This window comes from Tenrec ecaudatus, chromosome 10, assembly GCF_050624435.1.
Source record: "Tenrec ecaudatus isolate mTenEca1 chromosome 10, mTenEca1.hap1, whole genome shotgun sequence".
NCBI lineage: Eukaryota > Metazoa > Chordata > Mammalia > Afrosoricida > Tenrecidae > Tenrec > Tenrec ecaudatus.
In genome coordinates, this window is record NC_134539.1 from 99,106,703 (window position 1) to 99,250,881 (window position 144,179).

General features: G+C 44.1%; 3 protein-coding genes across 7 annotated transcripts; 1 reads left to right on the forward strand and 2 right to left on the reverse strand.

The window, feature by feature from the left end:
• Positions 1–21,688: 21,688 nt before the first annotated feature.
• On the reverse strand, positions 21,689–37,064 carry SCO1 (synthesis of cytochrome C oxidase 1). Its single transcript, XM_075561064.1, has 6 exons — positions 36,563–37,064; positions 35,362–35,452; positions 34,690–34,887; positions 33,467–33,559; positions 27,568–27,683; positions 21,689–22,555 (listed from the first exon to the last, which is right to left on the reverse strand). Exons 1-6 carry the CDS (start codon positions 36,845–36,847, stop codon positions 22,421–22,423), a joined length of 918 nt encoding a protein of 305 aa, XP_075417179.1. The 5' UTR covers positions 36,848–37,064; the 3' UTR covers positions 21,689–22,420.
• On the forward strand, positions 36,904–50,033 carry ADPRM (ADP-ribose/CDP-alcohol diphosphatase, manganese dependent). 4 transcript variants are annotated; one of them, XM_075561063.1, is made up of 6 exons: positions 36,924–37,011; positions 38,096–38,219; positions 43,313–43,405; positions 44,533–45,150; positions 46,433–46,549; positions 49,682–50,033. In XM_075561063.1, the coding sequence occupies exons 4-6, from the start codon at positions 44,550–44,552 to the stop codon at positions 49,969–49,971; spliced, it is 1,008 nt and encodes a 335-aa protein (XP_075417178.1). In that variant the 5' UTR covers positions 36,924–37,011; positions 38,096–38,219; positions 43,313–43,405; positions 44,533–44,549; the 3' UTR covers positions 49,972–50,033. The 4 variants fall into 4 exon arrangements, with proteins under 4 accessions (XP_075417175.1, XP_075417176.1, XP_075417178.1 ...); XM_075561062.1 differs by having other exon boundaries at positions 36,925–37,011; positions 44,319–45,150; XM_075561060.1 differs by lacking the exon at positions 38,096–38,219 and having other exon boundaries at positions 36,904–37,011; positions 44,319–45,150.
• A 9,115-nt stretch (positions 50,034–59,148) lies between these two features.
• Positions 59,149–85,212, reverse strand: TMEM220 (transmembrane protein 220). 2 transcript variants are annotated; one of them, XM_075561066.1, is made up of 6 exons: positions 85,099–85,212; positions 84,269–84,298; positions 79,838–79,898; positions 78,613–78,736; positions 76,252–76,311; positions 59,149–66,703 (listed from the first exon to the last, which is right to left on the reverse strand). In XM_075561066.1, exons 1-6 carry the CDS (start codon positions 85,189–85,191, stop codon positions 66,568–66,570), a joined length of 504 nt encoding a protein of 167 aa, XP_075417181.1. In that variant the 5' UTR covers positions 85,192–85,212; the 3' UTR covers positions 59,149–66,567. The 2 variants fall into 2 exon arrangements, with proteins under 2 accessions (XP_075417181.1, XP_075417182.1); XM_075561067.1 differs by lacking the exon at positions 84,269–84,298 and having other exon boundaries at positions 85,099–85,202.
• Positions 85,213–144,179: the final 58,967 nt, after the last annotated feature.

The window sequence follows — 144,179 nt, forward strand, 5'->3', positions numbered from 1 at the left end:
CCCTTACCCGGCCTGCATCTGGGCAGTGGCCTGACCAAGGAGGACGGGGTGTGGGAAGACCGGAGCGCACAACTCCCTTTTAAAATAAGTTGCTGTTTGAGTGTTGTTGTTGAGATGGACTTTGAAGTATATGGAACGTTTATCTGCTTTGTTTTTCCCTTTTGTGGGAAACCATCTACTTATATCACCCCTCCCATGTGGGCCTCCAGGAGCCTGGAAGGAAATATTCTGCCTGGGATTCATCCAAGTTCCATTGAAGAAAGCAGCAATGCCACATACTTGCACCCCCTACACCACTACAAGGAGCCCTGGTGGGATAGCTGGGCCGCAACCACATGGATGGCGGTTCAAAACCACCAGCAGCTCCATGGGAGAAAGACCTGGCGTTTGACTTTCCGTAAACAGTTACAGTCTTGGAAACTCACAGGGGCTCCCTATGAATCAGCATTGACTCCATGGCAGGGAGTCACACCACTACAAGTTCTAAAAGAAATCCTGATGGCAGAGTGGGCTGTGCATTGAGCTGGTAACCCCAGAGTCAGCAGTTCGAAACTGCCAGCCGCACTGAGGAAGAACAATGAGGCTTTCTACTCCCATAAAGATTTATAGTGTTGGAAAAATACAGGGAGCATCTCTGCCCTGTCCTATGGGGTCACTATGAATCAGAATTGGCTCATGGGGGGAGGGGGCAAGTTATAGAACCTCTCTCACCCCAGCTCCCCCAGCTCCCTTTTCCTTCATCAATCTTCTCAGCTTCAGCAAACAACTAGAAGTGAGTGGAGCAGAGAATCCCATAGACTCACAGAGAGCCCGGCTGCAAGTTGCTTAAGTTCCTGCCTCTTTTTACACATGAACAGATGGATGGGTGGCAGGGGACGCAGGAAGGCTGCCCCCGGCCATCAAAAGGGGATTGTGGTGAGGGTTGGAGCTTCACCTTCTGGGAGAAGTGATGGCAGCCACCACCACATTTTAAAAATCATTTCAAAGCAAGATCAGGGAATGAAGACATTCTGGAAAGAAAATTATCTTTGGGAGAGAGCGAAACTCCAGGGAAACTCTAACGGCATCGGTAGCCTGGAGGAGGAAGAGTGTGGGAATGGTCAAGGTCTGAGCGGGAAATCCCAGATCCCGCACTTCTAAAAGACACCAGTATGGACTCTGTGCTGAGCTTCTCTGAGCCTCGGCTTCCTCTTCTGAGATATGCGCGCAATGATGCCTAGCTTCCAGAGCAGCAGTGAGGATGGGACAAGGTATTTGCCTATGATGACCCACCCTGCCCTAGTGGTACCATTTATAAGTGGCATGGTAGAACTGCCCTGCGAGTCTCTGAGACTATAACTCTTTACAGGAGTAGAAAGCCCATCTTTCTCCCAAGGATCAGCTGGTGGTTTCAAACTGCTGGCCCTGCAATTAGCAGCCCAACGCATAACCACTACACCCCCAAGGTTCCTCAGGCAGTAGACACATCTTGGTTCTCTTCTCTGTCTGAAGGTTGCCATGCACCATTGTGCCCTTCTCCCACTGGTTCTTACTGATGGCCCGAGGAAACACCCTCCACTCAGACCAAGAACCAAGTCTGACACAATTGGTAGCTGTTGAGAGGAAACAGATAATATTGATTAAACAGGACGAGTCTCATCCAGAGAGACAGAGATCTTGAAAGAGAGACCCTCTTGCTGCTTCAGGAGTCCTAGTCCCTGGCTAAGGGACACTCTCCTCAAGTGGAATTCCTCTTCTGATGAACGGGGGACAGATGACACGTCCCTATATTATTAGCCGTATATTTGGGGAACAGAAGGAGGGCTTGTCCTTTCAGCCACCCCACAGCAAGCACTAATCCCCACAGCCGGACAGCGAGCTGCATTTATCCCAGGATGAGCCGGAGAAAAATGTATTGTGTCTCAAGAATGCAGACTGGCTCCGGAGGCAAGGAGCAGGCCCCATGGCTCCCCCTGAGCTATTTGTTGTGCGCCTTTGATGTGCATTGCTGCCCTTGGACCAGCCTTCTGGGGACCACCTCTCTGCCAGAGCCTGATGTCATCCCAGAGAGCAGGGGGATTAGGTGTCACTGGAGGACCAGGTGCTTGATTATCCTCAGCTACTGCCTGGCCCCGGGGTCTCAGGCCAATGGCCAGAGTCCATGAAGAAATAAAACAGAGGCCACAACTCTCCTTGAATTTAAATCAGCAAACACCCCCTCCCCGCACTATCACAAAGCAAAACTGTCAAACGTCCAGCTAAGTTCAAAGCAAAATAAATGAACAGTCGTCAGATTATGATTAGATGCTATTGGGCTGCTAACCACAAGGTCAGCAGTTCAAAACCACTAGATGTTCCTAGGGAGAAAGTTGAGGCTTTCTACTCCGGTAAAGAGTAACAGTCTCAGAAACCTACAGGGGCAGTTCTACCCTATCCAACAGGGTCCCTATGAGTCAGTGTGGACTCAATGGCAGTAGGTGTGGGTTTTTTTTTTTTTTGAGAATTGGTCCCTTCTCATAGTGCCTCTATGCACAACAGAACCAATGGTTCCCCAGCCCTGCACTGTCCCCATGATGGATGGCGACTGGTTCTGAGTGATGCGTGGGATTTTCATTGTATGGCTTTTAAAACGGTCAGCAGACGGACCGCCATCTAAATGCAAGAGCTACTAACACTTTGCCAGTTTGCTCCCCCACCCCTCTTAGAGTACTACTAAAGTCTACAAAGATAGACTTTCCTTGTTGGATGGAGCAAGTGGATGCTATAACAATGGCATTGTCTCCAAATTAATATTTAAATTTTATACCATCTCAATAAAAAGGACCAACAGGTTTTTTTGTGTTTTTTTTTTTTTTTGCTGGTGTTAGACAAGCTGATTTTTAAGTTAATGCAAGTATATTGAAGAAAATCCTGAAGAAGAGTCACAGAGGAGGCATCTCCGGTTTTTAAAGTAAAAATACTTTTATTTCTCCCAGAATTTTTCACTAGTTTCCATTGCACTTAAGAGAAGCTAAAATGTTTTATGCTGTCTTTTAAAAAATTGTTTTACTGGGGGCTCTTACAGCTCTTATCAAAATCTATGCCTCCATTGTGTCAAGCACATTTGTACATATGTTGCCACCATCCTTTCCAAAACATTTTCTTTCTACATGAACCCTTGATATCAGCTCATTTTTTCCTCCCTCCCCACTCCCTACCATCTTGAATCCTTATGAAATTATAAATTATTATTTTCATATCTTGTACCATCTGCTGTCTCCCTTTACCCATGTTTCTTTTGTTCATCACTCAGGGTTGGCGGGCGGTTATGTTGATCGTTGTGATAGGTCCCCCCTTTCTCCTCTCACCTTCCCCCTACCCCCTAGCATGGCTACTCCCAATGTTGATCCTGGAGGGTTTATCTGTCCTGAATTCTGTATGTCTAGAGCTCTTATCTGTACCAGTGCACATGTTCTGATCTAGCCGGATTTGTAAGAAAGGCAAGGGTCATGATATTGGGGGGGGGGGGGGAGGAGGAAGCATTAAAGAAATAGAGGAAAGTTGTGTGTTTCATCAATGTTATACTGCACCCTGACTGGCTCATCTATTCCTTGTGACCCTTCTGTGAGAGGATATTCTATTGTCTACCTTTGGGCTTGGGTCTCCACTTCGACCCCCCTCATTCACATAGATATAATTGTTTGTTTTGGGTCTTCGGATGACTGATACCTGTTACTGTCAACACTTCATGATCCATCACACAGTGCTTCTTCCATGTGGGTTTTGTTGCTTCTCAGCTAGATGGATGCTTGCTTATCTTCAAGCATGTAAGACTCCAGATGCTATATCTTGTAATAGCCAGGCACCATCAACTTTCTTCACATTTGCTTATGCACCCATTTTGTCTTCAGTGATCATGTCGGGAAGGTGAGCATCACGGAATGCCAGGTTATTAGAACAAAATGTTCTTGTGTTGAGGGAGTACTTGAGTAGAGGCCCAATGTCTGCCTGCTACCTTGATACTTAATATATGTACATAGATCGATGTCCCTATCATTATATATAAATATATTTACATCTGTTCACGCCTGTATTTATACCACTATAAATGTCTTTGCCTCCTAGTTCTTTCCTCTATTTCCTTTTACTTTCCTCTTGTCCCACTAGAAAACCTTTATTTGACTTTCAGTAATTCCTATTGGCTACATTTCACTTGATCAAACCCCACCAGGCATTCTATACCCTCCTCACCATCGATTTTAGATAACTTGTTGTTCCCTTGTCCCTGGGTTTGTTGGTTTTTCTCTTCCTTTCCCCAACCTCCCCCTCTCCCATGTCCCCCTGGAACTGTTGGTCCCACTGTTTTCTCCTCAGGATTTTTTATCCTGCCTCTCTTATATAGTTAGACATGAAGAAGAAAATAATAAGCCTATAAATAGTTCCAGGTCTGTCTGCTGACCTTTATGGATGGTTTCTGATCGAGTCTGATGAAGTGCCCTGCCCCTGAAGTCTGTTTGGGATTCCTCAGGGACTTCATTGCTTTGCTCTCCTTGCTGTTCTGTTGTACTTCCTTTTGAGTTTCGTACCAGTAGAGAGGGGAGTAGGGCTAGACTGGGCACAGTTCCTGCACTGTGTCTCTAGTTTTGTCCCCTGTAGCACTTCGTCAGTGAGGGGATGCCTTGTCTGCTGGTAGGGCTGGCCCTATGGTCCTCTCTATGCAATGATGCTTTGAGCAGGAGTATGGTCCTTGGGTCTTAATGGGTCAGGATGCAGTCCACTCTCTCTCCTTCTGAGAAGACATCTTTCAGTCATTCAACATTTTTTTTAAAGAGCATCTTACCCAACATTTAAAACACACTGTAAAATCAACACAATTAGGAGTGTCATACTGGTGCATAACGATTGACCAAAAGAACATAATAGAAATCCCAGAAACATGTATTTCCATATGGCCAAATACATATGGAAATTAGGTCTATGGTGAAGATGGCCTCTCACATCAGTAGAGAAAACAATGAACACTTTAATAAATGGTGGTGGATACCCATTAGGAAAATAGTAAATTTGGATCCATACCTCACACCATGTGCTGTTGTTTTGTTTGTTGCCCTCGAGTCAGTTCTGACTGATAATAACCCTATTTACTATAGAATGAAACACTGCCTGGCCTGCACCATCTTCACAATTGCTGTTAGCTTGAGCCCATTATTGAAGCCCCTGTGCCAATCCACCTTCTTTTAGGGTCTTCCGCTTTTGCTGCCCTTCTTTACCAAGTGTAATGTCCTTCTCTAGGCTCTGGTCTCTCCTGATAACATTTCAAAGTATGTAAGACAAAGTCTTGCCATCCTTGCTTCCAAGGAGCACCCTGGTCATACTTCTTCAAAGATAGAGTTGTTGGTTCTTCTGGCAGTCCATGATATTCTCCATATTTTTCACCCACCAGCACTATAACTCAAATGCATTGTCTCTTCTTCGGTCTTCCTTATTCAATGTGAAACTTTCACATGCATATGAGGCAATTGAAAATACCATAGCTTGACAGCAGAAAAGTGGGTGAAGGGAGACGTCAGACAGTGTAAGATATGACAAGACAAAATAATAATTTGTAAATTATCAAGGGTTCATGAGGGAAGGGGAGTGGGGAGGGAGGGGAAAAAATGAGGACCTGATGCCAGGGGCTTAAGTGGAGAACAAACATTTTGAAAATGATGAGGGCAATGAATGTACAAATGTGCTTTACACAATTGATGTATGTATGGATTATGATAAGAGTTGTATGAGCCCCTAATAAAATGATTTTTAAAAAAAAAGAAAAATGAGAAGTTGATGCCAGGGGTTTAGTGGACAGCAAGTGTTTTGAGGATGTTGAGGGCAATGAATGTACAAATGTGTTTTGCACAATTGATATATGTATAGATTGTGATAAGAGGTGTATGAACCCCCTAATAAAATGATTTAAAAAACAGTAAAAAAGAAAATACTATCGCTTGGTCCAGGTGCACCTTAGTCCTCAAAGTAACATCCTTGATTTTCAATGCTCTAAAGTCTTGTGCAACCGATTAACCCAGTGCAAACCATCCTTTGATCTTGACTGCTGTTTCCATGAGCATAGATTGTAGATCCAAGCGAGACAAAATCCTTGACAGCTTCCATCTTTTCTCCATGTGCCATGATGCTACCTACTGGTCAAGCTGTGAGGATGCGGGTCTTCTTTACATTGAGCTGTAATCCTTACTGAAGGCTGCAATCTGTAATCTTCAGCAAGTGCTGTAAGTCCTCTTCTCGCTCAGCAAGCAAGGTTGTGTCATCTGCATTATTTGGTGAAAATTTCCTGGTCTTTTTCTCAAAAATGCAGTTTTCAATTTTCGTGGAACTCCTGCCTCATGTTACTGTGATTACCCCTGTGTCCCTTTAAAAACTCAGTCAAGATGACCCCTCTGGGTTCCTAGAGCCAGTTCCCATAGCCTTCTAAGCTGACCACTCTGCCTTGAATTTAACAGGCCCAGTAGATCCCCTCAGGAAGCCACTGTTTTGATTGAACTTTTTAAATGAAGACTTCCTAATGAGTGTGTTACTGAGAGAGCTTGTCTGCAGCCCTCTATGGATCCAACAATCCACTCATCACAGGGAAATGTGCAAACATGTGTTGCTTGGAACAAACCAGTGCACGCATGAACTGAGTTCAAATGGTAGCACTTTACTCCTTCCCTTGGATGTGCATTGAATTTTTATGTCTTCTTCAATTATTTCCTTAGGATAAAGTTCTTGAAGTAGGATTAATAAACTTTCTTTGCTTTTGCTACATGTAGTTATATTAATCTTATCAAGGATCACCTTCATGGACAATCTGACATGCACATCCTTGTGTCCAGACATGCACACTGTGCTGGGGCTTATTCTCCTTACCCCCTTCCTATGTGTGCAGTTCTGGCTACCATCATGCAAATCTTTTCCATTTTATTCTTGAAAAATATAATTTAATCATGTCTTAAATTTTCTTTGATTATATGTGAAGTTGGACTTCATTTTATAGGCATGCTGGTCATTTATAGTTCTTCTATGAATAGCCTTCATATATTTTGAGGTGTTAATGTTTTATATTATTAGTTTAAGAACGGTCATATGTCAAAGACTTTAGTAATCTCTGGTTTATATTGACATTTGCTCCCTAACTCACTTGAGCCTCAGAGCAATTACATAGGAGAGGCAGAGCAGATGGCCTGATCCTGAGTTAATTGACATGGAAACTGTGACTAGGGGGATAGTTTACCCAAGGCCTCAGCATGGCTGTGGACAACCTAACTTTCCTGTTCTGAGTGGGGTGCACCATGCTGTCCTACTCTCCAGCAGTCTAATGACATCCTCTAGGATTCTGGCTTAAGCATTGGGCAACTCACTAACTGGAAGGTTGGTGGTTTCAGCCCACTATTCCTGTAAAAGATTCACAGGCTCAGAAACTCTATGGAGCACTTCTCCTCTGTCCCAGGGGGTTTCTACGAGTCAGAAACAACTCAATAGTTTTGTTGTTGTTTGTTTGTTTGTTTTTATACAAATTAATTCGCAGCCTTGGACTGCTGACCACAAGAACAGTGGCTCAAATCCACCAGTTGATCCTCAGGAGAAGGATGAGGCTGTTTGCTCCTATAGAAATTTAGTCTCTAGGGAACCAGTGGAGAGGTCTGGGGGCCCAGCCCCAATCCCAACTACTTAATGGACACCTGCCTCTGCCCACAGAAGAATTTATTTCAAAGGACGGCATTGATTCTGCAGCTCCAGGAGAGGGACATATCTGATCGGAGCACAGGGAAGCTGATGAAGGGGGAGGAGGAGAGAGTGGAGCACATCCTGGCCCACCAGGCCTTGAGGACGATGACCCCAAGTAGAGCAGCCAGTCCACAGAGAGGACCACATGGCCGCCCCACTTTGAGACACGATGCCCCTCACTGACCCATAGCCCTATAGAGGACAACACCGGAGACACAGCGTGGGAATTGCGGCCAGAGCATGGTGCCCCAACAGACTGGACTGGAAAACACTCCTAAAGACCAACAAACGATCCTTCAACTAACTACAAGCTTCTCTTTCTTGTTGCGTTTTGTTTTGTTGTCATTGGTTTGTTGTTATTTTGTTGTATATTGTTGCTTGGTTTTGCTCTGTCTTGTTTTTGTGCATGTTATTATCTCTGCAGGTCTGTCTAAATAAGATAGGCTGGATGAACAATCTGGAGGAGAAAACAATGAGACTGACAGTTCTGGGGGGACATGGGAGAGGGAGAGGTGGGCGGAAAGTAAGTGGTGTTAACAAACCCAGGGACAAGGGCACAACAAGTGATCCAAATTGGTGGTGAGGAGGGTATAGGAGGCCTGGTAGACATGATCAAGGGCAATGTAACAAAGAGGAATTGCTGAAACCCTGGCGGGGACTGAGCATGATAGTGGGACAGGAGGAAAGTCAAGGGAAATAGAGGAAAGAGCTGGGAGGCAAAGGGCATTTATAGAGGTCTAGATAAAGACATGTATATATGCAAATATATTTATATATGAGGATGGGAAAATAGATCTATGTGCATATATTTATAGGTTTAGTATTAAGGTAGCAGAAGGACATTGGACCTCTACTCAAGTACTCCCTCAATGCAAGAATACTTTCTTCTATTAAATTGGCAGTCTATGATGCTCACCTTCCTGAGACAACCGCTGAAGACAAAGTGGGTAAATAAGCAAATGTGGTGAAGAAAGCTGATGGTGCCCAGCTATCAAAAGATATAGCATCTGGGGTCTTAAAGGCTTGACGGTAAACAAGCGGCCATCTAGCTCAAAAGCAGTAAAGCCCACGTGGAAGAAGCACACCAGCCTGTGTGATCACGAGGTGTTGAAGGGATCAGGTATCAGGCATCTTCAGAACAAAAAATCTTACCATAGTGAATGAGAGGGGGTGTATGGAGTGGAGACCCAAAGCCCATGTGTAGGCCACTGGAGATCCTCTTTCAGAGGGGTCTAGGGGAGGAGATGAGCCAGACAGGGTGCGATGTAGCAACGATGAAAAATAAAACTTTCCTCTATTTCCTAAATGCTCCCCCACCACTATGCGCCCCCCCCCCTCCAACTATCATGATCCCAATTCTACTTTGCAAGTCTGGCTAGACCAGAGAATGTACACTGGTTCAGATAGGAACCAGAAACACAGGGAATCTAGGGCGGATGATCCCTTCAGGACCAGTGGTGTGAGTGGCGATACTGGGAACGTAGAGGGAGAGTGGGTTGGAAAGGGGGAACCCATTACAAGGATCTACATGTGACCTCCTCCATGGGGTATGGACAACAGAAAAGTGGGTGAAGAGAGACGTTGAACAGGGCAAGATATGACAAAATAATAATTTATAAATCATCAAGGGTTCATGAGGGAGGGGAGAGCGGGGAGGGAGGGGAAAATTGAGGACCTGATGCCAGGGGCATAAGTGGAGAGCAAGTGTTTTGAGAATGATGAGGGCAATAAATGTACAAATGTGCTTTACACAATTGATGTATGCATGGATTGTGATAAGAGTTGTATGAGGCCTTAATAAAATGATTTTAAAAAATTAGGCTCAGAAACCCTACAGCAGTAGTTCTCAACCTTCCTAATGCCATGACCCTTTAATACAGTTTCTCATGTTGTGGTGACCCCCAACCATAAAATTATTTTTGTTGCTACTTCATAATTGTCATTTTATTACTGTTATGAATTGGGAAACCCCTGTGAAAGGGTCGTTTGTCCCCCAAAGGGGTTGCGACCCATAGGTTGAGAACCACTGCCCTATAGGGTCTCTATGAGTCAGAGTCAACTCAATGGCAGTGGGTTTAATTTGGGTATACAAATTGAAATTTCTTAAATATCTGGGCTTCAGTTCGTCCCTGTGTAAAAAATAAGGTGAACAAAATGATCTTTCAAGTCCTCTTCAACGCTCTTTGCTTCCGATTCTAGGATTTAAGGTGTAAGAGAGAGAGAGAGACATGGGTGAAAGGATCATGTGTACATTCATAGCATGCATGTGCATGTTGCATTGTAGGTGGGTGGAAGGGGTGTCTGTGTGCACCTTTCTCTGTGACCTTTCAGTGAAGGGTGAATGTCCAGGACATAGCTTTATCATGGGCATTTGCTTCTTTGTCACCCCCAGGTGGTGAACGAAGACTTTGAGACCTGCTATCCCTTCCCCAAATCAAAAGCAATTCATCAGTTCCAGCCTTCTCTTTCAGGACTGGAGAGTTCTAGGTCAAGGGAGCTGTTGCTCATTTCCATGACCTCTGCAACATCCTTAACGGATATCTAAGCCTGGCCATAGCATCACCTTCCTAAGGTCTACATAGCAACCACAAAGGAGTTAATCAACAAAGGAGTTAAACTCTTTGTCTTCCTGGTACTAAGTCTTTTTCCAGGTGAGTGTTTCTTATTGCAGAATTACACCCGTTCATTTAGGCAGGCTTAGAAAATAGATATAGGAGTCCTGGCCACATAGTGGGCTATTTGTTGGGCTGCTGACCACAAAGTCAGCAGTTTGAAACCACCAGCCACTCCTCAGTAGAAAGATGAAGCTTTCTATTCCTGTAAAGTTATAGTCTCAGAAACTCAAAGGGACGTTCTACCCTGCACTAGGAGGTGGCTATGAGTCAGAATTCACTAGATGGCAGTGAGTCTGAGTTTGGGAAACTTGATCCTTGAAAAACTAGAAAAAAAAAGTTCCATAAACATACCACTATTGTTAGCCACGGCTAACATTTTATATTTTGTGTGTTTATATAAACTTTGAATAATGGAATCAAACATTTGCAGGTTATTCACTAAGAGTGTATCATGAATACCTTTGCATATCACTATATATTCATCCACAGCTCCATTTTAATGATTTTACAGTACATAATATATTAATTCTCCATAGTTTATTTAAGTACGTTTTATAGTTGGATACTGGGGAAAAGATGGGGCTTTCTCTTCCCATAAAGTGTTACAATTTTAGAAACCCACATGTCTTATAGAGTCCCTATGAGTCAACTCGATCGCAGTGAGTTTGGTTTGGTATAGTTAGCTACACTGCCATAAAGAGCCAGTTTCCTGAAAAATAACAAAACTCATTGTCCAACTTCAGTATGTAAGGACTGATATTAAGAGGAGAGTGGTGGGGCGGGGGTGGAGAGTAGTGAGTGGGATTGTGGTAATGGTTTGGAAAGGTTCAAGTTTTTATCTTTTAGAATCCATGCTGAGATGGGGGTGGAGGTGGCAGGAGAAGCAGGTGCTGGTATAGAAAAAACAAGATTAGCCAAATGTTGATCATGAATGAAGCTTGGTGATGGATACATAAAGTCCATTAAACTCTTCTTCGCTGCATGTTTGAAAATTCCTACCGTTACACAGAAAAAATAAAGACCTGTGTTCTCTTTCGATAAATGTGCACACAGATGTTTTCCTGGAGAAGTGCACAAGGGAGTGACTTAGACCTCCCACTGTCGTGGGCCCAACCTTCGGGTCCTCGGCTGTGCCATTTGCAATAAAGTGGACAGTGTGTTCAAGAGAAACAGAAAGGGATTGTACTGTCTCCACAGACAAGGAGCAGCCTGACGTCTGGTGACCAATGTACCACAAGGCTCTCTGAACTGGGGCACCTGTCTTTCTAAAGGTGCCCTGGTGGGATGCTAACCTCAAGGTCAGCAGTTCGAAATCACCAGCTGTTTCAAGGGAGAAAGACCAGGCTTTCTACACCCATAAAGAGTTAGTCTTAGAAACTCACGGGGGCAGATCTACCTGATGGTAGTGAGTTTGTTTATTTGTTTTTCAGTATTTATTCCCTTAAGACTTTCAGGGGTCTTCCTTCTTCCCACTTTCCCCCGCCCTGTAGCCTCCTCTGCCCGCACACGGAGGTCTGGCTGTGGAGCATGCTCTCCATGGTGCTCTTTAGATGCGACTCTCCCTTCTAACGTGGATCCTGAGAAGATGAGGGCCAGGGGATGTGTTGCTTTCTGGTCAGTTGGAGCATGTATAGACTGCAAGTGCTCTTGGACCTGGTTCAGCCTGGGAGCGGCCTGAGGTTACTCTTTTCAGAAGGGTCTTCTGATGGAATGCTGATGAGCAGGATGCACACGTTGGAAGACTAATAAAAGACAGAGTAACATACGGTGGTAGTTAGGGATTATGTCAACTAGACACTCCTGCTTTGGGGTGGATTTAACCCTGTCATCAAGTCACAGCCTGATGACACCTCCTGAATTTCACAAGCCTTTTGTGTGAGAGCAAGGGGAACAGAGACAATCTCTCTCTCTCTCTCTCTCTCTCTCTCTCTCTCTCTCTCTCTCTCTCTCTCTCTCTCTCTGTCACTTTGCCTTCCTCTCTGCTGGGAGTTCATGGGTCCTTGCTCTTCCTCTAGCTTCCTCCCCAGACACCCCCTTGGCCCACTCTCATCTTACATTGAATTCCCTACTCAACCTCGACTTCCTGGGTGAGGAAACACAGGGAGGAGAGATGGGTGATGTCACATGGAGGATGACCGCAACCAATTAGCTGACACAACATGTGCTTGATCTGTTGAATGGATAACTGAGGATTTGCTCTCTGAACTTTCACCCCAAACCTTTCACGTTTTCCACGTAAAAGAGAGAAAACAAAACAAAATGCACCTCTTGGAAGTACCCTTCATGGTAACTCGAATAAGCTCACCCTCCCCCATCACTCACTCTCTACTCCCACAGTGCTAGGGTTTTTATGGTATCAAAGAGCAAAGTGGACTTGAGGGCAGTGATCTTACTTTGATAGGGCGTTTTCATACTCTCAAAACCAGGAAAGAACAGTTTCTTTAAGGGAATCACGGACCGAGACGAATCTGACAGCAGCCTTTTCCCTCCGCTGAAGCCGCAAAGGCTCTTTTTCATGTGAAAGCAGGTTTATTAAATTTCCGTCTCTGAAGTCGTGGCTGGGCAGAGGGGCAGAAACTACCCATGGATCTCCATAAAATGGCAGGCAGGGGAGCAGAGTTCAGTCATTAGTCAATGGTTGATCGTCTATATTCCCCTAAGTCCGATCGTTTGAGCCGAAAGCTGTTTCTACATGCAGATGAGGATCTATAGTGGCGCAGAGCTTGATAGCGCTCTGTAGAGCTGGTAGAGGTTGGTGCTGAGGCGTCAGTGGCCTCTCCTTATTCGGGTTATGCTTCTGTGACTCTTACAAGTCCTGCTCTACAGAGAAGGGTCATTTGAGCTGGGATCAATTGAACAACAATGGTTAGCGGCACAAAGAAAGTGGTGGTTAGGTTTGTCTGTCAACGGAGTGCACCTGTTAAGAGGATATGGGTGGAACCTATCCTATCAATCAGGTCTTAGGCTCATGACAACTCCTAGGGGGTGTGGCCTACTTGAGACCTGAGGAAAATTGATCACTCTCACGCCCCTCTCCTTTCTGCTTCTGGGGCCAGTGGCCATGTGGCTTGCCAACTCCGGGTGCAGTAGACATTCTGCCATTCCCGCTGAGCTGGGCCTGTGCTCTCCCAGCTCCTTGGTGCACCTTCCTGCGTCATCGACTGGCAGCTGTGCGAGTCTGGAGTGGCCTTCAGCTAGCCTTGACCCATGGACTTGAGTTGGAGTTGGCCGGGTTGCTTCCTGAATATAATTCTGGACATAAAGTTCTTGTTTATACATGAGTGTCACTGGTTTTGTTTCTCTAGACAACTCAGGTGAATGCTAAGAACAAGTGCTCAGGATGTAGGACAGTTCTTTGCGGAATGAAACCTGACTACCTGCTTGCCTGGGCTTCGTGTGGCTTAGCTGTACCCAACAGTCCACCGGATTTCACAAGTACTTTTCAGTTAGCCATGTTAATTGCCAGAACTAGAGCCTGACCACGCTTGGTGGTCAAGCTTGGATGTGATGAAAATTAAGGAAGGGAATCTTGACACAGTTGTGTCCTTGTATACATGGGTCTCTTTGTGGCAAGAATTGTTTTGAAAGGGGGTTAGAAAAGCCAGCCTTATTTGAAGTTACCCAGACAGCCTAAAAGGCGTTTGTTTTAACAAGCTGTTCCTGAGAAATGAGGTCTTGATGCCAAACTAGTTAAGTTGTAAAGATTCCTGGAGGGGGGGGTGGGAAGCCATTTAAGCATCAACTATGGATGTCTGATGATCCCACCCGAAGGATACATGACTGTGATCAAAGATCTCTGTAATTAGTCCCAGAAATCAATCACGGTAAGCCTCTGTACTTACCTGTCCAACAGAAATCCACTGCCTGCCTACTCATCTTCGTTGTGACCTAAACCTAAGACTAGCCAATCAAAACAATGGCATTCTAATTTCTCTATTCCCTAACCAGGGGCCTCAAACTTTTTAAAAAGGGGGCCAGTTCACTGTCTCTCAGACCCGTTGGAGGGCCAGACTACAGTTTTTTAAAAAAAACTGACCAAATTCCTATGCACACTGCACATATCTTATTTTGAAGTAAAAAGACAAAAGGGGGGAAAACACCCGGCGGGCAGGATAAATGTCCTCGGCGGGCCGCAGGTGGCCCACGGGCTGTATAGTTTGAGGACCCCTGCTAGACTATAGGTTTAGGTGTTATTTTGTAGTTGAAGCCGCCAGCTCTCACTTACAAAGGCTGTACTCAGTTGTACCTTTTTGCTCTTCTCTTCCTGAATAAATACTGACAATCTCATTTTAAGAACTGAGGGCTTGTTTTGCTACAACATTGTTTCTGAGGGAGCACAACAAAGCGGCCTGTTATTGTATAACTATTGTGTTAAAAAAAATAAAACCAGCAACACACATATGTAGAAGAAAGAACTTTATATCAACAAGTAATTTTATACCAAGAAGATGCCCAGTGCAGTTCACGTCCATGGGGCTGATGTTAGCTGGAGCCCTGTTCAGCCTCTCATAACTGCAGGCTGATGACACAGAAAGGGCAGTGGGAAGCAGAGATCGCTGGCCAGTGCGTGCAGTCACGTGAATCTGGTGTCGGTGATAACATGGCAGCACACCAACTCCAACAGCTGGTGGCCACTTGGAGCCACGCCTGGTGGCAGACACCAAATTCAAGCACAGAGGAAAGTCAAGGGCCAGAGAGAGGTCCCCAGTGTCTCTAAGACCACACCTCAAGAGACCAGGCTGTGAGCTAATTGATAGGTTGGATTACACCCTATACTTTCATGCAGGCACAAGTTGACATAAAATCTAACTACCACAATTAGGTCCACTGTTCTGCTAAAACCAAAAGCCCCAACATTTCCATTTTTTTCTCAACAAATGCACTTCAAATTATATCAGTTCGGAAAGCAGCCCCAAATGCTCACTCCAGACTTAGGATATGAATGCACACACACACACACACACACACACGCCTTTAAGGTCAACAGAGGGGTGAGGGAAGAAAAATGATGGTAAGGTGTGTGGGGGGGTGGCGTGGGGGGAGCGGTCAGGGCACTTACCCACTCAAGGAGAAGGAATTGTTTATAACTCCAGAGGAAAGGGTGAGAGTAGATCTCATTCCAATGTGCCAATCCTTGAGGTCGATGCTCCTGCTCAGAGCAGCTCGTTCCCAGAGGTGACTGCAGGGGCCACCTCAGTTTGAGATGTGACATCCTATCCCTAGAGAATAGCACTATAGAAGACAGCCCTGAAGATACAGTTTGGGGTCGACAGGCTGGTCTGACCTGCCTATATGGGGCAAACCAAGAGGAGAGTGCAATAGACCAGAGAAGGGAGCGAAGCCACAAAGTCTCCAAAGAATCCCGATTGTAGACTTCTGACTCTGGGGGCAGCAATTGATACTTCATTTGAACTGGCTGGGGGTTACTCACAAGGGGCCACACTGAAGGCATAACGGGGGCGAGGGGGGCACTAGACCACTCCATCCCTGACTGCAAGAATAGAAATAGGGATTCTTAGGATGCACCCTTTTGGACACGAATGCTTGACTAAAAGGATGTATGTGTTAAGTAAGGGGACCTGGGATATGCAAGACTGATGGTTTATAATGTGCCCTGCTATCTATTTAACAGAGATATTCATTTACTCGATGTCAGATTCCATTAGACTTGTGATTCTCTGTATGCCCCCCCCCCACCTTTTTGTGTTTATCTATGGAAGGAAGGAGGCAAGGGGAGGTGAATGGTGAGCCAATAATGATGGGAACAGGGGAATAGTAAGTGTTCTAAAATTGATGGCAAGGAGGGAGTGCTTTTTGGTCATGCTTGACCAATCAAATTGTATTTGAGATTTAATGAGAGGTAAACGATGGGTAAACATGATAGTGGGACACAATTAGAAAAAGAGGAAAGAAGGAAAAACATATGTATATATATTTACAAATATGTATATTTGCTTATATATGTATATATGAGCAACAATATGTATATAAATCCAACAAGGAAGCAGATAAACTTTGGACCTCTACTTAAATCTTAACTCAGTACAAGAATGGTTTATTCTAATAATGTGGCATTGTATGGCACATTCCCGACATGATTGCTGAAGACCAAAATGGGTGCATAAGCAAATGTGAAGAAAGCTGATGGTGCCTGGCTATTAAAAGATATAGTGTCTGGGGTCTTAAAGGCTTGTAGTTAATCAAGCGGCCATCTAGCTGGGGAGCAACAAAGCCCACATGGAAGAAGCACATGAGCCTGTCATCATGAGGTGTCAATAGGAAGAGCTATCAGTTCAAAAACAAGCAACCAAATTGATGAAAAGGGGCGTGGATGTAGTGGAGACCCAAAACCCACCTGTAAGATAATTGGACAGTCCCTCTCAGAAGGGATACATAGAAGGGATGATAAATCCAGGGTACAGTAAAGCACTGATGAAGTATATAACTAGCCTCTAGTTCTTTAAAATTTCCTAATATTATGGTTTTCATTGGTTTTACCTCAGTAATGTCTGATTTCCGTAGGCTCATTTGTATATTTAAGATTGTTTGGTACATGAAAGCCAAGATGGATAACCCTTAAGAAACAGTAACAGAAGTAATGGTTCCCTGAGGGCACAGGAAATGGGGGTGGTCTGGGAGGGATCTGATAGTATTGATGACTGTTATTACCCCACTTGATAGAACAATAGAATTGTATGTGAATGGATATATTGGATTGTGTAAGATACAGCAACAAACTATTATAGGGTGGAAAAAAGTGTTCCTGGAGTTTATGGTGTCAGAGGGAAGGGATAAAAGAGCTGATATCAAGGTTTTGAAAGTGATTGTGGTAGCAATTGTACAATACTGCTTGATGTGACTGAGCTGTGGAATGTTATGATATCTGTAAGAGCTCCCAATAAAATGATTAATTTAAAGAAATTAAACAAAAATAGCTAATGCAAAAAAAGAAAGAAAAATAGCTAGTCATCAGAAACAAAACCCATGAATTGACAAACTACAATCACTGTCTGAACCAGGACCCAAAATAATGCAGCCATCACTTACAGACTGAGTGCTGTTGTTCTACATGATTGCATTTAACCCAAATATCAGCCCTGCAGAAAGACTATTAGTATGAGGGGTTACCCGTCCCCCTAAACCGGAATTTGCACCTCCTCCAAGCTATGTATTTGGGGGGTTTTTTGTCTTGAAAAAAACCTTATCACCTTCAAAGTACTCTCCATTACATTTATCAAATATGTGATTCCATTCTTGAAAACATTTTTCAAACTCATCTGTTTGGATAGCTAACAGTACCTCCCTCATTTTTGCTTCACTTCTACATCAGTAAATCACTGTTCTTTCATGTGCCCCTTCATTTGTGGAAACAAGAAGTCACACGGAGTGAGGTCAGGTGAGTAAGGTGCATGGGGCATGCTGTTTTTCCCAAAACTGGCTCATTGAAATGGTTGTGTGAGCAGGTGCATTGTCATGGTGGCAAAATCAGCCATCTGCCACAAATCAGGTCCTTTGGTTGCAGCTTGTTACACAATCTTTTCAGAACCTTTAAATATGAAAAAGCTTAACAGTCTGACTTGGTGGAACAAGCTCCAAATGCACTATATCTCTTCCCGCCCCCCCCCCCCCCACCTCACATAAAAAAAAACAAAAAATGAGCATCTTCTTGACCTTTGATTTCACCCGACTAGCTATTTGGGGGCAAGGTGATGATGGCATCTTCCACCGGCTTGATTGATGTTTTCTTTCAGGGTCTTAAGAATAGCATAATGTCTCGTTACCAGTAATGACCTTGGGGGAAAGTCTGGATCCCTTTGGAGTTGTTCTTTCAAAGCATGGCATGCTTCCACGCGACACTCTTTTCCCTGGTAAAGAAGAACCGGAGGCACAGATTTTGCAGCGACCCTTCTCATTCCCAAATTTTCTGTTAAAATGTGCTGAACTGAGCTCCAAGATAGTCCAGATGACTCCCCATCTCTTCAGCGGTTGATTGTCGGTCTTCAAGCACAAGGGCAAATTTTGTCAACATTTTCATCTTTCGGAAGTTGACGGACGTCTAGACCGTTTGTCATAAATTGACATTTCACCTTTGTTAATGAGAAAACCACTCGTACACTTGCGTTTTTCCCATAGCTGTGTTCAAAATCACAAGTTTCTAAGGCATTTTCCCGAGCCGCACACCGTTCTTAAATCAGCCATAAAACAAACAATAACTAAAAACAAGGTTTGAGTGAAACTGCTTTTACGAGAAACTTCACTGTGACCAGAGAGAAACTTCCTATGTGATGCTACTGTGTGCACTAACTCGGAGTGAGCTGCTCCATGCTCACCGAGCAGGAAAAATGCGTACCACAAAAGCTCTGCCCAGTGGAGCCTCTTCCTTTTGTTTTTTGGGTACCCCCTTATATACATGGCAAAACCAAACAACTGTTTGGGCATAATGGATGATTTGGACATTTTTTATTTGTTTTAGCTTTACATTTGAAAGCAGTAGTTTAAATCTCTCAGGCTGAGGCATTTATAATTATCATTTTGCTGAGCTCGCCCTGGCCTCCCAGCACTCAGCAGACTGGTACTGGGTACATCTCAGCTCTTCCACAGAAGGCAGTTCCTGCCTCATGAACAGCTAGATGCAGTAAACACTGGTATGCTTACTGAACTGACAAATTCCTCTAACTTTTCAAAAAAACTAATCAAAAAGACAAAAAAGCCCACTGCTCTCAAATCAGTTGTAACCCAACTTGATAGAGGGTTTCCAAGGCTTTAAATCTTTATGGGAGTAGCCAGCCTCCTCAGTCAAGAGTGGCTGGAGGGGTTTGAACTGCTGGCCTTACAGTTGGCAGCCCCTCATAATCTATTGGGCCAGCATGGCTCCATCATTTTCTAATAAGCAGGCGGTGTCTTTAAAGTAAGAATCTGAGTCCAGTGAACTCACGGCACATGAAGGTACCTTCTCCAAGAGGCTGCCCTGATTCCCTTTCCAGTCTGATAGGCTGACACAGCACATGGCGAATCCCCTGCGTCCACCTGCTCCATTTTGGATTGGACACAATAGTCACCATAAGCACACTGCCAGTGGGACAGGCAGGGTTATGTGGGCTGCTGGTCAGAAATCAAAACCAATCTCACTGTTACCAAGTCCATTCTGACTCACAGCGACCCTAAAGGACAGGGTAGAACTGCCCTTGTGGGTTCCTGAGATTGTAACTCTCTATAGGAGTAGACAGCCTCATCTTGCTCCTGTGGAGCAACTGGTTTCGAACTGCTGACCTGATGGTTACCAGTACGTGTAACCAGGATGCCAGCAGGACTCCTGCTTCCCCTGAACTGTCCCCTTATCCATACACAGGGATTTGAACTCTAAGGTCCTCCTCCCTGCCTTTGACATCCTGACTCTAAGCTCTGTAAACCTGACACTGGAATGAAGAGGAATCAACCATTTCTCAAAAGCCGCCATTCCCGTTTTAGACCACGACAGATGCTCTAACCTGCAACAGCTGAGAATGAAGCCTGAGTGGGACTGAAGTGCCAGCTTGCTGCTAAGTGGGCCACACAAATGCTGTGTGGCTTAAAACAGACCATCTTTTCTAATGCTGGTCACTGCCCACATGGGCCATTTCTCTACTAAGTTCTCCACCTTGAGAAGGTATTCAGGAAAATGTCATTCCAAACCAGCAACTTCTAAATTGTTGGTTATTAAACCAAATCTTGTACTTGCTTATTTAGAAAGCTACCTAAGAAAGGGGAAGGGCTGGCGACAGCTTATGAATTCCCTCCAGTTGTGCTTTCATAAGAAGCCCTGGTGGTACACTTGGCTAAGTGTTGGACAGCTAACCACAAAGCCGGTGGTTGAAGCCCACCAGCTGGTCCAATGAGAAAAAGGGAGGCGGTCTGCTTCTGAAAAGATTTAGCCTTAGAGACTCTGTAGCAGTGTTTCCCAAATTGGATGATACTGCCCCCATTTGGGGGGGGGACGCTAGGATGATCCAGGGAGGCTGTATTATGGATTATGAGCTATGGAACATTTTTAATTACCAGAAGGCACTAGGTAATTTTCTTCTGAAAATTGACATTTCACCTTTGTTAATGAGAAAACCATTCGTACACTTGAGTTTTTCCCATAGCTGTGTTCAAAATCACAAGTTTCTAAGGCATTTTCCCAGCCGCACACAGTTCTTAAATCAGCCATAAAACAAACAATAACTAAAAACAAGGTTTGAGTGAAACTGCTTTTATGAGAAAATTCACTGTGACCAGAGAGAAACTTCCTATGTGATGCTACTGTGTGCACTAACTCGGAGTGAGCTGCTCCATGCTCACCGAGCAGGAAAAATGCGTACCACAAAAGCTCTGCCCAGTGGAGCCAATAAGGGGGCCAATAAGTTTGGGAACTTATGATCTGTAGGAAGGGTCACTGTAAATTGGAAAACTAGATACAGGTTTGCTTTGACTTTGATAAAACCAGTTGCCATTTAGTGAATTTCAAGTCATGGTGGCCCCACGTGCTGCAGCAATCTGCTCCCAGGGATCTTCAAGGCTGTGACTTGCCAAGAGCAGGTCAAGCCTTTCTTCCAAGGTGCCTCTGGGTTGAACCACACCAACAACCATTCAGTGAGTGGCTGAGTGCTCAGCTGTTTTCTTTCCCCAGGTGTAATGTTAAATATGGAGAAACGAAGTTGAAAACTGGAAGGCAGGCTCGAATGTGTGGGCGTGAAACACAGGGGTGTGCAACAAGAATCAGCTGAACGACCAGCCATCAGGGAGTGAGAAACCAGAGATCTCTGCTTTATGGCATACAGGGTTATGTGTTGGGCTGCTAACCTCCAAGTCAACCGTGCTAAACTACCAGCTGCTACATGGGAGAAAGATGAGGCTTTCTAGTTTTGTAAGTCAGTTCAGAAACCCATAGGGCAGCTCTACTCTGTCCTACAGGGTGACTAACAAGTTAGAAATAACTGCATGGCATTGAGTTTGAAGCTGTGGAAATGGTGATAAAGTCAAGCCCAGCTCCCCAGAGAGGTTAAACAGAGCAATGGAAGCCAAGCTTCATTTCATCACCCCAAAACACTTGCCTGAATGGCTAAGTGTGGGCCCAGGAATTCGTAACTGACCCCAGGGGCGATCGGTCAAGTCTACCCTCAGTGAGATCAAAACCTGATTTCCTCACAGAACAGTTTCTCAAAACACTTGGATGCAGGCCAGCATCCAAGTCTGTTGGGAATGTGGGTCTCCATGTCTCAGCCCAGAGTTGATGAATCCAGCTGCATTTGCACCAGCACTCCTGACTCTGAGCCTACGAATGCCAGCCTGAGCTACATGCTGCCCCCGAGAAAGGTTACGCCTGCCCGAGGTAGAAAACCATACAGCTTTATTGTGTCCACAGGGGTGAAGCCCAGGATACCTGGGCAAGTGCTCCACTTCACTCTCCTCATCAGTGGCCTCTTGGATGCAGCCTGCAAGTCACTGAAAATCTGGCACATCATGTAGCTAAAAACATCACCACCCCCTAATCCTAGTGTTCCCTCCCCACCCCACAGTCATCTCCTCACCGTCTGTAGGAGCAGCACTCGCTGGCGGTGGAATGAGATGCAGACTCAACATTGACACCCATTCACCGGGAAGAGGAAACGTAAAGCTTTTCAGTATAAAGAGTCTCTGAATGGCAGGGTCTAATTTGACTTTGCCACAATGAAAGCAGGAACACTGCAGAAATTAAATCTTGTCCAGGAAATCAAGCCCCACACTCATTAAAAAAGAAAAAAAAGAGTCCAAGACACAGGAGCGGCAGCAGACAGGACTTGGACACCGTTGACGTGATGAGTGCACACACCCCTGTGCCCCTCCCGTTCTGTCCTCCCAGAGGCTGCTCTGTGTGGCTTCACATCACGTTCTCAGTGTGCTCGTCGTTCCAAGAAGCTATCTTGGATGAATGAGCCCAAGGGTAGTGAGCTTCATCCCAAACATAGATGCTCTCAGAGTTTGAAGGCCGTTCCCGTAAATTGCATACTTATGGGTTCCTGTGGGAGACGGAGCTTTTCTCTCTCTTCAGTGAGAGCAGCTCACACTTGACCGGGCTGAGCCAGCTAGCTCTTCTTCCGTTGTTCCCTCATGTGGGCAGCAATGGAACCTGCTATCTCTGTGGGCTTCTTGTTCTGGCCAAAATAATCTAGAAAGGCACCGTCGGGGCCAATCAAGTACATTATTATCGTATGATCTACCTGCAAGAGGTGGGGACAAAAAAGATGAGGAGAATTAGCAGAATAGAACTTTATGCTCATCCCTGAATAAGCTTTACAGCACCTCAGGTTAGTTATGGGAGAAGCCTAAGCCTACGGGAATAGCAAACGCACAGGGACAAATGATCGAAAACCTCCTGTGTTGCTGAAATCCACACTGGCGACTGCTTGAAACGCCAGCCGGCACGTGGGGGTCTTTGGGTTCAGTCCTTAACTTCCTCCTCCAGAGAATCTCTGACAAGAGACTCTACTGTCTAAAGGACTAGACGGTTGCTGGTTTTCATTAGTCAGTGGTAGAAAACAGCTTACATTCATGGGTAAAATACCTAAGGATCCCTTAACCATGGGATTCACAGTGATGGCAAGAGATCACCTTCGAGAGTAAGCTCTTGAATATAGTAAAAAAGGGAACTATATTAAAGGGAAAGTTGAGAACCACTGCTCTAAATCCAAACGGTATATGTAATTCTGATATGAGAAATGTAAGCCAGCAGGCCAAGAAGAGTTTTCTTCCCCTAAGAAAACCCCACTGAGTGATCCTATGGAGCAAGTCACCCCAGAAACTCCTAAGGAACCACAACTGCTGAACCTCCCACAGAACCATCTTAAGTCATTGAAACGTGCCTCGCTTGTATTTCAACTTAAGATGAGTCATCGTTCTTATTTTATTTCTTGTTCAGAGAGTTCTATGCTTCCACAAGAGTGCACATGAAAAGGAGCAGGAGATTCAGCACTTGAAGACCTTGGAATTTGCTGCAGGCCCGACTGCCATTTGGCAGGACACAAAGCAAGGAGGGAATGTGAATGCACATACCAAAGAGGCGACACCCTCAAATATATCCAGGCACACATTATATGTTGGTGAGGTGATTATTTTTTATACACACACATTCATGAAGAGAGAGCAAATGGAAAGAACCGCTTGCCTAGCCATGTAAGAATGTACAGCAGGAGAGTGGAAACAGCTGCTGGGTTAATGCATCTTAGAGTAATTTATGGGGGAGCAGGACGGTGGGGAGGGAGGGGCGCTGTGTGGGATGGTGGTGGGAGGGGCCCAGGCGTTTCCATCTTTCTGATATAAACATCTGAATCAAGTCATCACATCTCATTCCTTTTCTTTCCTTCTTTCCTCTGTTTTCTTTGACAAAACAGAATCGCAGTCAGTTGGGTTTATTTTGTGGGTATCTTTAATCTAAATGACACGGGAGAAAGCAGTACTGTCTACTCCTGTGAAGAGGGACAGTCTCACAAACCTACAGGGACACGTCTACCCTGCCTATGTGGCTGCGATGAGTCAGCAACCACTCGATGGCAGAGAATCTGGCTCTTGGAGTTTTAATATAAATGATGGTCTAAACAATCAATCAATAAAAATAAATGACAGTCTCAAAAACTCTGAAGTCAATGCCATCAAGCTGCTTCTGATCCATAATAATCCTATAGGACAGAGCAAAACTGTCCCTGTGGAGTTTTATGAGAGCAGAAAGCTTCGTCTTTCCCCCATGAAGCAGCTGGTGGATTTAAACTATTGATCTTGTGACTAGTACTCAAGTGCACAGCCCGCTACACCACCAGGGCCCTTACATGACTCTAATACGTAAAAATATTCTTCTATCCACATCTGTCATCAAACACTTCTCAGTATTCTTTTGGGTTAAAGTAGTGGTTCTCAACCTTCCTAATGCCACGACCCTTTCAAACAGTTCCTCATGTTGTGTGACCCCAAACCATAAAGTTATTGTCATTGCTACTTCATAACTATCATTTTGCTACTGCTATGAATCGGCAACCCCTGTGAAAAGGTCGTTCGACACCCCCCCCAGGGGTCGTGACCCACAGGTTGAGAACCACTGGGTTGGAGGATGAAGAAATCCTCATCTGTTTCTACTATTCAGCATTTGGAAGTTCTAGTCACTCCTAGTAGAGAAAAAGAAAGTGGCATTTACTGGCAAGTCCCACTTGTCATCTGGACCTGTGAGGCAGACATCACCTCCTTTATGAGGAACGGGCTGCAGAGTGCAGGAACAGGGCAAGTACAACTGCCCACAGGGTTTTCGAGACCAGCAGACTGGCACCGCTTCCTCCTGAGGGGCTAGCAGCTGAGTGCTGTACCCACTGTATCACGCAGGGCATAAACAGTCACTTTTTATAAAATGCTTAGTCATTTTGATGGTCAGGCTCTGGGTAGAAGATCAATTTCAAGAAGTAGAATTTCCAACTTCAACAAAGTATTCCACTTTAAAAGTAGAGCACCCCACTGCCACTGAATCTATTCTTAGGGACCCTGAGGGCAGCGTAGAAATGCTCCCTAGGATTTCTGAGGCTGTGAATCTTGACGGGAGCAGTCAGCCTCCTCCTCTCTTCATCCCCAGGAGCAGTTGGCAGGTTCAAATGACTGACCTTGCAGCTAGCAGCTCAATGTGTAACCCTCGATGCCAACGGGGGCTCCTATGTGACAGGATGGCCACATTGTCCTCTGGTGCGGACATGGCAACTCAACCAACAATGCAGGCAAGTGCCTGCCTCTCCCAACTCACGCTAACGGTCTAGTTCTGCTTCTCTAACTCTGACTGTCTTACTGGATTTTCTCACCTTTGCTGATCTAATAGGTGAACATGGCTGCCTGTTATAATATTTCTTATTAGACAAAGCCACCTCTCTTAACCCTGAAAGCCACTGGGGTTCTTTCTAAAGATGCAGAGCCAGCTTTTCTGGCCTCTCATGTGTCTGTCCCTTGGCGTGTGAAAGTGCTATGTGATTTCCAAGCTAGAAGGGAACCTTTTGTTGCTGGGCTTTAAGGCTACATAAACCTCAGTTTGCTTGCTCCTTGTGGGCTGTTAATCTTAAAAACAGAAGTTTCCCAATAGCATCTGTGAATGAAGGCTGTGACTCCAAGGGAAGGAGTGAGACTGATGAAAACCTGAGAAGCTGGAGAGTATCTCCCTCTATTGGCAGGTCGACAACATGCCTAGCAAAGAATTCCTTATGGGGTCTAAGCCAAAGGTCAAGTTCTTATGGTGGTAAGCCAGTTCTTTCTCCAAAAGAAGTCCCCACAGACCTTATGTTTCGGATTTCATTTTCTAAATCTAAAATCTTCAACATCCACATTCTGAATAAACTGTAATACCTTGTAGCCGAGTAAACATTTCAATGGCCACACCTGGGATCCTGTCAGGTTTCTGGCATCTAGCGGTATCCATCTGGCCACAGGCTGACTCACCAAGAAAATAATGCTTTCTTTCTGAGTCAAGACCAGTGGGTCCAGGCAGACGATACAGTTGGAGATGTCACAGTATTTGGAAGTGAGAAGCCTGTAGGTGCAGTGAGCATCAGAGCTCAAAACGTGCAACAAAGTGGCCAACCTTGTGGCGCTTGAATTCCACACAGTATCTTTATCCCATTAAAAGCATGTCTTAAATTTGAGTTTTACAAGTTGTTTGCTTAAAAATTTTTTTAATTTATAAAACTTCTCTTTGGACTTCAGGATTAAGTGCTACCAGTACAAGATTAAGGGGTATAACCTAGTTTATGACTGCTGACTTAAAGCATTTAATAAAGCCCCGTTAAGACTGAGGTCACACTAACAATTTGCACCTGCTCTCACTACCATCATGCGGTAAACACAAAACCTGCTAAGCTAATCCTCCATGGAAAGAGCACTGGAGTTGGGCGAGTTCTTCCCTTTGCTTGGCTCCTCTCTCAAGGCAGCTGCACCCCCTTTTCCTTCTCACTCACTCATCCCTGGCTGCTGGTGCAGCAGGAGACCACAGGGAGAGCCCCTGCCTTCCTGGCATGTAGGGCTTCTGGGAGGCCTATGAATTTTGTTTTCTGGGTTCAGAGGTGACAGAGGAGCCAAGCTGGGCGAGCAAGGCAGAGCTCCCGCGTGACAGCAGTGAGGCTCAGCTCCTCTGGGAGCACTAGCGGACTACAGAGCCACAGACCTGGCTGCATTCCCTTCTACACAACCAGCTGTGTGGTGATTAATCTCTTGCTCCAGCCAATATTCTAGAGAAACCAGAGTAACTGACGCAACTGGAAATAAGAATTGAAAACAATGTCAATGCAATGTGACTGGGGAAAAATGTCCATGTTCAGTAAGGAATCATGCAGATGCGGTGCTTGTAGCCTTTGTTGATGCCTCAGTGTCACAGCCCTGACACGAACCGGGATCCAGCTGGGGACTCCTGGGGAGTGCTGAGGAAGTCAATGAAAGCCAATTAACTGGAGAGCACCACAAGTACAACCTAACCGAAGGGCTGTGCAAGGCATGGAGAAACACCGCTGTCCTCGGCGTCCGTCGGACACGAAGACCGCACACAGTGTTCATCGGCTCCCTTCTGGCCCAGAACTTCCATTCAACCTCGCACTGAGGTTGCCCAGGGCTGAAATCGCCTCTCAAAAGGATCCTGGGTTGTTGTTTCTTAATACTTTTTCCCAGCAGGGCACAGCGAAAACCAATATAGCGTTTTTAAACTAAAATAACTTTGTCCAAAAACGAGGGATTCTCTTCATTTCCAACCTGGTGACTAAACACATTTTACTGAGTCTAAGAAAATGCTACAGCGCCTTGGTGACGCTATGCGCTAGGCACTGAACCGCTAACCCCAAGGTCGGCGATTCAAACCTACTAGATAAAGAAGATGAGACAGCCTGCTCCCATAAAATGCTGTGAGTTCGAACTGACTCAATGTCATTGGTATTGGTTGGGCTTGGGTTTGAGAAACCACCGGTTTTATATCGCCTCACTATTTTATGTGTCACTTCTAAAACCACCGATTGTTACCTAATGGTAACAGGACTATAATTAGCTACATGAGGATCATTTTTAAAAATTACTACTACTATTCTTTCATAATATGCTACATTCCCAAGGACTTGACCATAATTTCCTGTGTTCTGTGACCCCTGAGTGCCAGCAGTCACTTAGGGACCTCTCTCCTCCACATCGAATCCGGGAGCGGGCCCACAGGCTGCGACTCTGAGCACGGACTTACTATGTAATCCTCGTCATCATCTTTCGGGCCAGGGCTGTAGTACACTCGGTATGCTCTGGCCACTTCATCAATCTCTTCTTTTGTGCCCGTTAAGCCGACCAGTTTGGGAGAGAATTCTAAATAAAACAGGAGATGAACAATAAGAAATGAGGACCAAGGCAGGTCACCACCCCTCCATCCCCAAACAGCACCAGTCGGAAAGCAGCCCTTCAGCGCCTTTCCTTCCAAGTGCCCAGAGGGTTTCTCATGAGTCAAAGGAAAGAGTAAGAAATCCACAAAGAACAAAGGAAATTCTTCATGATACATGAGCCAGACCATTGTATGATTACCGACTAAAGATGTGGAGGAAGTGCATTCCATGGATTTAAATCACACTTTACATTATTTTACGTGTTTTTAAATACTGTTGTCTAGGAGCCCTGGTGGTGGAATGGTTATGCATTGGACAACTAATTGCAAGGTCAGCGGTTTGAAGCCACCAGTCACTTCATGAAAGAAACACAGGGCTTCCTACTCCCAGAGTTACAGTCCCGGAAACCCAGAGGCAGTTCTCCCCTGTCCTATACGATCACTGTAAGTCAGCCACAATGGGATGGCAGTGAGTTTTTGGGGGGTTATATGTTGTCTACCTGAGATACGCTTGAAACTACGATGAGGAGGTAAAGACTACAGCTTTTCATCGTATCACATGGAGAAAAAGTTGGTTTCACAATTAGCTCAGACCTCTCACTCCCCACTGAGTTGATTCTGACTCACAGCCAGCCTATACATCTTGTCTTTCTCTTGTGGGGTAGCTGGTAGGTAGGTTGAACTGCTGGCCTTTTGGTTAGCAGTCCTCCGCTTACCCAACAGCACCACCAGGGCTCCTACAAAGTTAAAATAGCTGCATCTCACAAGAATCAGGATTTACTCCAACTTTCTGATAAAGACCTGGAGATACTATTACTCATTCTTCTAGCAGAGCAATTAAAGTTCAGACCGAGGGGCATACCTGGTCTATACTTGGTGTGAAATGTTTGGAATTTAGATAAGAAAGCTGATGGAAATCCCTTAAAATATCTGGATTCATCAGAATCCAAAAATGACAGTCTAATGTGTAACAGCAGAACCTTCTTTCAAAGGTCTAGAAGGCCTATAGAAAGTTCCTTGTACTAAGTCATGCTAAGGTGCTAAAAGAGCAGTACAGCTTATCTTCCATTCAGTACACTAGAAAACAGAAATAAAGCCCAAGTTGCTGCACATCTAAATGTTTGCATGCTACTAAATCTCTGGAACTATAGTGTTTTTCTACATAGCAATGTAAACATTTTTAACTCCCCAAATGCAACTAACAATACTAAACCAAACTCACTGCCATCGAGTTGTTGCTTACTCATAATGACAGGGTAGAACTGACCCTGTGAGTTCCTAAGGTTGAAACTCGTTACAGGAACAGAAAGCCCATTTTCCTCCTAAGGAGTAGCTGGTGGTTTTGAACTGTTCATTTTGCAGTTAGCAGCCTAACTGGTAAGCACTATGCCAGCAGAGCTCCTGAACTAATAGTTATGTTATTAATGTGACGGATGGATGGTGGCCGAAAAACAGAGAATACCAGAAAAATGTGCACGTATGTTTTATTGACTATGCCAAGGCATTTGATTGTGTAGACCAGTGGTTCTCAACCTTCCTAATGCCACAACCCTTTAATACAGTTCCTATGTTGTGGTGACCCCCCCCAACCATAAAATTATTTTCATTGCTACTTCATAATTGTAATTCTGCAACTGTTATGAATCTGGTAACCCCTGTGAAAGGGTCATTTGATCCCTAAAGGGGTTGTAACCCACAGGTTGAGAACTGCTGGTGTAGACCATAAGAAACTGAGAAGAATGGGAATTCTAGAAAAATTCACTGTGCTCATGCAGAATTTGTACATGGATCAGGAGGCAGTTGTGTGAACAGAACAAGGGAATAATGCATGGTTTAAAATCAGGAAAGGTGTTCATCAGGGTTGTATCCTCGTACCATATTAACTCAATCTGTATGCTGAGTAAATCATCAGAGAAGCTAGATTTTATGAAGAACGGGGTATCAGGATTAGAGGGAGACTTATTAAGAACCTGCAATATGCAGATGATACAACCTTGCTTCCTAAAAGTGAGGACTTAAAGTACTTGATGATGAAGGTAGGGACTGCAGTCTTCACTACAGATTACACCTTAATATGAGAAAGATCAAAATTCTCCAAACTGGACCAACAGGTAAAATCAGGATAAATGGGGAAAAGGTGGAAGTTGTCAAGGAATTTGTCTTGTTTGCCTCCACAATCAATGCTCATGAAAACAGCAGCCAAAGATCAAAAAAACCAGTCGCATTAAGTAAGTCTGCTGCAAAAGACCTCTTTAACGTGTTAAAAAGCAAAGATGTTACTTTGAGGACTAAGGTGTGCTTAACCCAAGCCGTATTTTCAATTCTTTCATATACATGTGAAACTTGGACTTGAGGGGGCCGGCGGGAGGGGGGCAGTCAAATAAAATTATATATATATAAAAAGAAAGTTGGACTTGAATCAAGAAGACTAAAGAAGAATTGATGCATTTGAATTGTGGTGCCGGGGAAGAATATTGAAAGTACCGTGGACTGCTAAAAGGACCAACCCATCTGTCTGTGAAAAAGTACGGCCAGAGTGCCCCTTAGAGGCAACGACGGTGAGACTTCATCTGACATACTATGGACATGGTTAATTACCACAAGAAATGAGACTCTGGAGAAGGAAATCATGCTAGGTAGAGGGGCAACAAAAAAGAGGAAGGGCCTCAACAAATGGATTGACACAGTGGCTGCAACAATGGTTTCAAGCACAGGAATTCTAAGGACAGTGGGGGCTGGCCATGTTTCCTTCTGTTGTGCACAGGGCTGCTAAGTGTCAGCACTGACTCAATCACACCTTACATAAAAAAATGCACAACTGCACTTATATATTTTTTTCATTTCATTAGGGGCTCATACAACTCTTATCACAATCCATACATACATCAATTGTGCAAAGCACATCTGTACATTCCTTGCCCTCTTCATTCTCAAAACATGTTTTCTCCACCTAAGCCCCTGGCATCAGCTCCTCATTTTTACCCTTCCCTCCCTATTGCCCCTATAAATATCTTAAAATGCAAACGATGCAGATTCGAGAAAGCAGAAGAGTGGTTACCTGGAGATAAAAGGGGAGGTGGGGATGGAATGAAGGGAAACTGGAGGGCAACAGTTGTCTATTTTCCTTACTACAGGGATGGTTCCACAGGTACAACAGTGCAAACTTCAAGTGTGTTTGTCATTGTCGGTGCACTCGGCCTGTTCTGACTCCTGAAAACTGCATGTATGCAGCATAAAACTGCTCCACGGAGTTGTCGAGGGTGCCAACTTTCAGGGCACCTCTGGGTGAGTTCTGAGGATCAACCATTGAGTCCTGAACCCTTTGTGCCACCTTCCCCCATTGCCACCTAGCCCAAATGGAAGGATCGCCCATGCTCATGGATCAGAAGACTCACTATAGTAAACATATCAGTTCTATAAGTTCAATGCTATCCCAATCCAAACACCATCATCTTTCTTCAAAGAATTGAAAAAGCTGATTACCAACTTCCTATGGAGAGGGAAGACACCTGGAAGTAGCAGATAACTCCCCAAGAAAAAGGACTAAGTTGGAGGGCTTGCTTTACCCGACTATACAGCCACAGTGGTCAAAACAGTGGTATTGGTATAATGATATTCAGACCAATGGAAAATGACTGAAAATCCAGAAATAAAATCAGCAAACAAATGGGAAGCGGATGCCCTCTTCAATATGTGGTGCTGGAAAAAATGTATATATATCTGCAGAAAAATGAAGCAAGAACTTTACCTCACACCATGCACAAGAATAAACTCACGGTGGATCACAGACCTTGAGCTAAGTAAAACCCCAAACTATTAGGACTCTCATTGAGGGAATTGGAACAAATCTGAAACTTTGACTCAGGGAATGCATAGGCTATCAGAAATAGAGAAGGACACAAATACAGAGGAGGCACAAATTGACAAGTGGGATATACTAAAAATGAAACACTTATGTACATCGAAATAATTCTCATTGAGACAGGACATCCCTCACTGGCCCATAGCCCTATGGGGATAACACTGGAGACACACTGCAGGAATTGTGCCTGATCTGACCCCACCACACCGAGGCAAAACACTAAGGGAGTACAACAGAACAGCAAGGGGAGCAGAGCAATGAAGTCCCCAGGAAACACTAAAAATAGACTGTGGGGCCAGGGTGCAGCGACCCATCAGACTCAACTAGAAAACACTCTAAAGATCAACAAATAGACACTGAACTATTTATAGGCTTTTCTTTTTTTAATCGTTGGCTTTTGTTTTTGCTGTTGTTGTTGGAGTTATTGTTTCATTTTCTATTGTTGCTTTGTTTTGCTCCATCTTGTGTTTGTGCACATTATTATCTCGGCATGTCTATCTAGATAGGTGGGATAAACAAGCCTGAGGAGAAAGCAAGAGGACAGCAGTTCTGGGAAACATGGGAAAGGGGGGAGGCAGGGGAAAGGAAGTGGGTGTTAATAAATTCAGCGATAAGGGAACAAGTGACCAAAAATCAATGGTGAGGAGGGTGTAAGAAGTCTGATAGGGCTTGATCAAGGGCAATGTAACCAAGAGGAATTAATGAAACCCAAATGAAGGCTGAACGTGCTAGTGGGACAAGAGGAGAATTAAAGGAAATAGAGGAAAGAACTGGAAGGCAAAGGGCATTTATAGAGATCTAAATATAGGCATGTACATATGTAAATATATTTATATGTGAGAATGGGGAAATATATCTAGCTGCATATATTTATAGGTTTAGTATTAAGGAAGCAGACGGATATTGGGCCTCTACTCAAGTACTACCTCAACCCAAGAACACTTTGTTCTAATACTCTGGCATTCTGAGATGCTCACCTTCCCGAAACAATCACTGAAGACAAATGGGTGCATAAGCAAATGTGAAGAACGCAGATGGCGCCCAGCTATCAAAAGAGATGGCATCTGGGGTCTTAAAGACTTGAAGATAAATAAGTGACCATCTAGCTGAGAAGCAACAAAGCCCACATGGAAGAAGCACACCAGCCTGTGTAATCTTGAGGTGTCCACAGGATCAGGTATCAATGACCCAGAACAAAATATCATGTCAATGTAAATGGGGGGGGGGGGAGTGGAGTGCGGAATGGAAGTTCAAAGCCAATCTATAGGCAATTGGACATCCCCTTACAGAAGGGTCTCCAGGAGAAGACAGGCCAATCAGGGTACAGTACAGTACTGCTGAAACACACCTTTCATCTGGTTCTTCAGTGCTTCCTCACCCTCACTATCATGACCCTAATTCTACCTTACAAATCTGGCTAGACCAGAGCATGTACATGGGTACAGATATGAGCTGGAAACACAGGGCATATAGGAAAGAGAGTACCCATATCAGGAGGGTAAGGGGAATGTGTGTGTGTGTGTGGGGGGAAACCGATCACAATGACTTACCTATAACCCACTCCCAGGGGGATGGACAACAGATAAGGGGACAATGGGAGGCATCCAACAGTGCAAGACATGGAAAAGTAATAATAATTTTTAAATTATCAAGGGTTCATGAGGAAGGGGGATAAAAATGAGTAGCTGACACCAAGGGCTCAAGGATTTAGAAAATGTTTTGAAAATGATGATGGCAACAAATGTACAAATGTGCTTGACACAATGGATGTTATGTATGGATTGTGATAAGAGTTGTACGAGCCCCAATAAAATGACTTAAAAAACTAAATAAATAGGGGTCAAAGGAACTGGTCTTTGAAATACTCAAAGAGTTCAACAGAAGTAAAGTACAATGAATGAAACATACCTTTCACGTAACGTGCAATGGCTTCTTTGGTGTCCCGCTCTGGGTCAATAGTGATGAAAAGTGGAGTTAAGTTTGGCAGCGTTGCAATACTATCTGAAACAAACTTCTTGTTAGTCAGCACTCACATTCTGAGGAAAGACACAGAACTGCCTCAACGTGGGGGTTACACTCAGGGACAGCTAATATTTACGTGGGGGAGGGATGGGGCTGGTCTTCAGGATGAACTGTTCCCCCTATCATCTGGGAAAGGAGCAGATAAACATTCCATTGTGTAAAGATTTTGCTACCCTCCTGGTGACCTCATACTGTCCCCTATTCTAATCCTAAGGAGCTCTAATGGCCTAGTGCGTAAAGCGTTGGACTGAAAGGTCAGTGTTTCAAACTCATCAGCTGCTGCTCAGGAGAAAAATGAGGCAGCCTGGTTCCATAAACATTTAGTCTTAGGACCCAATGGGGATAGTTCTCCCCTGTCCTACAGGGTCACTATGAGCTAGAATTGACTCAATGGCAGTGTGTTCGATTTGGGTTCTAGTCCTAATATAAGGTTTATAGTACCATATCTACCCACCCTAACCCTGCCCGCACATATTTAAGTTCAAGGGAAAGTAAATCGTAAGACCTGAGTATCCCAAAGAAAAGTCATCTAAGAAGGCAGCCCCTGTACAAATTCTAGTACAGCGCCTTCTGGACATGACAAAAAACAAACTCACTGCCATTGAGTCAATAGGGATTCATACAGACCCTTGGGTAGAAATGGCCTTGTGAGTTTCCAAGACTAATTCTTTACGAGAGTAGAGAGCCTCATCTTTCTCTCTTGAACAGGTACTGGGAGCCCAACATGTAACCACTACACACCAGGACATGATAGGTATGAAGAAGTAGCACTGACTCTAATTCCAAAGATAGAGATTTCCCATGACATCAGACAGTCTCCCAGGAAAAGGCAATGGCTGTGACAGTGAGGACAAGGAGGAACACAAAGTGGAAGTGAAGGGAGCCCTCAGACACACCTACATGTCTAAGGGATCCAACATTTATTGCTAAACCGAGCTTCCTTCAGTTAAGATTAAGGCCAGAAGTATCAAAGAAACAGACCAGCCCAAAGCTGAGAGCTTCGGTTCTCACAAAGCAAACAATTGCATGCCTGGTGCAGTAATTCAAGAAAAACATAGCATCATTAATATTAAGGAAACATACTTTTAAAAAAATCTTGGTTTCCTTACCTATTTCATCCACAACTTGAATCATTTTTTCTAGTTCTTCTGGGCAGATATCAGGGCAATGAGTGAAACCGAAATAAATCAGAACCCACTGGCCCAGGTAGTCCTTGTCAGTTTTAGGCTCTCCAATGTGAGTTGTGAGACAAAATGGTCCCCCAAGTAAAGGTTTCCCCATGGACCGATGGCGTTCCTTCTCCAGTTCTTAAAAAGACAGACACACACACACACACACACACACACGAGGTTAGTAGGATATTAATGACTATGGGATCACACAATGCTGACATACTTCTCTATACTTTCAAGGAGCTTCAAAGATCTTTTAAGATAAACAGACATGATATGATACAATAAAATCAAGTAATATGCTATGGTATTTAAAAGGGTATCTAACAAGGAAAGTGGTTAAAACCGGTCTACCACTTTGGGAAGAATTCAGTCCTAAGCTATGAGGTATGGCTGGGCTGGGGACTGGGCTGCAATGGTCCAGAATGGAATGTCTAAAACCAAAGTGGATGAAGGGTGTATGTGAACTATCTATAACATCTTTGTAACTCTTCAGAGAACCGTAAATTATTTCAAAATAAACTATTAAATAAAAAGAGGTGGTAATCCATAGCTCCATTGGCAGGAAGGGTTTCCTTAGGAAGTGATCAGAAGATGTTATCTACGTACTTTCTGTCTTTTGTTTCTTGAAGTACTTCATTCCGGCCAGTATAGCTCCTCCCACAGCAAATGTCAATGCTAAAGACTTCCAGGAAACAGGCTACTGGGGCAGATTTCAAAAACAAAACCACTAGTGAGATGCGAACACTTAGCCATGCTGAATGTATATTAGTTTTTTAATACACACACACATAACACAGGCCCTGATCTTTTTAACTTCAAAGAGCAGTCCAAGTTGCTTTTGGATGAGAAAATGCTGCATGTTTCTATGCATTCAATTCAGCCCGGAGTCCAAATTCAAGGGCACTTAATTACTGGGGGATATTCCCCGAATCAATTTCTTCTCATGTGACAACCAACCCAAAGCAACTCAAGCACCAAGGTAATTATGCTGGCTACTAGCTGGGCCCCTGGGCCCCACTGCCTGTGCTGACCCTGAGAACATAACTAGCTCAAGCCTTCCCTCTGTGCTGCAAATCCTAAGCTTGCTGCAGAGAACGCTGCGAGAGCAGGGAGCTTCAAGTGCACCCAGAGGCGCCACAGAAAGCAAGTATGGAGATCAATTTCTGCAAAGTCAGCCGTTGGAAAGTCTATGGAGCACAGTTCTTGCCTGACAGGCACACGGGGTTGCCGTGAGTTGGGGTCGGCTTGAAAGCAACTGGTGGTGGCTAGCCTTGCAGAAGTCAAGTCACAGGGGAAGGCATTTACAAGTGGAACTGCCCACTCATGCCGCGCCTATGGACTCGCAGCCAAGGCCTCAAATAAGACGTCAATATGCACACTCATCACCGCTGAACTATTCTCAATAGCAAGAAGATGCAAACAACCTAAGTACCCACCAAAACTCACTCAACCAGTCACTCTGCTTCAATTTCAACGAATTCACCGTCTCTGTACGGGGGGAATCAAGTGACAGAACTTATAAAAGTGCCACGACTCCTGATAAATCGAAGGCTGAGAGGTTTGAGAAAACCTGAAACGTATTATTATTACTTTGACCCAAGGGCTAACGGCAGTTCAAGTCCGAGCATCTAAGCGCACGGAGAGGATGTGGTTTCTCACGTCCTCTCGGGCCGGAGCTCCGGGTGAACCAGGGAAAACGGGGGCGGGAGGGAGGGGGAGCCAGGCCGAGTGGTTTCGGAGGCGCTGACCAGGAGGGATAGGAAGGGGCCTCGGGTCGTCCGACAGCCGCGACAAGTAATGCACTCACCCCAGCCTTTGTGGGGCGCGTGGGGTCTCCGCTGCCCTTCGACCCCGGCTCGGACGACCCTGGCGGCGGGGGCACGGCCGTGCTAAAGGCCCGGCTTCCGGGGCAGCTGCCTGCAAGCCCTAAGACTCGCCACGCCTGCTCCCGGCGCGCACAGAACGGCCTCCGCAGGGCTCCCCGGCTCCCTGCAGGCGCGCTCCAGAGCCGGAGTCCGCGAGGGAAGAGGCACCAAGGCGGGCCACCGGGGCACAACACTGCCCTTCCTCCTCTGAGCAAGCGAGCCGCCATGAGCGTAGGGAACCACGCCTCCTTAGGCCCGCCTCCAGACTTCCGGTTCCGGTGAGGCTTCCGCTTCCCGTCAGGCGTAGCCTCTCTCTCCGCCCGCCGACGCTCTATGGTTGCGCGGAAGTCGCCGGGAATCCAGGAGCGTTTCTGGGAGGATCCTGGCGGCGGTAGGTGGATGCTTGGCACCGCGGGACGAGTTGGCAGTGTCTGGACGCCGGCTGTCAGGGAAGGGACGAGTGGGCGGTGGAAGTGGCCGTTACCACAAGCGTGGGCGACCTCCTCACTGGACTGAAGGGCCCGAGCTTGGACGTCAGCACCCGGCTCCTAGCTCCGCTGGGTGCACCCCCAGCCTCCGAGAAGCTGTCCCTCCGCCCCCTCGTCCCCACCTTGTCGCGTCGTGCTGCCCAGGCGGGCCAAGTGGCACCGCAAAGTGGTGGACACCCTGGCATCTTCGAAGTAGACGCCGACCCATTGCGTTTGAAATAATCCCGGGGGACGTAATCGATACGCGTGGGGCTGCTCACCTCCCGGCGTGCAATTCCAAACCACCAGCTGATGGGAGGGAGACAGAGGCTTTCTAAGTCTCCTACAGAATTAGCCTGGGAAACTCCCAGGGGCAGTTCCACCCTGTCCTGTAAGGGTGGTTGGGATTCAGAAATGGCTGGATGGCAATGGGAAGATGATTTGCCAGGCCGGGGCCCCCAGGACTAGCTGGGTGTGACTTGGAAGCGCGCCTTGCTTCCATTTACCCCCACAGTACAATATTACATGGTGTTGAAGCACAGCACTGTACAAATATGAGGCTGCTTCAGAAAGTTCGAAGTGTGTACTGCAGCGAATCCCACCTGTACTTTCGTTTCTCTGCGCCCCAGTTTCCACTGTAAAATACCTTATGATTCATGAGCCCTTTGCTGTTTCAATTTTTGTTTGTTTGTTTGTTTGTTTGTTTGACCTTAGCAGGTACAAATTTAACCTTGCTTAGATACAAGCCTTTACCGATAAAGGTGAAACCCAAAAAATGAAATTCACTGCCTCAAGTCCATTCTGATTCATAACGACCCCATATAAGGTTTTTGAGGCGGTAAATCTTTACAGGAGCAGACAGCCTCGGTTTTTCCCTGGAGGGGTGGTTGTGTTCAAATCCTGGTCATTTTAATATTTATGGGCAGTGCTATCTGGACACCCTGATAAGATTTTTAGTGAAAGCTGCTTGAATATGCATTCCTTCCACCTGCTTTGTTTCTGTTTTAGTGTCTGCACTGGTGCTCAGGACACTCTCTTCCCACCCCCACCCCACCACACACACCCATGGTTGATTTGCACAATAACAAAGCAAGAGGATTGCTTGCTATGAATCAGAATCAACTCAATGGCAGTGAGTTTGGTTTAGTTTGACTTCTCTTCCATCATTATACCCATCCTGGTCTATGTGCCCCCCACCCCCCACCAAAAGCTGCCCCAGAGGTGAGGGGCCCTGGTGTAGTGGGTTAGAGTAGCCACTCTGTGGGAAAAAGATGATGCTTTCTGCTCCCCTAGAATCACATCCTCGGAAAACTACAGGGGAAGGTCTCCCCTGTCCTCTGTGAGTCAAAATTGACTTGATGGCAATGAGTTTGGTTTTGTCACCAAGGCAGAAAGACCATGTACCTTCGTAACCATGGGGCAGAGCCTTGGTGGGGTAGTGGTTAAGCACTGGACTGCGATGGTCGGCAGTTCAAAACCACCAGCAGCTCCTCGAACAAAGACTGAACTCTCTATTCCCATAAACAGTTGCAGCTTCCAAAGCTCACAGGGATCACTGTGAGTCAGCATTGACTCGATGACGGGGAGAGGGTGACTGTGGGACAGAGGTATGGTGTTGGTCTTTTGAATTAATAGCTCAAGTGAGTAAGCACCTTCAGGAGAGGATGGGAGTTTGAACCCACCTAGTGTGAAGACACGCCTAGAGGAAATTGTCTAGCAGCTTGCTTTGGAAAAGTCAGCTCTGAAAATACTATGGAGCACAGGTCTACTCTGCAACCCTGAGCCTTGCTCAAAATAGGTGTTAATGACTGTATATATTAAATAAGTACGTTACTAGTGTGGTACAGTGTACAGTCAATATCTGCCATCACCTTAGTGACTCTCACGAGATACTAGGGTGGGATTATGCAGATAAGGTATTTATGGCCCACCAATGGGCTTGGACAGTCTGCTGCAGATGAAAATACAGTCTGTGGAACCTGTGAGGATTAAGTTTGTGTGTCAACTTCACCGAACCATGGTTTTCAGTTGTTTGACAGTTATAGAAGGATGTAGTTTGGCAGTTATATAACAATGTCGTCATATGATCGTCTGCAAATATCCTTTGTTTGGGGCAGTGAGTTGTCTGTTATGTTGATGAGGCAGGATTAGAGTGGAATGCCTCCTGAACCCTTGCTTTACTACCTTGTTTCCCCGAAAATAAGACAGTGTCTTATATTACTTTTTGCTCCCAAAAATGTGCTAGGTCTTATTTTCAGGGGATGTCTTATTTTTCCATTAAGAAGAATATGGTATGCATTTTGCTCCCAAAAATGCGCTAGGTCTTTTTTTCAGGGGATGTCTTATTTTTCCATTAAGAAGAATACCGTATGCATTTATTGTTTATTGTTTTATTAAAAGAGACCTCACACTTCCTGACTGCTCTGGCTGCGCTGCGGCCAACAATGAGCTGCGCAGTGGCGCCCATCACTAAGGTCCAGAGTCCAGAGTTATGGTAGCTTCAGGGAGCCTTATTTTCAGAGAGGTCTTATCTTGGGGGAGGTGCTTTATATTTCAGTGAGAGGCAAAACTGTAAGTAGGTCTTATTTTCAGGAGATGTCTTCCTTTTGGGGAAACAGGGTAGAAGGGCTGGCTCAAGTCACTATCTTTCATGTCCTTGTACTACATTGCTCAAATAAGGGGCATTCCCTTGTGGGTCTAAGAGCTCAAAGTCCACCTTTCAAACCCACCATATGCTCCATGGGAGAACCATGAGACTGTGAAGATTTACAACCCTGAAAACTTCATAATAGGATTTCTGTTAGAATCAGCTTGATGACAGGGGGACTAATGTTTCCTTAAGGGTCTGCTTCGCATCGATAGACAGTTGACACTTGAGCAATTCCAGGGTCAGGGATGCTGCCCTCCTTGCTGCTGAAAACCCACATACAGTTTTAACTCCCGCGCAAATAGCTTACTATTGACTAGAAGTCTTAACCAACAACAGTTGGTTAACACTTTTCACCTGTGTATTATATTCTGTACTCATATAAATGCTGTTTTCAAAGTGCAAGATTTTCCACCTGCCGATTTAGCTGCTGCCCCAGCTTCCCGAATTTCCTTTGGTGTCTATACAGTGGTTCTTATTGGCAGATTCATTTATTTTTGAAGTGGTGGGCAACGACGGCTGCAGACCACTCTAGGGTACAATCAAGCAGCTCAACTTTTCCTTCAAGCCCTTCCAGCTTCACTGTGGCACTTCAGATGGGTCTCACAGACTTACTCAGCATTTCTGGTATTGAGCTAAACAATAAAAAGTTGAGACCCCAAAGATGTCAGTTTTCACTGCAGTGCTCCCGAGGGAGCATTTCTGCTCTGTCCCATGGGTCATTATGAGTTGGAGTCGAGGACGAGATGGCAGTAGGTTGGTTTTTATTACGAATGTCCATCCTTAGCTTTCAAGTTTTGGGATAGTAGTGTGAGGCCCGGGAGTGGTGATGTGTTGGGCTTCTAAGTGAAAGGTCAGCAGTTAGAAGCCACCAGCTGCTGCCCCTCTACTTTATACTCCTGCACAACCACTCTGTACTCCTATACACAGTGAAAGAGTCTCAAAAACCCACAGGGGAAGATCTGCCCAGCCCTATGCATCGACACGATGGCAGTGAGTGAGAAGGTCATGAATGAGCTGTTGGTGAATGTGGGCTGTGCCCTGGTCTGCCGACAGAACTAACAAGCCTGTCTCAGAAGTGCAGTAAGAATGTTCCTTAGGCCTTTGGGTCAGGTAGTTCAGGTGTGTGGTCAGAAGAGACCAGTCTCTCGAGGAGGACATCATGCCTACGGTAGAAAATATCACACACTTATCATTCACCTCAATTAGTTGTACCTTCCACTCGCTGGCGTTTTCTTGTGTATTTGAGGGGGGAGCTTGTGACGACTTTCTGTAGCATCTGAGTGAGTATTAATTCTCAGTTTCCCCACTGAAGATGGCTTTAGTTCTCGGATCCTTTTGTCCTTCAGAGTCAGTCTTGCTAAGCTCTCTGGTATTTCTCTGAACCAGAAAATACAAGCCTCCATTTAACTGCCCAGGAGAATCCATTCTCTGCCTACGGGGTAGTTTTTATTTTTTGCTCCCACGTATTCACTTTGGACCCTAGTTGTCTCCATCAATGTGCACACTGCCCCCACCCTCCAATCTACTCTGAACAGCTTACCGTCCCGTGTCGGCGTTTTAAAATAAGTCAACAATTTTAAGTTCTCTATATACTTTTTGTTAAGCTAAATGTATTCAGCAGTTGGTCCCGTCTTCTAAGAGAACTCATATAAAGTCTGGGTGACTCTCTCCATATTGGTGTAACTCTCGTGAAGGTTGCAAACGCTCACTGTAACTTTGCATTTCTACAAGCTGGAGTGTATTCTCGTGGAAATTGTATCTGAGAGGCCTCTCAGGAACACATGGCAGAAAACCAATGTGATGTGGCTTCTAGCCTAAGAGCAGAATGGATTGGCTGTTATCATTATGTGGCCAGGGGAATACTTGCAGACAGGTAGATCCAGATAGTCTATTATTGTTTCCCAGAATCCACTTGGCGTCATCATTCAGCTTGGCTCCCTTCTGCATTGGGCTTACACGGCCCTGGTGGCGCTGTCAGGATAAGCATGGGGACTGCTAACCCTACGTTCAGAGGTCAAACCCACTAGCCTCTCCTTGGGCGAACGAAGAGACTGGCTGCCCCTGTAAAGATGAATCGTCTTGGAAACACGCTGGTGGGTGGCTGTGAGTAGAATCGACTTGATGGCAGTGGCTTTTTGGTTTTGTGGGTTTTATGTTGGTTCGTTCTCAAGCAACTTCTCCCCACAATTCCAGTGTTGGTTACCCACTTAGCAGGGGGCACTCCAACGGTTTCACTAATCAACCCAAACTCTGCCATCGAGTTAGTTCTGACTCATAGCAACTCCATAGGACAGGGTCGAACAGCCCCTGTGGATTTCTGAGGCAGCAGCTCTTTACGGGAATGGAAAACCTCCTCTTTCTCTCATGGCTAGAGGTTTTGAAGAGCTGGTGTTTTGGTTTACAGCTGAATTCGTAAGCAGGGCTCCCACTTTTGTTTAACAGTCCCCAGCCTGCTGCTTACTGACCCCTGGTGGGTATGTGCCTGCTGGTCTGGGGCCTGGCGCTTTCATAACAGGCCAGGTTTCTGCTGTTCCTCCTCCCCAGCCAGGAGGTCAAAGCACATGGACTGAGAATGAGGAATTGGGTAGATGCCAAAAGGGAAGTCAGCCTGCCGTGCCCAAAAGAACGGGAAATGAATGTTGGGTAGGCAAAAATAACAACTGTCCACTGGAGAGAAGATCAAATTAATTGGGACTAAATTCCCTCTAGAAAACCCATAGTACATATTATCTTGTGGTGGTAAAGCCCTTAAACCTGGTGTAAGGGTAAAAATGAACAGCACCTGTGGCAGGGAACAAAAGCATTCCCAGAAACCGTTTTCCCTTAAGCTAATTGCTAATTGCTTTGTAATGGACTTGCTAACTTATTATTATTTTGTTTGATCATCGTGTTAATCTGTCCTGGAATCATACATACATACATATCAGTGTGCGCGCACACACAAACACACACAACCTAACAGCACCGTGGGCTTTCCTCTGACGCAGTGAATGTTGCGTTTCTCATCATTGTATCTTGCGTTCTTGACCTTGGAGATCCGATTATCTCCTTTCTCCCACTATTTACCCAAGTGTGCTTTCACATGGGGCCTGAAGGAAGATGTGAGCAAATAGAGAACAATCAGAATAGTGGTGAGCACACCCATGCTCTTTTCATTAATTCAGCACTTGTGTGTCTTTTCTGGTGCTATTGTCGGGCTACTTAGACCCAACAAGGCAGTGCACTGTGTAAAGAGCCCAGCTGCTAACCAGATGGTTGACTTGGAAACTACCAGTTGCTTCAAAGTAGAAAGACGTGTCGATCTGCTTCTGTCAAGACTTATTGGCTTGGAAAACCGCGTGGGGCAATTTTTGGTTTATAGGGTTGCTCAATCCAATGGCAATGGGTTTGAGTTTTTATTCAACCAGATTAATGTGAAAAGGAGAGTAAGCTAAAGCGTTTAATTGGGCAGGCCAGATAGAAAGTCTATCATTAGTGACAGTAGTTGCAGGATGAAAACCAAACCCAAACCAAATCCTTTGCCATTGAATGGGTTCTGACTCAAACCGAGTTTCTTAGCCTCATCTTTCTTGCAGGAAGCAGTTGGTGAGTTTTAACCCCAGACCTTGTAGTTGGCAGCCAACTTCTAACACACAGCACCACCAGGGCTCGAGGGCTCTCATTCTCAGGTAAGGAAAACTGATGCCTGATTTTTTTTGTTGCCGTCTCTGATGAACGAGCACTTGCTTGCATTCGGTTTCAGGGTCTGCAGAGGGTTGAGGATTGGGCAAACGACCAGAAATGAGCTATCTAAATTAATTTTAGAACGTCCCAAGGAATCCTTAGAAACAATTAAGTTTTAATAATCATTTCAAAGTTGTAGTGACAGTTTGTACTGTAATCTTTTTCATGAAAAGTAGCCCATCTTCAGGATCTAGGTCTTTCATTTTGTTTTAATTCATAATGTTCTTGGCTCTTTTAAGAACTGTTTATGAATTTGCATGTAAGTACTAACAAAATAATAACATGGGGGGGTTCCTTTTTCGTGGAGTGGGTTTAAGTCTCATGCTTTTCAGAGTCACAATGCAAGGCAGACGATTGGTGAGAAGAATAAGTATTCCTGATTCAGTAGTGAGGGCAGAGGAGTTCGCATTCAGTTTGAAGAAAAAGTTAAACTTAGAAGTCAACTGTTAACCCAGAACCACTGCTCGCAGTAATGACAGTAATCACATTAGCATTACAATTTTGTGCCAGTTAAAAAAATGAAAATAATTCCTCTCAAAATACATCTATAGATTTGAGTAAAAAGTATAATTCTTCCCCCTCCTCCTTTCACAGCTTCATTGCTGCCTTTTAAGCACCCTCCCCCCAGCAAAGAGAGCCAATACTTCGCCTGATAGAAAGTCACCCACACTGGGGACCTACCTTAGGAGAAGGAGCTAGTGTAACATTCAACCTTCAATAAACCTTGAAGCTTTGATAGGATCGTTGCAGCGTGTGTGTGTTTAGTCCCAGTTAGAATTTGTGCATATTTTGTCAAATTTAGAAATGATTCCACATTTGAATGGCTTTACTACCATTAGCGCATCTGTTCTTTAATAGGATGAAGATACTTCTTTGTGAATTGTTACTCTCCTGAAGGGTAAAGGTTGCTGCTGCTTTTCTAGATAAACAAATGGAAGTGTTGGAAAGGCATGGTAATTTGGACCTATGATGACCCAAAGCCTGTGCACTTTTCTGGATACTGAAAGTGGTCGGTAATGAAAAGATTGGGATGTTTATAATGTACTTTTCTCATTCTTCTTGCGTGGACCAGAAAGCTGCTTGGAGGTGATGGACGATCATTCGGATCCTGGGCCCCTCAGTGAGGGCTCCCAACCCCTCTTCTCCTTCGGAGTTATAGCAGACATTCAGTATGCGGACTTAGAGGACGGCTTCAACTTCTTCGGAACCCGGAAGAGATACTACAGACACAGTCTGCTTCATTTGCAGGGGGCTATTGACGACTGGACCAGAGAAGGCCATGTGCCCTGCTTTGTACTTCAGCTTGGAGATCTCATCGATGGGTACAATGCACAGCATCAAACATCGGAAAAGTCCCTGGAACTTGTTATGGACACATTCAAAATGCTTAAAGTTCCAATTCACCATGCCTGGGGGAATCACGAACTTTATAACTTCAGTAAAGACTACTTAACAAGCTCCAAACTTAACACCAAGTATCTAGAAGACCAGATTGAACATCATCCTGAGACAATCCCTTCAGAGAACTATTATGCTTATCATTTTGTACCGTTCCCTACGTTCCGGTTCATTTTACTTGACGCATATGACGTGAGCGTCTTGGGTCTGGACCCATCTTCCCCCAAATACCAGCAATGTCTGAGGGTACTGAAGGAGCACAATCCAAATGAGGAGTTGAACAGCCCTCAAGGTGAGTTACTCCTTTGATGAGGAGTTGAACAGTCCTCAAGGTGAGTTACTCCTTTGAGCTGAGAACCTAGTACATTGCCTTTAAGTTCTTCAACTGCCTTTTATTCAGCAGGAAGAGGCACGATTAGGGTAAAAGTATACTGTTGTTGTTCAGGGTCAGGATTTCGCACTAGACTGATGTTACGCAAATTTATTTGATTAATTGAAGCTACGCGAATGTGCATGGAGCCCTGGTGGCATAGTGGTTTACAAGTCAGGCTGATAAACCACAAGATCAGTAGTTCAAACCCACCCAGCGCAGGAGAAAGATGAGGCTTTTGGCTCCCCTAAAGATTTACTACCTTACAAACCCAGAGGGTAAGTTCAACTCTGTCCTACAGAATCGCTGTGAGAATTGACCTGATGGCAGTGAGTTTTGGTTGTTTGTTTTTGAACGCTTACTCTCAGCTAGGCATTTTTTTCTAGGATTAGTTGTTTATCGTTATTAAAAATATTCCTATTTCATGGATGAAGTGGGGGAAATAAGCGGTAGTGAACAGGACAGAGAACCTACAAAATAAGACCAGGACTGGGTTCCCTAAGTGATAAGTGCTAGTCGGAAAATAAAGCAGGCTGGTGCGGTAAGAAAGGGCTGGGATTCCTGTTCTTGAACAGGTGGTCAGGAGCGTGTCTCTAAGGAAGCAAACATTTATGCTGAGACCCGGATGACAAGGGGCAGCCATCTGTGGAAAGAACTGGGGCAGAGTGTGGCAGCCCAGTAGCCCAGTGGTTAAGCACTCTGTTGCTAACCTAAAGGTCAGCAGTTCAAATCTACCAGCTCCATGGGAGGAAGATGGACAGTCTGCTTCCAAAAAGATTACACCCTTGGAAGCACTAAGAGGCAGTTCTGCGCCATTGTACAGGGAAGCTATAGGTCAGAATTGACCGGGGGCAGTTAGCTTAAACAATTGTCAAGTCCCTGACAGGCCTGTGGTATTTTTAAAGAACATAGATGATCTGAGGGAGTAGACATGGAGCTAGGTCCTTGTTGGCACAGGAAGGAAGCTGTATTTTATTTAAAATATATGGAATGGGAAGCGGCAGAATGTCATTTCTAGGACTAAGGTCAATCATGGTCTATATATTGCTTTAAAACTCCTATAATTTCTTATCATAAGCTATTTGGTCTTTAATACAAGGTTTCTGCCAATCCCACCAAGGGAAGAGTCCATGTGGCTCAGCCTGACTGGAAAAGAGGGGAAGAAATGGGATTTGGTGGGTGTGACTTTCTCAGTCTATTTCAGGTCTGTCTGAACCCCAGTTTGTCCAGTTTAATGGAGGATTCAGCCAAGAACAACTGAGCTGGCTGAATGAAGTTCTTACGTTCTCGGACACAAACCAAGAAAAAGTGGTGATTGTGAGTAAGTACTTCAATAACGAATCTGATTACACCAGCCAGCATTTTAGGGAATGAGAAAAGTTAGGTCTTCTTAATTATATTGTGATGTCCCCTTTCTATAACATGGATGCTTAATGAGAATTTTTATTGAGAAACATCCTGAATTTCAGATTACCATTTAAGGTTGACTCATTAAAGCATTGTAAAGTAACAAGAACATCTTGCCGTGCGTTATCCCTACTCCATCTGCACATTTTGTTTGCTTTATATTACGTATGAGTAGTGAATTTAAAAATGGTATTTACATAAAAGCATCATTTAATAGTATCAACTATTTAAGTAAGCCAGAAGACTCCAGTAACTGTGTTAGAAGGCTTAAATTGACCTTTTATGATTCAAAGTAGAATTTTCCCAAACAACATCAACTAATGTACTGATTTTTAAATCAAAAATTCCATTCAAGCCCAACTCAAGCACTGAGGCTTAGGAACTTTGCCACCACTCAGCTAACCACTGCTGAGGTAGATGGGGAACCCGCATCAGCAGGGAGGAGGGCCACGGGCTCAGCCACCAGGGAGCACATTCTGCTTTCTAACTGTCTACAGTAAGTCTGTGGAGAATGGAGATGTGTGTTGTTTTCATGCAGACTCGTGTTTGGATGACATAGTGCCAGCAGAGATTATAGGATTCCGAGGTGCTAATATATAGATATACACACACACACACACACACACACACACACACACATACTCTGACTTCAGTGGTATATATGTAGTTTGGGCCTGAGGTGAAAGCCAGGGTTCTACATCTCATGTGGCATAATGGGTGAGCAGAGTCACAGGGACTGGCTGCCATCCTGACCTCTGTTTACATGAGGGGGCTTCAGAAATTCATGGAAAATTCTAGACTCTTTTGATTTCACTTTGCCATGAACTTTTGGAAGCCCCTCATGTAAGCTCTAGGAACCTCTGGGCTAAGTTTGTCTCAGTGTCGCAGAAAATGCAGTCATCCTTGTGAAATGAATTAGAGAGAATGGCAAGACTCTTCAGGTGGTGGATAATGTAACATTATGTTTCTGTGTTTAAATGCGGTTTTTATGTATTAATCTTGAAATCATAGCGGAAAGATATACAGATGGAGTTGGAATGTTTCTGCTGTCTTTGGAATATTAAATGTCATGCAAAGTTTGCAAAATATCAGGGTCCCTCCCCAATTATTGGAATGTATGTACACTATTTGGTTCTGACAGAGGATCTCAAAAACTTATATGTTGCTTTTTAGTTTGCCACCTCTAGGCCCTGACCATTTACTTTAGAAAATACTAGAGCAAAAAGCAGCATAGGCATCATGTAGCCAAACCCTCGTGTTTAAAGTTAAGGGACCAGAGATTGAGCCCCATAGCTACACTCCTGCAGCCACTGACAGAAGTGAGCCTCGAATCTGTATTTTATCCCTACTCATCCCCCTTCCCACTCGAGCTCATATTCTCCCCTTGTATTTTTTTCTGTTGTCAGAGCACCTTCCCATGTAAGTATCTCTTCTGTTCTGTCTCCCATTTGTTTGTAAGTTAAGAAACTGGATCATTAACAATTGATTGTGTGAGGTTTCCTTGTAGCAAAGTTTACAATATGTTTTAGAAATGTTCGCAATTTATGCTTGATTTTTTTTTCGATTTATTGGGGGATCCTAGAGCTCTTATCACAATCCATGCATACGATGTGCTTGCTTTTTAAACTATCCACTTGCTATGCAGACGCCAGGTTGCCTCCTTCCTAAGTTTCAGTTATGTAATTGGAAGGATAGAATTACAATGAACAAAACTGAGGGATGTTACAGAAGAAGAGAGCTTTGAAGGGAGGAGTTCACAGTTGGATATATTCCGTTTTAGAAGCCTATAATTTAAATATCAGATCCCTAGTGGGACAGTAGATTAGGCATTGGGCTACTAACTACAAGGTCAGCGATTCAAGTCTACCGGCTGCTCCGTGGGAGGAAGATGAGGGTGTCTGCTTCTTTTAAGATTTACAATCTTGGACACTCCGTAAAAGGTCATTGTGGATTAGAATATACTTGATTAGCGTGGTATCAGACATCAGAAGCCTCTTAGACACGAGCAGAGATGCTGAGTAGACAGCTTAGACAGGCTGATCTGAAATTCAGTATGGAAATTGGATTAGATCTCTAAATGTGGGAGTGGAAAGAGGGTCGGTGATCTGTGAAGCTATGTCAAGCACTAAGGGGAGATCACCCAGGCATTAAGCGTGAAAAGACAGGCGAAAAGTCCAAGGGCCTTCTTGATAGCACAACTGGGGAGATGAGGTGAAACCAGCAAAGGAGATTGAGAATTAGGGGCCATTGACTTCAATGGAAAACCAGGAGAGCCTGGTATCATGGCATCCAAGTGTTTTAAGGAGGAGCGAGCGACGAACTGTCCCGTGCTGCAGAGGCCTGACCCCTGAGTCCAATAGTGGCTTCTAGGTCCTGGGGAGTTCCAGAGCCCCTTGGGACTCTCAGCTCTTCTTGCAACCGGAAGGGTGGTCGTAGATGTGTGACTAGTAAGACATTTTGACTCTTTCTCTTGCTTCACTGGTCTGTAAGCTGCTGATGTTTTTCAAACTTAGGTTACACACTAATAGTAAGCAAATTCATGCTTAAATTAGAAATAGTAGAAAAAAGAAAAGGGGTTTATTGGGCAGAAGCAAAGACCAGTGAGCTGCAGAACCTGTCCTTTGGAGTGGAGACGGAGGCCTGAGATGTATGTGGGCATCAGGAATTAAAGGTGTCTTGACTGTGCCTGCACATATTTACTATGGTCCTAGAATCAACATGCCTTCTCATCTCACGTGCAGTGGACATCACTAGCTCCATGTCACGGAGATGTTTTGAAGAAGAACCTATTTAAAGAGGCGTGAACCATCTCCAAGGCACCAAGTCTATAAATGACATACAATCGTGGCCTCTTCCCTAACCTGCTCTTTTCTTTACTCTGACATCTTTCTAGACACATAACATGCTTATCTGAGAAAGTCCGTGAGGTTGGGTTCCATCTGGACATTGGAGTAACAGCGTACAATTGTTTTCTGAATACTGGCTTTAGCTATTTGATGGAAGTGCCCTTCATGAATTGTTTCCAAACTCTCTTTGTCTCTAACAGGCCATCTTCCCGTCTACCCAGAATCCTCTGACAGCGTGTGCCTTGCGTGGAATTACAGAGATGCCCTCAGTGTCATCTGGTCCCACAAGTGTGTGGTGTGCTTCTTCGCGGGGCACACTCACGATGGTGGGTATGCAAAAGATCCTTTTGGCGTGCATCACATCAGTCTGGAAGGGGTCATTGAAACAGCGCCGGACAGCCAAGCTTTTGGCACGGTTCATGTCTATCCCGATAAAATGCTATTGGAAGGGAAAGGCAGAGTGCCAAACAGAATGATGAGTTACAAGTAAGAAACATCTTTCCATGTTCAGTCTAATGTGTTTTGTTTAATAAAACCTTTGTAAAAAGAGAATCACTTCGTTTTTGCATTTGCACTCTTCTACAAGACACCCCCCACCCAATAATTCTCAATCCCATTGCTTTATGTTTGTGCCTGCCTAAAAAATGGCTTCATTGTTCATAAACTGTTCTAAAATGTCACTCAAGACCCAGCTTACTGCCATCCAGTTGATGCCGACTCATAGTGAGCCTGTAGGATGGGGTAGAACTGCCCTTTGGGTTTCTGAAGCTGTGACTCTCTATGAAGGTAGAAAGCCTCGTCTTTCTCCCGGAGCGGGTGGTGGTTTCAAACGGCTGACCTTGTGGTTAGCAGCCCAGCGCGTTACCACTGTGCCGTCAGGGCTCCGCACTCTCTGCCATCAAGTCGATTTTGGATAATATGCCTATTGTTGAAATTAAGAAACAAAACGAACCAAGGGATTGAGGGGTTGGTGGTAAGTATAGTTCTTAGCAAGGACTTCATTTAGCTTTGCCTGTTGTTTAATTTTTTTAAAACAGATAATGTAGTCATGTCTTACCTATGTAACTTAAATAGTAAAACAATGAAATAAGCTCATGAAAACTTTTTCCTGTTCATCTGCTGTGTAAATAAACTTTGGACAATTTTTTTTGTCCAGAACACTTATCATATTGGGAGTTTTAGGTATATAGTCTTCTTTTGAAAATGAAAAAAATCATCAGCAACTGATTCACATCGCTTCCAAAGAGGTCATGTGCTCACCTGGTGGCTCTTACCAAAGCAGGGCCCGTGAACCACGGGAGGTGAATGAACTAGCCCTTGGCTCCCTTTAGAAGAGTCAGACATGTTTAAGTAGCTCAGTTGACACATACTAAAACTTACTTGCAGAACACATCCTAGATGGCAAATGGGAACTGTTCAAGTGAAGAAAACTTTGGCTCAAGCCTCAAACACAAAGAAATACTAGTCATCCTAAGTGTAAATGGTGATTACCAGGAGGTGATTACCAAGATTGCTGCTAGGGACCATTGAGTTGGCTCTGGCTGTGACGTGTGTTGTTCGGCTCTGTAGCCAACAGTATTGTGCGTGTGTACTAGAAGCACGTACGGTGGTTCTGACTGTACGGCTGCTGTAACAAATGACCTCGCAGTTACGTGTACAGTTTTGGAGAGCTGAGGTCCAACATCCGTTTCACTTGCCCAAAACCAAGGTGCCGGCAGGGCCGTACCTTCTTGGGAGGCTCTAGAGACGAATCTGTTTCCAAGCCTTTTTCAGCTTCTAGAGCTTTGTTCCTTTGCTCACGGGCCTTTTTCTCATTTTTAAAGCCAGCGGCTTATTGTTTGCTAGGTGCCACTGAGTGGCTCTAATTAACAGCAACCCAGTGACGACAGAGCAGAACACGGCCTAGTCCTGTCGCATCTGCAAGTCATTGAGCCTCTTGCTAACATGTCACTGTCTTGTTGAGAGTCTCTCTCTTTTTTTGCTGACTCTGTACCAAGCATAATGTCCTCCAGGGACTGGTCCCCCAAGATAAATGTTGAAAATATGTGAGGCAGAATCTTGGCATTTTCACACCTAAGGAACATTCTCGTACTTCAAAGACAGATTTGTTGGTTCCTCTGACGATCCCTGGTATATTCAATATTCTTCCCCAGTACCACAGTTTACAATGTTCAATTCTTCAGTCTGTACACATTGTCCAGCTTTGGCAGGCATGTGAGGTGACTGCAAATACTAGGGTTTGGGTCAGTGTACCACAGTCCTCAAGATGACCATCTTAAGCTGGGTTCTCTAAAGAAGCAAAACCAATGAGTCATATACATGTATGTATGTATGTATGTATGTATGTATGTATGTATGTATGTATGTATGTATGAGAGAGCGAGAAAGAAGATATTTACTCAAGGAAATGCCTGACCAGTTTTAAAGGCTGATGAGTCTCAGGTCCATGGGTCAGACATCAGTGTGACTTCCCCAAGTAGTGCAGCCTGCCAAGAAAAACTTTCCAAAACTGGATGCAGAGCTGATAGCCCCAAGATTGGCAAGTCATGGTAGACAGCTGTCTCACAATGTTGAGGCTGATGAAGCTGATCAACAGGTAAGAGGATGGGCTGTAGCTCACGTCTCCAGAAGTGGAGATTGGTGATGAAAGGTGGATGCAGGCTCAAGAGCTAGCAAAAAGCTAGCTAGCTACCTTTGCTAGAAAGGCCTTACGTGTTGAGCATGCTCCAGAACACGGATGAGAACATGCTAATATCTTTTACTTTTTTAAAAATAGTTTTATTGGCATATAACATATATCACAACTTAATCATTCAATCATACTGAGTTGTACAATCACCACAATCAATTTCAAAACATTTTCTTCTCATACTTGTTAGCTGCCCATTTCCCCTCAACTTTCCTTGCCGTGCCCCTAGGTGCCCCTAGGTAAATTATTAATCCAGTAAACTGTCTAGACTTACCTAACCTGGATTCATATACAAAACCAAAAAATAAATGACAAAACGGAGAAAAACCTCAATTGAAAAACAAGCAGAAAATAAAAACTGAAAAACAGTTTAAAGGGAAATCAAAAGACATTACATTTTGTCATCATCAACTTGACAGTGCTTTGTCTGACAGAGAGGCTATCCGCAGCCATGGACTGTGGTCACAGGGGCTTCACTGCAGGCTTAATCCGTGCGGGGATCCTGCAAATGGATTTTAGGCTTCCACCGTCACCCACCGCCTTCCTACAGTCCTGATGCCTCCTCATTCTTCAAGCTAGATGAAGTCCTTGACAACTTCACACGGGCTGGTGTACTTCTTCCATGTAGACTTAGTTAACACCTCACTTAAATGGCTGCTTGTTTTAAAACAAGTTTTTAAAACCCTAGATGCTATTCTGATAGCTGGGCACCTGGCTTCACATTTTGCTGTAGTACTCATTTCTTCAGTGATTTCTTTGTGAGGGTGAGTATCGAGATGGGTCATGTCATAAGAACTCATTGTTCTTAGAATGGGGCTGGAATTACATTTTAAACCCAATCCTTTCATGTATCCATAGTTTATATATGTCTCTTGTTCATTTTAGAGATATAATTTTATCATAGAGAACATCAGAAATCATCCTCCTGGGATATAACATGATTCTATTGATAGCATCATTAATTTAGCCATCTAATTTTTTTTCATTTTATTTTTCCACAAATTTTCTGGAGCTCCCTTGTATTTGGTGTAGCCCACACTCCCCAAAAACTCAACTTTCAACTGACGGGCTGCTCATGGTAGATCTCATTGTAGACACGATTACATTATATCAGATCTCATCATTGGGGATGACTACCTGTTGTAAGTGCTGTCAAGTCAGTTTCCACTCAATAGTGGCCCTATTTACAACAGAACAAAATAACAACCATTTCCTGTGACAGTCTCACAATTGTTATGTCCAAGTCGATCTTTGCAGCTACTTTGTAAGTCCATCTTCTCAAGGGTCTTTCTCTTTCACTGCCCCTCCTATGATGTTCTTTACCATGTATGGTGTTCTTTTCCAGGGACTGGTCTCTCCTGATAATGTGTCCAAAGTGCATGAGATGAAGCCTACCCATCCTTACTTTTAAGGATCATTCTCCCTGTACTTTTTCCAAGATAGATTTGTTGGTTCTTCTGGTGGCCCATGACACTTTCAAAATTCTTCACCAGCACCATGCATATGGACGATGGTGCTAGATGACTTCCTAATTACAGCAAAACCAGAGAGTCATAGCTGAGCCAAGTTGACACACAATCATAGCTCAGGTTGACACACAGAATCATGGCTGAGCCAGGTTAACATCACAGTGACATTTTTGCTTTTTAAGTTAAGGGTCTTTGGCAGTAGTTTTGCTCAATACAATAAATCCATTGGCTTGATTTCTTTTCTTTTTTTTTTTGGCTTGATTTCTTGACTGCTGCTTCCACGGATATTGATTGTAGATCCAAGCTAGATGACATCCTTGACAACTTCAATCTTTTCTCTCTATCATATAAAGTGATTTTCCTTGACATTGAGTTGTAATCCACAGTGAAGACTGTGGTCTGATTTTCCTCAGAAAGTACTTCAGGCCCTTCTTGATTTCGGCAAGCAAGATCATGTCATCTCCATATCTCAGGTTGTTAATGAGCCATCCTACAATCCTGGTGCCTCATTCTTCTGCACATAGCCCAGTTTCTTAGATTATGTGGACAGTAAACAGATTGCATAAAGGCGATCAAAGGGGAAAATGCTGAGGCACAACTTTCCTGATTTTAAACCACACAGTATCTTCTGGCTTCGTTTGAAAAAAAAAATGCACTCTGGTCTATGCACACATTTTGCATAAGTACAATGAATGTGTTCTGAAATTTCCGTTCTTTGAAATATTATCCATAATTTGTTATCCACATAGTCGAATGCTTCTGCAGAGTTATTAAAACACAATAAACATCTTTCTGGTATTCTTGGTTTGGCCAAGGGCCATCTGACATCAGCAATGGTATCTTTTATTCCATGTCCTCTTCTGAGTTCATCTCTTATAGTTTCCTGCTGCAGCTATTTCTAAGTGATCTTCAGCACAGTTTTACTTGGTTATGATATGTATTATGCTGTGTGATAATTTCCATATTCTGCTATATCACTTTTCCTTAGATGGTCACAAATGTGAATCTCTTTCAGTAAGTTGGCCTGGTAGCAATCTTCCAATTCTTTTCTGCCATAGAGGAGTGAGTGCTTCTGGCATTTCATTCATTTGTGGAACTATTTCAATTGATATTTCATCAGTTCCTAGAGCCTTGTGTTTTGCCAATGCTTTCCGTGAACTTGTACTTTGTCCTTCAGTACCATTGGTTCTTGACCATATGCCATCTCTTGAAGTGTTTGAATGTCAACCAATTCTTTTTGGTACATGACTCTTTATTCCTTACATCTTTTTTTCAATCTTCCCTGTGGAGGTCAATTTTTTTACCACAGAGCTCTTCAATATTGTAGTTAAAGAGTTGGATTTTTTCTAAAGTTCTTTCGGCCTGAGAAATGTTAAGCCTGCTCTTCTCTTTTGTTTTTTAATGAAAGGTCTTGCACACTTCATTTTGATTCTCTACTTTGTCTTCTTGAGGCACCACTGACATCTTTACAGCTCATTACTTCATCCTTTCTCCCATTTCCTTGGCTATTCTGGTCAACAGCAAGTTTCAGAACCTCCTTCAACCATTTTGGCCTCATCTTTCTTTCCTGTCTTTTTGAATGGCCATTTGCTTTATTCATGTATGATGTCCTTGATGCCACCCACATCTGGTCTTCAGTCATGCATATTCAATGAGTCACATCTGTTCTTGAGATGATTTCTCATTTCACATGGGATGTACTTATGGTCTTTGTCTTTTCTGGGTTTCTTTTCATTTCCTTCAGCTTCAACTTGAACTTTCAGATGAGCAATTGATGATCTGTAGTTGAACCCTGACCTAATTCTGCCTGATGCTTTTCCATAGTGTATTTCCATAGTTTTAGTCAACTTGATACCTGGGTATTCTATCTGGTGAGATTCAAATGTATGGTCCCATTTGTTGTTGTTGTTGTTTAAAGGCCTTTTTTTATGAATAAGTCCTGGGTCTTGAAAAATCCTGCCATGAGAGCTTCACCATCATTCCATCATCAAGGACATATTTTTCAGCTACCAACCCTCTGTCTCATTCCAATTGTCAGTAATTATAAATGCATCTTGATTGTATGTCTAACCCATTTCAGACTACAGAAGTTAGTAAAAATCTACAGTGTTTTCATATTTGGCATTAGTAGTTGGCCCTGACATTTGAATAATAGTCAAGTTATCTGGTCTTCCTGTAGTTGCATGGACATCATCCTGCCATTGTTAGCATTTTACTTCAGGGGAGAACCGGGAATTTCTTTTGTACAATGAACATAATGCTATGCCTCTTCAATTTGTCATCCCCTGAATAATAGACCATATGTTTGCCCAATTCATAACGGTCAATATAAGGACATTTCAGCTCACTAATGCTTAGGACATCAATATTTATGTATTCTATTTCATTTTTTAAAATCAAACTATTTTATTAGCGAATCCAGCTATCATATAATTCTATAGTTCAATCATGTAAAGCAGTGTTGTACAATCACTTCCACAGTCATTTTCAAAATATGTTCTTCCTTCCTGAGCTCCTTGATATCAGCTCCCTCTTATCCTGCCCCCCACCTCTCCCTCCATACCCCACAGGACCTCTTATTCTAGTTATTGTCTCTATAGATTCCCCTATCCTGGGATTTATATTCTGAAAAACATAGAAAATACATAACCGAGTCAAGAAGGCTACCAACAATGACAAAATGAAACAGAGAGAAACTTTTTAAGGAGTCTTCTGGTGTGGTTCGTCTAAGATGTTTGCTCATTCTCTTGGCAGACCGTAACATACTCAATATTTACCCCAACATCACCTTTTGAAGGCACCACTTCTGTCTTCCTTTCAACAAAAGTAATGACTCAGGGGAGTAGCAACTCTGGGAGTGTTGGAGAACAGCAGTTATTAAACGAACGGAATCATGGCTCATCATTCCGCTGCCTCTTACACATGTGAAAGCTGGAGAGTGAATACGGAAAGCCAGGGAAGAGCTGATGCATTTTCATTACAAGCATACTTGTGTCTACCTGGGTTAATGAGGTAAGACAAGAACCAGAATAGTGAGGGGAAGAAATACTAAAGAACTAGCGGATAGTTGTATGTTTTATCAATGCTATACAGCATCCTGGAATTAACATCCCTTCTGTGGCCCTTCTGTGAGGGACTGACCATACAATTTAGCAGTTTAACCATATTAAGAAGAGTTATGCAAGCATCACCACAATTTTAGAGACATTTCTTCTTTCTCATATGCATTGTTGTTAGCTCTCAATTTCCCCCAAATCTCCCCTTCCATGCCCCTAGTCTACTGTCTCTATAGATTTACTTATCCTGCATTTCTTATACTGAAAATCATACCAAACACAATAGGAAGCAAACAAACGAATAAAAGACCAACAACAATAATAAAACACAGAAAAAAACCCTGAATTAGGAAAGAAAGCAGAAAATATTTTAAAATGAGACAACTTTTAAATGGATCAAAAAGACTATCAAATGATAAGTTGTTTCATTTTTACATGACTCCATCTGTCATAATTGGCTTTATAATGCTCTTCTCTGATAGCAATTCTATTCATATCCCTGGACTAGGGTCAGAGAGGTTTCACAAGAGACTCAATTCATGTGGGAACCCTACAAATGGACATCGAGTTTCCATTGTCATCCGTAGCCTTCTGAAAACCAGGTGTTCAGAATTTATATATAGTTGCTTGTTTTAACACAAGCCTTTAAGATCCCAGATGCTATTCTTTCTGATAGCCAGGTATCATCTGATTTCTTCACCATACTTTCAATAGCACCCATATCTTCAGGGATAAGGAGCCCTTAGAGCATAGTGAGCTATGCATTGAGCTGCTGACCACAAGGTCAGCAGTTCCAATCTACCTGCCAGTGTACTGGAGAAAGATGAGGCTGTCTGATTCTCTAAAGATGAAAATATCTCATAAACCCAAAGGAGCAGTTCTCAACTCTGTCTTATAAGGTCACTGTGAGTTGGAATATACTGGATGACAATGAATTTGGTTTGAGGGCTATGCTGGGAAGAACCTTGGATGGTGAGCCAAGAGTTAGGATTTAATATGTCAGACAGTGAGTTGGCAGGGCTCTGTGAGCTAATTAGATTTGTGCTTCCATGTAGGTAATAGCTAATGATACTCAACAGAAGGATGAGAACAGAGAAAAAAAAGATGGGGGCAAGGGAGATGAAATATTTTGATACTAGAAGTATTATTGGCTAATAATGCTTAATTGAAATTTTAAAACTTCATTACTAAAGGCTTCATAAAGTGGTACTTTGCCAAAAGCTAGTATCTTCTATATGCTTGGTTCTGAAGATACAAAAGAGGTTAAGTATATTCACGGCAATTGCAGTCTGAAACAGGAGATGCTTATACAGGGAATGGAAAGTAACTTGAACATGATATAATTAGTGGAACTTAAAATGATGCATGGGTCAGGTTCTTTATGGAACTGCAGAGTCAGGTTCTTATTTTTAGTTCAATAGCCTGACACTAAATGTGCACTGGGATGTTCAAAATCTTTGAGTATATGCTATTGACCCCTAGGATAAATTTCAGAAGCCCTGGTGGTGTAGTGGGTTATAAGTTCAGCTATTAGCCACAAGGTTGACAGTTTGAAGCCATCAGCCACTCTATAGGAGGAAGATGAAGCTACCTCTCTTTGAAAAGATTTACGGCCTTGAAAACCAAAGGAAAGGGTTCTATTCTATAGAATCATTATGAGTCAGCATTGACTAGACAGTAGTTGGTTTGGGATAAATTTCTATTCAATGCCTTCATATCAAGTAGGTAGATTTTTTTCCCCTGCCTTTTCTCTCATCCAAATTTTGATAGAGATCTTGACTTACAAGGCCACTTCACATCTCCTGTAGCGAGTCTAAGAAGTCATGGAGGCACTATGGGTTACACTGAACTGCTAACCACGAGGTTTCAATTCAAACCCACCAGTTGCACAGGAGAAATTAAGGCTGTCTCAACACATAAAGCTCCACAGCCTCAGAATCCAGAAGGAACACTTCATTATACTTGGTCCTATCAGGCTGATATGAGTGGAAAGTGACTCCTGGCAGAGGGTTTCTCCCTCTGTCCCGCAAACATGAGGGGCTTTAAAAAAGTCGTAAGGAAGTGGAATGAAAAGATAAAGGATTTTTCCACAAACTTTTGAAGACTCCTCATATTTACGGAACATTCACTACTGAAAGTTATAAAAATAAATAACCAAACTCATTTTTACTTTATTGATAAGTAAAAGCTACGAATTCTTTTTTTTCCCTAATGAAGTATTATCTAAATCTCATGAAACCGCATCTGGGCTATGAAATTTATCCTTCGGATAAATAAAAGACTCTAAAAGAACCTTATAACCACTGACTTTTATACGTTTTAGTTGATACATTCTTAAAAGGAATAGAAGAGATCAAATTAAATTTTATAATTCATTTTATTTAATCTATCAAGAACAATTTCAATATGTAATGAATATAAATATTTTACATAACTTTGTTTGTTTTGTGTGTATTACATCCTCAAAACTCAGCTTATTTTTATTTGGACGTGACATTTTTCTTTAGCAATACTTGATCCGTGTCTTGATTTCTCAATTTTACAGTCCAAAACAGAGTCACATAGACACATTGTTCTCAACCCACTTGAAAGTTTCCTAATAACTGAATTGTATTCCAAACATCAAGTTACAATTAAAGTGAAAGAATGAAAATTTTACTTCCTCAGTCACTCTCAGCACACTTCAACAGCTCAGGAGCCTCATGTGGCTGCTGTACTTGACCTTGTAGCTCTAAAACGTTCTTCCTCTCAGGGTTACTTGTGACATTCATTTAAAAACAAAAACAGAAAATGTGTATAGATTTGAGTCAGATTTCCCATTTAGAATACAATTAATGTTTCTTCTTTCCTTTCCGATTTCTTTATTCTATCCAGCTCCCCCTTTCTCCCTCCCTGCTAGACATGTCTGCTTGTGAGGTTCATCAGGGCTCCTCATTTAGTTGTCAGTAGTTAGCAGTTCAGAGCAGTAAGAACACAGGAGCATCACCTTCTCTTGATCCTTTTATTTCTAATATCTTGCCCACATGCGGCCTTTCTCCATTTCAATGACATGCACCACTGTATAATTTCATAAGCATGTTATGTTTTTCCATGCTATCAAGTTTTAAACTAGCAACTCTGTGAAGTTAAGAAGATCTGGTATTAATCCTATTTTCTAGACAGGAACTATCCCTTAGGAGCTTTATATATTTTCCAACATCACAGAACCAGCCATGAAGCTTAACTAGCACTCACACGTCTCAATTTGTGTTTTAGTGCTTTTCCCACTATGTTATGGTATTCTTGGTGGCATAGTGGGTTACATTTTGGGCTGCAGCACTTAAAGACAATATGCTGCTCCGAGGGAGAAAGATGAGGCTTGCCACTCCCATAAAGATTTACAGTCTTAGAAACTCATTTAGCAGTTCTACTTTGTCTTGTAGAGTCAGAACCCAATCATTGGCAGTGAGTTTGTACATTACCAATCAGAAAAGCCTTCCAGAGCATGTCAGATAGGGCCTCTCTCTTGCTAGTCCATTCAATCTTGCATAATATCATAGGCACATAACAGTTAAACTATGCAACTTTGAGGAAAAGGAGAAAATCATGAGAGCAGCTAGGGTAAAACAAGCAATCACACAGAAAGGTTCTCACATAAGAATATACTCAGATCTATCAGCGGATACTATGTAGAAGAGGAGAGAGTGGAATAATATATTCCCAAAACTGAAGGAAAATAATGGAAACCCAAGAATACTCTATCGAGCCAAATTATCTGTCAAGATAGATGGAGAAGAAAGAGTATTCCCAGAGAAAGAAAAACTCAAAGACTACGTTAAAAGAAACCCAGTCCTACAAAAGATCCTTGCAGACCCAGTGTGGGAAGAACAGCACTCACTGAGCACAAATAAAGAGAACACTACATAGAAAAACCCCACCCAGAGGACAACAAAGAGAAAACAGCCCCCAAGATAGCGTTGACTTAAGGGTGGAAAGATGTCAAGAATGAAACACACCTCCAATCAAGCACTCCCTCAATGCAAGAATACTTAGTTCTATTAAACTGGCATTCCTTGATGCTCACCTTCATGACACAATCACTGTAGACAAAGCGGGTGCATAAGCAAATGTAGTGAAGAAAGCTGATTGTGCCCAGCTATCAAAAGATATAGCATCTGGGGTCTTAAAGACTTGAAGGTAAACAAGCGACCATCTAGATCACAAACAACAAAGCCCACATGGAAGAAGCACAGCAGCTTGTGCAATCACGAGGTGTCAAAGGGATCAGGTATCAGGTATCATAAGAACAAAAAAATCATCATTGTGAATGGGGGGTGGGCAATGCAGAGTGGAGACCCAAAGTCCATCTGTAGGCAATTGGACATCCCCTTACAGAAGGGTGGTGGGGAGGAGATGAGTCAGTCGGGGTTCAGTGTAGCAACAATGAAATATACAACTTTCCTCTAGTTCCTAAATGCTTCCTTACCCCCTCCCCCACTATCATGATCCCAATTCTACCTTGCAAATCTGGCTAGACCAGAGGATGTACCCTTGTACAGATAGGAACTAGAAACACAGGGACTCCAGGGCAGATGATTCCTTCAGGACCAGTTGTGGAGGATGGGGTGGAAAGGGCGATTACAAGGATCTACATATAACCTCCTCCCTGGGGGACGGACAACAGCAAAATGGGTGAAGGGAGACACTGGACAGTTGAAGATATGACAAAATAATAATTTATAAATTATCAAGGGTTCATGAGGGAGGAGAGGGACGGGTAAAAATGAGGAACTAATTCCAGGGGCTTAAGTGGTTTGAGAATGATGAGGACAATGAATGTACAAATGTTCTTTACACAATTGATGTATGAATGATTGTGATAAGAGTTGTGAGCCTCTAATTGTGGGAAACAGAAAGATTTCTCCCAAGTTGTCTCTCGCAAATATGTTAGACTTAGGACACTGCTTGCAGCTAATGATGATTGTCAAGCTACCTCCCTGAAGGCAGCCAGTTGCTTGACCAGGGTAGGCCTGCTCCTTGCTGTTAAGAACAATGGGATACTTCTCCCTAAAGGCTTGCAACCATTAGCTTGGTTCCTGTAGGGGGGCTTTGATAATGGTTTCTATGGAGATCCAGAGAACCGGTCAAACCTGCTCAGTGACATCCAATGTTAGGCTGCCATCCTGAATCTAGTATCTTCCCATCTTGTCATATGTATACCCACAATCCCTTCCTCTTCCTATTGTGTGAATACTTCTAGATCACCTGCCTCCCATTACTGTATTACCTATAGCACAACCCTTTCCTGTGAAGTATGTCTTTACCTGTAATTGGTGGGCTTGTACTCTCCCCAAAAATATATAGGCCTGGGTTATCAATAAACATCTCTCTTGGCTCCTCCCTTGGACTCTAGTGGGCTCCCTCTCCTCCTCTGTTCCATTTCCCCTTGGCCTCCTTCCCCACCCCCTTTCTCCATGTGGGTGACCAAGCCGGGTTGAGGTGAGCATGCTACCTTGAAATCTGTCTGCCTCCATTATTTCAATCTCACTTCTATCTCTCATGCTCTTTATGACTTTACTATAATCTTTACATATTATCTCTGTACAATTGCACCTATTGGACCTGTGATGATGTGTTAGGGGCTGGATTACTCTGACATATGGTGCCCATTACGTGTGGCCTTGTAGGAAAAGAACTCTTTTTTTACAATTTTACTTATTTATTTGGTGATAGAGTGAGTTGAAAAGAACTCTTTTGAGTTATATCCTGTGTAACAATCGTATGGCTGCATCGGTCAGTGAGGCTGAATTGGGAAAAAAATTCTTTTGAGTTTATTTTTTTTAGTTCAAGTGAGATATGGGTCAGGCAAAGAGCAAGGATAAAGAGTATGATATCACTTTTTGCCACCTCTTGAAGAAACAAAATGTAGTGGCAATGAATAAGAGGATGAAAGAGTTTCTTCAAGTGGTAAAGAAATTCAATCCTTCTTTTCCAGAGTCAGGAACCTTTGATATGGAGATATGGGATAAGGTAGCCATTAATTTAAGAAAAGCTCACAGGGAAGGACAGAGCATACCCATGGAGACCTGGGAACTGTGGGTGCAGATTAAAACAGTGTTGGAGCCTCTTCAGGGAGAGAGAGAGAGCGAAGGAACAAGACCAGCAGAACAGTGAGATGCCTCTAAGGTCCACAGACTTAAATCAGGTGAGAAACAGGCAGAATGAGTATCAGGCAGATGAGACTATTTTAGGCATAGCTGAGAAAATAAAGTCTGAATCCGAAAGAGATCGCAGAGTAGAAGCATCTGCCCCACCAGAGTATAGCATAGGGAATCACAATACTATCAAACAAGTCAGTGCCTGAGGGAGAGATGAGATTAGATCCAAAGAAATGCAAACGGGGAGATTTAACATAGAAGGTGAGGCTCAGAAAGTGAGAGGCAAAGAGTCAGGGAATAAGAAGACACTTTTGCTCTCGTGGGTGGAGAAGAGTATAGCTCAAGAAGCAGATGTAGAGTTCAGAATGGTTTATCCTGTTAGAATTATAGACAGGGGGCCTGACGAGCATTCCGGAAGAGAATCAAGAATGGCGATATACTGCCTTTCCCTTTAAGCTACTTGAAGATCTCAAACAAGCAGAGTCTGGTTATGGTTCACATTCACCACTTGTACTTGGTATGGTCAAATCTCTGGCAGAAATGGAATATTGGATCCCGGCAGACTGGAAGGCTCTGATGAAAGTATTTTTTCACCTTCAGAATCTTTGCAATATCAAATGCTGTGGAACGAAGCAGCTCTTGCACAAGCATGCAAAAATGCAGAAGAGGGCATAGATATAGAGGTTCATCAACTGCTAGGAGATAAGAACTACATCACAACTGAGGCACAATTAAAATTGGATGAGCAGACTTTCACACAGGTATGCGAAGTCTGTCTAAAGGCCTGGGAGAAATGAATACCATCAGAAAGTAGACGGCCAAGTTACATGACAGTAAAGCAAAGGAATGATGTGTCTTATATAGATTTTATATCCAGGTTGCAGGATGCTGTCCACAAGAATGTAACAGATAAAGGGGCAGGGGATAATCTTGTTCTTACATTAGCATTTGAGAACTCAAATATATCATGTCAAGCTGCCATATGCCCTTTCAAGGAACAGAGCACACTGTTAGGTTATATCAGGATATGCAAGGTCAGGATGTAGGGTCAGATGAGCACAGGGCCAACCTCATGGCTGCTGCTTTGGCAAGTTACACCAGACCTAAATGGAGGTGCTATACATGTGGAACAGTAGGACATTAGCAGAGAGACTGCAGGCAGATATTACAAAAGGACAAGACAATTCACAGTGGAAAAGACCCAGGAAAAGAGTGCAAGGAAACGGGACTTTGCCCCTGCTGCGATAGAGGCAGTCACTGAGCAGGGCATTGTCATTCAAAGTTTAGCAATAGAGAACAAATTGAGCTACCTACCATACAAAGTGGTAGCATGGGAAGAACTGGAGGAAATTATGCTAAGTGAAGTAAGCAAAGCACAAAAGGAGAAGTAAACATGAGTCCACTGAGGTAAGTTTTAAAAATGCAAAAGGGGCATAGGGAAAAAGCTACTATATACAAACATTTCTGGGGTGAGGTCCAGATAGTATGGCAGGGACCAGACCAAATCCAGGGATACATATGGTAACCAATTAAAAAGGAGGTGGGAGGGGAGAAAAAAATAAGACAAGGGCAGTGGGGGAACAGGGCACTAACCCACTCAAGGGGAGGGTATTGTTTATATCTCCAACACAGGGAATCCAGGATGGATACTCCCTCCAGGACCAGTGGTGAGAGTGCAGATACCAGGAAGGTGGGGTGGAAAAGGGGAACTGATTAGAAGAATCTACATATAACCTCCTTCCTGGGGGACAGACAGCAGAAAAGTAGGTGAAGGGAGACGTTGGACAGTGTAAGATATGACAAAATAATAATAATTTATAAATTATGAAGGGTCCGTGAGGGAGGGGGGAAGTGGGAAGGGAGGGGCAAAAATGAGGAGCTGATGCCAGGGCCTTAAGTGGAGAGCAACTGTTCTAAGAATGATAAGGCCAATGAATGGACAAATGTGCTTTACACAACTGATGTATGGATTGTGTTAAGATTTGTATGAGCCCCTAATACAATGATTGAAAAAAAACAAACAGACTTTGGAGTCAGGGTGTGGCACCCAATGAGACTCAACTGGAAAATACCCCTAAAGGTCACCAAACAGACCTTGAACTACTTATGGGCTTTTCTTTCTTTCTTTCTTTTTTTGTGGTTGGTTTTTGTTGTTGTTTTCTTTTCTTTTGTTGCTTAGTTTTGCTGTTTTGTTTCTGGTACATAGTATTATCTCTGCAGGTCTATCTACCTAAAATAGGCGGGATAAACAATCAGGAGGAGAAAACAATGGGACCAATGGTTTCAGGGGGACATGTGAGGGGGGGCAGGGGAAACGAAGGCAGTGTTAACAAACCCAGGGACAAGAGAACAACAAGTGATCTAAAATCGATGGTAATGAGAGTGTAGGAGGCCTGGTAAGGCTTGATCAAAGGCAATGTAACCAAGAGGAATTACTGAAACCCAACTCAAGGCTGCACATGATAGTGGTACAAGAGAAAAGTAAAAGGAAATAGAGGAAAGAACTAAGAAGCAAAGGGCACTTATAGAGGACTAAATACAGGCATGTACTTATGTAAATATATTTATATGTGATGATGAGGAACAAGATCTACGTGTATATATTTGTAGGTTTTAGTATTAAGATAGCAGATGGACATTGGGCCTCAACTTAAGCATTCCCTCAACACAAGAACACTTTTTTGTATTAACCTGGCATTCTATGATGCTCACCTTCCCGACACAATCACTGAAGACAAAGTAGGTGCATAAGCAAATGTGGTGAAGACAGCTGATGGTGCCAGGCTATCAAAAGATATAGCATCTGGGGTCTTAGAGGCTTGAAGATAAACAAGCGGCCATCTAGCTGAGAAGCAACAAAACCCACATGGAAGAAGCACACCATCCTGTGTGATCACGAGGTGTTGATGGGATCAGGTATCAGGCATCAGGCACCAGAGAACCCAAATTTATATAATTGTGAATGAGGGGTAGTACAGAGTGGAGACCCAAATCCCATCAGTAGGCAACTTGACATCGCTTTACAGAAGGGTTGCAGGGAGGAGATGAGCCAGTCAGGGTGCAGTATACATACAACTTTCCTCTAGTTCTTTTGTACTTCCTTCCCACCCCACCCCCAATTATCATGATCCCAATTCTACCTACAAACCCGGCTAGACCAGTAGATGTACACTGATACAGATAAGAGCTAGAAACACAGGGAATCCCGGACAGATAACCCTCTCAGGACCAATAATGAGAGTAGTGATACCAGGAGGGAAAGGGAAAGGTGGGGGGAGAAAAGGGGAACTGATCACAATGATTTACATATAACTCCCTCTCTGGAGGACAGACAACAGAAAAGTTAGTGGAGGGAGACGTTGGACAGTGTAAGACATGAAAAAAAAATCTATAAATTATCAAGAGTTCATGAGAGAGGGGCAAAAATGAGGAACTGATACCAAGGGCTCAAGTTGAAAGAAAATGTTTTGAGAATGATGTGGCAACAAATGTAAAAATGTGCTTGACATAAGGGATTGATGTACGGATTGTGATCAGAGTTGTCCGAGACGGACAATATAATGATTTAAAAAAATTTATTTTTAATTGTTAGAATTTAAATTATTTTTAACAAATCATTTCAAGTATTAGCTTAAGATACATGAAATAAACTTCTAGCTTACAGTCCAGTATTTATTTTTTAAATGTATATGTATATTTGGGAAATATACATCTTAAGAACAAGATTGAGTTAATTTAAATTACTGTCTTGCAGTGAGTTGGCCAGGAGGACCGCATATCTTCATTAATATATATGTAGCCCCATATGATGAGTGGGAAAAGAGAGATGGTAATAGCAATAGTCAATTGAATTCTTCCACCAAATGGATTCCTATAAAGACACAAAAAAATTGTAAATAAGAACTACCAATAGAAATCATGATTGCTTATTGGAAATAAGTATAAAGATTAAATTGGTAAATCACATTATAGTGTCATCTTTTCCATTAATATTTAAATTCAAGTATAACATACAAAACTAATAAAACAAACATATAACTCCAACGACTTTAATGACAAAGTAAACGCTCAGGTAATCACCAGAAACAGAACCTTGTCAGCATTCCACGGGTCCTTATAATACGTCTGCCCAATCTGAATCCATTCTCTCCTCCCCAAAGAGAACCTTGACTCTGATATCTAACATGATGGGTTAGGTAGTCTGCTTTTGAATTCTATATAAATGAAATCTTGTCTATTCTTTTGCTTCTGTTTAGTTGATTAAGTCTAAAATCATGTCATGAGATTCATCGTTGTTGTTATAACGAGGTGTAATTTGTTTATTTTCATGGCTATACAGTATACCATTGTATAACAATATTCTATTGTATGCATTATATTGATGCCCATTTGGGTTATTTCCATAGTCTTCTTGTACATATATGTGCACATTTTGCCAACCTTTTAGTGTTTATTGGGTAGAGATTTATAGAGCAAATCAGTTTTCCATTCAATAATGCATACATATTTTGTTTCATGTCTTTAATTGCAACCCACATAAGGTAACATAATATCTGACTTACTCTCTGTTTCCTATTTCTATTTTGCCTCTTTTCCTAACTCTCATGGACTTTGTCCTTCAGCAAATACTGCATATATACATATCTATAGTTCCACAATTCAATCATGTCAAGCAGAAATGCACAACTGCTACCACAATCAGTTTCCAAGCATTCTCATTCTTCCTGGACTCCTTGACATTATCTCCCGCTTACCTCACCATCCCCACTGGACCCTCCCACCCCACTCCCTCCTTTCACTTCAAATTATACAATTTACAATCTTTCGATGACTGATGATGGTGTGGACTTCTTCCATGTGGACTTAGTTGACATCACTGTTTGTTTGGAGATGTTGTTTTATCTGGTACTATTTAATTTCTTCACCACATTTGGCTACAGCACCGGTAACTTCTTTGTTCCCTTCCTGAGGGTGAGTATTGAGTTGGGCCATGATGTAAGAACCAATTGTTCTTAAGTTGGAGCTAGGATTTAGTGTGAGCCCCAAACCTATTCCTGGATCCATTTTTTAAATTTTCTTTATTATTACTTCAATAACTTCTTATATGTAGAGATTTTGCGTGGAGACTTATTTCTAAGTAGTTGGTATTTCTTGATGCTAAATGATACGAGCCCTGGTGGGGCAGTGGCTACCCGCTGGGCTTCTAACTGCAAGGTCAGCAGTTCAAAACAGCAGCCACTCTACAGTAGAAATATGAGAATTTCTACTCCCATAACAAGTGACAGTCTCAGAAACCCTCTGAAGCAATTTTACTCTGTCCTATGAGTTGGAATCAACCCGATGGAATTAGTTTGGTTTGGTTTATTAGAAATGGTATAAAATGTTATCATGTTGTACTTACTCACAGAAATGCAATTGATTTTTGCATATTGACCTAGTATCCAGCAATCATATCAAGTTCAATGATTGAATCTAACAATTTATTTGTAGATTTTCTATGTAGGAAATCATATGTATACATTTTATAATTTTCTTTTAAATTTTTGTGACTTTTATTTCTCCTCGTGTTACTTTAGTTCCTAGGGCAATAGTTGAGGATCCCTAGTGCTACAGTGGTTAAAGCACTGCTCCAATAGTCAACATCACAATAAACGTAGAAAAGGATGAAGTTGGCAAGGATTCCATTTTACTCTGGGTAAAGGGAGACAATGGACAATGTAATACAGGAAATAACAACAATAAGATAATTGATCAAAGATTCATGAAGGTGGGAGGGTGGGGAAAGGAGGGGAAGAAAGAGTTGCTGATACCAAGGGCTCAAGTAGAAAGAAAATGTTTAGGAAATGTTGATGGTATGCTTAATATGGTTGAATGATGGATTGTTATAAGATTTGTAAGAACCCCCTAATAAAATGATTAATAATAATAACAAAAGGATTTCAGTTTACTTAGATCCATAATCAACACCCTTGGAAAGCAGCGGCCAAGAAGTCATTGCATTGGGTAAAAATGCTCTACAAGACCTCTTAAAGTATTAAAGAACACAGATGTTGCTTTGAGGATTAAGGTGCACCTCACCAAGCCAGGGTGTCTTCAATGATCTCATATGCATCATTTATTGAAAAGACCGCCTTTCTTTGCTACCCTTAAGGGTCACTTTTGTCATAGGTCAAGATCTATATAGAGATCTGAATATTTCTATCCTCTTCTCGGTTCTATTAATTATCATTTTCTAGTAGCAAAGGTTTATACCAAGAGCCCTGGTGACGTCGTTAATTCTTATTTTTAGGCTGATTTTTTCATTGTGTTCATTTCTTTATTTTTTCCACTCTTGTTTCTTGGTCTTAATATGTTGTCGTTTGTGCCTAGCTTTTTGAAATGGAAGCTGGGCTCATTGATTTCCGGTCTTCCTTGTGTTTTATTTCAGATATATGTATTTAAAGTTATACATTTCCTTCTTGGCAAGGGTTTTAGTTGCCCCGCACACATCTGGATGTGTTATGACCTTACCATTCAGTTCAACAGAATTTCTCATTTCCATTGTATTTGGTTTTTTTGACCTAAGTGTTATTTCGAAGTGATTTTCAAACATACAGTGACTTTCTAATCATCTTTTTGTTAACAATTTCTAACTTAATTGCACTGTGGCCAGAGAACATACTATAGAGGGTCTGAATCCTATGAAATCGGTTGCATTTTATTTTCAGGCCCAACATCTATTCTTTTTATAACTATCCAATAACATTACTGCTCGCTACCTTTGAGTTGATACCAACTCACAGCAACCCTACCCAACAGGGTAGAACTGCTCCTGTGAGTTTTTGAGACTGTCACTGTTCAAGGGAGTGGAAAGCCTTCTATTTCTCCCGTGGAGTGGCTGGTGGCTTTGGACTGCTAACCTTGCATACTTGAAAAGAAGCTAAGAAAAAACAGCAACATAAGTTTCTGCCCTTCTTATGCCCTATACATATGTAATAGATCAAATTTCTTATTGTTCTTAATTCAAAACATCTATATCTCTATTGATTCGGCCTGGGGAAAGGGGGCGGGTTCTGTCTATTCTATTAGTGGCTGAAAGAAGTGTGTTAATGTCTTGTAAGCCAGTCAGGGATTTTTCAAGGTTTCTTTTTAGTTCTGTACATTTCTGTTTTATCTATTTTGAGGCTATGTTATGAGGTACAGGACAAGTTAGAATTGCTATATTTCCTGAGGAATGGAACCTTTTGTCCTTGTCAAGTGTTTTTCTTGGGCTTCTTAGGGCCATTGATTAGTAAGTGGTATTAAGAAAACCCTATAGCTGTGTGGAAAACAGATGACCTGGGGTTTAGTCTTCATTTGTCCGGGATAAATTCTGAGGTAAGCAAAGAGTTCATTGTAAAGACAGAAGTCATATATGTATTGGAAGGAAGTGTGAGAGCGTTGCTGTGCATCTTGAGAGGAAGGGAAACTTCTGTGACTGCAAAGCTAGAAGCAACAAGGCAAAGGATTTATACATTTGATTTCATTAAACAAGGGAAACAAAAGCTTTATTTTTATAAAAGAACATAGAAAAATTAAAGGATAAAGACAAATTGCAAAGATTATTTTCAGCTTGTATCACAAAACTTAATGTTACTATATAAAAAGCTTTAAAAATGAAAATGACTCTTAAGACATGTGAAGAGGTATTCATTTTTTGCTCTTAAGAGAAATGTGAGCTACCTATTTATCAACTCTAGATTAGTAAAAATTTAATTGTTGGCAGTGGACTCTGTGGCTAAGACTTTGGGGGACTTCCAGCCACCACTGGTACCCCTTATCCACCACAGATGCCCTAACTATTGTTGGTAGGGTTATAACATGTATCAGCTATAAGGAAGGGAATTTGAGAATATGTGGTAAAATAAGCGATGCAATTTCATTTTGACCTAGTAATCTCAACTCTATGAAGCTATCCCAAAGACACACGAGACAAAAATATGTTAGTTATGATTTTTAAATAACAAAAGACTGGATACAATATAAAAGTAAAAAACTGGTGTAATAAAGTATGGAGCGATCAGAGCAATAAGGGTTGTCTTTCAATACTGAAAGGAGCCCTTGTGAGGCAGGGGTAAAAGCACTGGGCTATGAAGTGGAAGGCCAGCTCTTCAGGTTGGCTGTTACACCCTACAAATACTCTGCAGTAGAGAGCCCTGGTGGTGTCATAGTCATGCATTGGCTTGTGAGCCTTATAGTCGGCAGTTGTTACCACCATCAGGAGAAGCCTCCAGCCCGATGCAGAGATTTGAGAATCGCTAGCCTTCACAATCTGGTGAGTCATTTCCTTGCAGTAAATTTCTCAATTTATACTTCACAGGTTTTCTTTCTCTAGAGAATCCGGTCTAAGATAATTTTTATAGAATCTTAAACTTAGCATTAAAACTACGGTGATCCCTAGAAATGGAATATAAAGTGAAATACATGAACTTAACCATGTCCTCCCAAGTCCTCTGACAAAGACAGTAAGAACACGAACAAACCACAACCCTGTTTTTGGTAATTGATCTGGTGACGCAGTGGCTTACACGTTGGGCTCTTAATCGCAAGAAGTTTGAACCCACCAACTTCTCCACAAGAGAAAGATGAGGGATTCTACTCCAGAAACCCACAGAGGCAGTTCTAAACTTTCCTACAGGGTCGCTAGGAGTTGCAATTGACTGGATGGCGGTAAATTCTTTTTTATGACTGTCCTGCGATTGTGAGGTCCTGCGTTAGTGTGTTGAAGTCACTGACACTTGATATGTTTGGCATGATTGAACAGTTCGGATAGAGTTTTACAAAAACCTACATTCCTGAATTTGAATTATTAGGGTCACTATGAACTAATGAAATATTTTACCTTTACACATACACGTATTTGTGTATATGTATGTATGTATGTACACACACACACACCAAAAACTCAGTTTCATCAAGTCAATTCTGACCCAATAGTACAGAATAGAACTAATTGCTTCTGTGGGTTTCTGAGACAGTAAATCTTTACAGGATGAGGGTAACGAATGTATAAATGTGCTTGACACAATGGATGTATGTATGGATTATGATAAGAGTTTTATGAGCCCCCAATAAAATGATTTTTTAAAATCTTTACAGGATTAGAAAGTCTCTTCTTTTTCCCTGAGAGTGGCTGGTGGTTTCTAACCACTGATATTCCGGTTAGCAGCCCAACACGTAACCCACTACACCACCAGAGCATTCCTCTTCTGCTCTATCTTTACCTTTATATCTATCTCTAGGAGCTCTCATGATGTAGTTCTTACATGTTGGGCTACTAACCATAAGGTCAACAGTTCAAAACCACCCACTGCTTGGCAGGAGAAAGACATCTTGAAAACTCACAGGGGCAATTCTATTCTTCCCTATAGGATCTCCAGGAGTCAGAATTGACTCGATGGCAGTGAATTTGGTTTGGAGTAACTAGCTTACATATTCATTGCACACACGCTCCATTGGTTTTTTTTCCCCATTTTTCTGTGAAATTTTTGAAGCCTCCACACCTATTTGTGTGTGTGTGAATTTCCAAGTCCTGCCTACTAAAAAGGTGTAGACCCAACAACCAACTCAGTGACAGTGAGTTCTTCTAGTATAATGATGGCATTGGAATATGACCATGCTGTAACTTAAATGGATGCATAGATTTAATCAATGATCATCAAACACTGCTAACTTTATAGAGAAGTAAACATGTGTTATGTATATTCTGTTGGAAGTATATAACATTATCCATGAAATATTGTTGACTACATAATGACAGTGATAATACCAGAATCTTACTAAGCTTCTAGCTCTAGCCACCAATTTACAGGAAATATGAGGTCAAGTTAAAAAAATTTATTCTAAACACAGCCTGCTTAAACATGTCTTCAATCATTGGATGGCCACAGACTAGCTTTCTCACTAATACTCTTAGCTTCATCTCATAAGGGTGCCTTCCAAAGACAGGTTCAAACAAAAGAGTGACTTACAAGGGGATCTGCTCGGCCAATTAATTCAAGGTAGAAAGGTCAGCTCAGGAGGTTATATTGATGTGTTTGAGGCAGGGATTCCGAATCTTGATAGATTTTTTTCAAGGGACATACAACAAGCATGGGCACCTCTTATGAACAAGTTTTAAGAGAACTGAGAATTGCATTGAGAAGAAGAAAGTTAGAAAATTGTACCTAGAAATTTTCTGCCATCAAGGCAATATGCCTGCTCATTCTTAGAGGTGAGAAAGGACTGTCCTATGAGAATTTGTTTGGAAATCTATCGCATCTACCCTAGACCCCTTGCCTCTTCAGACATTTACTTGTTCCCTAAACTCAAAAGAACATTTAAAACTTTCCTTAAGGATGTCAAAGCAATGATTTTGACATAATGTGAGGTAGTTAGTTTATTATGCCAACCTGGCCAATAAACACATGTGGGGTTAATTGAAGGGCGGGGAGATAAATGGCTTGGTGAACCTCACCTTTCCAGTTCTCTGGTCTCTTGCTTTGTGAGGATCAGACCTGGGTGCAGCTGCCTTAGCCAGTTTTCTGCTTCAGCTAGCAAGGCTCACTTCCTGCAAGACATCCCTAAGGAGAAGCCACATGGATCTACCCCGATGCAGCCCTGGGTGCTGGAGCAGCCATGTGGAGACCCCTGCCAGCACTGAGATGCTTACACGTTCACTGATTCGGCTTTCCTCCTGCAGTTGGTGTCATTGCGTCTGTTTTGTGAGATGGAGGAGGACTTTGTGGATTGGTGTTGGACATATGGGTTAATGTTGGACTTGTGGGCTTGGGCAGCACTGGGTTGGGATGTTTTCTTGATGTGCATTTACCCTTTATAAAAACTCTCTCTTATACATGAGTTTCTGTGCATTTATTTCTCTGAAGTACCCAGACAAAGACATAGTGTAAATCAAGGAGCACAGAATTCTTTGGGGGAAGAGTTAGAAGATGGAATCACTGTCTTCAGACATCCATGGAGGATATGTTAGGAAACAGTAGCTTCACATTTTGATATTTTTGTTGAATAAAGGTTTCAATAATTTTATGGCAATGGCTTGGGCTTACTATAATACATGGCCTTGAGGAAGAACCATTATGAGACAGCTGGGGACGTATGAGCACTAACATGGAAACTGGTGCCATTGAATAATTGTTCTGTGGGTTACGTGTGATGATAGCAGTGTGGTTACTTTTCAAGTGCTGTCTTTCAGAGACAAATAGGTGAAACAATACAATGTTTGGGATTTGTTTCAAAATAATATGTAAACGGGAAGTGGATAGTGGTATAGAAGAAATAAAACTAGACATATATCAATAAATGTTGAAGCTGTGCTGTGGGTATATTTGATTCATTCTACTAATTCCTTTTGCATATGTTTGAAAGTTTTCAAAATATCAATTGAAAAGAAATTAAAAAGAAACACTCAGATATCTTCCTTTTTATCTCTAACTCTTGCCTTAAAGTCTACTTTGTTGTGAAAATCGCTACACTGACTCTTATGTTTCAGAGTTTACACAACACGCAGGATGCTTTTAATACATTTTGGCTTTTAGTTTTCTGTATATGTAAGAGGGGGCTTCAAAAAGGTCATGGGAAAGTGGAATGAGAAGATAATGATAAAGTTCCATGAACTTTTAGAAGCTCTCCCCAGCCCCACCCCCGCTTTGCATATTTAAAGGATATCTTTTGTAAGCAGGGTACAGTTGGATTTTTAATATTTTTACCAACTATAAGATCTTCATCTCTTCATTGGAATACTTGCTCTATTTGCATTTGATGTAATCACCAATTTGTTTTTGTTGTGTGCTGTTGAGATTTCTCCAACCCATAATGACCAGAGTGGAGATCATTTCCAAGGCTGTCAGCCACAGAAGCAGGATGCCGCCTGTTTCTCCCACGGAGCAACTGGTGGTTTCAAACCAACACAGCTCAGCCCTTAACTACAGTGTCACCAGGGCTCCTTAATGACTGGTAATATTTGGGTTTACAGATCTGTTGCAACATTTACTTTATATTTGTTCCATCTGGTTCATGTCTTTTCTCCCCCTCTTTGTTTTCCTGGTGTCTACACCACTCATCTATTATTCCAGGAGTTAGCTTGGGATTACAGAAGGAATCTTTGTTTTACCAAAGCCTGTGCGCTGCCATTACCTTGATGACCATGGGTTTTAATATAAGCCTAATATACTTTCCCAGACAATCCCGGGAACTTGCAGCACTTACAATTACATGCATGCTCTTCTAATGTACATGCTATTGTTGTTGTGTATTTCATTTCCGGCAGTGTCGTGGTTATGCATTGGGCTGCTAACAAGAAGGTCAGCAGTTTGAAACTATCAGCTGCTCCGTGGGACAAAGGACGTTCTACTCCCATAAACAGTTACAGTCTTGGAAACTCACAGTGGGAAGTTCTTACAGGGTCACTATGAGCTGGAGTCAACTTCATGACAGTGAGTTTATACACATTTAAACCTCAAGTTCATCATTATGATCATGCAATAAGTTAATATCTATATACATTTACACACACGTTCCGTCTTTGTTTGTTTGCACTTCATGTTTTTCTAAGTCTGATAAAATTTTGAGAAAATTTTCCTTCTCTCCAAAGAACACTCCATGGGTGGTAGCTATATTATACTAAGCCACGAAAGAGAGTGGGGTCCATATAACAATATGAGTGATCATGAAAACTAGAATCAGCTATTAGTAGCGTTCCATAGAGAGAGAGAAGAGATTGATTTTCTTTTCTGTTTAAAATCATTTTATTAGAGGCTCATACAACTCTTTTTTTGGTTTTATTTTTATTTATTTATTTTTAAAATTTATTTATTTATTTATTTTAACAATTTATTGGGGCTGATACAACTCTTATCACCATCCATACATATACATACATCAATTGTATAAAGCACATCCATACATTCCCTGCCCCAATCATTCTCAAGGCATTTGCTCTCCACTTAAGCCCCTTGCATCAGGTCCTCTTTGGGCTCATACAACTCTTATCACAATCCATACACACATCAATTATGTAAAGCACATTTGTACATTCATTGCCCTCATCATTCTTAAAACATTTGTTCTCCACTTGAGCCCCTGGCATCAACTCATTTTTCCCCTCCCTCCCCTCATGAACTCTAGATAATTTATAAATTATTATTTTGTCACGTGTTGCACTGTCCGACATCTCCCTTCACCCACTTTTCTGTTGTCCGTCCCCCAGGGAGGACGTTATTATATAGATCCTTGTAATCGGTTCCCTCTTTCCACCCCACCCTCCCTCTACCCTCCTGCCATCACCACTAGGAGACTGATTTTCGAAGAGTCTTATTTTCACTTGTATCTCAATATTTTTACTTCCTTACTTGATTGTACCAAGCTTGAAGACATTTGCTTTTAGTTAAAGAGTTGAAAACTTACTTTGATGAACTCTGGCATAGGCTTATCCAGGCCGCTATGATCACCAGACCGGAGAGCTCCCTGTAAAACAGCGCACATTTCACATTCTCAATGGCCGCACGCGAGACACCTGTCTCCCTTCCTTCTGCGGGTCCACTGACTTCTATGGCATGTTTGCAAGATTTTCCTCAATATCTAAAGTATCTGCCATTATTTATAAATTACTTTATTCAGACTCTTTCAAGCCTTATATGAAAATATAAGTTTCATCCTGTGAGACAGGTATGAAATACATGACCATTCCCTAGCTGAGCAATGATGGGCAGTAGGGTGGGGTGGGGAGTGGAGAGAAAACCACAGATAAATCACTTCAGTTTACTGGGAGAAGTAGTGCGACCCAGAAAAAAATTTGCTTATATTAGGGTGTATCTCAGCTGTGTTATGTCATTGAGAGCCACTCTCTTGAAGTTGTGTTATATGTTTTGTTGTCTTTTGATATATATTTGGAAACAGATTGTGGTAGCAATTGTACAATACTGCTTGATGTGATTGAACTATGGAATGATAAGATATATTAATTAACTCCCCATTAATAATAAAGTAAAATAACTATAAAAATCATTAGTAATATTTTGGGGGCTTATATATCTCTTAAAAATCACTAGTGATTTTGGGTGAGTAGCTGCTTCTATAGGAGACCTGGTGGCATAGTAGGACTATGCATTGAGCTGCAACCACAAGGTTAGTGGTTCAAACCCAACAGTTACTCTGTGTGAGAAGATGAGGCTTAAAAAAAAAGGGAGGGTGGGGAGCAGGGAGGGAGGGGAAAAATGAGGAGCTGATGCCAGGGGCTTAAGTGGAGAGCAAATGTTTTGAGAATGATGAGGGTAATGAATGTACAAATGTGCTTTACACAATGGATGTATGTCTAGATTGTGATGAGTTGTATGAGCCCCCAATAAAATGATTTTAAAATATAAAGAAGAGGAGGCTGTCTGTTCACATAAAGAGTTACAGTCTCAGAAACCAACAGGGGCTGTTTGGTCCTATTGTATAGAGTCACTGCGAGCTGGACTTGCCTCAGTAGTAGTGAGTTTGATTTTGACTTTGTAGTCTTGGTGGCATACAGGGTATATGTTGGGCTGCTAACCACAAGATCAGCTGTTTGAAGCCACTGGCTGCTCTGAAGGGGAAAGATGAGGCTTTCTACTCCTATAAAGAGTTGCAGTTTTAGGGACCCACATGGGTAGTGTGGGGTAAGTAGGAGCTGGAATCAACTTGATGGCTATGAGTTTGGTTATGGAGTTTTGTTGGGAGCCCTAATGGTGCTTTTGAGTAAGTGTTGGATTTCCCACCACAAGACTGGCTGTTCAAAATCACCAGCTGCGCTCAGGGAGACGGGTGAGGCAATCTACTCCTGTAAAGATTTATAACCTCATAAACCCTGTATAGGGTCCCTGCGAGTGGTTGATCGACCTCTCCCAGGGAACTGAGTTCATTTGATGCGAGTGGACTTGTTTTTTTTTTTGTTTTTTATCCCCCCTCTATATGGTTGTCATAAGCATGTATCTTTTACATAGCATTAGAAACAGTTATATGCAGCCAAACCACCACTGTATGCTGCACCTTGAGTGCACCACAACTCGTGAGCTTTAGGCTCAAGGTAATTCAACCTATCTGGTTTACATCCCCACCTTCATCACGAACCTGACTTGCTTCCCACTGTGGTCAATGTGTGGATCTAAATGAAGTGGTACCTCTGGAGGGATGCTTAGCTTTTAGATCTTTGAATGTGGGCTGCAGGCAGGCATTAGCAATGGGATAGGAAGGGCTTCCAGTGATGGCAGGGAGGCTGTAAAGGAAGAGGCAGTAGAAAAATGAGGTGAGAAGACAGGGGGAAAATGGGCAGGGCAAAGGAGGATCTGGCATGAGACATTCCAGGCCAAGGCTCCCAGAGAGACTGAGAATACTGACCTCTGAGGGAGATGATCACATCAGTAGGCGTTTGGCTCAAACCAGGACAGAGTCAGAAGCTGACAGCATCGATCTTATGAGACTGGACTGGGTATACTGTATCATATCCTAACTAGTCATAAGGGAGCCGAAGTCCAACTCATGATGATAATAGAAATGTGATATGTCGTAACTGTGATAAATGACCTGTGATAGTAGTACTGGAGTATGTTGGGCAATTCTGGGTTCAGATCCTGAGTCTATCATGTCCCTAGCTGCTTCCGCTTACAAAGGAGGAATTGCATTGCCCATGCGTCATGGTGCAGTTGTAAAGCTGAGTCACCATCATGCACAGATAAAGCATCCTAAGGGGACAGAAGGTGTCTCGGTCCTACACTCCCCTCCAGAAGAGCAAGAGGCATTGCTTACCTGCCTTCTTCCTCGTGTAAGATGCTCTGTTGGCTGTGAAGCAAGAGGTAGTATCCCAAGCTGAGAGCCCACACAATGCACACTGATAAGTGTACTGCCGAGACGCTCTTCCAGACAAAGTTACCTGGGGAAGGGGGAAAAAGATATCCCAGCCATGTGAATCATGGAATCGCAAGCTGAATAAAAATAATCTTGAGACTCTCTATTGACTTGCTTTGGAATCATCTGCTTCCAGGAAAGATATTCAGATAGGGGGAAAAATGCCCACTCCCACCCGCCAACCCGGGACAACATAATAGGAAGCATGACTTATAAACTTAGGTGGACATTTATTGTTTTGAATGACCAGCATTTCTCCTTCCTTTACATTGACCCTGGTTTTCCTTAGGGATCCACCACCACCCTCCTTCACTCCAGTCCACTGTCCCAGCAATCTAAACCTTAACTAGGCCAATTAGTGTACTTGGACCCCGTTAGGGACAGTGACTTGGCTCGGAATGACCAACCGGGGGCCATCAACTCAATTCTGAGTTTGGTGGAGGTGTCCCGAGCAGAATGAGTTCTCTGTACTCAGGAGTAAAGTCAGTGCAGGACACCGTGGAACTGAGGGGTGCAATGAAGTTTAAGCACTGTGTCCATCAATGCCTGAAGCCAGCAATACCTCAAAACTTTTCAGGTAAGTGTGCCAGAACATTCCCCTTTCAGCTTAAAGTCCAGTTCAATTGAGCTTTCTGTTGCGTGCAACTAAGAGAGTCTGGACAGGGGCACTTTAATAATAGAGCCAGAGTTCTAGGGGCCTAGACAAGGAGCCTACTTGTTAAGAGAAATGTTTCCCCCAAACCAGTCAAACCATTTGTCTTTTTCCCAACATCCTTCAAATATTTCAAGCCCTGTGAATGGAAACTTGTAAAGAAACGTGGAGAACGGGCCACTAGGAATACTAGTCCCCATGAATATGAACTATTCCTAAATGACGTTAAAAAAAACCCCACATTTCTCTTTTTCTGGTAGAAGTTACAGATGCAGAGCATAAGAATGCTAACTTAAAGGGGTGTGGAACAGTCATCATAAGTCAGAACTGACTCAATGCCAACTAACAGTGGACCATGTTAGAGGACACCAAAGGAGAGGCCACTGGAGCACCCCTTTTCATGGGGTCAGCAGACAATGGTGAAGGTAAGGGGATTGCTTTGTTCTATCTCCATTCAGAATGCAAGCTTCATACCTGTCACAAGTGGGTTCAAGGCAACAAGAAGGGTCAGGGCTGCAGGTATTATGTATACCGCCTGTTAACACAGAAAGGGGAAATTAGGTGGGCCTATCGAGACTGTAGGCTGTTCTAGAAAGGGCTCCTTCAACACTGCCTTCAGTATTGATCATAGAGTTAGGGTCTTAAGACATGTTGACCTCCCAGTCTTTCCCAAGCAACTTCCACCCCCAAATTCGCTTTCCTTGGTTATACAAGAAAAAGAATTCTCTTTGAAATGTAGGTTTGGAATAGCCACAATTAGCTATAAAGCCCTATTGGGTCTCACCCAATCAATACTCCCTCTCCGTGAGACCACAGAACGTATAGTAACAATGCATAGAGCATATATACCCAATCAGAAGAGCAGGCACATTCTTTCTTTGGGAATCTGTGGAGCAGCTGGTGAGTTTGGGATTTTTAAAACCGGCTCTAAAAAGGCCCTGTCCCCAGACCTCATGTATGGAAAGCAGAGGGCAAGTGAGGGAGGCTAGTTTTTGAAGCAGTAAGAGGATTGTCCCCAAAAGGCAGCTGCTTCACTACATCGGTTATGCGGCTCCTGCCAGGGCCCTTTCGTTTATCCAAAAGTTGTCAGAACTGGACATTTTAAGTGATTCGTTCCACAGTAAACACGTCCATGTTGACACTGGGGAGGAAGACCATTCGGATTGCAGACCATGTTCACCTTTCCTATCCCATCCCTAGTGATTACTGGAATACTGGCCAACGTGGGCATTTGCAAGTCAGGTGACCTCCCAAAGGTGCATGATCATACCCCTGGAGGTCAGCCATTCCCAGCTTTGTAAGGTGAATATGAATCACTTGGAGAGCTTGTTAAAATTCAGGTGCTGATCCTGGAAGTCGAGGGAAGGGACTAAGGGTCTGCATTTCTAGCAACTAGAACCACGCTTAAAGCAATAAAGGGTTCGTTTTCCCCTGACATTAATCCACTAAAAACTTCATTTTAGAAAATGACAGGCTAAACTTTATTTTATAAAATGAAATTCTCAATGGATTCATCGTACAAGTAAGTGTGTACATATATGTGTTTGTGCGTGTGAGTTTGGTGGTATTGTGAATTAGGCACTGGGCTGCTAGGTTGGTTGTTCTAACTCACCAGTTGCTTCTTGGGAGAAAGATGAAGCTGTCTGCTCCCATACAGTTTACAGTGTCAAAAATCCTATATAGCATCGCTGTGAGTCAGAACGGACTCCATGGCAGTGGGTTGGGTTTTTTGGGCACATATACCTGTGTGTGTGTATGTGACATATACATGCACAGGGGCTTCAAAGAGTTTTTGAAAAATGTAATGAAAAGACAGGCTTTCCCCACACACTTTTGGAAGTCCCCTTGTGTAGTAAAGAGTGATGTCATTCACATCATGCAATATTTAGAAGGGTTCCTTATAAGAAAACATTTTGTTATAAAGGGCATGAACCCTTTAGATATGTCATTAACAGATTACAACCAACCTTGTGCTTAGCAGCCCCTCAATTTCGTTTCAGTGCATTGTAAGCATGAACAAAACAACTTTTAGACTAAGTAATGATTTCTCATGGCAATTATAACATGTTCATCCTTATTTAAATGATTTCTCTATCCTAAAATAAAGTTCTAAAGACTGAGGGCAGAAAGATTGATTTCTAATTAAAAAAAAATGTACTACAATCGAGTCAACTCTGACTCATAGCAATCCTAGAGGGCAGAGTAGAGTTACCCCCCGGGGCTTCCAAAACTTTTAAATCTTTACAGGAGTAGACAACCTGCCTCATCTTTCTCCCTCCGAGTGGCTGGTAGGTTTGAACCAGACCTTGTAGTTAGCAGCTCAATGCATAACCCACTAAGCCACCAGAGTTCCTACTGTTTTCTAATATACAAGTTAAAACAATGCAGAGTGCACACACTCAATGAATTCCATAGAAACTACTTACAATGGTCTTTTATAGTTTTGTTTGTGAATAAAAAAAAAAACACCACCAAGGATATCATACTATTTATTTACTATACTTAGTCTCATTCAGCCACAGTCATTAAGTACCATGGCGGCCATTCCTAGTTCTTGTCTCCTTGTCCATCGGCCACTATAAAACCTGAAAGCACTGATTTGTTGTCCCAGCCTCTCTGGCAGCTACGGGTAGTCATGTTCTAAAGAGCTCCAAGGGGAAGGATACTGAAGATGTTAAGTATCAACCTGTCTTATGTCAACTTACCAACTTGTAGCAGAGGGGTGGGGAAACGTTTTTATATCACAAGCCATGGGGATATTTATAACACCATTTTCAGTTCCTACTGGTTGAACATGTAATAAACTCACCCCTAATGTCATGGCTGGAACTGCTTCTCTTTGGTGATGTTAGCTAGGATTGAGGATTTCTTGGGCCTGATGTTCACCACCCCTTTTTTGAACAAGTCTTTTACAAGCAGTTTGATACTCAAAGTCTCTAACAAGCAATATGTGTGAGAGCTGACCAATCAGAATGGATCCCAGACAACAGGGTTGCTCTGAGTCGGAAGTGACTGATGGCAGTGAGTTTTGGTGTACATAAACTGGAAGCCCTGTCCTCCCTGATCAAAGAAGGAAAATCACAGGATATTTGTTTGCTCTTGTCTTGTTTCTTCCTACTTGAGGCATGCTTTTCTGAGGCGGAGAGGCTTGGAGCTGCACATAAAGCATGAAAAAAGGTGTTCAGTTGAAGCTATCAGAGCGAGCCCTGGTTAAGTGAAATACTCTTTGTACTTTTATTATCTACTGCCCGTCAGGGCTTCCATTACTGGCTGCTATACATCACTGACAGAAGTATGCCCCATGACAAGGTACAGCAGGGAATAGTACCAGTCACCAGGGCCCAGTAGCTTAGTCTTCATGCATGCACGAATCCATTCGTCCTTTCATTCACTGAAAGAACATTATAGGTCTGCCAGACAGAAGGTTCCGTCTTGGGTGGCCCAAAGGATGTGAAGAAGGAAGAGCTTGTCCCTGTCTCATCAGCACTCTTTCTGCTGCAACGTACAGAGCCAATCCTCCTGCGCAAGGAACGTGCTTGTGTGACAAAATGCGTTCAGAACAAGGATAGTCAGCACTCACAGGAAAAAGGCTGGGAGTTTTTTTTGGATAAAATAGCATTTGTGGTAGGCCTTGAAGCTTGGGTAGAAAATGACCTACAGGAATTCTAAGGGAAAGGCACTGTGACTATGATCGGTGGATTGGGCTTTAAAGGCCACATGGGGATGCTTGAGGCCATATTGTGGTAGGGCACTGAGTGCCAAGTTGGGAAATTTCAACTTTAAGGTCTTGAGAAAGGACGTATGTTTTTGAAGCAGGAAGTGATCTGTAAGAAGTATACTAGGAGTGGAAGAGATTGAAAGCAGACATTAGTTAGGGGGTCCAGATAGGAGGTATTAATAATCTGTGACATGAAAATGGCACAGTCTTGCTTGTTGACCTTGAGGAGGTCTTTGTGGCGCTTGCTGATGAAGATCCAGGATTGCAGCCTTCAGTGTGGGTTACTACTCAACTTAAAGAAGACCGACTGGACCAATAGGTAACATCATGACAAATGGGGAAAAACAGTGAAGTGCCAAGGATTTCACCTTGCTTGGATCCACAATCAATGCTCATGGAAGCAACAGTCAAGAGATCAAATGACAGTGCAGTAGGCTAATCTGCTACACAAAGTCCCACTAAAATATTGAAAAGCAAGGATATTACCTTGAGGAATAAGGTGCTCCTGATCTAAGCCATATTTTAAAATATAAGACTCTCGCCACTAATATTACAGTCTTATTAGTGTATTACAGATACCAATACCGTCTGTTTTAAATGGCATTGGTCGAAATCCTGGGAGAAAGATGGGGTTGTCTCCTCCCCTGTAAAAAAGTTAGTCTTGGCAACCCACATGGGCAGTGCTACCCTGTCTATACGGTAGCTATGAGTTGGCATCGACTTGATGGCAGTGAGTTTGGTTTGGTCAAAATCCAGGTATTCCAGAAATAGGTGGAGCTATCTCCCCCTCTAAAAGGCCCAAACCAGATTATTAAACACATTCTAGTATTTAATGGTTTCATGGTCTTCAATTACTTTCTATAAATATAATTCACTTAATTAGCAGAAGCATAGATCTTAAGATCGCCATTTCCTGGTCGAATGCTTCTTGGAGGCTCTGGCTAGAAACTCAAGAGGCATGTTCAACTTATGTCTTGGTCCTCTTAAGAAGTGGCAATAATCACGCAAAGCTTTGGTGTCTCCGGAAAGTCCCAAACTTACACGCGGGCACAGATGCAAGGACGATTGCTCTAAGCATCCCACCCCAACCATCACATTTTAGGGTAGGGTTTGCGTTCTAAGTCTGTCAGCACATAAGGCAGAAAGGAGGGAGAAAATAGGTTCAATTATATGCTCTTTTCGCTCACCATCCACAGCTCCGCATCGGGATCATTTACCTGAAAGTCCAAAACAGCGCGGTATTAGCGAGAGCTGTGTGGCAAGTGCCATTCCTACACCGGGTCTGCCCTATTCTCCAGCCACCATGCGTGGAGCTCCGTGCGTGCCAGACACCGCCAAAGACACGGGAGCAGACCATCTGAACAAAGCCTCCTCTAGCAGACCACCTGGATGAGGGGCTCCTGGCTGCACAGGACAAATGGCTTTAGCTACAGCTTCCCATGTTCCAAAGGCGCTGCTCAGGCTTGGGGAAGCAGATGCGTCAAACTTAGACAAGGTATGGGAGCGGCGTGCGGGGTACTCTAGATTAAGAAAGGAGGCTGTTCTGAAGAGGGTCCTGTAGCAGACCAGAGAGGGTCCATGGACTCTGGAGGGTTCCACTTGCTCCTCCTAGGCACTGAGTTGTTTTCCCTCGCACCACGGGGTGCATATTAACTAGGAAAGGTTAGGGTTCTTTTCAAAGTAACAGGGGCTTGGAGCCAGAGTGGGGCACTTGAGGAAAAGGAGAGGCCGGTCAGGTTTGAGAGAGGGGAGAAGGGAGAGAGGGGGAAGAAGGGAGCGGGACAAGGGAGAGGAGGGGAGAGGAGAGAGGGGATGGGGAAGGGAGAGAATGGAGGAGGAGGAGGAGGGAGAATGAAGGAGCACCCCTAAGGCGGGAAAGCCCATAGGGATCCCAATTCCTGTCCTCGCCTCGGTGGGTGGCCCTGCGGGCTTATTAGGTGATACAATACAGCCGGGTAGGGGCGGCACCCGGAGCTCAGCTTGCTCCCCCAGGTCCCTCTCCCGTCACTCGCCTGACCTGCACGTAGGCCGCCAGCGCGAAGAAGGCGGCCATGAGCAAGTTGCACAACCTCCACAGGGCGGGCGCCCAGAGCCCTGCCGCGGGCGCCATAGTGTCACCGGGCGGCGTGGGCGGGGCGGGGCGGAGCGGGCGGAGGGAGGGGGGCGTGGGCGGGACGGGGCGCGGCTGCGTGGGCGGGGCACGGTTGGGCGGGGAGTGAGCAGGGGAGTGGGCGGGACGGGGCGCGGCGGGGCGGGGAGTGAGCGTGGGGAGGGTGGACGGGGCGGGGCGCGGCGGCGAGGGCGGGGCGCGGCGGGGCGGGGAGTGAGCGTGGACGGGGCGGGGCGCGGCGGCGTGGGCGGGGCGCGGTTGGGCGGGGATTGAGCAGGGGAGTGGACGGGGCGGGGCGCGGCGGGGCGGGGAGTGAGCGTCGGGAGGATGGACGGGGCGGGGCGCGGCGGCGTGGGCGGGGCGAGGGCGGGGCGGCGTGGGCGGGAGTGGGCGTGGCGGGGCGGGGAGGCGGTGCCCGGGGCGCCGGGCCGGGACAGCTCTGAGGTCCAGCCTCAGCCACAAAGGGTCCCCAGCCCACGGGCCACTGACCGACAGGCCGGGAAGCAGTTCCGCTGGGGCGCCTGCTGCATTCCCTGCTCTAGGCCTGCCCCAGGAGCCCACGTGGCTGATCGGGTCATAAGTTGGGCTGGAACCCGCAAAGTCAGCCGAAGCCACCTGCCAGTGGAGGACGAGGCTCTGTACTCGCATCTGGAGTGACAGACTGGGAAACCCCCAGGGGCAGGTCCACCCTGCCCTCTAGGGTCCGGGCGGGCTCGAAGGCAGAGAGTTTGAATGAGAAGCGGGCAGGTGAGCCCCAGAGCGATTGGGTGAGTTACCTAGGGTCGCCCGGCTGGCTTTCAGCGGCCCACGGAAGTCTCTTTCCCAACAATCCAGGTCTGACTCTAAGCCGACCTCCTTTATATAAACAGCAACAAAAAATAAACAGCGTGTATGTGTTGCTTTCTGGTTAGTGTTTATGCATGTCTTCCCAAGGCTCAGGAACTTTGAAAATCCTGTAAGCATTATGGTAATTTACAAAGCGACGACAGTATATTTACATCTTATGCAGCTCACAGCGTTTCCGCAGACAGGCTCATTTATCTTCAGAGATTTTTATTATAACAGGTATTTACATATTATACATATTTACCATTCTTCGCCACCACCAAAACCAACAACGTTGCCACAAGCGTCGCTCATGAATTTCTTATTAAGGAAGGACACTGAAATATTCACTGCTCTGCATGTGTTGCTTTCTCCGGCTCTTTCCACTTGGTAATTCACCCTATGATTAGTTCCTCCCCGGGCTCATTTCCACATCTATAGACCTCATCATTTTTGCTACACTACAGAATCTTTATCACTTCAAATCATGAGCTTCCGTGCCTGTCTGCTTTTCCTTTCAGCTCCATCTACAAGCTTCATGAGTTCCACTCCTTTCAGGAAACGCTCATTACAGGTCAGCTGGTGCCAGGCCCTAGCTTGGGATCTGCTCCGTGTTCTTTAGGAAAGCAGCTCATTCAGGTTAAGCAGTGACCACACCGGGGGTAAGAGTGGACAGGTGTGACAATGGGTGGGTGTGTGTGGAAGTATGACAGGTGTGGGGCCAGACTAGGTCAGACTGAGCTCCATCGCTCCATCAGTGGTGGGAGCCGGTCAAGTCATAACCAGCTTTCCCTTCCATCACGTTTCGGATTGGAAAGACAATGGTGTGTGCCGGGGGCCCTGGATCCGACCCTGCCCTGCTAAGCATGCAGGGGCCTGGGTGACAAAGGAAACCACAATGTGGCAACGCTGTGTCAAAGAGGGCAGGTTGGGCAACCGCTGTTGTGTTTGATCGTCCTCAGAGTTGTCTGGGGCCCTAAGGTTCACTGCACTGGACGCCTCTTGTTTTCACCTGCAGGGAGCAGTCTTTCTTCTAGGGGTAGGGAAGCCTCATCTCTCATTCTCCGGGCATGTGGACTAGGTGGTGTACTAACTATGGGGTCAACAGTTCAAAACCACCAGCAGCATTGAGGAAAGATGGGATTTCTACTCCCATAAAGAGTTACCATTTCAGAAACCTACAAGTCCAGTTCTACTTTGTCTTAGAGGTCACGATGAGTCAGAATCGACTTGATGGCAGCGAGTCTGGTTTCATTTTGAGTGGACTCAAGGGAGCTGGCCTTTCTCCCCGCCCTTCCCCATTGCCACGCAGGGGCAGTTGGCATATCCTCTTCTGACCCTAGTGGGGCAAGCCTGGGTGGGCATGTGCTCCACATGGCCTAGATTCAGTCCTCGGACTTGTGTTGGACTTAGGGTTGGGAGATAAAATAATCCTGCCAGTTAAAGTTTCACTTTGCTACCCCCGGTCATTGTAATGAGATATTTAAAGGAAAGCTCGGTGGTCGTGGACTGTGTTGATTTGGTAGAACGTAAGCCTGGAACTGCCTGGAGAAGACCTTCCTGAGGGTGAAATCATAGGACAGGAAGACAGCGTGGAGCAAAGAGAAAGATAGGAGTCTGGTGACATGAGGTATGGCTTTGATTCTCTCCCTGCCTGAATCTGATCTACCTGGAGACCCTTCAGGTGGTGAGCAGGCAGGGGACTGCCTTCTCTGCCTAGGTGTTCCTGTTGGCTGCCATTGAGTTGTCGGTCGTGGTGACCGCATGCATCATAAAGGAGTGACAGACAGCTGTTACTGGCTACTTTTTGGAAGTAGATTGTTAAGTCTTTTCTTTCTTTTTCTTCTGAATCTGGAAGCTCTGTTGAACCCTGTTCCACATCAGAGTCACCTGAAAGCCTCCCCTGACAGATGGGTGGGGGGTGCACCCAAGGCTCCTGAGGCCCAGAGTCAAAGCCAGGTCTCCCACATGGAAGGCCAGCATTCTGCCACGGAACACCACTTCGTCCAGAGCAGAGATAGACATATCCAGACACAGATTGGCTCCTGGCCCACAGGATGAAGGAAAAGTGGTTGAATGCCTTAACATTTCTAAAGCAGAATGCTTTGAGAAGGAGAGCCTCATGGTCTGTGGGAGCCTAGCTGGGGAAGTCAAGTGCTGGCAGAGTCCATTCTGGCACCGGGCAGAAAAGTTGTCTTGGATTTGACCATCCTCCAGGGGGAGGGGCTTGGTGAGCTCAGCCCCAGCCCCAGCCTTGGCTCTGCTTTCAGCACGCCAATTCTGTGGAGTGTGGCTTCTCACCTAGCTCTCCTAGCAGATGCAGCCATCGACTGCTGCTAACAGTTCAGTCAAGAAGACGGGTGTCTTTCTAAGTAGCATCCATGGAAGGAAGGCCACTGTACCAAGTGGCAGGCTCCGCCCTCTGCTCCACCCAGTGCGGATCGGGGAGGCTGGGGACTATGCAGAAGGACCTTCATCTATCTGCAAGTTGCTCCTCTCCCTCCAGAGAGCGTATTGGGGTCACAGGGATGATGAGGAGCAGGCTCCCTTCCTTTGCCAGATGCTCGCTGTGGAGCAGGTTCTTTTCCATTAGAAATGGGAACAATGAAAACACTAGACAAGACACACCCAGTTGCCATCTAGGGGATTCAGACTGAATGAGACCCTGGGTCTGCGTCCTAGAACTGTGCTCTGGTCATGTTCAACAGATGGTGTTTTGGAGCTATATCACCAGGGCATGCTGGGTAGATTCAAACCTCTCTCTGTTCAGTTTCACCACCCAGGAGCTCTTTGGGTTACATGGCCTTTTCTAAGAACATCTGACATCAGACACACACCTCACCGCCACAAAGCTTGATTTCCTCCAGCAAAACCCTTCTATTCTCGTCGAGGTTGTTGGGGCTGATGGCTGTTGGCGCTGCGTTGCTTTAGAGGAGCCAGGTGCCGTTTTCCAGGGAGTCGAAGAGCACTGCTCTCTCTGGGAGACTTGTAGGAATGCTTCTTCTAATTGCCTACAGCTAATTTCACTATGGAATTAACCTACCACTTTATCCTCCTGTGGCTTCCCTCTCAGGGGAGTGACCCAGAAGGCTGGTGGGCTGCCTGCGGACAGACAACCGAAAAACGGGGGAAGGGAGACGTGGGACAGAGCAAGATATGACAAAATAATAATTTATAAATTATCAAGGGTTCATGAGGGAGGGGAGGGAGGGGAAAATGAGGAGCTGATGCCAGGGGCTAGGGTGGAGAGCAAAAGTTTTGAGAATGATGAGGGCAACGAATGTACAAAAGTGCTTGACACAATTGATGTATGTATGGATTGTGATAGGAGTTGTATGAGCCCCTAATAAAATGATTTAAAGAAAAAAACCCTTCTATTCTCTATGAAAGATTCGGGTTTCTACTGCTGGCTAAACTTAGGCCGCACTAGGAAAGGCTGAAAGCATATATGGATTGACCATGAGAGATTCCGACCCCAATATGTCTCTTGAAGCCCTGGATGTGTCCATTCTCTTCTAGAAAGAGACTGTGACTCAGTGTACCCTCCACATCTGTTTATACCCACCGCCTCCATGTAAAACACCCCTGGAGATCCTGGTTTCATCTAGTCAGTAGATACGCATTTAGCAGCAGGAAGTTAACCCTGGTGGTGTAGTGGTAATGCCTTGGACTGCGATCCACATGGTCATCAGCTCGAAACCACCAGCAACTCCCTGGGAGAAATGCTGGGCTTTCTGCTCCCATCAACATTGCAATGAGGGGGTCGCAATGAGTCAGCATTGACTCGGTGGCAGCAAGAGTTTTTTAGCTGCCAGGCACTAAGCTAACAATGGAGGATGTGCCAAGGGCAAAGAGACACAATCCGTGCCCTGGTGGAGCTTCCAGTCTCAATAGTAATTACACCCATAAGCAGGCCATGACAGTGGGTAACTCTGGTCAGAACCGTGCAGGAACAAGGGCTGCTATGGACAAGGGTGACACAAAGGGAAGCTGACTGCGTCCAAAGGTTGTCCGAGACGTCTCTGAGAAGGTGATTTTTTAGGGGCGGCCTTAAAAGAGGGTTGATGGATGGAAGAGTACACCAGTCCTTAAGACAGAAAGAAGAGTGTGAGAGAAGGCCCTGGGTCCGAAGGCCACCAGGTCCAGAGACAGGTGTACAGTAAGAAGTCTGACCTTGTCCAGAGTGCAGTGAGAAGTCCCTGAAGCATAGCAGAGGGGTAGGGCCAGCTGTCTTCTTGGGTGGCACGGTGGAGAATGGACTAGAAGACCCAAGAGGAGAAACAGCTGGGCTTTGGTTCTCAGGTGTTTGCAGGAGACCAGGTAAGAGAAGACCGTGACTGAACTAAGGGCCCAGCAGTAGCGATAAGAAAGAAGTAGGTGTGAAGGAATGCCATTATTTAGGGAATGAAACTAACAGGGCTGCGTGAAGGGCATGAAAATGTATCTGTTCTGTATGTGTTGACAGCCGTGTTGGGGCCTGAGTGGGTGGGCACCGGAGCCAGTCATAGATGAATATGGCAAGGTAAAGCACTTGCCAACATGGGGGTCTCTCCTTGGCTCCACACAGCCTTTGCGCCACACACTTGCTCCAGAAGGTACTTGTGAATAATCTCCCTGTCTTCAGTGCACTTCTTGAGTCTCCTCGGATGGGTGGGGAAGTTCCCGTCTAGATCTCCATCCACTTTGTTTTGAGTCATATCCCTGGACTATCCCATGGGAGGAAGAAAGCAAGGACTGTATTTCCTTTTCCTCCCCAGAGTACCGGGCATCGCTGGATACCAAGCGTCACCTCCTCAGTGAGTGAGACTATTTGTTAAAGCCTTTTTTAGCATGAAGGGTCATCGGTGGACCCACATTTATCATCGCCACAGGCTGACAGGGAAACCCCCCAGTCTCTGCTTTGGCACCATTCGCTATCCCTTAGCTGTTTTGAAGACCAGAAAGATGCTCCATCTGCGTCCTTGACGCCTGTCTTTGAAAGGAGAAAGACAAATTAAGCAACCTTGAAGCCATCTTCTCTTGCCTGCGAAGATCTGAGGCGGGACTGGGCTGTTAGTATGGAACGTGCCCACAAGGTGGCAGACTTCTGCTAGAAAATGAAGCCACCAGTGCCCAGGGCAGGGATTCAGGAAGGCGTGAAAATTGCCTTTGGAATCTCTGGGTGGGGCAAGTGGTGAATGCATTTGGCTGCCGATCTAAAAAGCTTGGAGGCTCGAATTCATCCAGAAGCACTCCAGAGCCTGTGGAGCCAAGTTCTACTCTGACCCCGTCTACAGCCACTGGACTTAATGGCCTTCTACTCTCCGTTCTTTCTAGAAAGTTGTCAGGTGTGCAGGTTTTCTGGGTGGGCCTGAAACTGGTATTAGACGGAGGCAAAGGAGTACGTTGTACCTGGTGACACTGAGGTCCAGTGAGTGGAAGAGTCACACTTTGCTGTGTTCTCAAAGCTGTTTGTTGTCCCAAGATTTCAAGATAATCAGATGTGTTTAAGAGGAGCCATTGCCCTCTCCCCCACGCCCCTAACCAGCACTCTTCCCGACTCGATTACTCATCCTAAGAGTTTCTTGGGGTTGCAGGGTTGTCATATGATGCCACAAACCTGGTGACCTAACAATGGCACTGCATTCTCTCACTGCTGGCAGATCAAAACGGAGGCGTTTGAAGGGCTTTGCTCCCTCTGAAATATGGAGAGGAGACTCTGGTCTTGCCCCTTCCAATTTCTGATGGGGTGTGTGTCTAGTTGATCCTCATGCCTACATTATGCCCCCTTCTGCCCTTATCTTCTCATGGCCATCTCCTGTGTCTCTCTCTCCCCTAGCATCTCTGATAAGAACACTTGTCGCTGGGTTTAGGGTCTGCTCTGATAATCCAGGATGATCTCATTTTGAAACTCTTAACCTAGTTACATCTGCAAAGGCCCTTCCCCCCTCAAATGAGGTCAAATTTAAAGATTCAGGAGGGTTTTAGGGGATGGTACAATCATTCTCAAAACCTCAAAGTCTTCTTGACACCCTCTCTTCCTCCTCTCCCTCTAGACCACCACGGACTCCAGTAGACCCCTTGGCTACACGGCCCCCAATCTCACTGACAACACCAGGTCCAAACCATCATCATTTCTCCTAACTGCTTTCCCCATGTCCACATTGAGCTGCCTCAGATTCAGTATCCACATACAAGACTTTTGTAAAATACTAATCTCCACTTTTTGTTTCCGCCAGTCTTCCTTCCTCCCTCGCTCCCTCCCTCCCTCCCTTCCACAAATCAAGCCAGGCGCTATTCTACACTAGGGATATAGCAATGAAAAAAGCAGATAAGTCCTGCTTGGCCTACACAGGATAAACTTACAGTCCAGCTCTCATCGGATGGCCATTCACTCCAAAGTTTCCAAACCAAACTCACTGCCATCAAGTTCATTCTGACTCATGGTGACCCTAGAGGGCAGGGTGAAACTGCCCCTGCCAGCTTCTGAGATGGTCACTCTTTGTTTTCTTAAAAAATAATTTTCTTGGAGACTCGTACAACAGACTCTTATCACAATCCATCCATCCAGTGTGTCAAGCACATTTGTACATTTGTTGCCATCATCCTTCTCAAAACATTTTCTTTCAACTTGAGCCCTTGGTATCAGCTCCTCATTTGTTCCCTTCCCTCCCTCCCTCATGAACCCTTGATAATTTATAAATTTTGATGATTTTTTTCATGTCTTACACTGATGAGACTGTAACTCTTTGTGGGAGTAGAAAACCTCATCTTTCTCCCAGAGAGTGGCTGGTGTTTTCGAACTGCTGACCTTGTAGTTAGCAACCCAATATGTGCCCACTATGCCACCAGGACTCCCGACACTGAAGTTAGAGACTAACATTTTGAATGTAGCCTACACAGCTCTGCGTGGGATCCCTACCCACCCTTTCAGCCCCCCCCCCCCCTAGTTCCCTCCTACTGTCCTTCCCCCTACTACACATAGCCTTACCCCTCCTCCTTTCAGGGAGATGCATTTGTGTGCTCTTGTGATGTGCAGCCCCTGCTCCCCATGCAAGGGAGAGACTTTGAGCATCTCCTGGATGTCTTCCCTCTGCCTACGCAGCTCATACTCTTTCACCCCTAGCCTCCATGAGCAACCCTGTCACATGCTCTCAGGAGCCACCACGTCTTCCTTGCAGTACTGAGAAGAAAGGAAAATTAATGAACTCTTGCACATCTGTGGGGCCCACTAGGAGCCCCATAAGGACTATGTCTCTGTCTACATCTCTGTCTGGGTTTGCTTCCTGTTGCCCTCCCAGTGTTTAGCTCCATTGGACCAGAGCTGGCTTTCATTAATTATGATGGTTACATTCATGAGCAAAGAATCAACGGATAACTCTGTTATGGATTGAATTGCAGCCTTCAAAATGGTATGTGGACGTCCTAGCCCCCATCCCTATGAACTTGACCTTGTTTGGCGATAACATCTCCATCCATCTAGTTAGGTAAAGTAATGTGAGGTCGTGCTGGATGGAAGAGGGTGGGTCTTAATCCAATTTGAACGACTCCTTATGAAAAAGAATAGACACAGAGAAACAAGACAGGAAAGATGGTCATGTGATGATGCATCTATAAGCCGGGATACCCCAAGGTGATCAAAAGCTGGAAGAGACAAGGAAAGATCTTCCCTGCTTCCAAGGGAGTGGAGCCTGGCTGACATGCTGCTTTGAGCTTCTACATTCCAGAACTGTGAGACAGGACATTTCTGTTGTTATGAGCCAACTAGTTTAGGGTATCTTTTCTGGCAGCTCTAGGGAACTACATTCTGTTGGCATTTCATCCCACTTTACAGATGAGAAAAGTCTGATAGGCAGCTGACCTGAGCTTCCCAGTCAGTAAGAACTGCATCTTAAATAGGAACCCAGAGCCCTCTGACTTCCAAGCCTACATTCTTAACACCCATGCTTCGGTCCACATGGAGCTAGACGCATCCAAACGAGAAATACAATAAAGAATGATATCTTTACTGAAAGAATCATTTCAGGCAGTAGGAGAATAGACAACCATCTCACTGCCATCAAATCCATTCTGACCCTACAGGACACAGTAGAATTGCCCCGGTGGGTCTTTGAGACTGTAATTCTTTATGAGAGTAGAAAGTGTCATCTTTATGTAATAGAGTTAGCTGGTGGCTTTGAACTGCTGACTTTGTGATGAGCAGCCCAACTCTTAACCCACAGACCACCAAGACTTCTTCTCATGGGTAAGCATATTCAGATACTCATCTAGATCAGTGTTTCTAAGGTGGGCCTTCCCACCCTCTGGAGGGTGATCAAAGGTGGGGTGGGGAGACTTCAAAATAGATACTTATACTTTCTCCTGGATTATAGACTACAATTGCCCATAAACACTTTTAATTGCCAGGGGGGCTCTGAGTAATTTCCTTTCCTGAAAAGTGGGGAGGTAGGTCAAATAAGTTTGGGAACCTGTGTTATAAATCTCAATGCAATTGATTCCATTCTGATTTGTAGCAGCCCTACAGGGCAGGGAAGAAATGCCCCTGTGGGCTTCTGAGACCATAAATCTTCACAGGAGTAGAAAGAGACTGTAAATCTTCACAGGAGTAGAAAGCCTCAGCTTTCTCCCACAGAGTTGCTGGTGGTTTCAAACTGTTGATCTTGTGGCTAACAGCCCAGTGTATAGCCACTACACCTCCAGGGCTCCTATGGTATATATGATAATACTTTTTTCTTTGTTTTGCTGAGTAGTATTCCTTTAAATATTCCATCTATAAAGACCACACATAGTCTATATAATAGTACTTGTATGGTGTATGACACTCTGGTGGCATAGTGAACTGCTGTTACATATTGGGCTGCTAACTGCAAGGTCAACAGTTTGAAACCACCAGCTGTATGAGGCTTTCTAGTCCCATAAAGCATAGAGTCTCAAAGTCCACAGGAGCAGTCCTCTAGAATCACGCTGAGCCAGCATCGACTTGATGGCGCGAATGGTAACTATGAAGGAGTACGACTCAGCAAAAAGAAACGGACTACTGACAGCACACAATTGCAATGATGAACCGAAAAACCATTGAGAAGGCAGACACAGAAGAGTACAAACAGGGTGAAATGTCCTGTATGAAATTCTAGAGCAGGCAACAGTATCTGTGGTGGAAAACATCTCTCAGGGGTTTTCAAAAAGTTTGTGGAAAAATAGAAAGAACAGGTGATGGGGTTTTGCCCAGGCATTTTGAAGACCCCTGGTTTGGTTGCCTCTGGAGCTGGGGGCCGGGAACTGGCTTGGGAAGGGGCATGAGCAAACCAACTGGTGTGATGAACATTCTGTTAACCATAACTATATCCAAACTCAGCATATCTACACTTGAGACTTGTCAGGTTCAATATTTGCCAATTTTATCTAAAAAACAGCCTAAGGAAATATTGAACTCTAGTTAATGATACACATGCTGATGTGTTCAGAAGTACAGTGCACGGGTACTTGCCCACCGTAACCCAAATCCACTGTCATTGGGTCGATTCTGAATAGGAGCCACTTACAGCCCAATGCCTACCTCACAGCACCACCAGGGACCCCATTCCAGTGACCATTGTACTAAACGCACAGCCATTGATTCCATCTCATAGCGACCCCATAGGACCAGAACAGAACTGCCCCTGTGGGTTTCTGAGACTAAACTCTTTAGGGGAGTAGAAATCCTCATTTTTCTCCAAGTGGGGAGACTGGTGGTTTTGAACTGCTGATCTTGTGGTTAGTCCAGTATGTAACCCACTATGCCACCAGGGCTCCTTAGTAACTGTTTTAGTGCCTTCCAATGTAGGGGACCTATCTTCTAGCACTCTACTGGGGAACATTCTGCTGCGATCTGGGTTTTCATTGGCTAACTTTCACAAGGGGCTCACCAGGCCTTTCGTTCTCCTCTGGAGCCTCTCTGAACCTGTCCAGCACAGTGATCCTGCTGGTATTTGAAATATAGGGGGTGTAGCTTCCTGCTTCACAGTAACATGCCAGCCACCACGGTGAGACAAACTGACAGATGGGCGGTGGCTCTCCTCGGACCCTTCTTTATGCTTCTTCATATCACTGCGCATTGCTTCGTATTTGGTATATACTTGCCCATTTTTCATTATCTCTCCAATCCCCCAGCCAAACAGGGACTTTAGGCCTTTGCTTGTTGTGATATTCCTTACACCTAATATGAGACTTGACATGCAATAGCTTAGCAATATTTGCAGAACTAATGAAGCCTGTACCAGGCTCAGCACCCAGGCGCCACTTAATAATTGTCATTGCCATAGCAATGCTTCTTTGTGGACAAGGGACAGGATTTGGTGAGGAAGAACAAAGCAGGCACCTGACTGGAAAACAACTTATTTCCTTGAGCAGCTTCATTAGGAGCCAGAGGTCACATTCTGACCTGGAAGTAGTACTGCCACATGGCCCAGAAACCGGCTGCTACATTCTGGTACATAGTTCACCCTTCTGCTTAAACATGCTTTCCCTCTACTTCCTGATGGCATGATTCTGCCTGGGGAGTGTTTCTCTGAAGTGCCTCTTAGCACGCCACCATTGAGTGATTGTGCTCTAGGGCATACGGTGTTCTGGTGGCAGTAAGACAGGCGATTAGACGCTTCAACAGAGTCAGTTAAAAGTTGTGTGTGCTCTGAAATTGGTTCTGCTCCGATAATGGTCCTTCTTATCTGTGTAGACTAATAGATTCTGCCCTGAATCCCATGGACAGGAAGGAAGCCTTCCATCCCAGTGGGAAACCCCGTTTTGGAGCTCTGTGAAAGAAGTGAATTTAGTTCTGTTTAAATGGGTGTTTAAAACATCATAGTTAATGGAATGGAAGGAATCAGGGTTTCTTTATCAGAAAAGTGAGATTGCAAGTCTACAATCAACAAACATTGAGTACCTACTTGGTGGATGATAAATACAATGACTGTATTTGATCAAAGTCCAAATGACTGGTAGAAATAAGTAGAGAGAGAAGGACATGGAGACATTGCCATGTGTGCATGCAAGCACCCCCCAATACACACACAGACCTAGGCACACACAAGGTGACACTGAAATGCACACACGGACAGAGACACTCAAACACATCCACACATGCACATAGATGTACACAGCCACTCAGCATATACAGACGTATGCACAGATATACAGGCACACACAAGCACAGAGACATATACACAAACACTCAAGCATGTTCACACAGAGATATATACACAAACACACATGGGGACACACACAGATGCACCCAAGACATATACTCGTATACACAGACACACAGATGAACACACATACATATGTACAGATGTACAAGGCCACACAAGAACCCACACAGAGACACACGCACACACACTCACAGACACAGACATGCAAACAACACAAAGAGGCACACAAATGTACACAGACATTCAAACACACACACATAGACACATGTATGCACACAGATGCATAAGACACCCAGGCATGTGCAGACACACGCATTGGATAACCCACATTTCCTATGGGGGTGGGTAGTACTCACAATTCCTCAGGGCCTGGGGACATGTATGGAAGGAGCTTAGGTGCCTGGGACTTCTGGGAGCCTCATCCCATCCTAATCAGAGCAACGTCCCTCGTAGTCATGTGTGCTTCTCTCGGTGCTGTTTTCTCTCTTGGGGATTTGTGTCTTATAGCAATTAAAGTAAAAAGCTTGAAATAACTGCAGATTTAGGGTCTTTTTGAAAGGTTATTCTTTTTATTTTTAAAGGGAAAAAAAGGCAAAATTATTTATTTATTTTAAATTTTCTTTTAAAAAAATCATTTTATTAGGGGCTCATACAACTCTTATCACAATTCATACCTACATCAATTGTGTAAAGCACATCTGTACATTCATTGCCCTCATCATTCTCAAGACATTTGCTCTCCACTTAAGCCCCTGGCATCAGGTCCTCCTTTTTCCTCCTCCCTCCCCGCTCCCTCCTCCCTCATGAATCCTTGATAATTTATAAATTATTATTTTGTCATATTTTTCCCTGTCTGATGTCTCCCTTCACCCCCTTTTCTGTTGTCTGTCCCCCAGAGGAGGTCACATGTAGATCCTTCTAATCGGTTCCCCCTTTCCAACCCACCCTCCCTCCACCGTCCCAGTATTGCCACTCACACCACTGGTCCTGAAGGGATCATCCGCCCTGGATTCCCTGTGTTTCTGGTTCCTATCTGTACCAGTGTACATCCTCTAGTCTAGCCAGACTTGCAAGGTAGAATTGGGATCATGATAGTAGGCGCAGGGGGTGGGGTGGGAGGGGAGAGGAAGCATTTAGGAACTAGAGGAAAGTTGTATTTTTCATCATTGCTACATCGCACCCTGACTGACTCGTCTACTTCCTGAGACCCTTCTATAAGGGGATGTCCAGTGGCCTACACGTGGGCTTTGGGTCTCCACTCCGCACTCTCCCCCTCATTCACTATGGTAAGAGTTTTTGTTCTGATGATACCTGATACCTGATCCCTTCGATACCTCATGATTGCACAGGCTGGTGTGCTTCTTCCATGTGGGTTTTGTTGCTTCTGAGCTAGATGGCTGCTTTTTTACCTTCAAGTCTTTAAGACCCCAGACGCTATATCTTTTGATAGCCGGGCACGATCAGCTTTCTTTGCCACATTTGCTTACGTACCCATTTGTCTTCAGCGATTGTATCATGGAGGTGAACACACAATGATACGATTTTTTGTTCTTTGATGCCTGATAACTGATCCCTTCAGCACCTTGTGATCACACAGGCTGGTGTGCTTGAAAGGTTATTCTATATTGAGTGACCAAAACATTATAGTAGCTGGCAGCACAGATTCTAAAATGGAACTATAAGGGTTCAAATTCCAGCAATAACTCATTGGATATGCATCAGATGTGTGAATGCAGCAGCACCTGCCTCCTAGGATCGGGAGTATAAATGAGTCAATCTATGCACATAAAGCATATATTGGAAACTTATTTTTATGATAGGTGCTCAAATCAATTGCTATAAAGTTGACTCTTGCTCCTGGTGGTCACATGTGTTCAGAGCACTGTTCCGCTGGTGGGCTGTTCTGGCGGATTTTCCTATAGTAGATTGCCCAGCCTTTCACCCACTGGGTGGGCTTGAACCTGTAACCATTTGGTTAGCAGCTAAGCACATTAGTCATTGGCACCAGTGTGGACTCTTAACAAATGGTGTTCCCTCTAAGGATCCCTGGTGGTGAAGTGGCTGTGCACTGAGTTAGTACACTGTACACTAATCGAAAAGTCAATGGAAGCCACCAGCTGCTCTTTGGGAGAAAGATGAGGCTTTCTTCTCCTGTGAAGAGTGACAGTCCTGGCAACCAACAGGGGCAGTGATACCCTGTCCTGTAGAGTTGCTATGAGTCGGAATCAAGTTGATGACAATGAGGCAGTTGCATTAGATTGAGCAACTGTTGCTAGTTGTCTACAAAGCAGAAGTCAAAATTTCTTTAAATGACTTGCTTTGTAGAACCCACAACTTCATTCTTTGTCAAACAAATAAAGACTTTTTCATTGGGTGTTGTAGTTATATAATTGTCAGTTTAAGGATTAAGCGTGTTGGGGTGGAGTCTAGTTTGTCAATCAGGTCATAGCCAATGAGGCTTCTGTGTGGGCATAGCCTTCCCCTAAGGATTCTGGGAATTCTGGTATTTCCTCCATGGAGGTGGGAGACTCTCTGCTCAAACCCTGGGAGAGATAGCAGCTGACAACACACATGGGCCCACCCTGATACAGCCCTGGGTGCTGGGGAAGCCATGCAGAGACCCCGGCCAGCGCTGAGATGTTTCCAATGCCACTGGATCCAAAGACTTTCTACCCACTGGCTGGTGATCTTTTACATTCAGCGTTATTGCATGTGTTTCGTGAGCCTGTAGAGGACTTTATAGATTGGTATCGGACATATAGGCTAATATCAGACTATAGACTTGATCTGGACTGGGCTGGGATGTTTTCTCAATGTTCCATTGCTCTTGTGTATAAATCTTTCTTATACACATATGTGTGTCCCTGGATTTGTTTCTCTAGTCTACCCAGACTAACACAGGGGGTCATTTCTTTAGTTGGAAAGAAGAGAGAAAGAAACCAAACAGGCTGAAAAACAACTCTTTTTTGATCTGATTGAATGATTAAATTGTGCAATATTTGAAATATATGCCAATAAAGCTATTAAAAGAAAATGAAATAGCTCAAGAAACTAGTATAATGTGAGGGGTGAGTGTGGGCGGTGTCTGGCAACACCATTTGGCCCAAAGAAAGAACAATCCCCGCCTCCCCACACATACAAAAAATAGGCCCAGAGCCGGCCCTGGAACTCAGGATCCTTTGAGTGTCTTGTGAAGAGGCTGGGGTGGGACGGGGTCAGGAAGCATACACTTCCTGGTCATCAGACGCAGAAACTGGTGCCTTCTGGCTGTAAAGTGCCATCATCAGCATGACTCAGCAGCTTCCCTGTGTCCTCATGCTCACACCTGTGGTTGCCCTCCTCACCTCTGCTCCTGTGTTTTTCCGTTCCCACACCATGTTAGCTACCATGTGAAGGCTCCCCAGCCTCTCTCCACCAGAACTAAAGGTGTTACCATCCACCAGAACAGAGTCTTCCCTGATTGCGTGCACGCATGTATGAATGTGTGTGAGTGTGTGTGTGTGTGTGTGTGTGTGTACACGGGCATGGGAGGGTTCTGAGGAAAACAACCTTTGGCTATAAAGCTTCACTGTGAGTGGGGCAAGGATACAGGCAGAACCATCTCGGGCTACTCCACAGCCTATTTTGAGAGACTGAAGTGGGCCAGGTTCCCTCTGGGGCAAGTCCTCCACTCCCACTTGAATCTCTGCCTGCACCCAAGCCACCTCCCCTTACCCAGCAGCTTCACCACTTCATTGCAAGTCAAGAGCTCCAGAGAAAACCACTAGCCCTGAGTGTGAATCTTGCGATCCCCAATGGCCCGGCCAGGCAGTGCAAACCCTGCTCCCTCCCCCACCTTTTCTGTACACGCTAATGGCATTGTCACCAGAACAAATTCCTGAGACAGAAAATGTGATCAGTCTTACTGAGTGTTCCAGACCACGCCACAGGGAGCTGGCCAGCCTATGAATGGCTGCTCGCGCATCCTGACCACCACTGTCCAGTCCTCTCTGCAGAGCCAGGGCACCTTTGTGTGTGCAAAGTTGACCACTGAGAAAATAATCCCCAAGGGCATCAGCAGTTGAGAAAAATAAAAGATGCACCTCGGAATGCTTCAGGTTAGCACAGTGCCAAGAATGAGGGCACAAACAGGAAGTTGTTCAAAGCTTTATTTGACCCCTAAAGTAAACCAAATGTCAGACGTTCCTTCCATATTATCAGATGTCCAACCTGATGGACAAACGTCTCGTTTTAAAACAATCTTCAGGATAGTAAACACCAGCCTCAGACTGCAGATCCCACACAGAGACCCCACTCTCTGCCCCTCACCCAGAGGACACGGAGAGCATGCTTTCAACACATGGCCACATACCTTTTGTGAATACTTCCTATGTGCCAGGCCCTGCTCTAGAAGCTAGAGGGGGCAGAGTGGACAAGTGTGAGAAGGCCCTGCCCTTATGGAGAGCACATGGACCAAGGAAGGCATGCAATGAACGAGAAGAGCAAGGGAAGCCGAGAGGTGTGCGTCATGAATGATGGAGAGAACATAGGTCAGGAGGAGTAGGAGTGAAGAAGGGGCACAGGAGAGCACCATTGCTGTCAGGTCCATTTCAGACTCACCAGGACTCTATTGGAAGAAAGAGGAGACTTTCTTCCCCATAAATTGTTACAGCCATAGAAACTCACAGGGACAGCGCTCCTCTGCCCTGGAGGGTCCCTCTGAGAAGAGGATAGAGTAGATTGCTCCCATGATACACATGCTGACATGTTCAGAGGTGCAGTGCATGGATACTTGCCCACCCCAACCCAAATCCATTGTCATCAGGTCGATTCTGATTGGGAACGACTTATAGTTAGTTACCAGCCCAATGCCTACCTCACAGCACCACCGGGGACCCCATTACAGGGACTATTAAATTCACAGCCATTGACTCGATTCTGTCTCATAGCGAGCCCATAGGACCAGAACAGAACTGCCCCTGTGGGTTTCTGAGACTAAAACTCTTTAGGGGAGTAGAAAGTCTCATCTTTCTCCAGCAGAGTGGCTGGTGGATTTGAACTCCACACCTTTTGGTGACCAGCCCAATGCTTAACTCATGATAGCATCAGAACTCCTTGAGGCCTTTTTGCTGGGTAAGATTGGAGGAAAGATCTAAAAGAAAGAAGTCCTTGGTGACGTGGTCTGAGTTACTGGACCAAGTCTCATTTGAAGACACAACCATTTCTGAACATCAAAGATTGCTTTGCTAATAGGTGCCTCTCTGCATTAGCCAGTTTTAATTGGGTACTTAATTAGATAGTTTAATTGGATTTTAATTGGGTCACTTGCAGCCCAGAGAACCCTGTGGACACACAAGATTATGGCGAACTGACATTTATAGAGTGACTTCCCCATGCCAGGAGCTCTGTGAACATGCTAGGTAGACTCAGTGGTCTCAGGGTACTCGCTACAGTTGCTGGGAAAGACATACAATCATGTACTTGGTCACGGTCAAGGGCGATTCTCCTATTGCCATAAAACTGAGTGGAGGGTATGCTCAGTCACAGGCCTTAAAAAAGGGTTACTTGTGGTATTTTGGTGGAGCCCTGGCTCCTAACCACAAAGTCAGCCTTTCGAATTTACCAATGCTCTGGCAGAGAAAGATGGAGCTTTCTAGTCCTGTAAATAATTACAGACACAGAAAGCCACAGAGTAGTTCTACCCTGTCCAATACGGTCGCTACGAGTTTAAGTGGACCTGGTGGCAGTGAGTATTTGGGGCAGGGATGGTACTTAAAGGGGCCCTCGTGGCACGGTCAGTTATGAGTGGGTCTGCTAACCCCAAGGTCAGCATTTCCAACCCACTAGTACTTCTGTGGGAGAAAGACAAGGCTTTCTGCTCCGGTAAAGATTTATAGCCTTGGAAACCCACAGAGGCAGTTCTACCCTGTCCTATAGGGCCATTATGAGTCATAATCCACTTGATGGCACTGGGTGTGTGTGGCATTCTATTTCACACGTGGCAGTGAACCTTACTTCCTCCAGTAGCCAACGGTGGGGAAATATGGAAATCCAGCCAAGAAGCATGGCAAGTACTGTGCTGTGAGAGGAGTTACTGGAGGCTGAGCGGAGCATCCTGCGGGGCAGACTTCTGCTGTCAGCACCGCGGTTGTTGTGCAGGAGCAGTGGAGGAGTCCCGAGGTTCTATGTGCAGCGAACACCTAAGGGAAGCCAGTCCCACGAGCGGCCAGCTCCATGCCTTCCCTCCATCAGAGACCTTGGCAAAGGCATCTTCTCCCAGCTTATTCCCCTGCCTCCCATTGGAGAGCTGGTGACTGGAAACCCAGAACCTCTCCTCTCAGAGCTCCGGAAGCTGAACATTAAGAAACCATTGCAAGTACAGTCATTACTCAGATTGAGCATTAATGTTCCATTAAAACAAGGCTGCTGCTGTGGCCGTGACCTCTAATTCAGCAGTGTTTCCTGAGAACCATGTTAATGTGATTTGAGCTAATTCTCTCCTGGTTGCCTGGGGGCCCAGCCCAGAGCGCCAACAGGCTCGTGCCTCTCAGTCTTGGCAGAAGTACAAGAATCCCCTGGTTTCTTTTTCCTGGTGGCAGGGATCATGAATTCATCACCCATTAATCAGGTAACTGTCCACTCTGTGCTTGACATTGGCCGAGGGGTTGAGGAAGTAGGGGTCCGGGAGGGGATGGATACAAGCAATGTCTTAAGGTTCATGGCGTGTCTTTGGCATTTGTGTATGACGGCGTGAGGACGGCTGTGTTAGGAAGTGAACACATTGGGGACCAGTGAAATGTGGAGTATACTCTGGGTTAATGTAGTCACTCTGGGTACTGGGCAGATGTGGGATTCTAAGGAGACATTTTCCCACCTTTGTCTCCCCCAAAGGCATGCCAAACATTAGGGGCTTTTTGCTAGCAAATGGGGGGAGGTCAGCTGCTTACAGACATCCTCCCTGAAGACAGTCAGTCACCAGACTGAGATAGGCCCCGCTCCCTGCTGTTAGGGACAATGGGTTGCTCCTCCATGAAGGCTTGTAGTCATCCATTTGGCTCCTGTAGGTGGGGTTCACGTCCTACTGATAATGGTCTCTATCAGTTGATCCAGGGAACAGGTTAAGCCGGCTCAGTGACATACAAGTTAGTCTGCCATCCTGAATCTAGGACCTGCCCATTTTGTCACGTGTATACCCCCAATCTCTCCTCTTCCTATGTGTGTATATCTCTAGATTGTCCCCCTCTCATTGCTGTATAACCTATAGTGCAACCCCTTCCTGTAACGTGTCTTTACCTGTAATTGGTGGGCTTGCATTCCCCCCAAAGGTATATAGACCTGGATTAGCAATAAAGAGCTCTCTTTCGGATGGCCTCTCGTCGGTTCCCCCTCTCCTCTCCCGTCCTTGCTCCCCAGTTCCCTTTCCCCTTGTTCTCCTTCCCTTCCCCCTCTCTCCACGTGGACCACCAAGCAGGGCTGAGGTGAGCATTGCTACCATGAGATGTGTCTGACTCCATTATTTCTATCTCTCTTCTATTTCTCATGCTCTTGATGATTTTAATATAATATTTAATATCTCAACAGCACAATTGTGCCTATCGAACCCATGACTAGTGGTGGGGGGCTGGTACCCTTCCAACCACAAGCAGACACTGGTTCAAAGTCGCTCTGATCCCTGCTGCCATGGAGCCTGGGGTGAACGTGGGAAATGGTCATGAACTACACCACTGCCAATGATTTATTTAATGACCATCTCCACAGATAAGGTATGTAACCATCTCCACAGATAAGGTATGGGAACAGAAAGGGGAGGAGGTTGGGATCAACCATCAACAGCGGTGGAAACAACAGTAAAGCATTCAACCAGCATACTCACTCGAGGAAATCTGCTGCCAGGATCCCTCTGAAAATTCTTCAGCTGACACTTTGGTTACCCCGGTGCATCCTACCCTAGCTATGAGCTTCCAATCACCTCCTGGGCGTGGGAAAACTGCACGATGGAAACCGAAGATCGAAGGAGAGCAGGTACATTTGCATGGTGGTTTCAGTGAAGACTATTGAGTTGACTGAGGACTGCCAGACACATGGACAAATCAGTCCAAGAGAAATTCTACCAGGATGGCCCCTTAGAAGGGAGGGTGGTGAAACTTTGGCTCACATGCTTTGTATCTGACACCAGGAAAACCCCCTCAGATACAAGGGTGTGCTCGGTAAAGCGGAGGGTCTCAAGCAAGCCCCTCGGTGAGACAGACTGGCACCCCAACAATTATGGAGATGGCACAGGAGGGTCACCATGAGTCTGAGCCAACTGGATGCAAACGAATTCCAGTACCATTCTTAGCACATCTTTGGTGATCAACAAATGCCCCCTCTCTTTCCCTTTCTACCTTATCCCCAGGTCCAGTATGTCCCAGCCCCATTGTGGTGCCCTGTGTGCCTATGTTTATACATAGAGATAGATACAGTATAGAGAAATAAAATGGCATAAGAGATCCATTCACAGCTTGAATACCTACACATTTATGTATACTCAGGTATCAGTTGTAGATATGTGTATACGTTTGCTTCTTCTCTGGAGAAGCAAACTAGGCACTGTCGTTTGTATAGAGAGATAGGAAGAGATTTATACCACGAAATGGTTTGTCAAGTTATACAAGTAGGTAAGTTTAGTCCAGTTCAAGGTTGTTGGTCAGATGTGAGCTGGAGGCTTCTTAGACTTGTGTAGCAGAGAAGCTGACAAACAGGTAGCAGGATAATGAAACAGAAGGGCCGCAGGCTGGTGGATGCAGAGGTAAATGAATCCTGGAATGGGGTTATATGTAGATCATTGTAATCCGTTCCTCCTTTCTCCCCCCACTTTCCCCTTCCCCTCCTGGTACTATTACTCTCATTATTGATCCTGAGGGGGTTTATCTGTCCTGGATTCCATATGTTTCCAGTTCTTATCTGTAACCATGTACATCCTCTGGTCTAGCCAGAATTATAAGGTAAAATTGGGGTCATGATAGTGGGATGGGGTAGGGGAAGCATGAGAGAACTAGAGGAAAGTTATATGCTTCATTGGTGCTATACTGCACTCTGACTGGCTTGTCTCTTCCTTGTGACCCTTCTGTAAGGGGATGTCCAATTGTCTACAGATGGGCTTTGGGTCTGCACTCCACACTTCCCCTCATTCACATTGATATGATTTTTTGTTCTGGGTCTTTGATGCCTGATACCTGATTTCATTGACACCTCATGATCACACAGGTTGGTGTGCTTCTTCCATGTAGACGTTGTTGCTTGTCAGCTAGATGGGTGCTTGTTTATCTTCAAGTCATTACAACCCCAGATGCTATATCTTTTGATAGCCGGGCACCATCAACTTTCTTCACATTTGCTTATGCATTCATTTTGTATTCAGTGATCCTGTCAGCAAGGTGAGCATCGTGGAATGCCAGGTCATTAGAACAAAGTATTCTTGCATTGAGGGAGTACTTGAGTAGAGACCCAGTGTCCATCTGCTACCTTGATACTTAACATATAAATCTATATATCTATTTCCCTATAATTATATATAAATATATTTACATATGCACATTCCTGTATTTAGTCCTCTATAAATGTCCTTTGCCTCCTAGTTGTTTCCTCTCCTTCCTTTTACTTTCCTCTTGTCCTACAATCGTGTTCAGCATTCATTCAGGTTTCAGTAATTCCTTTCGGTTACATTGTCCTTGAGGATCACTCTCTTATACAAAAGGCTATACTCCCAAGGAGAGGTCATTAGATTAATAGGTTGAGCTCCACCTGTAGCTTCACACAGGAATGTCTAGTGGACATAAATTCTAAGTATTACAGCATATATCTGTGTTTGCCTGCCTGGCTGTATGTATTTATTCATTCATTCACTCGGAGCTGCTCATCCTTAGCATTATTGACATTTTGGGCCAGGTACTTCTTGGGTGGAGGATGCTGTTCTGTTCCTGTAAGGAAAATTATCAGCTAATTGCAAGTTCAGATTTCAAAACAACCTGCTCCCCAGGAAAAAGATGAAGTTTTTAGTTTCTGTAAAGATTTACAGCCTTTAGAAAGCTACAGGGGGCAGTTCTGTCCTGTTCCTTAGGAATTGGGCCAATGGCAGTGCGAGGGAGGGAGAGCACTCCTTGGTGACAATAGCAGATGACGCCCCTAGACATCAGGGTCCCTGGGGACTAGAGACAAACTTGTCCCTGGTTGAGGCCCTTGACTGGAGTTCAGAGGTCTCTGAAGTGTGACCTCATCACTGTCCCCTCCGCCACCTTGCCTTCCTTGTGGGCTAGGGCCCTGTAGGCTTCACATTTGTGTGCTCTCAGCACCGGCAGCTGATAGCAGGCAGGGCCTCTGACCCTCTGGTGACCATGGGCCCTCCTCTTCCTGGGTACACAGGAAGCTGGTTCCCTAGCAACGGCACAACCTGCAGCAGGTCTGGGCAGCAAGGCTAGGGCACAGAGCAGGGCAAACAAAGGGCCTTGCTTTGCCATTGCGGGACACCGGGGGCATGTTTGCTCCTGGTTAGAGCCTGGGCCCGCTGGGGGTTCTCCTCGTGGGGTGGGGTTGGGGTGGAGATGGAAGCCAAGTCTCTGTCCATCTCAACAGAGCACTGAGACTGGACTTAAGAAGGCAAGGTCCTAGACCTGTCTTCCCAGACCTCCTACAAACAGATGCATTAGTTCACTTACTCACCCGCTGATTGAACACATATTCTGTGCCTTGTCTGTGTGTGTAAGGAGTTCTGGTGGAGTAAAGCTTTAGTTCCTGGCTGTTCATTGAAAGGTTGATAGTTCAAACCCACCTGGAAGCTCCATGGGAGAAAGACCCAGCAATCTATGATTTGGAAGATTACAGCTTAGAAAATGTGTCTTTTCCCCCCTCTGACTCAAGGGTGTCACTGGGAGCTGAAATTGACTTCGTGTCAATAATTTTGTGTTTAGGGGACCTTGCGTGGTGCAAACTGTGAAGCTCTCAGCTACTAACTGCATGAGCTTGAACCCACCCAGAAGTGCCATGAAAGAAAGGCCTGGAGATCCAGTTCAGAAAAAGCAACCATTACAGCCTCTACGGAGCACAGTTCCACTCTGTCAGACACGAAGTTGGCATGAAGCAGACGTGACTCGGTGGCAGCTGCTTGTTAGTTCACTCTATTTATTGAGTCACTTATAGTATGTGTGTGTTTCTAGGGATGCTCAGTTGGTTGAGACATCGGTCCAAGGGATGTGCCACGGTGAGGAGTTAAAAAGTGGATCTCTAGGTTTCTACCTGGTTGGGAAATTATATATTCACAGAAAATATAATGCAAATACCCCATAAAATATAAGCACAAATATATGTACAGATATGCTTGATACACAATTGCTGAGAGCCCCTAATAAAATGATATATAATGTATCTATTATATATAAAAATATATAAATATCTAATATAATAATAGATATTTGATATTATATATATGTAAAAGCACACAAGTGGAATGTGGGGGGATGATGGGCAGAGCATAAGGCCAATATAAGATTGATGCTATCAATCTTTTTTCTGTTTATCATGATGTTGCTCACTGGTCCAGTTTTGAGAACTTAAGCCACCCCCCCTTTTTTCCCCTACAAATGTTATTATTTTAGCTCTTAACATTTAGACCTTCTGTCTATGTTGTGTGTGTGAGATGTTAGGCAGGGTTTCAATTTCATTATTTCATGTGTGCTTATGTTGTTGGTTGGTGCCCACTCGTCAGTTCTGACTCAGTGTCCCCCATGTACAGCACAAGCATGGCTCAGTCTGGCTCCATCCTTACATCTGTGCTAAGCTTGAGCCCGTGGTTGCAGCCACTGTGTCCGTTCATCTCATTGAGTTTCTTCCTTTGTTTTCCCTGACACTTCACATTGTCAAGCATTATGTCTTTCTACAGAGACTGGTGTCTCCCAACACCGTGTCCAAAATATGTGAGCTGTCTTGACATCCTTGCTTCCTGGGAGCATTCTGACAGTGCATTTTCTTTAAAAAAAAAAGTCATTTCATTGGGGCTGATACAGCTCTTATCACAATACATCCACCCATCCATTGTGTCAAGCACATTTGTACATTTGTTGCCTTCATCATTTTCAAAACATTTGCTTTCTACTTGAGACCTTGGTATCAGCTCCTCATTTTTCCTCCTTACCTCCTCTACGGTCCCTCCCAACCCCCTGATAATTTATAAATCATTATTTTTTCATGTCTTACATTGATTGATGTCTCCCTTCACCCACTTTTCTGTTGTCCATTCCCCATGGAGGTAGTTATATGTAGATCATTGTGATCAGTTCTCCCCCCACCTTTCCCTTACCCTCCTGTTATCACTACTCTCATTATTGGTCCTGAGGGGTTTATCTGTCATAGATTTCCTGTGTTTCCAGCTCTTATCTGTACCCGTGTACACACTCTGGTCAAGCTGGATTTGTAAGGTAAAATTGGGATCATGATAGTGGGGGTTGGTTCTTGTGGGGAGAGGAAGCATTAAAGAACTAGAGGAAAGTTGAATGCTTCATTGGTGCTATACTGCACCCTGACTGGCTCTTCTCTTTCTTGCGACCCTGATGTAAGGGGATGTCCATTTGTCTACAGATGAGTGGGTTTTGGGTCTCCACTCTGCACTCCCCTCATTCAAAATTATATGATTTTTTGTTCTTTGATGCCCGATACCTGATCCTATGGACACTTCATGATCACACAGGCTGGTGTGCTTCTTCCATGTGGACTTTGTTGCTTCTCATCTTGTCTTCAAGCCTTTAAGACCCTAGATGCTATATCTTTTGATGCCAGACATCATCAGCTTTCTTCACTATATTTTCTATGCACCCATTTTGTCTTCAGCGATCATGTCAGGAAGGTGAGCATCACAGAATGCCAGGTTATTAGAATTAAGTGTTCTTGCATTGAGGAAGTACTTGAGTAGAGGTCCAATGTCCATCTGCTATCTTGATACTTAACATATAAATATATGTACATAGATCTATTTCTCCATAGTTATATATAAATATACTTATGTATTTACATGCCTGTATTTAGACCTCTAAAATGCCCTCTGCCTCCTAGCTGTTTCCTCTATTTCTTTTTACTTTCCTCTTGTAGCTATCATGTTTGGCCTTCATTCAGGTTTCAGTAATTCCTCTTGGTTACATTGCCCTTGATCAAGCCTTACTAGGCATCCTACACCCTCCATTGATTTTAAATCACTTGTTGTTCCCTTGTCCCTGGGTTTGCTAACACCTACTTCCTTTCCTCTGCCTCCCCCTCTCCTGTGTCCCCCAGCATTTGTTCCATTGTTTTCTCCCCTGGATTGTTTATCCTACCTATCTTATCTAGATAGGCCTGCAGAAACAATAATAAACATAAAAACAAGACAGAACAGAACAAAACAAGAAAATGGAACGAAAAACAAAACATCAACAAAAAAACAATGACCAAAAAAAAAAAAAGGAAAAGAAAGAAAAGCCTATAAATAGTTCCAGGTCTGTTTGTTGACTTATACGAGTGTTTTCTGGTTGAACTTGATGGGGTGCCACACCCTAGCCCCAAAGTCTATTTTTGGCATTCCCTGGAGACTTCATTGCTTTGCTCCCCGTGCTGCTCTGTTGCACGCCCTCTGCTTTTCACCCCGGTGTGGTGGGATCAGATGGGGCACATTTCCTGCACTGTTCCTCCAGTGTCTGATAATACGTTTTCCAGCACATGTTTGTCCATGCTTCTAGAAGTTCATGGTATATTCAGAATGCTTTCCAACATGCTAATTTATGTGCATTAATTCTTCTTCAGTCTTCCCAATTCACTATCCAGCCTTTGAATGTGTATGAGGTGATTGAAAGCACCATGACTTGGATCAGGCACACCTTTGGTGACCTCTTTGCTTTGTAGAACTTTAAAGAGGTCTGCACTATATTTTCCCAGGGAAATAAGTCATTTGGTTTCTTGACTGCTGCTTCCATTACGCATTGATTGTGGATCTAAGCAAAATTTTAAAAATTCTTGTTTTTAATTTTTATTCTGTTGATGACCAATATATAGGTTTTTGCACTATTGTGTACCCCAATGTTATCAGAACTTAAGCCTCCTCCCCTTTTTCCCTACAAATGTTATTATTTTAGCTCTTAACATTTAGACCTTCAGTCTATTTTGTGTGTATCATTAATTGGGAGTTGATACATATATCCTATCACTCCATAATTCAATCACATGAAGCAGTATTGTACAATTGCTACCACAATCAGTTTCCAAACACCTTTTTCTTTTTTGGACCCATTGACTAAGCTCCCTTTACCCTACTTCCTCCTACGGCACTCTCCTGCCCATGGAACCCTAGCTCTACTTGCTGTCCCTGTAGTTTCATCAATCCTTGGTTTCATCTACTGAAAAACAGAAACACATATAACACAACGTCATAAGTATGACCCCCCAAGACATAACACATCTGAGATAAACCCTGATATGAGCAAACAAAAATACAGAAAATGTTGAAAACCAGATCAGGTCCAGCATGCATCAGAAGGGAGAATCAACTGACAAGGTTTTAACTTTTTAAGTCCGATTTCTCTCTTTGATCTGTGCTGATCTCTCCAATGCACTCTGTTTGGTAACCACTTACTTCCCGTCCTTCAATTATGAATAGAGGGAGATCACCAGAGGTTTATTTCCTATGTCGTTCCCACAAATGCACCTCGGGCTCCGACTGTCATCCAAAGCCTTCTGCAAACCAGATTCTCACAATTGAGGCTCTGATACTAATTCCCTCCATTGACTTCAGATTATATGATTCACATCTTCCGTGACCGATGATGGTGTGTTTCTTCCATGTGAACTTAGCTGACACTCCACTTAGTTGGCTGCTTGTTTGGAGACAAGCATTTAAGATCTCAGATGCTATTGTATCTGATAGCCAGGCAGCATATAATTTCTTCACCAGAGCAAAATGAAATTCTTGATAGCATTAATCTTTTTTTCTGTTTATCACGACGTTGCTTATTGGTCCATTTGTGAGGATTTTTGCTTTCTTTGTGTTGACGTGAAAGCCAGAAGGCTCTGGTCTTCAACTGTTAGCTGTAGTCATCAGGAAGTGCTCCACGTTCTCTTGACTTTCAGCAGGCGAGTTGTGCCATTGGTACAGCGCAAGATGCCAGAGAATGTTTCTACAATCCCGATACCTCATTCTTCTTTATATAGCCCAGGTGCTCACGTTATTTACTGAACAGAAAGCTTGACTAGGTCCTCATTAGAGACCATGTAGCATCCCCTGGTTTTGTCAGAACATCTGTCTCTTGGTATAGTTACAGTTTTCACCGGAGCACAAAGAATTGTATCGAAATTCCCCTTCTTTATAATGTTATCCATGCTTTGTTATGACCCACTGAGTTCAATGCCTTGGCATCGTCCGTGAAACACAAGTAGCTGTCTTTCTGATATTCTCTGTTTTCAACCAAGAGCCATCGAACATTAGCAGTGAGATCCCTCCTTCCATGAATCTGGCTAAACTTTCTGGCTGCTCCCTCAATGTACTGGTGGGTCCATTTTTGAATTACCTTCAGAAATCTTTCACTCGCATGTGACAATAATATGGTTTGAAAACTCCTGTATTCTGTTGACTGTAATGTGTGTACGTTTTTGTAATGGTTTGAAAACTCCTGTATTCTGTTGACTGTAATGTGTGTACCTTTTTGTAATGTGCACAAATATGGACCTCTTTCTGTCAGTTGGCCAGGTAGCAGTGTTACAAATTGCTTGGCATGGATGAGTGAGGACTTTCAGTGTCACATTCACTTGTTAAATACCTCAATTGGTAACTGTCAAATCCTGGAACCTTGTTTTCATTCAATGCCTTCATGCAGTTTGGACTTCTTCCTTGAATATCACTGGTTCTTGATTATATACTATCTCTTGAAATAGTTGAATGGCCATCTAGCTGAGAAGCAACAAAACCCACATGGAAGAAGCACACCAGGTGTCGATGAGATCAGATATCAGGCATCTAAGACCCAGAAAAAAATCATACCAATGTGAATGGGACCTGGGCAGAGAGTGCAGAGTGGAGACCCAAAGCCTGTATGTAGACATTTGGACACCCTCTTACAGAAGGGTCACAAGAAAGAGACGAGCCAGTCAGAGTGCAGTATAGCACCGATGAAACATAAAACTTTCCTCTAGTTCTTTAATGGTTCCTCTCTCCCACTATCATGACCTCAATTCTACCTTACAAATCGGACTAGACCAGAACATGCACACTGCTACAGATAAGAGCCCACAACACAGGGAATTCAGGCTAGATAAATCCCTCAGGACCAACAATGAGAATAGAGATATCAGGCGTATCAGGGGAATGTCGGGGGATAAGGGGGTAATCAATCACAAGGATCAACGTATAACCCTCTCTCAGGGGGATGGACAACAGAAAACTGGGTGAAGGGTGACAGAGGATGATGTAAGATATGAAAATAATAATCTATAATTTACCAAGGGTTCATGAGGGAGGAAGGGTCAGGGAAAAATGAGAAGCTTATATCAAGGGCTCAAGTAGAAAGAAAAGGCTTTGAAAATGATGATGGCAACATATGTACAAATGTGCTTGACACAATGGATGAGTGTATGGCTTGTGATAAGAGATGTAGGAGCCTCCAATAAAAGTATTTAATACCAAAAATAGTTGAACGTTAACCAATTCTTTCTGGCATACTGACTGCATTTCTTCATTTTCTTGTGATGCTTTCTGCATCATTTAATAGGAATGAGTGTCTAGGTGGGGCAAATGGTTAGTGCATGTGGCTACTAACCGAGCGTTTGGCAGATGCAGTCCACTCAGAAGGCTTGGTAATCTGCTTCAGAGGGTCAGCCATGGAAAACCCTATGGAATACAGTTCGGTTCTGTCATACATGACATTGCCATGAGTCAGACTGGCTTTTCAGCCATTGTCATATCTACAGCACACACGGAGCCCTGGGAAATAGTAACTGTAATGATCCCATTTGCAAACATGGAAACTGGAGCTCAGAGAAGTGAAGGACATGCCTACGTATGTCTCTTTGAAAAAGACAAACAGCGCTTTGTCAAGTTGGCACATTTCCCCCTGCTTGGATCCCAACCCAATTTGCTGCCTTTAGTCCACTGATCCAGGCCTCCAAATTCTATGCGCTAGCCTTAGCACCTCCTGGGACCTCCTCTCCTCTCCTAGAAAATTTGTTCTCTTAAAAATGACTCAAATGAATCTTGGTGGTGCAGTTGGTTAAGATCCAGACTGCTAACTGAAAGGTTCGCTGTTTGAACTCACCAGCAGCTCCTTAGGAGAAAGATGAGATAATCTGCTTCCACAAAAATTTACAGCTTCAGAAAGCTGGAGCAGCTCTACTCTGTCCCAAAGAATCGCTATCACTCAGAATTGACTAGATGGAATGGGTTTGACTTTTCTAGGAAGCACTGATCTAAAGATCATCATGCTTGGTAAAGCAGAGGGTCAGTAAAAAAGAGAAACAGCCTCCGTGAGACTGATTGACTCAGGGGCTACACCAGGCTCAAACAACAATTGTGAGGATTCCCAGCCAATGTATCTCCTGGCAGCCAGGACCCATCTGTGAGTAGATGGGTGTGTTGCTATCATACTAGCTGGTTTCAACAGAGCTTCCTGACTGACACTAGGAAGACAGGTCTGGAGGTCTACATTAAAATATCAGCCAGTGGATCTTAACAATTTGATCCACAACTGGTTGTGCCAGTGTGCAGGACAGGTCAGTGCTGTGTCACATTGGGCATGGGGTCACTTCAAGTCCTGCTTGGTGGACTGTTATCTCCCCAGTACCCTTAGCACCCTGGGAACCACATAAAGGACTTTGCTGGTCTGTGACTGCATGTGGCTGGGTTCTGCTGGGTGACCTTGGGTAGAGGACAGAATCCAGGAACCATCTGTTTGGTTTGGAGGAACATTCGCTGGTAACCCGATTCCTGACTCTCTTTGATCCAAACACCCACTAACGTCCCTGTACTTTGCCGGTTCCAAGTCTGTGCTCCTCGGACGAATCCTGGTGCTGCAGTGAGTTCATCGATGGGCATCAATGGGCTGCTAATCACCAGATTGGTGGATCAAACCCACCGGCTACCAGCTGCTCCCTGGGTGAAAGGCAATGTTGGCTGCTCCTATGAAGACTTACAGTCGCAGGAAGCCTCGAGAGGGTTGCCAGGAGCTACCATTGGCTCAGGGGCAGTGTGTTGGTACTCTCTGTCATAGCACTGGCTGCAGAGGCTGCCGAGGAGACAACTGCTGCCCACTCTTTCCATTCACTTCTCCACTGAACTCAAAGCCACCCATTCAGTCACCATCATCTCTCAGGCAATTTCCTTCCACCCAGAGAGTCAGGGGCATTTCTCCTGCTGGCTTTTCTGATGCGCTCAATGGATTCCCCTTCTCCATTCATTTGAGGCCCCCAAAGGGAACCATGCACTAACAGTTCCAGGTGGTAGCGGCTCTCTCAGGAGCTCTTCTGGCAAATGCACACTCCCTATCGCTTCGGGCGGGCCTGGCCTCTCAGGCAAGGGACCCTTTCAAGGAGTTGCAGGAAAAGAGCATTTGCAGAGGTGTGACTAGTGGCAAAGCTCTCAGTGTTGTCAGCCAGGACCAACACGTTTTAATTAAATGGCAACGATAGAAATCTCTGATTCACTCTAGAAATCTGGCAGGAAATATGCCAGGAAGGGGGATTTGCAGAGGGAGACTCTTCAAATAGACGTCTTTTGTAGTTTAGATCATCAGCCCGCCAGGGGTGGGGTTGGGAGGGGGGAGTGGTTACTGGGGAGTCCCCTCCCCCCAAGTCCTTTGCAAAGAAAAAGACTTAGAAAAGAATCCTCACCTCCAAGGGTTATGTTTAGTTGAAACTTTGAATAATTGTTTGTCTCAGTTGGCTGATCTTCCTCTGAAGGAGAAATGAAAAGAATTAAGGAGTGGGGAGGGGTGGGGGAGGGGATCAGAGAGGAAAGCTGGTAGCTGCCAGAAGTAGAGGCTTGTCAGCTTTTCTATTTCAGGGATGAAAACCACATGCTCTTACTTCTCCTCCTTTCAGGGCACTTCCATGGCCCTAGCCAGGGGATTTGGGTCTCAGCTTTGCCATGTCCTGGCTGTGCAGCCTTGGATACATGACCTAACTTCTCTGAGTCTCCATTTCTTCTTCCATGGAATGGAGATGACAGGGAAGTGTCCCTTTCAGATTGCTGCAAGAAGTAAGCAAGTCTGCCCTTCTTCCTCTTCTTCAGGCCAACTTGCTCCACCTCCTAGCAGCATCCTGAGAGGGGATGGGGGTGGGGAGGTAGGGGTGGCACACTTGGTTGTTTCTCTGTCTCATGTCTCTTGCCTTTTGGCGACACCTCTGTCTATCCTTGGCTCAGTGTGTTCCTTTTATCCTTTTACATTCTCTCACCCTGCAAAGGTGAGCACTTGTGTGAGCCAGAGGAGGCTGAAGACCTGCTTAACACCCCGTGAAATGAATGAGTGTGAAATTGCTTTGCAAACTGCAGAAAGCTCCTGGAACCCCTTAGGGATCACTGCTCAGGGCACCATTTGTCACAGCCCAACAGAATGGCTTTGCCCAAGGAGTGAAGCTCATCCAGATCCAGGCTGAGCTGAGAATCATGGGAGGGAGGGGATGGAGTGACTGCTTTTGTGCAGTCATGCAGAGGAGTCCACACCAGTCACAGATTCTAGACACTCGCTTGAGTCAACAAGTCTCATGCAAGTGTTTTCACCAACAGAGATATCACTGTCATGACAAAGGTGTGTCTGACCCAAGCCATGGTCTTCTCCATGACCTCATACACAATCAAAAGCTGGACAATGGAAAGGGAAGACCAAAGAGAAATGGAGAGCTTCAAGCGACGGTGTTGGCAAAGTATACTGAATATCATCCAGGACTGCCAGGAGAACCGAGATGCTCCTGAAACGTGAAGCTGGTCAGATTTCTGTGCACTTGCTTTGGGCATGCTCTCTAGAAGGTCCACTTGTTGGCCAAGGATTTCATGTTTGGGAAAGGAAAGGATCAGTGAAAATGGTCCTTCTCGTCATAATCTTTGGGGAGAACTATGCAAAGAATTTGCCCGTGACCCATCAGGGGGATTGGACTGTTGCTGCTAATGCAAACAAACAAACAAACAAAATCCCAAACTCAGTGCAATTAAGTAAATTCTGATTCATGGTGACCCTATAAAGCAGGATAGAGTTGTCCCTGAGGGTGTCTGAAACTGTAGCCCTTTATGGGAGTAGAAGCCTCATCTTTCTCCCACAGGATGGCCTGTGGTTTTGAAATGCTGACCTTGTCGGCTCCTGATGTATGGTAACCTGTGATGGTTAAGCTCATGTGTCGACTTACTTGGGCCATGGCTTTCAGCGGGTTAGCTATTATGTCATCATGGAGTCACCCTCAATTTGTGATCTGATGTAATGATCCTTCATTGTGTTAAGAGTTATCAATCCTAGTCTCTATGCCATTGTTATAGTTCCATTTTGGGGTGAACTCTGCCCTGTTAATGAGGCAGGATTCAGGTAGAGTAGATCTTGATTCATTGCATTACTCAAGAGTGTGACTCAAGTCCCCGCTCTTACCTTAGCTGTACCACCTTCATCAGTCTATGCCCTTTGCTACTTCTCTCAGATAAGGGGATGTCTTTATCTAATATATGTAAATGCTCAGGCAATGTTCACTCTCTTGCTCTGTATCCTACATCTGGCTTGACCATCTGGCCTCTGGTTATGGAACCAGTAGTCTATTGTCTAACCTGATTCACCAACTTCTACAGTCTTATGAGAACCAGCAGCTTTTTAATTGACTGCTGAATAGGGTCCATCAACCCCTACAGACAGGAGAGTCAGAACACAAGCATCATCACCACAGAGCTGACTAGATAGCAACCAACAACAGTCTGCTTCCCTGCTCCCTGGTTGGCTATAAGCAGAGATTCTCTGTTCCTTCCTCCATCGGGACTTCAAAGCTGAAATTTCACTAAATACCCTGGCAGCAGATAAAGAAGCCCTGGTCGTCACTTCTGGTCAGTTTTCAGATTTTTTGTTCCTGGGATCTAGATCTCATCACCAGCTAGCTCTTAGACTTTGTCCCAGTTGCATAGCTTCTCTTGATTTTCCTATGAAAGAAATGGGGGTAATCATATTTATCTGGTAGGGATGGGAAGGGGAACCAAGGAAATTATGGAAACAAATGATTTCCTTTATTATTGTTCCATGTCCTTCCACTTACAACCCAAATGCAGGTGTTCCCAACCCTTATTGTCCATGAGAAGTACCTGGAAGCTTTGAAAACCTACCGATGCTCTGTGAGCCTCCCCTCTCCTTTCTAACCCAGCTGGCCTTAATAAGGAGACAGTGGTGGCTCCACGGTAGATTTCTTCCCTTCCCTGCAGGAGAACTGAGTTTGACTCCTGTCTACTATACTTCCAGTGTAGCTACCACCTGTGAATAGAGGTTTATGTGTTGCTATGACAATGAACACATTTCAATAGAGCTTCCAGACTAGGATGACTAGGAAGAAAGGTCTGGTGATTTGCTTCTACAAATAAGTCAATAAAAGCCCTATGGATGTCAAAGGTCCTAGTCCCAATTGATCACGGGGGTGATCCGAAACCGGGCAGAATTTTGTTTCATCATGGTGGGGTTATTAGGAAGTGTGTGTGGGGGGGTAATTTGCTAACAACATCTATAGCCCCCCCCCCAAATCAAACCCACTTCCATGGAGTTAATTCTGACTCATGGTGAGCTTATTTCATTTTATCCTGTGGAGCAACTAGTGAGTCCAAATTGCTGACCTTAGAGCCCAAAGTGCAACCCACTACTGCCTAACAACTACCCTGGTGTTTTATTAAACTGCTGCCGCTGGCCCCGTGTCCAGCGAGGGGCTGTAAGCCAACCACAGTGTATCTGTGCCATCGCCATGGGTCCAGCTTCACTCCCTCACCCCACCCCACCGATCCCCACACCTCTTCAGAATGAGCGGAGGTCTTGGACTTTCCTAAAGGGAACACACTCGCTCAGTTCTCTTGGTTTCCTTATGCCTGCTCTTTCTATCTGCATGCTGCTTGGTCTGATGAGGTTTTCCTCCTCCTCCTCCTCCTCCTCCTCATCTCTTTCCAGAAGCCTTCTCTGAACCTCTTCTTGGGATTGGCCAACTTGGGGTGCTCCCTACAATCATCTTGGTGGATCATAATGATCTATCTTACCACACTGATGCCCTCCTTTGTTCACAGCTTGGCATATGACAACATCCTTGCCAGTTCCCACCTTGTCAGTTCTCACTGCCCTTTTTCTTCAGCACCTCTCTGATTGCCCATCAGCAGTGGGTCTTGCACTTAGATGTGTATAAGAAACCACAGAGAGCTTGCTGGGCCCCATCTCCAGGGTTTCTCATTCAGGATGCTTAGGGTGGGGCTGGCTAGAATGCATCTCTATTATGTCCTGGGAGGACAAACAAGGACTTTGAGAGCCACTGTGTCAGAGCTGGGCTCAACTTCCCATGACTGACATTAGTCATCTTCTGCTGTGTGTGTGATATCCTGTGCATTGGCCCAATGTTATATGGCATCCATCCCTGGACTCTACCCACTAGATATAGGAAGTAACTTTAATTGTGATGACTGTAAATGCCTCTAAACCTATTGTCCACGAGTCAGTTATAGCACAGAGGCACCCTGTGTGGTCCAGAGCAGGGCAGTGCTCCACTGGGCTCCCATGCCTTAATCATGATGAAGGTGGATATCAGGCCTTACTTTTGTACCACCACTGGGTGAGTTCACACTGCAAGTATCTCCTGAAGGGTGTGCAAGATCAGGCCAGGCTGAGACCCACTGGGATGGGGGGATCTGATGGGCACTCTGGGGACTCAGTGGGGTCACTGCTCTTTATTTTCTGGCTACTCTGGCACCTGTTTCTATAATGTATGGCTTACTGGAACTCCGTGCGCATTCTTTGATACATGCACTTGCTTTCTTCTACAAAAGCAGACAGAGTCATTGCGACAGAGATCATATGGTCTGCAAAGTCTCAAGTGTCTCCAACCTGGCTCACACAGAGCAAGTGTACAGACCACCATTCAGTCCTCGCAGGGACCTGGAGAGGGCAGGGAGCCATGATGAAATGGGAGAACAGGCCCCACCTGTGGTGAGTGATACCAAAGGTGGGCTTCTGGGCACAGGCTCGGGCTCGAGTCCTCCACACTGAAGCTGTTTTCCACACACCTTCTGGGAATTCCACACATCTGTCCATGCGCGTGAAGGCCTGGCAGCCCTAGGGCCAGGCTGGGGATTTTCCACAGCTGCCTGATTCATGACCGAGCTGTGCTCACCTGACCCCGAGTAGAGCTGGCCTCTGCTTATCTATCAGGGTCATCAAGAGCTCTGCACTGGTCCTGGTGGGACTTAGCCAGGCTGGCAAATTCTAGGGTCCATAGTCAAGGCACAGTGGGCACAACATTTGGGGGGGATCTCTAAATGGGATGAGCAGGGCCGACCAGGTTGGGGCCAGTTGGCAGAAGGAAGAACCCCTTACCCACTCATTTGTTTCGCTGATACTCCCAGGGCACCAGCTTAATGCTGGACACGAAGGGCTCAGGCAACATTGTGCTGTCCTTTTCCCTGAGGGAGCCAACACAGTTTAGAGGCGACAGCCAGGGAAGGGAGGGTTCCCTGGGGAAGGCCAGAGGCAACAGACTTTGAGAAAAATAGCCCGAAACCTATTTGCCAGAGATGCATCTACTCTGTTCCCCTAGCTGACTCACAAAGGAGTTCTGGCTCGTCCCAGTTCACTGCTTAGTTGTCGCTCCCCTTGAGCTGGGTTGTCCGAGTCCATGGTGATGACCTCAGCCGTCTCCCCTGCTTCTCCTGCACCAACCACAGAAGCACTGGCTTCACATAATGGCATCCCTGGCAGAACTGCAGCCCTCTACCAGCTCTTCCTCCTCCTTTCTCCTCGCCCAATTCCACCCAAGACCCGTCTTCTTTTTTAAACCATTTTATTGGGAGCTCTTATGGATATCATAACGATCCATAATTCAATTAGGTCAAGCATAATTGTACAATTGCTGCCACCATCAGTTTAAAAATATTTTCTTTCTTCTTCAACTCCTTGATGTCAACTCTTTATCCCCTCCCTCCCCCACCCTACCCCCAGAAATCATATCATTATATTACATATTATTATTATTATTATTTTGCTGTATCTTCCAGAAGGTGAGTGCGGGACACAAACGACTTTTCCCAAACTTTGCCTCCCCCCAAAGACATGCCAAACATAGCCAGAGAAGTGGTCAAACCTGCTCAGTGACATCCAAAGTTAGGCTGCCATCCTGAATCTAGGATCCGCCCATCTCGTTACATGTGTGTCCCCAAACCCTCCTTTTCCTATTGCTTGTATACCCCTAGATCGTTCCCCTCTCATTATTGCATTACCTATAGTGCAACCCCTTCTTATGATGTATGTCTTTACCTGTAATTAGGGGGCTTGCAGGCCCCCCAAATATATATAACTCTTGGTTAGTAATAAACTTGCTCTCGCTCACTCTCCCTTTCTCTCCCCCACTCCTGGCTCCCCTGTTCCCTTTCCCCTTGTCCTCCTTCCCCTCCCCCTCTTTCCTGCCCTCGGGTCTCCCATCTCCATGTGGGCTGAGGTGAGTATGTTACCATGAAATGTGTCTGTAGCCATTATTTCAATCTCTCTTCTATGTCTTTTTATTCTCTATGAGTTTATTATAATATATATTATAACCATACAATTGCGCCTATCGAACCCATGATTAATTGTGTGGGGGACTGGCATCCCCCCACACGTGAGCATCATGGAATGCCAGTTTAATAGAACAAAGTGTTCTTACATTGAGGGGGTACTTGACTAGAGGTCCAATGTCCATCTGCTACCTTAACACTAGGCCTATAAATAAATATATGCACATAGAGCTATTTTCCTAATGTCATATATAAATGTATTTGCATATGTACATGCCTGTATTTAGACCTCTATAAATGCCCTTTGCCTCCTAGTTCTTCTCTCTATTTCCTTTTACTTTCCTCTTGTCCCACTATCAAGTTCAGCCTTCATTTGGGGTTCAGTAATTCCTCTCGTTTACATTACCCTTAATCAAGCCCTACCAGGTCTCCTATCCCCTCCTCACTATCGATTTTGGATCACTTGTTCCCTTGTCCCTGGGTATGTTAACATCCACTTCCTTCCCCACCTCCCTCTCTCCCATGTACCCCTGGGACCATTGGTCCTGTTGTTTTCTCCTCTGGATTGTTGATCACGCCTATCTCATCTAGATAGACCTACAGAAATAATAATATACACAAAAAACAAAACAGAGCAAAACAAAGCAACAAAAGAAAACAAAACAACAACAAAACCACCACCAAAAACAACAACAAAAAAGAAAAGCCTGTAAATAGTTCAAGGTCTGTTTGTTGTCCTTTAGGAGTGCCAGATTCTGTCTCCAAAGTCTATTTTTGGTATTCCCCAGGGATTTCATCACTTTTCTCCCCTTGCTGCTCTTTTGCATGCCCTCAGTGTTTCGCCCCAGCACGATGGAGTCAGATTGTGCACAATTCCCAGACTGTGTCTCTAATGTTCCCCCCTGTAGCGCTATGGGTCCGTGAGGGATGTTGTGGGTCTGGCCATATGGTCCAATGTATCCATTTACCTACAATTCTGTTATTCGCTCCCCTCAAGTGGGGTTATATAGTCATGATTCTTTCCCCTCCCCCTCTTCCCATAGCTGCAGGGAATCACTACTTTCATTACTATCTCTGAAGGGTTTATCTATCTTGGATTTCATACAATGAAAGATCTTAATTATACAAATGGACATCTACAGGTCTTACAAGATTAACGAGGTAACATTCAGGCCATAATAGTAGGGAGAGGAAATACTAAAGAACTAGAGAACACGTATGTGCTTCATCAGTGTTATACTCAACCCTGGATATGTCACCCCTTTAGCGTGGCCCTTCTGTGAGGACTTTCCAATTATCTTACAGGTGGGTTTTGGATCTCCACACAATCCACACACCTTCATGCTGATTTGCTTGCTTGGTTTTGAACTTCTGATACCTTTTCCCTTTGACACCTCATGATCACACAAGCTTGTGTGCTTATTCCATGTGGGTTTTGTTGCTTCCTTGCAAGTTGGCCTTTAAGACCCCAGATGGTGTATCTTTTAATACCTGGGCACCATCAGCTTTCTTCACCACATTTGCTTATGCACCCGTTTTTTCTTCAGAGATCATGTCGGGAAGATGTCATTACAATGCCACATTATTTGAACAAATCATTCTTGTACTGAGGTAAGATTTAAGTAGAGGCCCAAAGTACATCTGCTTCCTTATTGTATTTACATATAGTGCCTCCTCCTCTCCTGTGATGCCCCAGAACTGTCAGTCCTGTTGATGTCTCCTTGGGGTTGCTAATCCTGCCTATCTTATATAGATAGACACCAATAAAGAGAGAGAGAGAGAGAGAGAGAGAGAGAGAGAGAGAGAGACCATACAAATAGTTCCCATCCTAATTTTTGTCCTGACCCAGAGTAGATGAGTATCCCTCTGTTAAATAGGAAGCAAGCCACCTTGTTCTTTCTAAGGTCAGTTCTCCCTGGTCTGTGCATGATGGCTGTGGCTGGATGTTGATCAGGAACAGTAGTTTCGTGTGTGTGTGTGTGTGTGTGTGTGTGTGTGTGTTTGTGCTCAAAGTCTCAAGACACTACTGCACTGCTGCATTCATCTTTGTTTTCTTTACAACCCAACCCAGCCCCTTTGGTTCTAAGCCAGTGTTCCATATGTGGACGAATGAAAAAGAAGTGAATGAAGGCAGTAGGCTTAAAGCACTGATGGATACCAAATGCCTGAAGAGGATGACATTTCAATCTGCTTTTACTTTCTTTTATTTGTGGTGCATTTGAAAGAGTTTTCAGCATCCGTGTTACTTACCAGCTAGGAGTCTCTGGTAGTAAGCAACATAAAATGGCATTGGATCTTTAATCAGAGAGGACAGGCATACCAAACCCAAAACAAAATCATTGTCATTGAATCGATTCCGACTCATAGTGACCCTAGGGCCCACATGACTTGTTCTTTGGTGGGAGTTGTCTTGTGCATTTGTTGCACATTTCTTCTTTTGGCTGCCCATTTTCAGAACTTGGACATCTAAGTACTTCTGGACGTTCTAAGATGACATTGATCCTTAAACAGGCCAGAGTTCACTTCTTTGGGCATTTGCAAGTAGGGACTTTGCCAAAGTCCTATCACTTTAACCACCCAAGAGTCTCTTCTCCAAGGTGTGGGCAGGACTAAGAGAATCTAGCTGAGAGAGCAAAAGGCACACAGGGATCACAGCCAGGGATCACACCATTGGAGGGGAGGTAGGTGGAACTGTTGCCAGAAACTGGAGAGGGAACAGGGACCTTATAAGACAGGCTGATGAGTAGAGCGGTGGTTGTCTTTAGTAGAAACATCCAATATGGTAGCCCCGTAGGGAGGGAGCCTGGAAATGAATACCGTGAACCCTGGCTCTTCCTGTGAGTGTTTCTCCTTCGCTGAACCCACTGAAGCCAGGTAAAGGGAGTTGTTTCTGTAGTTCACAGAAGCCACTCTCCCAGAACTCAGAGCAGACAGAGAGGAGTGGATGAGGGGGAACATCCAGCATGGACCTTTGGTGGCACTTGCTGTACACTGATGACAAGAGCCATGTATAGGTTAACTCATGTGCTTGGAGGGAGCTTAGGCGCTCTTATTTATGCCTGTTTTACAGACAAGAAAAACAGGTATAGAGAGGGTCATTGTCATTCAAACCCAGGGACTCTCAAACCCAGTCTGTGTTCTGAACCACAACTCTGAGCTGGTTAATCAGTAGTAGCAGGCACCTTCCTATTTAAATGTAAATTAAATCTCTCTCTCTCTCTCTCTCTCTCTCTCTCTCTCTCTCTCTCTCTCTCTCTCTCTCTCTCTCTTTCTCTCACTGTCTTCTAGTTGGTTCCTATTGAGAGAGTAGAACTGTCCTTGTGACTTTCTGTGCCTGTAACTATTTTTTATTAATTGGGGTTTGACACATATATTATATCATTCCACAGATGATCACATCAAGTTGAATTGTACAATTGCTACCACAGTCCATTTCCAATCATTCTTTTTCTATACAGACTCCTTGACATTGTCTCCCTTTTACCCCATTACCACCACTGTAGCCCAATCTCCCCAAAACCCTTATTCTACTTGCTGTTCATCAATCCTGGGTTTCATATATCCCAAACCAGAAAAGCCTATAACACAACTTCAAGAGGCTGACCTCCAATGACACAGCACCTCAGAGATACATTGCAATATGAACAAACAAAAAACAAACAAAGCAATACAAACCAAAAATACATAAAAATTTGGAAACGAGATCAGGTCCAGCCATCAACATAGGGGGGATCTACTGACAAAGTTTTAACTGTTCAAGTCAGGCCTTTGGTCTTCTGTCCTCCTCTCTCCCAAACACTCTGTTTAGTGACCACTTTCCTCTCATCTCTCAATTTTAGAAAGGGGGAGTTCTCCAGAGACTTAATTCCTCTGTAGCTCCATAAATGAATCCTGGGCTCCCACTGTCATCCATCGCCTTCTGCACATCAGATGCTCGCAATATAGTCTCTGATACCAATCCCTCCTTTGATTTTGGATTATATAGACTACAATCCTTTGGTGACTGATGATGGTATGCTCCTTTCATGTGGACTCAGTTGACATCTCACTTAGTTGGCTACTTGTTTGGCGACAAGCCTTTAAGACCCCAGATGCTATTTTATCTGACAGCCATGCACCATCTAAATTCTTTGCCACATTTTGCTAGAGCACCCATATCTTCCGTGTTCCCTTCCTGAGGGCAAGTATTGAGCCGGGCCATGATGTAAGAACTAATTGTTCTTCAGTTGGAGCTAGGATTTAGTGCAAGTCCCAAACCCATGTCTAAATCAATGCCTTGGTCTTTTCTTTTAATTTGTTGCTACTTGGGAGTTGATACATAGGTTGTATCATTCCATAGTTCAATCACGTCAAGCAGAATTGTACGCTTGCTTCCATAACTGGTCTCCAAACACACTTTTCCTTCCTGTCCTCCTTGACATCATCTCCCTCTTATCTTCCCATCCCCGCTGTACAGTCCTACCCCTGAAACCATGGTTCTATATGTTGTCCCTATAGACCCAACAACCTGGGTTTCATTCCCCCCCCAAACAGAAAAAAACAAACAACACAACTTCCAGAGTGTGACTCCAAATGACATAGCACCTCTGAGATACACCCTACCACGGACAAGCATAAATAAGATAAAAAAGAATGTCTGCCACGGGATTGCTGGAATAATACAGACTGTAGCTTTTTATGAGAGTAGACAGACTCATCTTTCTGCTGACCTTGGATTTAGCAGCCCAAAGGGTTGGATACCCAACTACACCACCTGGGCTTATGAAAAATTTCAATGTGCTAAGTCACACCAGACATATTTCTCATGCTCCTTAACCCACCAGTGGCCCGTGGCTGTAGCTTTAGACAGTGATGAGGAAGAGCAGACTACCCTCACAGAGTTCTTTTGGACCGTTCTGTGTGACACCTGGATACTTTGACCAGCCGCCAAAACAGCAGTTGTCATTGAGTTATTTTGTACATTGGGTCCCTATCAATGAATCAGAACCAACTTGAAGACACATAAAACGAGGAACTGCAATGAACTGAAACCTCATGTGTGTCAGAGTAGAACAGTGCTCCATAGGGTTTCAAAGACAGCCTCTTTTTTTTTTTTTTGATAGTAGATTGCCAGGTCTTTCTCCCCAGACACCTATGGCGGGTGTGGGATGGTGGTTCAAACCTCTAGTCTTTTGGCTACCAGTGTACTTTGTTAACTATTTGAACTATCAAGAGTCTCTTTATCTGGTGCACAAAACAGAAAGAACTCTATAGCTGTGGAATCAATTCCAAATCATAGTGACTTGTAGGACAGATGTGTAATCCTGTCCCATAGGATCGCCACAGCTGAAAATCATTATGGACCCAGACTGCCTCCGCTTTCTCCTAGGAAGAGGCTGGTGAGTTTGAATTGCCAGTCATTGGATTAGCAGCCAAGTTCTTAAACATGGAGCCACCAGAGATCCTTAAATCTTCTGTAACACACACACACACACACACACACACACACACACACACACACACACACACTCCCATCAGACACCATGGGTGTGGTATCCTGGAGGCCAGTCTGATCTGGTGGATTTTAGGACAGGCCATTATCCTCTTGATGGTGCTAGATAATGTCTTCTAGAGTCCACTTCTAAATAGATAAACCAGAGAGAGTATTATATAGGTCCCATCTTTTCTCACACTCTAAGATCTTTTTCGGGTTCTGCCCTTTCCCATCACTATATCAAGGACATTCCATAATAAACAGAGGCATTTATTTTAAAAGAGGTAGGAGATGTGGCCTGCACATTTTGCACTGTCATTCTTTTTTTTAAAAAACATTTTATTAGGGGCTCATACAACTCTTATCACAATCCATTCATATACATACATCAATTGTATAAAGCACATCCATACATTCTTTGCCCTAATCACTCTTAAAACATTTGCTCTCCATGCACTGTCATTCTTGACCCACTGCAGAGATAACTGTCCCTGGGGTTTATGAGATGCTGACATGTTGTGGTATACAGCATCCTTCCACCGGCCCCCATGAAAAGAATTCTTAGTTGGATTTCTGCGATCTCTAATTCTTGACACCAAGAGATCATCTCCTACGTGGGAGCACCAGTAGATGAGGTGAGTGCTGAAGTTGGCATAAATCCTACCCATCAAATGGGCTAAAGTTGAAGTCTGACTCTGTTTAGAAAGCAGAACTGTTTTACAAGGGAATGATGGTCAGGGTCAGATGATCCAACAGGTAAAGCGTCTGAAGGAGTCTATCACAGCACTTTCTGGAAGAGGAAGCAGAAAGTTAAAAGTCTAACTCACCCGCAATCTAACCTTCTTGCAAAAATTAGTGCTAGTTTATATATACTCCCCGTCACATGATCCATGTATATATTGACATGCTTACAATTCATTCCATCTATGTACTTATATCTATATGTTAAGAATTAAAGTAGATGGATATTGGGCCTCTATTCAAATACTCCCTCAATGCAAGAACACTTTGTTCTATTAAATGGGCATTCCATGATGCTCACCTTCCTGACATGATTGCCAAAAACAAAGTAGGTACATAAGCAAATGTAGTGAAGAAAGCTGATGGTGTCCCGCTATCAAAAGATATAGCATCTGGGGTCTTAAAAGCTTGAAGATAAACAAGGTCATCTAGCTGAGAAGCAACAAAGCCCACATGGAAGAAGCACAGCAGCCTGTGTAATGATGAGGTGTTGATGGGATCAGGTATCAAACATCTAAGACCCAGAACAAAATCATGGGGGTGCCTGGAGTGGAGACCCAAAGCCCATCTGTAGACAATTGGATATTCCCTTACAGAAGGGTCACAAGAAAGAGATGAGCCCATCAGGGTGCAACATAGTACTGATGAGACATACAATTTTCCTCTAGTTCTTTCATTCTTCTCCCCCACCCCCCACGATCATGACCTCAATTCTACCTTACAAATAGGATTGTACCAGAACATGTACACTGCTACAGATAAGAGCCTGCAACACAGGGAATCGAGGATAGATAAACCCCTCAGGGCCAACAATGACAATAGAGATATCAGGAGGATCAGGGAACGGTGGGGGGAGAAAGGGAGAATTGATTACAAGGATCGACCTATAACCCCCTCCCAGGGGGACGGACAACAGAAAACTGGGTGAAGCGTGACAGAAGACGATGTAAGATATGAAAATAATAATCTATAACTTATCAAGGGTTCATGAGGGAGGGAGGGAGGTGGGGGAAGGGGGAAATGAGGAGCTGATATCAAGGGCTCAAGTAGAAAGAAAATGGTTTGAAAACGACGATGGCACCATATTTACAAGTGTTCTTGACACAATGGATGAATTTATGGATTGTGATAAGGGCTATTAGAGCCCCCAGTAACATGATTTATTTTTTTAAAGTTTCATCTTTGCTTTAAACACGCTAAGGTAGACTTTTGCAGGAAAGTTGTCCAATGCAATGTGTCATTTGATTTCTCGACTGCTTCTGTGCGCACTGATTATTCTGAATCCCAGTGAAATGAAATCCTTGACAACGTCACTCTTTCCTCAGCGAGGTGTTGCATTTTGGTCTACTGGTGAGGATTTTCTGTTTTCTTTACGTTGCGGTGGCATTAACAATGAAGGCGGCCATCTTGGATCTTTGTTGGTAACCACTTTCACTTCTCGCTTTCAGCAAGCCAGTGCGTGTCAGCTGCATAACACAAGTTGTTACTTAAATCCTGAAGCCACATTATCCTTCCTGTAATCCAGTTTCTCGGGTTATTTGCTCAGCACACAGATTGAATCAGTATGGTGAAAGGACACAACCGTGACACACACACTTTTACTGTTTTTAAACCACCCAGAACCCCCCTGTTCTGTTTAAAGGACTGCTTCTTGTTCTATTTATGAGCACAATCAAACTGGAATTCCGTTCTTTACTATGCGATCCATCATTTGTCATGATCCACATGACCGAATTTCTTTGCAGAGTTAATCAAACCCAGGTAAAGACCTTCCGTGCTCTGTTTTCAGACAAGATCCAGGTGACATGAAGTATGCTGTACCTCATTCCACGTCCTCTTCTGACTTTAGCTTGACTCTCAGGCAGATCCCTTTGATGTACTCCATTTTTGAATTATCATTAGTCAAATTTTCTTGCATGTGATAGGACTGATATGCTGTAATCATTTTTGCATTCTGTTTGATCACTTTTCTTTGGAATGTGTACACATATGGACCCCTTCTAGTTGGCTGTGGATTCACAACAGATTAGTTGTTTTGTTGAAGCATCTCAATTGATTTCATCAGTTCCTGGAGTCTTGCTTTACCCCAATGCCTTCAGTACAGCCTGAACACCTTCCTTCAATGTCATCAATTCTTGTTTACATTCTACCTCCTGAAATGGCTGGATGTTCACCAATTTGTTTTTAGACAGTGAGCCTGTGTATTAGTTTTGTTGTCAATTCATTTTTAGACAGCGAGTCTGTGTATTAGTTTCATTGTCTTTTCATATGCTTCCAGCATGGTTCAACTTTTTGCCTAAAGTTATGTTGCCCTCAGTTATTTTACCTTGTGAAATGCCTTGTGTATTCTTCTCTGTAGAATTTCTAACTCTAGGTCTTCCCACATTTCATTATGTACCTATCCCTCACTTGTGAATAAGCGACCTCACTTGGTTAGGTTCCAAAGATTAGATTCTTCTGTGAAAATCAGCTTTATGAGACTAGAGGATGACCACATTGATCACAACATGGAGATCGACAATATCATTACATAACAGTGAAACCACTGAGAATTGTGACCCAGCCAAGTTGACACATAATCTTAGCACTCACAGTCAGTTCTACTCTTCCTGCCTCCCACCTGGGTGTTTGTTACTTACAGATAGATGTGTGTTGTAGTGTGCAAAAGAGCCTGGTAGAGGTGTTTGTTTATTTTTTTAAGCTATTTTCATAGGGGCAAAATTTTGGGTGCTAAAAATGTTGTTCAATAATGTGTAGGTTTAATACTTTAGTCTCCTAGAGCGGCCTTTTGAAATCTTTTGTTCATTCTTTTATGCCATAATTTCTCCCATTTTCTCTAGCAAGTCTACATTCAAAGCAAGTTTAATATTCTCTTCTGACATCCAATTGGGCCTCTTTATTTTTTTTCCTGTCTTTTTAGCTACCTTTTTGGACTGCCTTCATGTCTTTGGTGTCATCTCACAGTTCACTTGGTCTTCACAGGAAACATTATTATCCTTGCTTTACAGGGGAGGCAACCAAGACTCGGGGAATAAAGTATTTTGCCCAAGCTTGCACATTGAATTTGATGCCAGAATTAAGGCTCTGAGTACCTTTGGCTAACTCCACCCTCCCCATTTACCCAAATTAACACAAGTAGATGTAGAAAACCTGAACAGACCCATAATGACAGAAGAAATTTAGGTCATCAAGACAACCAGCAAAACCCAGGACCAGGTGGCATCATGAGGGAATTCTACTAAATATTCATGGAATAAGTATCACAAATTCTATACAGACTATTCCAGAATATAGAAAGGGCCAGCAAACTCCCAAAGTCATTCTATGAAGTGAGCATAATACTGATCCTCAAGTCAGGAAAACGCCCCACAAAGAAAGAAAACTGCATACCAATATCCCTGTGAACGTAGATGGAAAAATTCTCAACAAAATTCATGCCAATAGAACCCAACAACACATCAAAGAAATAATTCATTATGATCCAGTGGGATTCATATTAGGAATGCATGGATGGGTCAACATTCAAAAAGCTACTGGTGTAATCTACCACACAAACAAGACAAAGAAGACCTGGTCATATCAGAAGATCAGAGAAAGCATTTGACAATATCCAGCACCCATTTCTGATTAAAAAACACTCAATGGAATAGCAATAGAGGAGAATTTCTCAATATAATAAAGGCCATATAAGAAAATTCAAGAACCTGTGATATTCATACACAATGGAATCCTTTGTATCCCTAAAAATTATTGGTGAAACCCTGAAACACTGCATGATATGAAAATCATTATGCTGTGTGAAGTTAGTCAATTACTAAAGCACAAATATTGTATGAGTCTACTACTTAAAAAAATCATTTTTGGGGGTGCTCGTACAATTCTTATCACAATCTATACATGCATCCATTGTGTCAAGAACATATGTACATTTGTTGCCATAATTATTCACAAAACATTTGCCTTCTACTTGAGCCCTTAATATCTGCTGCTCATTTTCCCCTCCCTCCCCACTCCCCCTACCTCATGAATCCTCATCATTCATATATTATTATTATTTTGTCATATATTACACTGTCTGAAGTCTCCCCCGCCCTCTTCTCTGCTGTCCCTCCCCCAGGGAGGAGGCTATATGTAGATTCTTGTAATCAGTTCCCCCTTTCTACCCCACATTCCCTCCACCCTCCAGGCATCGCCACTCTCACCACTGGTCCTGAAGGAGTCATCTGTCCTGGATTCCCTGTGTTTCCAGTTGCTATCTGTACCTATGTATATCCTCTGGTCTAGCCAGATTTGATAGTGGTGGGGAGGAAGCATTCAAGAACTAGAGGAAAGTTATATGTTTCATCATTGCTACCTTGCACCTTGGTTCATCTCCTCCCCATAATCCCTCAGTAAGGTGTGTCTGGTTGGCTATCATTGGGCTTTGAGTCTCCACTCTGCACTCACTCACATTTTCAATGATATGATTTTTTGTTCCTTGATGCTTGATACCTGATCCCTTCAACAGCTCGTGGCCACACAGGCTGGTGTGTTTCTTCCATGTGGGCTTTGTTACTTCTGAGCTATATGGCTACTTGTTTATCTTTGAGCCTTTAAGACCCCAGATGCTATGTGTTTTGATAGCTGGGCACCATCAGCTTTCTTTACCACATTTGTTTATGCACACGTTTGGCTTAATTGATCATATCAGGGAGGTGGGCAGAGTCTATTACTTTAAGCCAGGTTATTGCTCCCAGATCATGTAATCTTCTAATCCTGTCTCCCAAGCAAGGAGGTTGTGTTAGTCTAGGTAGACTAGAGAAACAAATTCATTGACATATGTGTGTAAGAGAGAGCTTTATATAAAAGGGAAATTGTATACTGAGAAAACATCCCAGCCCAGTTGAGATCAAGTCTGTAAGTCCTTAAGTCCGATATTAGCCCATAAAGCTCTCTTCAGACTCACACAGTCACGTGAAAAGATGCAAAATGCAGGAAGATCACAGGCCGATGGGTGAAAATCTTGTGGATCCAGTGGTGGTGGATGCATCTCAGTACTGGCACGGGTCTCCACGTGGCTCTTCCAGCTCTCTGAGGGTCTCAACAGCAGGAAAGTAAAGCAGAGAAAAAGTGTGTGGTCTACCTCCAGGGAGAAAGAAAGAAAGTAAGTTCCCAGAATCCTCATGAGAAGGTCATACTCACAAGGTGGCATCATCAGGCTGTGACCTGATTGACGGGCTAGACTCCCATCCTGCACTTATTTATCAAGTTGACATGAAATTATGTAACTGTCACAGAGGTAGAGACCCTGCCTAGTGCCCATGAAACATATATCACCTCCTTTATATGTACATATTAAAAATCACTTCAACAGAAGAGACTTCATCTCAGCCAAGGTCCATTTCTCAACACTAGGGGAGAGGGAGAAGACCACTCAATTTCTGTCATATGATATTATTCTAAACAATCAAAGTCGCTGTCATCAAATCAATGGTGATTCATGGGTTTCCAAGACTGTAACTGTTCATGGTAGTAGAAAACCCAATCTTTCTCCCACAGTGCTAACGATGTGGATGAAGTCTTAATGAGTAAACAGTACACCACCAGGGCTCATACAACATTGTTCCAAGGTCACCTCAAATCAGCAGATACTTTTATTTCAGTAGGCATGACTATCTCAGAGAAGATGATTACAATGCACTTGGTGGGTAAACAGGGTAAAACAACATGCCATCAGGAAAAAAAAAACCCCACAAAATAGAGGAAAGAGCTAGGAGGCAAAGGGCATTTGCAGAGATCTAAATAAAGACATGTGCATATGTAAATATATTTATATATGAGGCTGGGGAAATAGATCTATGTGCATATATTTATAAGTTTAGTATTAAAGTAGCAGATGGAAATTGGGCCTCCACTCAAGTACTCTCTCAATGCAAGAAACCTTTGTTCTATTAAATGGCATTCCATGATACTCACCTTCCTGACGCAATCACTGAAGACAAAGCAGGTGCATAAGCAAAAGTGGTGAAGAAAGCTGTTGGAGCCTGGCTATCAAAAGATATAGTATCTAGGGTCTTAGAGACTTGAAGGTAAATAAGCAGCCATCTAGCTCAGAAGCAACAAAGCCCACATGGAAGAAGCACACTAGCCTGTGTGATCACAAGGTATCAAAGGGATCAGTTATCAGGCATCAAAGAACAAAAAATCATATCATTGTGAATGAGAGAGAGTGCGGGGTGGGGACCCAAAGCCCATCTGTAGGCAACTGGACATCCCATTATGGAAGGGTTTCAGGGAGGAGATGAGTCAGGCAGGGTGCAGTGTAACAGCGATTAAGTATACAACTTTCCTGTAGTTCCTAAATGCTTCCTTCCATCCCTCCCCCCCCACTATCATGATCCCAATTCTACCTTACAAATCCAGGTAGACCAGAGTATGTACACTGGTAAAGATAGGAACTGGAAACACAGGGAATTCAGGACAGATGATCCTTTCAGGACCAGTGGTCAGAGTGATGATACTGGGAGGGTGGACAGAGGGTGGGGTGGAAAGAGGGAACTTATTACAGGTATCTACATATAAACTCTTCCCTGGGGGATGGACAATAGAAAAGTAGGTGAAGGGAGACATTGGACAGTGTAAGATATGACAAAATAATAATTTATAAATTATCAAGGGTTCATGAGGGAGATGGTAGTGGAGAGGGGTGTGTAAAATAAGGAGCTGATTCCAAAGGCTTAAGTGGAGAGTAAATGTTTTGAGACTCATGAGGGCAATTAATGTACAAATGTGCTTGACACAACTGATGTATGTATGGATTGTGATAAGAGTTGTATGGGCCCCCAATAAAATGATTAAAAAAACACAGTTTAGGGCTCAAGTAGAAAGCAAATGTTTTGAGAATGATGATGGCAAGAAATGTACAAATGTGCTTGACACAATGGATGGATGGATAGATTGTGATGAGTTGTATGTGCCCCCAATATAATGATTAAAAAATTAAAAAACAAAAAACCAGAACACTTAACATAACAAATATATAATCCAAGGGGAGAATATGCATGGTGCTCTGTCCTATCTAGCCCTTAGTGATCCAGGCCATGTGCGATCACCAAGTGGGACTTTAGACTCTGCCCTTTGGATGTGCAGAAGGATCCGATTTGGAAACTTCAATAAGTGAACTTGTGTTTACCTTAAAGTCACCTGTTGCAGATTTAAGGAACTGACCTGCTCCCTTGGATTTAAGAGTGAAAAAGCCCTTGTATGAGAAGAAGCAGATGACTGCTATCACAAGGTTATGGAATTGGTGGTCACTGGACTTTGGTTTGGATCTCCTGTTCTGAGGGTGGCTTGGGACCATTCACTTTTTATAGAATTTCATTTAAACAGTATTTTCATATAAATAAAAAATTTCTATTTTAATGCTTTTTTACTTTTATGGTATGTGTTAATCTGGCAGGTAGGCAGAAAACATTTTAAAATTGATCATGGCAGATGTCGCTAGGTTAAAATGTAAAACCTGATAATTTTATCTTCCTCATTTTAATGTTGTTTCAGTTTTTAATATTTTCTGCTTTCTTTCTGATTGAGGCTTTTTTCTGTTTTATTTTGTCATTGTTGTTATTTCTTTGCTTGTTTCTTGTTTTGTATGATAACCTGTATGTGAAATCCATCATAGGTGAATCTATTTAGACATAAGTGGAATAATAATTACCTAGGGGCATGGCAGGGGAGTTGAGTGGAAATGGAGAGCTAACAACAGTGTGTCCAAGAAAAAAGACAATGCTCTGAAATTGACTGTGGGTTAATCCATGTCCCTTCTTAATAAGATTGAACTGTTAAATTTTATGATATATGAATTATGTGTCAATAAAGCTATTAATAAATAAATTTTTAAAAGAATCCTATATATAGGAAAAGGTTAAAGAGATGGAAACACCACCTTCAGAATTGTCTAAACCTGGATGTAGGATGTGTTGAGAAACTATAGCTTCCCCTTCTATATTTTTGTTTAATAAAGGGTTCTATAATTTTTGTAGCAATGAGTTTTTAAATTATCCTTATAAAAAACTGTCCTCCTCCACTGATAAGCTGTCTTGATGATACACTCTATTTGTTCTCATAATGTTTTTTTCCCATAATGATTTTTTTGGGTACATTTCTAAACACGAAGTTATCAAAGAAAACATTCACCTATTTTTGATACCAAATTTCTTTGGGAAAGCTTAAAAATAAATAAGTAAACAAACAAACAAATGAGCAAACAACCCAAATCAACTTTGGTGTATCAATTCAGAGTGGCTGTGTTAGTCTAAATTGACTAGAGAAGCAAATCCAAGGACTCTCATATGTGTGTAAGAGAAACCTTTATATCAAAGAGCAATTGTACAATGAAAAAAATCCCAGCCCAGTCCAGATCAAATCCATAAGTCCAATATTAGCCCATCTGCCTGATACTGGTCTATAAATTCCTCTTCAGACTCACACAGCACATGCAAAGATGCCGTGAATGCAGGAAGATCACAGGCCGGTGGATGAAAAGTCTTGTGGATCCAGTGGTGGTAGAGGCATCTCAGGGCTGGTGTAGGTCTCCATATGGCTCCTCTAGCTCTCTGAGTGTGGCTCCTCAATAGGAAGGTGAGGCAGAGAGAGAGTGGCTCACCTCCAGAGAGAAAGTTCCCAGAATTCTCATGAGAAGGTCATGCCCACAGGGAGGTGTCATCAGACTGTGACCTGATTGACACCTCTACATTTATTTATCAAGGTGACATGAAATTATGTAACTACCACAGAGGCCCTATGTTTTACAGAGTAGGCCTACTCCACACTGTTTCTTGTCTCTGATCTTTTACAGAAACAGATAAAACCAGATAAATGTCTCCCAGCAGCACCAGGGCCTGCACATTCCCCCGCAACGGAATATTATTGATGATTCAAACTCATCTTTTGAAGTTATGTTATAAATGTTTTAATTTGCTTTTTTGTATCATTAAAATTTTGAGTTTTTAAACAAAAGTTTATTGATTATTTGCCTTCCTTCTTATGCACATATGTATCTTCACAAAATATCTTCTGTTACCCCATTAGGGTAGTTGTATATTGTTACTTGTTTGCAAAAGTTATTTATAATGTACAGTTATCAATCCTTTGTGTATTATGTAACAACAACTGCAACCAGATTGAATTGTGGGCTTTATTACATTCATGGTGTCTCTGTGCTTTCTGTTTTATCTTGTTTTATTATACAGATTGACACAGGTCTTTGCCTTCAGACCCTGGGATAAGATAAGCATTCAACTACATCTTTTAATTATCTGGTCTTTTAAAAAGTCTTACATTCTTTAATCTATATGGAATTTAATTTGGCATATTGTACTAAGAAAGTGAACCAACTTTATTGCCTTATCTTTGTCTGATCACAATGACTTCCATAAATTTAACTCATAAAGTGGTGGTTCTGTTTCCTTACTGGCAGTGGCTGGGGACATTGTGGATTGTCACTGGTTGGGGAAGTATTACTGGCATCTAGTGAATAGAGCTGAGGATACTGCTAAAGAGTCTACCATGCCCAAGACCATCGTACACAGCAAAGGATGATAGAACCTGAAAAGACAATCTGACTGAAGTTATGAAACCTGTGTTAGATAAAAGAAGAGTTAACAAGTCTCTCTTGTTTGCTGTGCTTTGCCCATCACAAACCAGAGAGTTGCTTATGAAAGACAGCTTGTCTTCATGATGCTGAACTGATTCCTTTAGAATGCCTCTGGAAGCTAGACTGTGTACCCCTGATAGTTATATTGAAAGTGCATTTAGAAAGACAATGACATCAACTGAACAACACAAGACTATGAATGCCTTTATTTTATTGTGTCAACCTGGCTGATAAACACATGTGGGATTAATGGAAGGGTGGAGGGATAAATGGCTCAGTGAGCCTCACCTTTCGAGTTCTCGGGTCTCTTGCTTTGTGATGGTTGGACCAGGGTGCAGCTGCCTTAGCCAGTTCCCTGCTTCAACTGGAAAGGCTAAATTCCTGTAAGACATCCCTGAGGAGAAGCCACATGGACCTACCCTGATGCAGCCCTGGGTGCTGGAGCAGCCATGTGGAAACCCCTGTCAGCGCTGAGATGCTTATAGATTCACTGACTCAACTTTCCGCCTGCAGTCGGCATCATTGTATCTGTTTTGTGAGGTGGAGGAGGACTTTGTGGACTGGTGGTGGACATTTGGGCTAATGTTGGAGTTGTGGGCTTGGGCAGCACTGGGTTGGGATGTTTTCTTGATGCTCACTTAACCTTTATATAAACTCTCTCTTACACATGTGTTTCTGTGGATTTGTTTCTCTAAAGTACCCAGACTAACATAACTTGCATGGGCTGTCATGAAACTAGCCCAAGCTGGATTCAAAGCCAGTTCTTCTGTACCTGAGGTGTCCCTGAAGGGTTATCTGTGCTGGAGTCTGTGTGTAGAGAGCTCTTATCTGTACCAGTGTATATGCTCCAGTCTAGCTGCATTTGCAAGATAGAACTGGGGTTGTGATAGTAGAGAGGGTGGGAAAGGAAGCATTAAAGAGCTAGACTACTCATTGGTTCTCAACCTTCTTAATGCTGTGACTCTTTAATACAGTTCCTCATGTTGTGGTGACCCCCAACCATAAAATTATCTTTGTTGCTACTTCATAACTGTAATTTTGATACTGTTATGAATCAGGTGACCCCTGTGAAAGGGTTGTTCAATCCCCAAAGGGGTCATGACCCACCGGTTGAAAACCGCTGAACTAGAGGAATATTGTATGTTTCATTGGTGCTTTACTGCACTCTAGCTGGCTCACCTCTTCCTTGTAACTCTTCTGTGAGAGCATGTCCAGTTATCTACAGATGGATTTTGGGTCTCTACTCTGACCCTCTCATTTGCATCGATATGAACTCTCTTCTTCACTTGCTTCCCTCCTGGGATAAGTACTCTTAGCATTATTTTAAAGATGTTTTTACTGGGCATTTATTGTGTGTGTTTATGTGCTTATTGTTTATTGGGAGATGTGATTCTGGACGTGGGCATTGGTGGGGCAGCTGTTTACAGTGTAGGATCCAGAGAGGCCTGGGGGAGGCAGCAGTCATGCCCAGAAGGTAACAGCTTTCCTCTCTGCTGGAGTTCCACCAATACCCTCCTGAGGGCCACACTCCACCCTATCCAATGAAACATGCTGCCTCCCCATCCTTTTCAGCTGACCGAGGAACCTGAAGGATCCTGCTCTCAGGGACACAAAGGATTGGTGTGGCCTCTGGGAGGCTAGCACTGCATGCCTGCTGGTAAGAAGTCATTTCATCTGAGATCCTGGCCCAGAGCAGCTGCTGGGCCCCACCCCCAGTCTGCAGAGCAGCCTCCCTGAACAAATTGTGTCCCCAGAGGGGCTGTTGTTTCCCAGCATGCTGCGCTGGGCCCAGCAGAGCTCAGATGGCAGCCCCACTGGTTCTGTGATCTTGGGAAATGTACTTAACCTCTCCATGCCTCAGCTGGCATCCGGGAGGAGATTCAATTACAAGGTAATGAGCCTGAATCCTGCAGGGCCTGCCTCTTAATCACCAGCTGGAAAATGCAACTATATGAGGCAGGCTGGCCACGCTGGCCATGACCTCATTCACCTAATCCCTTTAGTCTTGGTTTCTGCTAACTCAGTGGCAAGGCTACTGGGGAGGTAGGTGTTCTGGAACAGAGACTCCTGGTCCTGCGATGCTATACCTAGGATGAGCTGCTTCCTTGGACCTCACGTGCCAGCTCGCTCACACTTACTAAGCAATCTGCAGTGAGCAACTTCACATTGGTTTGACTGCACGTAGTAAACCCGGGCTTACCCGTCTACTGGGTGTTCTGTTCCTGTCAAGGATTGTTGTAAATTTGAAAAGAGGCTTCGTGGGAAGGTGTTGTGTGGTTTGGATAGAGACAGACTCTTTGATGTGTATTAAAAGAATGTGAAATTGATAACTCTTACTGCCATCAAGTTGATGCCAACTCATAGTGACCCCATTGGACAGAGTAGAACTGCCCCTGTGGATTTCTGAGACTGTATATCTTCGTGGGAGTAGGCAGTCTCGTCTTTCTCCAGTGGAGAGGCTGGTGGTTTCAAACTGCTGACCTTGGGGTTAGTACCCCAACTCATAACCCACTATGGCACCAAGGCTCTTGTGACGTTGCTCACTACAGATCAGAAAATCACCTTGTTGATTGGGCAACATGATACTGGACCTGGGAATTGGTGGGGCAGCAGCTCTCAGTGTAAGATCAAGAGAGGAAAGCATAGCCAGCAATCATGCCCTGGAAGGTACCACCTGCCTCTCTGCTGGAATTCCACCAATTTCTTCCTGAGGACCACACTCAGCCATAGCAGGGGCTACTGCTGGGCATTGTACATACAGCCCTGAATCCTACAGACATTCTCTGCCTGTGGTGCCCCCACTCAGTGGCAGTGTCTGGAATAGTCTACATGTTTCTTTGTAAATGGCCTTGCCTTCTCCCTGCTCACAAATCCTAAATTCCTGAAGTACATTTCTTAGGATTATACGAAAACAACCGAAGATCTTCATTAAAAAATTTACACTCATGTGACATAGATCTAACGAGCCCTTGTGGCATGGCGTGTTATGCAGGTTGATCCCACCAGCTGCTCCATAGGAGAAAGATGAGGCTGTCTGCTCTGGCTAAGCCTAGTTTCAGAAAGCTAACAGAGCAGTTCTACCTTGTCTTATTGAGTCCCCATGAGTTGGAATTGACTCGGGGGCCATGGGTTTGCTTGTGATTGGGTTGTCATAGTTCTACAGAATTAACCCAGCTTCTGCCTGGAGTTTATGGCTTCCGTGAGACTTCCCTTGATCTAGTAAGAAAGCTGCTCAAATTCTTCAACATCCTCTTCCCCTTTCTCCTTCAGTTAATGCCTAACAAAGCCCAGCTTCAAACTGGACATTTTTCTCTAGATGAGATCCAGCCTAAGTGGAAACAGATTCCTTTTCCTAAGTGGAAAAAATAACCATTGTTTCTGTGCAAACTGTTTTCTTGGAAAGTCGCTTTAATCAGGCATTGATTGCTGGCTCCACGTCTTCCCTGGAACCTGTGTGCAGGGGCTCCCATTGCCCATAGAACATGACCTATGCTATGGCTTTTCTATCATTAGTCTTTGTAACTCCCACCCAGCATGCAAATAAAGTATAGAAGATTCCAACTCAGAGATTGGTTGGTTCTGCCATTCTGCTGGGTATAAAAGTGAGCCATCTCTATTCCATGATGCACACTTTCCTGACACGATCACTGAAGACAAAAGTGTGCATAAGCAAATGTGGTGAAGAAAGCTGATGGTGCCCGGCTATCAAAAGAGATAGTGTCTGGGGTCTTAAAGGCTTGAAGATAGACAAGTGGCCATCTAGCTCAGTAGCAACAAAGCCCACATGGAAGGACACCAGACTGTGTGATCACGAGGTGTCGAAGGGATCAGGCATCAGGCATCAAAAACAAGAAAAAAAATCACATCATTGTAAATGAGGGTGAGTGAAGAGTAGAGACCCAAAGCCAATCTGTAGACAACTGGACACCCCCTTACTGAAGAGTCATAGGGAGGAGATGAGCCAGTCAGATCACAGGGAAGCAACGATGAAACATACAATTTTCCTCTAGTTCTTAAACATTTCCTCCTCCCAATATCATGATCTCAATTCTGTCCTACAAATATGGCTAGACCAGAGGATGTACACTGGTACAGATAGGAACTGGAAACACAGGGAATCCAGGACAGACGACCCCTTCAGGACCAGAGGTGAGAGTGGCAATACCTGGAGGTTGGAGGTAGAAAGGCGGAACCAATTACAAGGATCTACATATAACCTCCTCCTGGGGGATGGACAACAGAAAAGTGGGTGAAGGGAGATGTCGGACAGTATAAGATATGACAAAATAATAATAATTTATAAATTATCAAGGGTTCATGAGGAAAGGAAGAACAGGGAGGGAAGGGGGAAAATGAGGAGCTGATATTAAGGGCTCACATAGAAATCAAATGTTTTGAGAATGATGATGACAACAAATGTACAAATGTGCTTGACCCAATGGATATATATATATATATATATATATATATATATATATATATGGATTGTGATAAGAGTTGTACTAGCCCCCAATAAAATGATATTTTTTAAAGTGAGCCATCTCATAAGCAGTAACGGGGAGTCTTGAAACCATCAAGACAGAAGAACCATGTGGATGGTAGAGCATGTGCAGAACCTCTGCTGCAAGTGGTGGAGGCAGTTGAGGTGCTGGAGGCTACAACACTGAGACCACTTGACAAAGCAGATGAGCAGCACTGAAACCATGAGACAAAGTGGCCCTTTGAATGAATAAATCTGAGGGCTTCAGGCAGGAGGCTGACTCTCAGAGTGGAACGCCCAATGGAATTTATCAGTGCTCACTTTGAGCATTGTAACCCTTGCCTGAGCAAGGCAGAGGTCAAGGGACCATGTGGCTGACATGCTGAGGACCAGAGAGGCCCATTCCTGCCAGTGTGACCAAGAAGAGGTGCTGTGGACAGAACTGCATCCTTCATGTTCGCTTGACTTGATGTACCCTGTTAGTGTCCTCATGTGCTGTGGGCATTGGGGAAATTGGAAATCTGGGGAACTGGCCAGGTCCAGTACCCATTCTTTTTTCTATAAGAGGAAGATGGATGGATAATGACTTTCCTCGCCTCAGATGCCCTCTTTGTCCTGAGGAGTTGTTGATGGGCCCCTTGACCACTCAGAGTTGAGTCTCAGGCAGGATCCTGATAAGCAGTTGGTGTAGAGTGAGCTCCTTCCTGGCCTTCCTCACCCAGACCCCCAGGCAATGTGAAGCCCAACATTTGGTAATTCTGCTTAAGTCAGCAAAAACTCGTTGGCTCCTTTATCTCCCCCCGAATCTCCTCCTTCTTACATCCTGATCCACAGGATCCAGGGGTGACATCCATTTCCGGTTATATCCAGATTTCAGGAATCATATGGGCTCAACTGGTTGCAACTTGGCTAAGATCTGGGGAGGGCGGCTGCATCTGACATAAACTTGACCTTAACACAGATTCCCCTGGGTATCGAAAACATTGCATGACAAATATGAGTGAACCTGCTGTTTGGGAAATCCAGTCATCTGGTGTTGCGTGTATGTAGCTCACATTGCAGGCAATACTACAATGGTCCAGAGAGTTGATGCTTGAGAAGGGGCCTTCCGGAGAGAGTGAAAAACATGGTCTGAATATGCTGGAGTAGCGTGAGAAGGGCATGGAAATTCTTATCTCAAAACCTAGATTACTTCAGTAAATATTTTCTTTTAAACCACTCTTGGAAAAACCCTTCTGGGCTGGCATGAGCTGCCTGGCCTCGGCTAGTCCTAGTCCCAGTCATAGGGCACGGGCTGGGGTTTGGGAGGTTAACCTGATTTCTGATATCTGACAAAGGTGATACTTGCATGTTCTGGTGCCATAATGGGGACTGATTAGCCTGCTAACTGCAAGCTCAGCAATTCAAACCCCCAGCCACTTCTCAGTGAAATGTGGGGCTTTCTGCTTCCTTAACACTCTCAGAAACCCACGGGGGCAGCAGTCCTACCCTGTCTTACAGGGTCACTATGAGTTGGGATGGACTTGATGGCAGATTTTTTTCCCCTGTATTGTGAAGTTGTCAGGTGTGTGTGTGTGTGTGTGTGTGTGTGTGTGTGTGTGTGTGTGTGAGAGAGAGAGAGAGAGAGAGAGAGAGAGAGCGAGCTTTGAGGGGATGGCGTCCGAAGGGGCAGTTCTGGGTTCTGTCCCTCTGACATTCAAGAAGCCTCTTGTGTACATGTTTTAGTGGCAATAGAACTCTCTTGAGACTTGAGCTTAATTGCTTTAAATCCTTCTGTTTCATTTCTTCCAAACACTGGTTTTCAATGCTGGCTGCATATGGGTTTCATCTGGAGAATTAAAAAAAGAAATACCAGTACCCAGCTATTCCCCAGAGTCAAACAGTGGTGATTCAGCAGCAGAATTCCATCCTTCTGTGTGGTAGATCCGGTTCAACCCCCAGCGAGTGTTCCTCATGGGAAGCTGCCA

What these genes read in the sequence shown, in the direction of transcription:
- SCO1 (XM_075561064.1), bottom strand. Translation starts at nt 36,847, where the DNA reads ATGGCGGCTCGCTTGCTCAGAGGAGGAAGGGCAGTGTTGTGCCCCGGT. An exon ending in CGCGCCCCACAAAGGCTGGG is followed by an intron (nt 35,453 to 36,562) that starts GTGAGTGCATTA and finishes CTGCCCCAGTAG; the next exon opens with CCTGTTTCCTGGAAGTCTTT. An exon ending in TCAAGTTGTGGATGAAATAG is followed by an intron (nt 33,560 to 34,689) that starts GTAAGGAAACCA and finishes AGTTTGTTTCAG; the next exon opens with ATAGTATTGCAACGCTGCCA.
- ADPRM (XM_075561060.1), top strand. Translation starts at nt 44,550, where the DNA reads ATGGACGATCATTCGGATCCTGGGCCCCTCAGTGAGGGCTCCCAACCC. An exon ending in GGAGTTGAACAGCCCTCAAG is followed by an intron (nt 45,151 to 46,432) that starts GTGAGTTACTCC and finishes AGTCTATTTCAG; the next exon opens with GTCTGTCTGAACCCCAGTTT. An exon ending in AGAAAAAGTGGTGATTGTGA is followed by an intron (nt 46,550 to 49,681) that starts GTAAGTACTTCA and finishes TGTCTCTAACAG; the next exon opens with GCCATCTTCCCGTCTACCCA.
- TMEM220 (XM_075561066.1), bottom strand. Translation starts at nt 85,191, where the DNA reads ATGGCGCCCGCGGCAGGGCTCTGGGCGCCCGCCCTGTGGAGGTTGTGC. An exon ending in CCGATGCGGAGCTGTGGATG is followed by an intron (nt 79,899 to 84,268) that starts GTGAGCGAAAAG and finishes CTGTGTTAACAG; the next exon opens with GCGGTATACATAATACCTGC. An exon ending in CTTGAACCCACTTGTGACAG is followed by an intron (nt 78,737 to 79,837) that starts GTATGAAGCTTG and finishes CCCCTTCCCCAG; the next exon opens with GTAACTTTGTCTGGAAGAGC.